General features: G+C 42.2%; 3 protein-coding genes across 7 annotated transcripts; 2 read left to right on the top strand and 1 right to left on the bottom strand.

Annotated features, from left to right (window-relative positions):
- Positions 1-236: 236 nt before the first annotated feature.
- ube2g1a (ubiquitin-conjugating enzyme E2G 1a (UBC7 homolog, yeast)) lies at positions 237-6,843 on the bottom strand. Its single transcript, XM_068721371.1, has 6 exons — positions 6,665-6,843; positions 4,320-4,422; positions 4,060-4,157; positions 2,837-3,015; positions 2,445-2,564; positions 237-1,528 (listed from the first exon to the last, which is right to left on the bottom strand). Exons 1-5 carry the CDS (start codon positions 6,708-6,710, stop codon positions 2,478-2,480), a joined length of 513 nt encoding a protein of 170 aa, XP_068577472.1. The 5' UTR covers positions 6,711-6,843; the 3' UTR covers positions 237-1,528; positions 2,445-2,477.
- Positions 6,844-12,005: 5,162 nt separating this feature from the next.
- spns3 (SPNS lysolipid transporter 3, sphingosine-1-phosphate (putative)) lies at positions 12,006-23,126 on the top strand. Of its 4 annotated transcripts, none has more exons than XM_068721364.1 (13): positions 12,006-12,102; positions 12,403-12,628; positions 12,717-12,782; positions 12,900-13,036; positions 16,901-17,052; positions 18,174-18,240; positions 18,318-18,460; positions 18,711-18,863; positions 18,949-19,138; positions 19,985-20,050; positions 20,143-20,241; positions 20,374-20,545; positions 21,569-23,126. In XM_068721364.1, the coding sequence occupies exons 2-13, from the start codon at positions 12,418-12,420 to the stop codon at positions 21,667-21,669; spliced, it is 1,557 nt and encodes a 518-aa protein (XP_068577465.1). In that variant the 5' UTR covers positions 12,006-12,102; positions 12,403-12,417; the 3' UTR covers positions 21,670-23,126. The 4 variants fall into 4 exon arrangements, with proteins under 4 accessions (XP_068577465.1, XP_068577464.1, XP_068577462.1 ...); XM_068721361.1 differs by lacking the exons at positions 12,006-12,102; positions 12,403-12,628; positions 12,717-12,782; positions 12,900-13,036 and adding exons at positions 13,637-14,782; positions 15,703-15,934; positions 16,023-16,088; positions 16,401-16,537; XM_068721362.1 differs by lacking the exons at positions 12,006-12,102; positions 12,403-12,628; positions 12,717-12,782; positions 12,900-13,036 and adding exons at positions 13,637-14,782; positions 15,681-15,934; positions 16,023-16,088; positions 16,401-16,537.
- Positions 23,127-35,251: 12,125 nt separating this feature from the next.
- Positions 35,252-108,128, top strand: spns2 (SPNS lysolipid transporter 2, sphingosine-1-phosphate). Of its 2 annotated transcripts, none has more exons than XM_068721179.1 (13): positions 35,252-35,792; positions 53,317-53,382; positions 67,412-67,548; positions 71,780-71,931; positions 75,231-75,297; positions 79,295-79,434; positions 85,909-86,061; positions 86,346-86,535; positions 88,472-88,537; positions 88,921-89,019; positions 93,896-94,059; positions 97,072-97,108; positions 106,318-108,128. In XM_068721179.1, exons 1-13 carry the CDS (start codon positions 35,561-35,563, stop codon positions 106,330-106,332), a joined length of 1,518 nt encoding a protein of 505 aa, XP_068577280.1. In that variant the 5' UTR covers positions 35,252-35,560; the 3' UTR covers positions 106,333-108,128. The 2 variants fall into 2 exon arrangements, with proteins under 2 accessions (XP_068577280.1, XP_068577281.1); XM_068721180.1 differs by having other exon boundaries at positions 35,254-35,792; positions 97,072-97,118.
- The last annotated feature ends 3,455 nt before the right edge of the window (positions 108,129-111,583 follow it).

Below are 111,583 nucleotides of genomic sequence, written 5' to 3'. Positions count from 1 at the left end.
ATATCAAAATATATTATTTGAAGAGTGATCTTGCTGAGAAAACATGATGGCTGTAAAGTTTAAACTGATGAAATGTTGTATTAATTGTCTACAAGACTGTTTGTAGTACTGTGAAAATAAACCAGGTAAATATATATACACTATTTTTGCAATAATAATAATTTGTGTACATTAAAGGTTTCCGTTGTCTTTGTCATGAACAAATATGCAACACCTGAATTAAACACACCAGTAAATATTGAAAAAAAGTCATATTTTAGAAGAACTCACTACAGGTGACGGGTTTTCTTAACATGAAAAATATACATCAGTATTTTGTCTTTGTACATTAGGCAAAATTGCAATAGTTCAGTGAGCAGAATGATCGTGAGATTGTGGATCAGGGGAAAGAGCAACAAAACAAAATGGGCACACATACTGTATACACAAACACTCGTTCGCAAACAAAATCCCAGAAACATTCAGCAAAACAACGAACCAAAACAAAAGTACAATAAAGCATGCATAACAATTCCTACCGAGGACAACACAGACAAGTAAAAGAGAGGCTGCTAAAATAACAGAATATCAGAGAGGACGACTTCAAATTGTATCAGGATATCAAAAATGAATATGTGTACACCTCATACTAGGGGAGTTATTGCTACACCAAATTGTTACCAGTACCCAAATTATACAGATTCCCTGTGTACTGGCTATTAAATAAATTCATACATAGGTGGCACACAATATCTCCATCTTTTTTTTTTTTTTAAAACATCTTTTAACAATTGTTCAATGCAAGGTGAAGTGGCCAAGCGTTTTATTAGGAGGCACTTTTGAAAAAAGATAAAACTAAATTTAGCATGCAGAAAAATGAAAGGGTACGTTGCCTTTCTTGAGTCAACTGAGCAAGATGTTAAGACATTAACTCAAAGAAAAACAAAATCAGTCACGTACACATATGATGAGTTCTGAGAGTGTGAAAGAACAGAGGCATGTTTCTAATATGGCGGTATTCCCTTCATCGGTCATGTCCTTCATCGGTCAAGTCCAGCTCTGCACAGGTGACATTCCTCCAACAGCGTCACGATTCTCTTTCTAGTTAAGACATCCTGTTCAAACAATCTAAAGAGAACTAATGCATGCTGGAGTTGAGAGAGGGGGGGAGGGAGGGACATTTGAAAAATAAATCTATTATCAGAACCAGCGCTATTCATTTGGTCTAAGTGTCTTGATGGATGGAAAAGGAACTTATATATTATCCGGTTTAGTCTGTGCTATATACATGTCTTTACAATATCTTCCTGAATGTTGAAGCAGTTCATAGACTTGAAAAATGTTTTATCATCTTCTGGTTTTTTGTTTTGCTTTTTTTTTTAATTGGCACTTGCTTGGTGGTTTTCTGTCAGCCTTGGTAGTCACTGTTATGTTCTATTGCAGCCTACAGTAGCCAGTCTGTTCCTGCCAAAAATAAAAAGGAGGACAAGCCTGGCGACAGGGTGGAAGAGTGCAGGAAATAGTGCCATGTTGATTTTCAATTGGAGACCTGTGGGGAAGCACACGATGAATAACAGAAAAGAGTTGTGAGGAAGCATCGAGACCAATCGCACAAGTCAACACCAACAACTGAGACAAATATTAAATGCTCGAACGAATGATTAAATGACAGCAAAAGATCTGAAACACATTCAACGAGCTGCATGTGTGTGTGTGTGTGTGTGTGTTGTTCAAAGTTAAGGTGTAATGTCGATATTCAATGTTACTTTTGATCTAGCTAGTTTGACAGCTGTTGTTGCACCACATGGTCAGATGACAGTGAGAGAAAACTACTTCAACCCATCCATAGGCTGTATATTAACTGTGCATTAAGTAGGACGTCATGAACATCTTGAATGGGTAGATCCAAGATAGAAGCACTGGAAATTAATATTGTTTATTATTAGGCACACCTTGCTGAAGCTAATGCAGTCTAATACAACAGTCCTACAATAAATCCTACCTTTATGAAGGTTAGAATGTTCAGTTGGTTCAAATCTATGATTCCTGTGGAGCCTGCAGTTTCTGGAGTTGTTTAGTTATACTGCGTTACACAGAAACGTGTTTCTATTACTTTGTCCAACTAGCCTATGAGGGTAGGCTAAACAGCAGAGCCATCCTCTCTGTATAATGCTTTACAATTCAATGATTTACAGCACCAGAAACTACAGCCTCCAACATGATCATGAAGTTGACTCAACAAAAAGTGAACATTAGAACCGCCATGAAGGTGGGACTTCATTTAGGACTGTTCTCTTACACGGTATAAGCTTTAGCTTATCTAATAAACCTGGCATGGCAACTAAGTGGTGTTTTACTGTAATTAACCTGATGCAACAGGCAGCCACTCCAGAGCAGCTCAAGTCAGTTGTGATGTATGTATGAACCAAAGGTTTTAGGAAAAGGTTGAAGACGAGAATACTTGCCCTGAAAACATGATGCTAGATCCTCGCTGAATATCACTCAAATGCGGTCTCTTGGCTTTTTCGTACACAACGAGCAACTTTCCTTTTGAATGCGCCGTGTCTGTCCTCCCTCCACTCTTTCTGCAGAGGGGGGAAAAAAAGGTAAAGGGCAATTCAGTAGCTTCATTTTCATATTTCTTTACTGCATATCTCCATTTTATATTTGCTGTAATTATACAAAATTATAATTTATTCATTCATTATTTGTGTATTTTTGTCATACATGTACTACTTAACAGCATGCAAAACAAAATCAGCTAATTAGCTGTTTTATTTTGTTTTGAGTAGAAAAGAGCAGTAATATTATTCAGATACCATTTCTATTTGAACTTTTTTTCAACAAGTAAACTTACTGCAGCGTCCACATTGGCTGGTGAGTCACCATTTGGGTCTGCCAACATAGAGATAACACTAATCATGATGGTTTCCACTGTGTGGATCGGCAGCCAGCGCTCCTCTGGCTTCTCATAGCCGTACTTGTCCTCCCCAGGCTCGTGCAAAATAGAAATACAGACGTCTCCATTCTTGTCAACTGGAAATAAAAAAACATGCAGAAAACAATTTATGAAGCAGGAAATGCTTTTGCTGTTCCAATGGTATAATGATGTTTATGTTTTTAATACTCATATAGATACGATATTTAGCCTGTCAGCTACCAACCCGATTAATGATGTTGTTTATATACGGTGCCTATGAAAAATATCTGCCTCTACTTTGAATCAATATTTGGCAGAGGCATCTGTGGTAGCAGTTTTAGCCTCAAGTATACAGTGTGTATAGGTCTATCAGCTGTGCACATCTGCACATATAAAGACATAAAAATGCAAAATACTTTCCTGCAAATATATTTTTGCAGCATTTCGCAACTATTAATACTTGCAGCGATGCAAATTTGTGACAGTTGCAACATTGTTTCAATATAAGATTCGAATAGATTTGTGCAGGCAGAGGACCATCTAGTGGGGTATTATTGACCCAGAGCAACAGCTGAGGTAAACTGTTTATCATTATTACTATTTGATTGAGTATTAATGCTCTGAGTGAATTTTCCACTTGTAAACAATTACGCAGTATATATATATATATATATATGTCGAGGGTTTTTATTGTGAAAGGTAAGAACGGAAGTAGTGGATCTGGTCTGCACTGCCTTTGTCAAGGTTGAAAGGGGTAATAAAGTTTGTCATCTTGGTTCCGACTACGGAGCCTCCGTGTTGTTGTACACTATAGTGTATATTTTGAATACGTCTGTTCCACACTTGGTTGGTTGATGATGGTCAATGAAACCTTGTTCAATACTGTGTTATTACTGTTTGAAGTTGAATCTGCTAGACTCTTACTGAACTTTCTGGGAAAAGTATTGCTCTGACTGTTTCTTTAATATAAAAAAGTTACTTGAATGAGCATGGAATTAGCTTGAAGTTTACATTCTATTTAATGAATTGCGTTTAAATATTCCTTGATATTAATGCATATTACAAAAACAAAAAATCCTAAACATGTCTAAAACGGAACTACGTACGGGTCTAGCTACAAACAAAAGCAAAATGATTCAGTGTGCTACACCTGTACCTACCATTAGGGTGCCAAATATCTGTGATAAATTTCATTTTAGGTGGCCTGAGAGGGTAGTCTTTGGGAAATGTCAGATGAGCTTTAAACACGCCACCTTCACTGTGAACAAAAAAAGATCGAAGAAAAAAATCAATATAATGGGTGAATTGTGTTCAAAGCATCCAAAGCAAAAGAGGCAAAAAGAGTTGTTGCACAACATTAGCACAACACAAGAACACATCTCTCCTACTATATCCCACGTTGAGACAATGATAGACTTACTACAATGTATCTGGAGGACCGATGATGAGGACTTCCCATCTGTAGAGATCATTATCCTCGATCAGGCCTGCTGAGAATCCTTCCACTGGGTTTTTGTTCAGCTCTAGATATAAAAACAAATGCCAAAGTCAGACAACCATTAGCTTGTATCATAATGCCTACAGTATGTTGGTTGACTGATGATGTTCTTTTCTGAAGACCTGCTGAGGAGACAACATACCCCTTGTATGGAGGCCTGCCTGGTGGGTGAATAAGAAGCAGCATGCAGCTGAAAGCACACACCACCTTAATGGTCCACAGCCAACTCATACACACTCACAGAATCACACACATTTCTCCAGATATACAGCAGTTTGCAACTCCTAACTTTAAACATATTTTCAACATGCATTGTTGCATTATTAATTATCGAATAATTACAAACCCAAACACCATAACCACTTATATTGAATTTGGGTTTGACACCCTGAGGGTTTGGCACCTCTATAAAAGAAAACATCATTTTGGTCTGTTAGTTACCACGACATCTTCAATAATACTACTACTACAACTACATTTTGTTGAATGTAACACAATAGGTCAAGGGGCAACTGTTAGAAATGATGAGCAAAAAAGATTTTAACCAAACACCAAAATTAATCATTGAGGCATAAAAGAAGTCAAGAAATCTAGGGAATAAAGGAATTTTACCAACACACATGCAAATATAGGCCGTCACCTTTCCCCCCCACACAGATTTCCTGCCATTTGACACCACCACTCCTCACATTTCACCCAATCGTCATCAGATTTGGCATATTCCGATGATCCCAAGAAAACTAGCAATTTTGTGACAATCTGCCATTTAACGGCCAAAGTCTTAAAATTCTTGAACATCTTGAGCAACTGTAATCAAATGTAGACCACATGCATTACCAACTCAATCCTGCTTTGTGGGGCTTTCAACAACAGTTGGCAATGCAGCAGCAATAATGGCCATAGCTCAGGGGTCATCAGAGTGATTTCATTTGAAAGTTTGCACAATAATACATTATCTGGATTTAGGAATTCTGAAAAAATCTGTAGAACAGTCACTCTCAGTATTTTGATGCACATCCAGATTGAGAAGAAGATGAATAACTTCTAAACATGTTTTATTATTTGTTTATTGGGAAGTCTTGTAAAAAGGTACAGTATGTGCTTTATGAATGCTCACTCATAGAGGCACACTTACTGCTGCTATTCAACATTTCTGCATGTTGATTTACAATAGCTGCCTCTGTGGTACAAGTCTGATACTTTGCGCAGCACCACTGCGTTGGGTGCAGACTTAAGTGAGTTTCAATGACACTTCAGACTTAAGATTCTTTTATAAGTGCATGTATAAAACAAAAGGACATGTATTTGTCAATAAAAATGAGCGTGTTCCATTTTTAAAAGCCTCTGCAACAGATCCAGGTATGTATAAGAAGGCAACGTAACATTTCTGACATTAGGTTAGCTAGCTCACTTCAATCAAATCCCACTCAAATATTCAGGTCCAGGTACTCACTATAGAGAGAGTACCTGAAAACTACAAAGGAGTACAATATGTCCCTGAAAGGTTGCTTATGGAAAACACAATAGTAAAACAGGTAACATTAACGTGGTATAAACCAAAAACATTAAACAACGTTATCAACACTGCTTTTGTATAGATGCTTATGTTATGGTTGCTTAATTAAATTCGCGGCTGACTGCTAAAATTGCGAATAACGTTCGAGACAATGCGAGATTAACGTTAGCTTCTTAGCTTGGCGTGTCGAAGCTAACAACAGTGACAACGGCTAACTTTAACATACATATGTAGCGAGTGGGCTAAATATGTAAATAATTAAATATGGTTAGCAGGATAAATTGGGTTAACTAGTACAACATGACTTCCATGTGGCATAAATATAGCAATGGACATCACGTTGATCACATAACTAGCAAACTCCATGTCTAAAAATGCAAAACACCACTTGTTATGTCGCATAAAATATATGTAAACACATCGAGTCGGTCCAGCCAGCTAGAGGCTAACGTTAGGCTAACTGCTCTTAGCTAGCCCGACACTAGAGAGTCGGTGGGACTTCTGACAGCGGCTTTAACTGAGATCAGTTGGTCTCCCAACACACTGAATGCGTTAAATTGTCAAGAGTGGAATGTGCCTGTCGACAAGCACTGCTGTGATCTCAACGTAGTTTATTTGTCATAGGACAGTAAGGTTAGTGGGGGGAGATTCAAGAAAACTGTTGTCGCCAGCACCATCGTTTGAATCACAGCTAACAGCGGTGTTCGCTAGCTCTGCAGCCAGCATCAGTTAACACTAAAGGTTTAATTACCTGCAAGCTGTCTCCTGAGTAACAGCGCTGACTGCGGCTCTGTCATAGCTTAGCAAGTATAATGCAGCAATGTTCAATGGTAATATTTTGAGGTAAAAGCGTTAATTTAACGTTCACCAAACTGTACTTCGTCCCCTCTATTTTCCGTTTAGTATTCTCGTCATTCTTCTTCTTCGTCGTCTTCTTCTGCTGCTGCTGCTGCTGCTGCGGCTGCTGCGTTTTCTTCTTCTTCTTCTTTGGGATTTTACAAAAGCCGGCATCCCAGATAATGCACGACTGCCATCTCCTGGATATAGCTTCGATTTCAATCTTTTCTCAAATGTATCGCACCAAGCATATCCTTCACAAATACAATGTTATTGAGTTTATCCTGCAATGTGCTAGTGAAATTACAATTTTCAATCATTGATTCAGTGTGGCTGTGCTGCAACAAGGCTGTAAAGCCTTACCTACAATTTCCGCATACACACACATGGGGTTTCGGTGTAAAGAGAGATTAAAAACACACACATACAACTTTGGGCCCATAGTGACTCGATATACTTAAACGTAGAACAATTATTTGAAGTTTAAAAAGTTCACAAAACTCTGGACTTTATTGGGCCAAATGGGCATTTTGATAGCGATAGTTTGATAGTTTTCAACTAATCACAGTTTAAATTTCAGTACAAATTTGGGACCGTTTAAGATTATATAATGAGTGTGTATTGCACGGAATGTTCAGACCTAGAGTGGTGACATCACTGCCAGATAATCGTATTAGAATATTGTCATTTATCACTTGAAAGAATCAGTAATATACTACAAATGAAAAAATACAGGAAGGGGAGAAACTGAATAAAGTTACTTTCTTAAAGTTACTACCCCAGTTACATAAAATATAATGTCTTTATTGCCCAGGATACAGTTAAATAAATCCTGCATAGTAATAGCTGGTCCCGCTTCCCGTTGGGAACACTCATCGTTTGATGCCCCACACGTTTCACTCCAGCAGAGACTCTAGGTAATAATCAATCATGCTTAAAGATTACATTACATTACAGTCATTTAGCCGACGCTTTTATCCAAAGCGACTTACAAGAAGTGTATTCAACATCAAGAGAACTAGTCACCAGAAGTCATAAGTGCATCTCCTTTTTTAAACAAACATCTAAGAGCATAAACCAGAGCAAAAGTACAGTGCAGAAACAAACTAATATGAATACAATAAGTGCTAAGTGGAAGGCTCAGAGTAGTAAAGATATTGTTCTTTTATTGACCACCAGAGGGCGGAGTGATCCTTCCCATCGACTCTTGAGAAGAAGCATTGTAACCTGGTACCACTCCCATTTGGAGAGATTGCTGCCTAAGTTTTGGACCTTATGTGCTGCACTGACTTCATACCTACCTTGGCTGCAGGATTGTGTAAATGTATAGGATATAGTATATTCCTTCCCTCCTCATTACTATTCATCACCTCAAGCAGCAATGATAACATCATTTCTCCATCACACCAATTTCCCCTTAAGGTGTGAGAAATATGTGTGCACGAGCATACATTTGTGTCTCTTCGTCAGTCTTTTGGAGCGAGTCAGATGAGGGCTCATGAGGTACAGTACAACTCACTACTTGTGGGTTGAATCAGTCCAGTCATTAAGCCTCTTCCTCCTTCTGCTATGGTATTGTACAGTACTACTACAGTCTCCACACTCAGCCTCAGTTCTGCATGTTTTACTGAACTCTATGTGCTCTGTGACAGTTCAAAGCGTAAGTAAGTCCAGGTTAAAAAAAACACCACAAAAGTATCTATAAGTTATAAATCAAATCACGTAACATGATTTTTCAACCACACCAACCCTCCATCATTAGATCCCAATGATGTATTGTATTTTGAGGCATTATTTATTTAACATGACCATCCCGTCATATGTGCATTAGGTTTGAAAAGTTAGCTTATTTATCTTTCAATATTGGCTTGTTCAATTTCAACCTCTTCAACTAAAAGCATTATATTGAACACATTCCTTTTTCTTTGACTATCCCTGGTTTACATCCCCATTTAAAAGCTGCCGCCTGCCGGTGTCTGCTGCTGCCGGTGTTTGTGTCGGTGTACGACACATGTGGCGATGACATCATGGTTACAGGTCTGGCGCATGACCTTAACTGAATGCCATTTCATCTCTGCTGTCTTTCCTAATGTTTGCCTTTAAATAAAACAGAAAAAACCCCAGAAATAAATAAAATAAATACCTAATTGTGTTCTTTGTAAAATGTGCTTGGGGATGCACACTAAATCCTGCTATGTGTGTCATTGATATTCAAGCCATTTTCCTTTCTTCATGTGAAAACTTTAATAACATTCTAGCACATACATACAGCACACATAGTCATCTTAATGCATGTCCCTGTTTCTGTCAGTATCTACATATATGTCCACTCTCTTTCCCTGCATTCATTTGGCTATTCTCTGAAATAACTATATAAAGTAATGCTACTCAAGACATTTTCTCAATGTCAGCCGTACTGTGGGTTGTAACCAGCAAATCAAATATTCCCCAAACTAAGAAGCGACAGCCTGAGGAGAAAGAGAATGAAGGAGGAGAAAGCAGAGGATGAATGAATGAAGTCGAGCGAGCAGGGGATTTGAGAGGGAGATGAATGAGGGGAAAGTCATCTGCTATATTTGGACTACATATCTCTGGAATCATAATAAATCCTGTGTGGTTTACCATAAGCTTTAATATACCCTATAAAGTAGCTGTAAAAGGTGAGCTCACAGGGGCATGGCCGGCAGATAAACCAGGGAGCTGTCAGTGATGGCTGTGAACTGTTTGCCCCAGCGTCTTCTCTCCCCTGGGTTCTGTGTGCCGCTCTCCATTCACTGTTGGCTGGCCACAATAGGACCCCAGAGGGGGAGCAGCTTTAAAACTCACTGTATACCAATTTTATATTCTAGAACCTTGGGCAAAGTGTGACACTGTTATTTGAAGTGAAGAAATGGTGCATTGTTGTTCCCTTGTTCAGGCAAGTGAGAGGATTGAATGAAGCAGTCAAAGACACAAGTGCCAATGTAGAATTTTTAGGATTAATATGGTGTTGTTTTTTGTTTTTACTTCTACGAGTCTTATCCTTCATTTACTTCAGGCTAAACCACACAGGTCCATGGCTGATAGGAATGTCTTGAATCTGACTGACAGCCTGTATCCCTAGCTTTACGGGCCATAGATCCAAATGAAGCTCTAGCATAAGTTCAGTCAGGAACACTATACTCTTGCATGCCTAAGCCCGTAGTTTATTTATCATACATCTGCCAATCACTCCTCACGCTCACTCATTATGTCCTTGCTGTCATTGTTCGGGGCTGTCAATCATGACATCAGCTGTTTAGATCAGCTGGTCTCCTTTATCCAATAGCACAATGAAACAATGACATCATTAGCCTATCATCCTGCTGCTGTCTCTTTTTAAATATCATTGTCTCTCTACCTTCAGTATGTTCATGCTACTGTTACGCACCCCTCCACCTCCCCATCACAGCCCAATCTTTGCAGATCCATCAGCTTCATCAACTCATCATTCTATCATCAGCTACCACCACCAGTGTTTGGACTCCACGGGGGGATTTATATTGCTGCAGCTCAGGGCAGACAACCCTCCATTACAAATCTCCCTGTAGAGTCCAAGAGCCAAAGACTCTGTCAAGACTTATCATCACATATCATCTGTTAATAATAAACAATTATCTTTTCTTCATCTGACTTGTCTCTCCTGATTGAACTATAGCTGTGAGCCAACCATGGCAATGAAAACCGTCAGCTTTGGGCGATGCATGTGGATTAAAGGCCTGGCAAAGTCATATAATCACACAGGTTCTCTAAACACCAGTGATATAATTCTACCAGTAAATGTTTGCCAGCAACACAAAGTTATGTATTTCTGTTGTTTTGCATTCAGCAACAGCAGTGACAGCCAACTTTATGTGGCTAACTCTCTGAAATATGGGACTTGCGTGAGAGTTTATGAGGTGGATGCCTCTGTTGGTAAACATATCAGTTGGCCAATGGACATCTTTGAATCCTTTGGATCCTTTCTCTGCAGAACATGAGAATAAAGAAGGTTGGACCATTTATGATGTTTTGACCATCATTTACATTGTTAAATTGATGGTCAAATGCAAATCTGGTCAGATTTGCATAGTCTGGAGTTTGGGTTGAATAGTTCCCAGATGTATGAATCAGATCTTTGTGGAAAATCAGGGTAGTGCCCGTCTTGGACAAAGGATAAAGTGAAAGTAAAGTGTTTTCTTGCTTTATTGGCAGGGCTACACCTATACTTTCCCCATTAAATCACTCTGAAAGGTTATAGTCACACATGAACAGCAAAGAAAATTTTCAGTTTCATTAAACTGGTTTCAATTTGGATGTTCGGGTAATAATATTACCAATAATGGGTGGGAATCATTACTAAACTAATGAAAATAAAGTTTTTCAAAATTAAATAAATAAAATAACATACAAATGCATGGTGTCATTTAATATACAATAATTATTTTGGCTTAATTCTTGTGGAGCCTTGAGCACATTCAGCTGTGTTGGTGGTGGATGAGCCTGTGGTTATGTGCCAAAGGGTCAGTCCCTTTGTAGGAATCCTCACGTCCAGTATGAATGTCTAAGTCAAATAGTAATTTTTACCGTAAAGCTGAACAAAGACATCAGGTTAACTGTGTTCTCCTGTGTTTTTAGTGAGCCACCACGAGACATGTGTGGTCTAATAGTGTTTCTTAAACACTATTAGAGCCGTATTTCTTAAAACCTGCTGACAAAAACATCAATTTTTGGCAGATATATACATTATTTAGACAGTTCTTGAGAAAATCACATTGCATTTATTTTATAATTTACTGAAAAAGATTTGAAGGATGCTCTCTAATTGTTCTAAAGATCACTTTGGTAATCTGATAATAAAAATGATTATTAATATTCATGTAATATCAAATATAACACAACTTGCAGTGCCAACAATTAAAACAGTTGTGTGGGTTTCAGACCACTTTCTTGGTTTTAAGAAGCAACATTTAAATGTATTTTAGGGCACACCCTTCTAAGACTTTGATGAGAACCCGTTTTAAAAGTAGAAGTTGCAAGTTATTTTGGGGGATGGGCTGTACCACCTTTTAATTATCCGTTCCCCAACAGGACTGCAACCACTGACGAAAGTCTTAACAAACTAATGTTATTTAACATGGTTGTTGTATTTCTGCTGAGACATGATACTTATTTTGGCTTGTTTCCATATGACCAACCCAGAGAGGGCTGGTCCCTTCACTAACTTAATATCTCTTGAGGCATGCTAGAGCTGAGGCCTCTGTTAGCTTCTTCAAGCCTCAGGGCCAACCCGTCCTCTGACAACTACAAACATGGAATGAACTGAGAAACTAACAAGATAATATCGACAAGCAGGTGAGTCTATATTTGTATGTATACAGACAGTTTTATCATCTGAGGAGTTATACGGACGAGATGCTTGGTGCTCAAATACAGTCAAGGAGAATTGTTTTTGTTGCTGCTGTGTACGATCCTAATAATGCAAATTAAGAAACTGCGCTGCAGGAATGTACTACTGTTCTTGTTTTGTTTCATTTGTCATGTGTTTGTTGTGTTACAAATGTACTACAAGTAAATTTCGTTGTGCATCCCTGTGTTGCATAATAACAATAAATGATCCTTGAATCCTTGAACATTCTCAATTCCCTGGTGAAGAAAGAGCTGCTCACTATGGAGCCTAAAGACGAACGGCTACCTCGATGGAGTCTGGGATCCGGCTCCGGTCTACGCTACGGCTCTTTTGTGAACAGCCTTTCATCGCTCACACCAAAGGCAGAGGAAAAGGAGAAACCGGCCATATCACCTAGACGCGCCTACGTAGCTGTAGCCGTGCTTTGCTACATCAACTTGCTCAACTACTCAGAACGGTACACAATAGCAGGTGAGAAGACTTCTTGTGTTTCAACAAACACATTTGACTGTTTCTGATTGGGTGGGCTCACACATGACTTGTTTTTATTGTCATACAGGTGTCCTTCCCAACATTCAGAAATTCTTTGACATAAGTGACAGTATGGCTGCACTCATACAAACAGGTATGATGATGCAGAAAACACTCATTTCACAAATGGGTTTCCTTCATTAATTATAAAAGAATAAGTCAATGTGTCACATTGTGAGGAAGGAATTAATTCTTATCAATGCTCTTACAGCTTTCATCAGCAGTTTTCTGCTTTTGGCCCCTCTCTTTGGTTACCTTGGGGACCGCTACAACCGTAAATACATCATGATTGGTGGTTTGAGTATGTGGCTTGTGACTGCAGCCGGCAGCTCTTTGGTCACAGAGTCGGTAAGTGAGAAATGGATGCTTTTACTGCTCAAATGGAAACCCGAATGTTGGTGCAATCAGCATTAGATCTCTTGTTTGTTTTGGTTTGTGGTGATGGAAACTCATCCTTATGCAAATTTCATGGATGCTTAAGCAAATATTACTAGTCAAAAAAATAAACTGCCAAACAGTTATGCCAATGTGTTCAGTGTACAACATGGACCTTAACAGAAATATGAATGTTAAACTGAAAGGATCTTTGTGGCTGAATCTTCTTAAACTGCCTCTATGCTGTTGTCTTATGTTTTAGTACTTCAGTACTTCTGGCTTCTGCTGCATTACATTACATTACAGTCATTTAGCAGACACTTTTATCCAAAGCGACTTACAATTCAGTATCTATCTACAATTTTGGGGTTAAGTGTCTTGCTCAAGGACACATTGACATGAGACTAGGCAGCCGGGGATCAAACCGCAGACCCTTTGATTGAACAGCGGCCCTGCTCTCCACTTAGCCACGGTCACCCCCAGACCCAGATGCTGTTGCAAGCCATGGTCGGGATAAGAGAGGCCAGCTCCTCCACCATTGCTCCCACCGTCATTGGTGACCTCTTTGTTGGGACTCAACGGAGCGCCGTGATCTGTCTTCTACATCTGTATCTCTGTAGGAAGGTTAGCAACAAACTCAATTGAAGCCCAAAATCTTTATTTTTTTGCATGTGTTAATTTCATGAACAAAAAGTTGTGTACCGTTATTTGGTAATGCAATTGTGTGGTGGTGCATTCGCCATTAATGGGAAACTCCAGCATTTGAGATTTGGCGGTCATTTGAACAGCAATTTATTTACAAGCAATGCTGCTGGAAAATCAGAGGAGAAAGATGAACAATTAACAGTCATGTACGTTATGAAAAGGATATTGTGAATTTTGTGGCTTTATCCTAAATGCATTTGTCTCAAAGTCTCTTGCAGCTCTTAAAGGGACAGTCATCAGTCAAGGCTATTCAGCATTATAATATGTCTACATTATTTTTATACATAGGAATGTATAATCAAATACACAAATTACCAGAGAAGTGTCACCAATTAAACAGCTGTGTGGGTTTCAGACCGCAGTTTTGCTGACACATGAGGAAAAACAACCAGAAAGTAGCAGCTTTCTAGCTTCCAAGGGCACACACATATTAGAATTTGATGACAGAAGCCACAAGTTACTGTGGGTGATGGGCAGCACCACCTTTCAATAATCCGTAACACAATTAGACAAATATTTGTACTGACATACCATAATGTGTACTGTAATGGGCAATATCACTCTTTCAAAAACCAAATACATAAACAATTCCTGCTTCAATGACAGAACTGCAGCCGCTGGTGAAAGTCATTACACATTTGAATATAGCTAAACAACTGACACCCACATGTTCTTCTGCTGAGTGAGATGTGTGTCATAGGCTGTTAAAACTCCTAAATGAATCAGGCCAGAAGCATTTCTAACTTGCTACAAGAAAGAATGAAAACCCAAAAGGAAGACAAGAGATGCATGAAACTATGTGGCTTGTTTACAGCATTGCATCACAGTGAGGATCTGTGTGAAAGCATATGACCAACCCAGAGAGGGCTGGTCCCTTCACTAACTTAATATCTCTTGAGGCATGCTAGAGCTGAGGCCTCTGTTAGCTTCTTCAAGCCTCAGGGCCAACCCGTCCTCTGTCAACTGCAAACATGGAATGAACTGAGAAACTAACAAGATAATATCGACAAGCAGGTGAGTCTATACATTATTTTTTATCTAAAGGATTATTATACCTGATGAATATTTTAACAGTATCAGAATGTTTGTAAAAAAAAAGAGTGCCAGGTCTTTAAGAGTGCAACTATTTCACTATGTGGTTTAAGACAATATTTTATGCACAATAGTGTCATTGTTGATGCTGCATTAACTCTAACCATGGCAGAATGCATCCGTGCTTTTCACACCGCATTTAAAATGATCTACTAAAATGATTTTATTTATAATATTAGGTATTTTACATTTCTTATCTTGTTACTTTATAATCTCATACAGTAGTTTTTAATTGGACAGTATTTGATAGGATTGTAAACCAGTAGTTTTGCCTCTTTTCCATGAACATATAATGAGATCTGAACTCTTCCTCTTCTGTTCTATGGTGTTGTAAGAACCGTAAAGTAGCTGAAATAAATCTTAACCGAAAACGCACTTTCTCCTTCCTCTGACTTTTTGACATATAGTTGCAACAGTGTGTTCTTACACACTGTTGCAACTATATGTCCATTTTGTGTCATAAGGACGATTTCTAAAGTGTTTCCACAAACCACATTAACGGACTTCCCCCAAACTACATTACTCGTAGGGCGCGGGGCTTCAAAGGCAACACATACTGTAGGAAATGCACTACACTGCTCAGCATGAGCCATGTCCAGTGGGACAGGGACAGTCACTCGTTCTGTGAAGTAATCCGACTGTATTTTAAAAAGATGTCATTTGTATCCACTTTAAAAGGTGTGTTTCCCCCACTCTAAATACAATTTAGTCCTGTCACTGAGCAACTTTATTGAGTTGTCTTCTAAAACTACTGAGCATACACTGAAGCATTATTATATTTGGTGAGAATGCAGAGGCTAAATGATGTCTCTGAAACTAGGTCGCACATTCTCAATTCCCAGGTGAAGAAAGAGCTGCTCACTATGGAGCCTAAAGACGAACGGCTACCTCGATGGAGTCTGGGATCCGGCTCCGGTCTACGCTACGGCTCTTTTGTGAACAGCCTTTCATCGCTCACACCAAAGGCAGAGGAAAAGGAGAAACCGGCCATATCACCTAGACGCGCCTACGTAGCTGTAGCCGTGCTTTGCTACATCAACTTGCTCAACTACTCAGAACGGTACACAATAGCAGGTGAGAAGACTTCTTGTGTTTCAACAAACACATTTGACTGTTTCTGATTGGGTGGGCTCACACATGACTTGTTTTTATTGTCATACAGGTGTCCTTCCCAACATTCAGAAATTCTTTGACATAAGTGACAGTATGGCTGCACTCATACAAACAGGTATGATGATGCAGAAAACACACACACATATTTTGAAGGTTTGCATTTGACCCTGTATTACTTCAGATGAAGTTATGCAACATGTGCTGCAAGTAAATTGCAGAGCACTGACTGTTGGTTATTGCAAGACAGAAACATAAAAATCTGTGGCACTTTTTGGTTCTCAATTAGCCAAAGATCAATGCGTCAATTACCCACCTTGCTGCAGTATAATTTAGAAAAGTTTCACGAGTGGGTTTCCTTCATTAATTATAAAAGAATGAGTCAATGTGTCAGAAAGGAAGAAATTAATTCTTATCAATGCTCTTACAGCTTTCATCAGCAGTTTTTTGCTTTTGGCCCCTCTCTTTGGTTACCTTGGGGACCGCTACAACCGTAAATACATCATGATTGGTGGTTTGAGTATGTGGCTTGTGACTGCAGCCGGCAGCTCTTTGGTCACAGAGTCGGTAAGTGAGAAATGGATGTGTTCATACTTTACACTAAGTGAGAAATGAGAAGTGACAAGAGCACAAGCTGTCACTTCCTGTTTATCATTTGACCTCATCATGCTTTTACTCCTCACATGAAAATTGATTTGCAATGCAATGAGTTTGTGGTCCAGGGAACTTATCCTTTGGACAACAAACAAGCAAAGCAAATATTCAGTATTCAAATATTACATAAGATTAAAATTGAATTTGTCCAGTGGACAATATGGGCCTCAACATGAAGAACAATAGAACAATAAGAATTTCATATGTTGAACTGAGGGGATCTTTGTGGCTGAATCTTGTTAAACTGCCTCTATGCTGTTGTCTTACATTCTTTAGTACTTCTGGCTTCTGATGCTGTTGCGAGCCATGGTTGGGATAGGAGAGGCCAGCTACTCCACCATTGCTCCCACCATTATTGGTGACCTCTTTGTTGGGACTCAAAGGAGCGCCATGATCTGTGTCTTTTACATCTGTATCCCTGTAGGAAGGTTAGCAACAAACTCAATCTAAATCAACAACTGTGTGTTTTCATCTTTTGTTGTTGTTGCATATTTTAATCCATAAACTAAAAACCATGAAGCCTACTGTTGTGTGAATAAAAATGGAAAAGCATTAATTGTTCCGACACATTGTGAACGGTGCAAAAAAAAGTATTTCTGTCCACTGAAACACTACATGGCTTTTAATTGGAAATGGACCCAGGAACATACAGTATAGTAGAAAATTCAGTGGCACGTTTCTGATGCGTACTTGAAATGTAGCTACTGCCATCTTGTGGCACTTGTAAGGCAAGTAAAATATAGTTTTGACTGGGACATTAACACGTATTGTACATCCACAGTGACAGAAACAGAAACAGAACTAAATATTGTTTGTATTAACAGTATAATGCCGCAACCCCTTTGACAAGGCAAACAGGATTAGATCGTAGGAGAATGAAGCTTCATTCAAAAAAGAATGACATTTCTAATCTAAACAGAGGGATATTAGACATAAAGGCCTGTCTCTCATATAAAACAGCTCCAAATAAACCTGGTATTTTGCAATTGAGGTGAATAGGGCCCTGGTCACTATTTGATTATTGACGGTAATGTAGTTCCGTTTACAGATTTTTGTTTTACCAAGTTACAAAGGCACACCCACAGTCTAACTGCACCTACTGGACGAACACACACACTCACACACACACACACACACACACACACCTGCAACGACGGTGGCCGGTTGGAACATCTTTAAACATCTCCCAACCCTACTCAATCGATCAGTGATGTAACTTCCTTCATTCCAACAAATGGTGTAACTTCATCTCTCAGTAACTTCACTTGTTCACTCAGAAACAAACTTTCGAGTGACTAGGGCAACAATGCTGCCGGAAAATAAAGTGAGAAAGATGAATAACGTTGTAAAAAGGATGATGAACAAAATCAAATCTAACTCAGTAAGAACATTCAGATCATGTCCTTTAAAACAGTTCAAAGTCAAATCAAAGATGCAAAGAAATTACTTGTTTAATCTGTGAATTCCACAGGACAGGTGGACCCTATTGTTAGGCTTGTTTATGTCCTCATGATCACTCAAATGGTTTCACCATTCTGTGTATTTTCAGCGGTCTTGGATACATAACAGGGGCAGGGGTTGCTACTCTAACAGGAGACTGGCGCTGGGCTCTCAGGGTGAGAACATTTTCATTAACAGTCATGTAAATCTCAGCTGAACACTGATAGATATTACAAAATGTCTCTGTTATCAGATCACTCCCATCTTGGGTGTAGTGGGACTTGTCTTGCTGGTCTTCTTATGCCCTAACCCACCCAGAGGTGCTGCAGAAACCAACGGAGAGGGAGTTACAGGGGAGAGCTCTTACAAGGAGGACCTCAAGTATCTTCTGAAAAAGTAGGACATGGAAACTAATACTGGATTAATACGATAGCCTGGCTAAGATATTTGAGGTCAATACAGATATTGATTAGGAGTGTAAAATATATTGTCTGATATCTTTTACATAAAAACTTAAAGTTTTTTTAGATTTATTGGCTAGACTCTACTTAATACTGTGATCCTTTGCATTAGTCCCTAAAGTACACAGAGATATGATTTGTGATTAATATTAATGAATCTCCTTGTTTATTTCCTCTGATCTTAGCAAAAGTTATGTGTGGTCATCATTGGGAGTGACAGCTACGGCCTTCCTCACCGGAGCCATGGCTTTCTGGATGCCTACTTTTCTTTCCAGAGCTCGGGTCAGTCAGGGACTCCGACCACCGTGCTTCAAGGAGCCCTGCAACCCCACAGACAGGTGAACTTTGACCTGCATCACCGTACACTTCCATCCAAATTGCTGCGGAGTTTAAACAATGCTGTCTGCTTCTGCTCCCGTACAGTTACATCTTCGGTGCTGTGACGGTGGTGACTGGGGTTCTGGGAGCGTGCCTTGGCAGTGGTTTATCTAGAAGGTTTGGTGGCAGGGTCCCAAATGTGGACCCACTCATCTGCGCAGTAGGCCTACTGGGATCGGCTCCCTGCCTCTTTATCACCATCTTTGTGGCATCAGCAAGCATTCCCACAACTTATGTAAGAGACAAACATCTGGAATGATAATTTTTATGTATGGCTCTAGAGATTCCTGTCCATTACCTTATTTCAGACTGAAATATCTCAACAACTATTGGATGGATTGCCATGTGGTGTTACATACTGGTGTTGATGATCCCATGACATTACCTCTAGCGCCATCATTACATTTTAGTTTTTCAGTTTAATGTCTTGAAAACTATCAGGTGGAATCCAATGAAATTTGAGAAAACGTACAACCGAGTCCCCCGGGGAGTTGTGTGGGGGGTATTGTGAGAGTTTAGGGTACTAAAGTTGTTGTTTTAAGCCATCTGGTCGTTGTATAACCAAAGAAAGATTTGTGTCCGTATATGCCAGGGCAAGCATAGAGTGTCCGGTTTAGGGATTGCTCTTCTCCATGCAGATGATGTGGTTTTGTTGGTTCCATTAGATCGCGACATTCAGGATGAGGGTCAGAACCTTCAAGTCTGAGGCCATGATTGTCTGGCGGAAAACTGTGATTTGCTCCCTCCGGAGTTGGGAGAGAGTCACCGCCCCAAGCGAGGAAGTTCAAGTATCTTGTGGTCTTGTCCACAAGTGAGGGTAAAATGGAGCGTGAGATGGACAGGACCAGTGCGGCGTCTGCAGTGATGCAGGCGTTGTACTGGACCGATGTGGTGAAGAACGAGCTAAGCTTTCCAGTCCATCTACATTCCAACTCTCACCTATGGTCATGAGCTTTGGATAGTGACCGATAGAATAAGATCACGAATACAAGCGGGTGAAATGTGTTTCCTTCGTAGGGTGGCTTGGACAATTCATCAATTGATAAATCCTTTGCTCTGTGTCTTGAATGTCTCATTTCAGGTATTCATTTTCGTCGGTGAAGTTTTGATATCACTGAACTGGGCTGTCATGGCTGATATACTGCTGGTGAGTTTGAAATCTGTGTGTGAAAATAAAATATGAAACAGTCTGCTGAAACTTGAAGCCAACTGCTTGTTTTGGGCTATTTTTTATTTCAGTATGTTGTCATACCAACCAGAAGGGCCACAGCTGAGGCTCTCCAGATTTCAGTCTGTCATCTCCTGGGTGATGCTGGGAGTCCTTACTTAGTAGGAGTGGTGAGATATAGTTAAATGTTCCCACAGTTAACTTCATTTGAACTGTATTGTTTCATCAATAGTACTTCTGTGAGCTTGCGTAAACCATCTTTTCTGTGCATCATAAAGCTGTCCTCCCACCTTTGCCAATAGATCTCTGATGCTATACACAAATCTAATCCTGCGACTCACGATTGGAGCTTCAGTAGTCTGAAGTACAGCCTCCTGGTCTGCCCATTTGTTGGGATTCTGGGGGGACTGTTTTTCCTCATGACTTCCGTTTACATTACTGAAGACAGGAAGGCAGCTACACAATTGGTTGAAGGTACTGTAAATGGGTAATTATTGCCCTTTTATTCTCTATAAATGGTGATACGGTACAACAACTCAAACAGAACAACTTTTTTTTCAGCTTTGGTTACTTGCTAAAAGAGAATGTTTCAATGAGAACTTTAGTGCAGGAGTTATGGATGACACACTGGCACATGATTAAGTCCTCAACATTGTGTTTGCTTGTTAATGTCACTGTCACACATGCTGGAGAGCCCTTCCTGAACAATAGCCTTCTATTCAAGTCACTTTCTACGAAGTAGCACTCCTCCTGATGCAGTTAAGACCAAATTCTCCTTATCTGAACACTTGCCCCAGTAACACACTGACAGTCTAGTTTTCCTCTTAACTCAGAAACAGAGAAAGACCAAACTTCAACAAAAAAAACACAGCATTGTCTTTCTAGTTTGGATCGGAGTTTACCTAATTTTCTCCATTCTATTAGATTGTTAATAATTGACAATTACTGTTGTGAGGCAGCTGCACCAACAGGGCGACATAGTTAGCATCACCTCAGCAGATAAGAGCTGGTTCTCACCTAACGCCCTGATCACACCGAGACGAATGGCTAGAAACGCATTGCCCTCCAAACCATTGTTGTCCTAAGCGGGCGCATGCTCCTCTTTTGTGCTGTGCTTTGCGTTTTTCTAGCAGCATTTAATTCGCACATACAAATTTAAATATTCCAAACTTTTCAGCTCTAGGCGCCTGGTCGCACAGTGCATCAATGGCAAACTTGGCCCAGGCAGCCAATCAAATCAAAAAGAGGCAGACTTCTTTACTGTTTTAATGCAGGTGTAGTAGGGCTATGATCGGTTGAGCAAGCAGTCCCGCTCCACAGGCGCTCCACGCCGTTTTGCCTGTCTAAGGCATTTTTGAAGCGACCATGCCTGCAGCGATGCATACACCTGGTCACTTAGTTTCCTTGTCATTAAAATGAGTGCTCTGTCCTATATTTTCAAATGTTTAAACATGTTTGTGTGTGTGTGTGTGTGTGTGTGTGTGTGTGTGTTTCCAGGAGATCCCCAACCCCAGCAGAGTGCTGCATCTGAGCCACCAATAGAACTGGGCAACGGGGACAAAAGCAACCATACAAATAATGTATCTGTAAATATCTGAAGTTAAGTTAAAAACTATACTTTTGACAACAGGTTGTTGGAGTTAACTTGAAAAAAATCCCTTTTTATAATTTTACAACCACACACTGATGACAGATGCAAAGACTTGTTAATTGTAAGACCCTAAAATGCCTTTTTTCTATAAATGCTTGCCTCTTTACCCACGCTTCAATTGTATCTTATACTGATGCAGTCAAGTCGAGATAAAGGGCTTTACAATCTACAACATACAGCACAATCTATTCTTTAGGCTACATTCACACTAATTCTCCGTTCACACAGGCTTATCAGCATCCATCCATACTAGCCTGAAAATGAATACCACATGATTATTCACGTGCACTGGGCATTTGCGTGCCAGTGTAACCAGGAAGTAGATTGGTTGCTTAATTAGAGAAAATATTATATTAGAGTATTATAGTACTGTGAAATAATAAAGGTAGTTCTTGTTACTTCAGATCTTCCTATATAATCTTCCTCTATATACTCCAACAGTCAAATTTCATGGGAAAAAAACACACACACATCAAATCTACTTACAAATCGAAGTTTACTAGATTGTGGGTCAATAAATTTGGTCAACACACGTCTCTCCCTTGTTTCCCTCGGTTTCGACTGTTTCACACTAGTAACTCTACCGGGTGGCTGAGAGTATCTGTCACACTGGAGAGCATTTATGTTTTTGTGAACGTCCCAATAGTTGTGCAGAAAAAAATAAACACTGATAAGAAAAGGAAAGTCCTTTATTTTGTGTACATTGCCCTCATCAAAGCCGCAAACCGGGACTTCAAACGTCTGCTCTGTTGTAGGGATGATAGTGCCGCTGAATATGCGCTCGCTAATTGCTCCAATAACAGCTTGCTTCCTCCGCTTGTCGGCAGAAGTAGTATTATAAAATGCAGAATTTAACTGCGCAATCGCTAAGATCAGCAACTTCTGTGATCTGTTGTCCATGTTGAATTAACCACTGGTCTGGCTGTCGTTGTTTTCTTCCGGCGGCGTGACGAATCAGGGAAGGACACTTCATGACTGCTAAGACCCAATAAAGCAGCAAACACGAGTGTCTACGCCATTGTTTTCAAAGGTCTCAGGTCTCAGTGCCTGTCCACACTACAACACAACCCAGGAGTTTTCAAACTTACACTGCATTGGTAGTGTTTTCAAACTCCTTTGTTTTAGGTGCTCTAAAACTCCGGAGTAGTGTTCACGCTAGGCCTAAACATAGCAAAACATGTCAAAACGGAAACGTGGTAGTGTGGATGTAGCCATAGCCCCTCAATTTTGATAAACAGAAACTCCACCGAACATTTTTACTGCATTTAGCCTAAAAACGTTTTTGCAATAATACCTCCAATTCAGAGGCCCAATGCTGTTTTGTGCTTAACTTAAAATGTACATGCTTATGATTTCTTAGGAAATGTTTTTAATTTTTTCAATAAATTTGTAAATTAAACTGTTGTTGTGAAGTTCCCTCCTTCCAACCTTGGAGAACTCTCTCCTGTTCTTCTTTTTGTCTTTCTATTTGTCTGTCCGTTCCTCCCTCCTTCCCTCTCTCTCTGGATAATGTTATAAATTCCCTCAACAATCAAAATTGACTGGTAAGAAGTATATTCACGGAAAGATGTTTTCATTTTGCTTCAAACTATTTTACAGTACACCTTTTTACTGAATACATCCACTTATGGTAACAGTCTATCACAAACTATTCTAAAAGACACAGTCAATGAGCTGATCCTCCATCATCACAAAAGTAAAGGAATATTTTCCCATTACATTCTAAAATATAAAGTTGAAGAAACCTTTAAAGGTGCAGTGTGCAAACTCATCGCTAGATGCCGCCAAATCCTGCACACTGAAACGTCTTCATGAGCCAACCATGTGGGAGAGCTACTGTGGTCGGTCCTTTGAGCTTTTTGCAAGTGACAGCCCAGTCCCAAAACCATTGTTTTGCTGGCACCAGCATTTTTAAATGGTTACGTTCAGTTGTGTGTAACTATCATACACTTGTTTTTCTTTTCTTAATGATTCACCTGAATTTTGCTGACAAGCATCTTCAGTTTGGCCAGTTTGAGCTCCAGCTCAGATTAGTCCATAATGTCTTGGCAGAATAAGATGAATTTGCCCAAGTATCCATGATGAGGATCATCAGATTAACCTCTGCATCTCTGAATGTCCCAGTCAGCATGCAGCTGCTGCTTCCTAATGAGAACCAGAGGGCCCTCAGGCTGGATCACAATATATGCACATAATGGAGTTAAAGATGGAGGGTGTCATTCTCTATTCTCTGTATTTACTGTAGCCGTTGCTGGAAATCCATCTCATAATTCCACTTTCACTCCCCACTTCAGTGGACCTACTCTAGAGGTGTCTTACAACTCTATATGTTGTCAATGTATGGTAAATGTGTTTCTATTTAATAACAAATGAGTAAATAAATGGTGTATTTTTTGTCTCTTCAGTATATTTTGAGTGTATCCACTAGATGGCACAGCTGCACTACTTTAACACATGCTATCATGAGGATAATTTGCCAGATGTGAAGACAATGTACACCCAGCCTGGCAAACAATTGTTTTTTTTGACGAATATTGTATTGTAATAGAATATATACACATATACTCCAGTATATAAATACACATGTATATGCATATATACTTACATACATATTGCACACGTATCGCAAAATTAATGAATAAATACACTAATAGCCTATAGGTTTCATTCCATAGATAATTATTGGTTTAATTCACATATTATGTTTTATCACATACAATATTTTTCCATTCTCTATGTTGTTGTTGATGTGTGAACAACAACCTCCACAGTACACAAAGACAGTGTTAGCTCTGGTGTGGCTGAAACCAACCCTACCATATCAATGAGAGTGTAAAGGTGTGGTCACAATATAATACCTGGCATTATAAATACTAGTCACCTATTGGATATAGCCTACTCAAATCAATGTTCTGTATTAAATATACATAAATTCACCGGTTTTTAACCACAGTCTGACCCCAGACATTACCTCGAGCAACTGTATTCTTCAAAACTAAATACAGGGTAAGTCAACAAGCTCATGTTGCCCAATCCACAATATGTAAACATGTGGCAAACACATATTTTAACACCACCTCATATCATATTCATTGAGGAACTACATTTCACAGGTGTTAGTCCCTACAGTGTCGTCGTCCCCCCCCTTCTTTTTTTTCCGATTAGTCCTTCCATTTTTCTTTCAAGTATTATCCGTTTTCAAAACGTTTGGTAAAGGCAGGTGTGATATTAAAGGGTCAAGGTGACAGGAATGTAATACGAACACAGCACAGACTGAAACCCAGCAGTTTTTGGACTTTTGCACTACGAGCATGAACCCTGTAACACTCATTTACCGTTTCTCTCAGATGTCAGAGGATCTCCTCGTAAATACAACTGACACGGATGCCTCCTCCAGTTATCCGTGTGATGTGTTGCCATGTTCGACCAACCACATGAGTGTCTACTTCTGACACTTGCACTCTGTGTGAGTGTTTACTTTTGATATTCCCTGAACCCTAAACTGTGAGCGCATGTCTGTGACCTCTGCTGAGTTTGTGGAACATGATAGGTGCTAACAATCATCAAGCCAGTAAGCCTGGCTGCTCTTGTGAAAGACTTGCACAGACTAGACAAACAGAACATATTTACATACCCGAGTATGACAGCCGCTTGTCACTCAATTTCTAAACTCTTCATGCTGTTGCTGCAGACGTGTCTAACGACCAAAGGCAAATCCTAACAGCTGTGCGTCATTGCGTGTCCCCATTGTTTTGTACTGGGGTAGACCGCGCAGGGAGGTATGTCATTGTCTCTCTCAGGTACACGGTCATGCAATAATTGGGCTGCATTGTCATCATGGTATACACCCTTTTACAGTCGACGCCATCAAAAGCACGCAGCGTTTGGCTCCAGCCATCAAGATAAATTAGTGTGGAGAATTTGGCATCATCTGGTGGTGAGGTTGTAACCAGCTGAAACATCTCCCGAAAAAACAAAGATTCTTACTTTCAAGTGATTATACAGAAAACATACTTATTATTACATTCCATTTCTGCCAATAGATCCCCCTAAATGCTACACAATGTTCCTTTAAACATTTAATTAAAATGTCTCGTTGTCGCATGTTTGGTTGCCAGGATCGATATTCCATCAGGGGACTCCAGTTCTACAGAATTCAGACGGCATCACGACCGGTTCAGAGCAGCAGGTGTTTCAGTTTAACCAGTGAACATTGTGTCAGTGGTTTTTCCGATAGTAACTTGCGTAAAGGGTTGGTGTAGATAATAAACACATGTGAGTATATAATAATGATTGACGGCTTTTACAAGCGCACTCACATCTTCCGTCTCTATGAGCAATCACAGATGCATTCGGATGAGAGTCACCAGCCAGCGGCTTCTAGGGCTGCAAGCTATTAAACATGTTATGTATCACTTGACTGATCAAAAATACTTGTGTTTGTAGGGCCCATTTTAAAACTCTATAAATTCCAAACTCGGAGGTCTATGTCATGGCGCTCGATGTTCTGTACATGACCACAGATAACGTAGTTGCGTCTGGTGACTTGTGTGCTGGTTATTTCTTGCTGGTGTAATGTTGCACACTAGGTTTCTCAACCAGCTACATGTATATAGGAGGTCACTAAGTATTGGGCCACTTGCTAATGTATTTTATCCACTCACTATTGGCACACAGATCTGGAAAGTCCATTTTTTTCAGTTGCATTCGCAATCTTTGCACGACAACTTGGCTGAAGTGAAATTGTGTATGGGAACTTGTTTGCTGATTAATGTAATGTCAAGCCAAATATCAAATATTTCCTATTGTTGAATCCTAAGTGTTGAAACTGTTGATTGAATTTGACATTCGCAGATGAATGAAAACTGTAGTTCAAGGCCGCCAGGCCATTGTTAAAGGTTTCATTGCATTATTGTGGAATTCACTGGTATTTCCTTTTGTTTTTGAAAATTTCAGCCTTACGCGTGTGATTTTCCAGAAGTCATGATTACTCAGTATGCTGAGGGAATAGATTGGGCAGGATGTGTACGTGGAATAACAAGCAAGCACACACGCACACTGAAAGGTATGTGGCAAACATTCTAGAGGTAACAGTTCAACCTGCAATTAAAACACAATAGGTATTGTGCACCATGTTTCTGAGCACTTTATCTGCATACCTCTCCGTTTCCCCTGCCGACCCTGGCCGTACAGGAAACTGTCACAATGGCTAATAAATTGTCCAGGCCAATCAATGAGGGAGCGGGGGGTGGGGTGGGGTGGGGGGGTACAGTCAGTGTTTACTCAGGGATGGGGAGCAATTCAGTCATGAAAACAACCTTCAAATGCAGCCACATGAAAAACAACATGCTGATACATACAATATGGGAGCAATCAGAATGCTGTCATGATATCAACAATAACCAGAACACGTCTCATGTGCATCACACATATTTACTGTAACAGAAGAGACAAGCTTATCTACTCCATGTTTGTGTTATGCTCACCCTTCCAGGACAATGATAAGAGACGTCAAACCACTTTTGTGGATGTGAAGTCGCACTCTTTTCCTTATCACCAGCAAACTGCTGCAGTGACATGACATCATGGAGAGGAAGAGCCCTCTCCACCCTCAGCGCTGCCCCTTATTTGGACAATTACATCATATGGGCCCTTCCTGTCTCTACGCTGCAGCTTACAGGGACACATATGCATATCCTATGTTACTGTAAATTCTCAGGAGGAAAAGAAGAGCACAGTTGGTGACGCACACAAAAAGAACCGAAGAAATCAAAGGATTGTTATTTCAATGCTGAGACTGGGGTGTGAGTGATGCTTCTGTAACAATGCAAAGCTCTGTTTGTATTTGTCGCGTGATGCAATGGGGGTGGGGGACAATTTACACAGGCATACACACACACATTTGTTATTGTTGAATTGTTAGCATTAATTAACACAGAGGTTTGGTGATTGGCCTGTTCAGCTTGATTTGGTTGTATCAACAATGTAAATGCTTATTCATGTTTGTGTACGATTACATTTTCCATAGCTGATCAATCAAGCCTTTTCTCGTTGTCATGCAAATTACTTTTGTCTGGAGCAGAGAGTACAAATGTGGACTGAAATGGAAATGCAGCCAAATCTGAGGTTTGCCCCATAATGGCATACGCACATTCTGGTCCTATGTATTTAGCATTCCTGTTTCAGAGGCCCGCTGGCCACTGAGCTGGAGAGAGCTTATTCACAGACAAAGTCACAGCTATGGGGTAATTACAAAGACCCATCTATAAATATGAGCCACAGCACCACACAGATCTGGTCTCACTGCAAGTCAACCTCACATAAGCAGCTAAAATTTCTCCGAATAGGCAAAGCTTGATATACCGTTTTTAAGTTGCGTAAAGAATACAATTGGAGGAAAATGACTCAAACAAGGGAGAACAACATGATGATATTAATCTTGAGCCCGATAGTAAACATGCAGCAACATATTCATCCTGCATACCAACATATTGGAGAGAAGATCGGCTCATGATGACTATTTTGACCAAAAACAAAACTCAATTCCGACACCAAGCAACTAAATGAGAACACAGCAAATAATGCTAATGTGCGCTCACGGTGCATGCCATCTGTCAATATGAAAGCTGAGACACCAGATTCCAATGTCTAATCACTCTACGGCCAAAACTCAACAACAAATGTACTTTTTTTATATCTTTGCTGTTTCGTGATTGAACATTGTGTTCAAGGGCATATCAACGCAGCTAATGGAGACTCCAAAGTCTCATTCAATACAAACCCATTGGTCAAATAGACCAATGGGTTATGGTTTTCTTTGAATGAGAGCATGGTTTGATTGATTTTTCAAAACAAAACCAAAAACTGTGACATTTAGATGGAATGAATATCTATAGTGATGTGTTAATGACATTAAATTAATTTTGCAGTTACCTGAGAAAATTTAAAAAAGGCACAGATGGTACCCAAATGGGCGAATTTTAAGATTCCATCTCGTCATGCCTTTACTAAAAACCTCTCCAACTTTGCTCTGCTTCACTTTATTAGCATCATTATGTGGGACAGGTGATGTCCAGATGTTCTGATATGGTTTGTGAGAGATTTTGGGCTGCAACTGCATTATTACATGGAGATATTCTCTCTAAAAGTGAACAGTTTTGTTGGGCAGAAATGAACTCCTTCATTTATGCTGTGTTCCATCTGCCTTCACATATACCCAGTAACAAACTGATGAGAACATAAATCTCATCAGTGTAACCTTTATTATAATGCCAAGATTATTTAAATAGACCTCGTAGTTGAAGAGATACACTCTACTCATTTTAAGCATGTCACCTTGGAGCAGGAGCCTGAGCCAGAGGCCGAGGGTTTATTAAGGCAGACAGTGGAGTCAACGCTGGTTTTACCTCCCAGACAGACCAACTGAGACTGATGACCCATGAGCAGGGAGTCCAGCTTGGATGGAGCCGTCCACTAAATAATTTAATGAACTGATAAAAGACGGCGTCCCTGCCCCTGAACACTATATTTAGTCACTGCTGTCTCTCTGCCCCCTGCTGCCGCTGCACTGCACAGTGCGGCCCCCAGATCAGACTTCCAAGGTGTGGAGACATCAGCCCAGATCTATTCAAATCCTCAGCTGCTCTGCCTCCAGACACTCTGTTGCTCGAGTGTGGCAGTGCATGGCAAGGGGTGGGGGGGGGCTATCTGTGCCTGACAGGAGCTCCAGCAATCTCCTGTCAGGCACAGACAGTCAAGCGGTCAGGAGGTCACAGCGGATGAGAGAGGTCGGAATGGAAGAGCCCACACCTACAGACTGACCCAGACGGCTCCAAAAACAAATGTATGTGATGAGATCGGAAGTGGGTTGGTCCACTGTCACCAGACATCATGTGCTGATGATAACAGCTTTGTCCTACTGAATGTCCCTTTAGTCCCCTGTTGGGCACATGAAAGTGTTATGGCACTATTAAGGCCTCAGTCTGTTGAAGCGGGCCTCTGATAGTGCTATCGGCTGAAAGAATGGAGTAAGATCTCCCACAGTCCCTTCTGCTCACTGGCCTGTGTGAAATGAGTCCAGCTAGACGCTTCATTGCGTGATCATAACCATTTCTACCGATTGTATGAATTGGCGACATGGGTCAAACAGAAATGGAACGAGTTCATTTCTCTCACAAGAATAGAACAATTGCAGAAAATGTAATAATGTGTGAGTCAGTGTGTTGAACTGAAATGTGGCTCGACAACTGGATATACAGTATGATTTAAGACGATGAGTTTACAACACCAAAGTATATGGTGAAAAAGGTGCTTCCAAATTAGAGGACATTTTCTTGCTAAGGAGACAGATGTCAGATGTCAAAAATGTTCTCCATTAAAACATCTCATCTCCATTGAGAAGAATGTTTGAACAACACAAACGCACAACTGCTTGTTTTTTCCTCAGCCTGGTCAAACGTCATAGAGGCCTGTTCATTCTCTCTTTCTGGATCTTTATTGCACATAGTGTTCTCAGAGACACTTGGTACAGGAAGGGGAAATGTGCATATTTACATGCGGCCGATCGAGACAACAATGGGAGTATCACAGACTGATTACTGTATTTGAAAAATTCCTTGATTGCTTTAATTGCGCAACATTTTGTTTATTTATTTCAATCTACATTTATTTCCAGAGCGATAGTTCACAGAGGAAAAAGTGAAAAGATAGAGAATAAAATAGATATTTACACACATTAAAGACAGCAGCAATCAGATGAAAACGATCACTATCAATTACACATTCTGAAAATTTTAATGAAGACCATGAAGCGCAAGGAGGAACACCAAATCATCTGCATTCACAAAATGATGATAAATCCCCAAAACATAAAGAGTTTTACATGCATCTAACTGCCTGGACAAGTTAATCAACCTTGACTTACCCCATAACTGACCTGAAAAGCGTCAGATACAGCACTCCATCAAACCTGCATATTTATTAGTTAAAAACAATTTACTGCAATCTACTTTATTGCAGCGAAAAACACAATTTTATTTCATTGTGAACTCTGTGATCTTAAAGAGGTGGAGATGTGTTTACCAGAAGCACAGCTGATATGCACACAGCTGATAGACACATGTTTCACTCGGGACATTTAAACTTCATTGGCAGCCACGTGTTGGAACGCAGAAGGAGTTGGCCTTATCGTCCTGCAGCCGCTGGGCGCAGCGATTAGCAGGTTATCTCCCATCCTGCACTGGAGGCTCGGCCCTGAGCTGAGACAGGAAGGAAGGCCGGGGCAGTGACTTGGTGGCTCTGGGCCACATAGCAGAAAAACGCGAGAGATAGGTCCCCAGGTCCACCGAGCCATTCTGCACGATGGAAAAACACACAGGATCCCACAGACATGAGCAGCATATCAAACACATCCCAAAGAATGAGGAGGGGAAGGTGGGGGCTCCAGAGAGGGGGACAGGAACAACTGTTTACTGGGGCTCCCTCCTAAGCCCTCCGTGTGAGACCACTGGTTGGTTTGGCCATCGTCTCTTTTCCTGCATCCTCTTTTCCTGGATGTCAGCGCGCAGCACTACAAAAGCAATTCTTGTTAGTATCGCTTGATCGCTCTCTGCCGAGCCTGCCAGGCTGCACTGTTTGCATCATACTTTCCAGATTCAAAACCGAAGGGGGATTTGCAGACATCAAAGTTATTGGGAAGCCAGTGGATGATTGCTTTGAAAGTGCTTTTGCAAAACAAATGCCATGAGGGGGGCTTTGGGATTCGCAGGCAGAACTTTTCAGTCTAAATAAGACAATGCAGGTCGACTCAGTTTATGCGAATGCCTTCAGACCTCGAATCTGATACCGCTGCAATGCCAAAGGCCTGCAGAACGGAGCCAGACAAGACCCCAGCCTTCTCCCAAACGGATGCCAGGATTGTTCTTCATCTGCTACCTCCTTCCCAGATTTTGTTTAGCCTTTCATTGATTTACATACTGACAAAAAGACTGGCCTAATTTCACTTTCAGGTGATTAGGCTGAATGCTTTTGTTGAAGTAGGCGATGTAAAACTTACACGGCCAATAACAGGCAACCTAGTTCATCTGGAACAAGAGCCTCTTGGCTGATGTCCCCTCTGGCTTTTAGTGAAATCAAACTGTACTTGTCAGGAATGCCCCCTCAGCACGCCCACCGTTCACTCGCTGAACTCCGCACTCATGCTAAATCAACACTTGCTCTGCCTCACACCTTTTCTGTTCAAACTCCTTCAGTAAGTCTTGGTTTGCAATTACAAAATTTCCTACGCTCTCAACTTTTCGACGATAGGTAGATGAGGACGATTTGGGATTCCTGCCTTGGCAAATTCAAAATACACATTGGAATAATCTAACAATTAGCTGGAGCTGTCTGACAGAACACAGATGGCCCAGAAACACTCATCTGCATGCAGGATTGGACCTGTCCCAGCCATTCAGAAAAAAAAGCTAATTCTCCTCATTCCCAATGAAGAGTCACTGAGGTGTGAATACTCATCAATATTTCATGTGCACAACACAATGTGCATTGTCACCTCCCTCAGTGGTATTTAAACCATCATTGTAATTAGTTAAAAACTGTCTCCCAGTAGAATCAATAAAGGGAGTTATATCCAAACTGTATGGGAGAACAAAGGCTTTCTATGACTTCTCTGCAACAGACTGTAATGAAGTTGGGGACACTGTTGGCTGTCAGATGAGTACAAAAATCGCCAAAACTGTCAGAACTGAGCCAGTTGCATTGTGTTCATCTTTCCTTAAGAGAACCAGATGATACCCCCCTCAAGATTTGTTCTGTAACCACCAGGAATGCCTCAGACAAGCATGTCCAATAGCAGGATTCATCCAGCGTGACTGCTTTGTTCCGTCTCACCGCTGTGCCCCGAACAGCTTGTTGTGATGAACTGGTTGTAAATGTGACTTATAAACTGGCCAACTTTGTTGCTCGCAGACAAAACATTTACTTTTTTATGTTAAGTGTTTTCATATTTCAGCCGCAAATAATTTGTCAAGAAAATGTTTTGGTGCAAAACTCAATCAGAACAGACAAGGGGACATTTGTGTCAGAGTGAAACGTCTTTGCTCTAATAGGTCTGCTTGTGTTGGTGATTGAAAAACAACGTCAGCATCCTCCAGGGACCGTTTAAACTACCGCTGTTGTCTTTTGTGTTAACATCTTCTAAATGCCTGCAGTGCAGAACCCAGTAGAGGAGATTGAGATTGATGAACAGCTCGGGCTCAGACAGACGCAGTCACGGAAAAAATCGTTTGCCCCGACTTGTAGTAATATGTGGAATTCTCTCAAACGACATTTCTCACCAATGTGGAGTCAGTATTTGCTTGCTGTGGAGTCAAAGCCACAGTATAACCCTCTGTGGCCTACTTGCTCTGCGCATCTCCATGGATGCTGCAGATGACAGAAGGTTGAATATCATGCTTTAGTGGGGTTTTGTAATCATTTAAATGTAGGGGGGGGTTCCTTCAGTATCACCACAAAAAAAAGATGAAATGTAGATGCAGATGTTGACCTATAGGTTGGTATTATTAAATTATTAGGAGATCATTATAGAAGGTTTGAACGTCTGTGAATTACTGTTTCACAGTAACATTTTCATGTCACTCAGATTGATTCGGCTGTAATTGTGGGGTTTGAAATGTGTTATTCCGAATGCTTCTATTGTAACTTTTGAGTCTTGATACCTGCCCCCACATCACAAGATCCATGAGAGTTTAAAATGCACTATAACACTGCACTGGAGCTCTCATTTCTGCTTTATTGAACAATGGAGTGACATGTGGACACATTCTTAATTCCATGTATACAGTGCCCAGGTACGGCTTAGACCTCACAGAGGCTGTGTAGTTGTTACTGTTATGTTGATTGTGTATTGTGTAGTGGAATCCCCATTGGAGTACCACCTCTGGGGTTCCACATTCAAAGAGAATACACGACACGTTGCATCCAACAATGACATTTGAAAGCTTCAGTGGTTGGTAACTGTTCAATGTCACATGGCCCTCCAGTCAGAGCTGAATGTGTGTGGTGGGAAAGCCCAGCGTGTGGGGTTTTCTTTATTTAATTTCCACACACCTTAACAGCAGTTCCTGTTCACCTCTTAACTCACAAAAGCAATCTGGTTGTTTCCTTTCTACAGTAATCAATACAGCTTAATATGTAAGGATGTTGCTTTTACTCATCCCACAATAAAAAAAGGTTAATACACATATTTAGTTAGTTAGTTGGACTTATAAGACACCAAAAATACTGTTGCAGTGGTGCAACATTTGTCAGATGTGAACATAAAAACAATGACAAAAAGGTTTCGTTTTTCATGTAATTGTTCAGAAGAAGTGATTGGAGCACCAAAAGCCATGTGCTTTATTATATTGGAGAGACGGCCGATATCTCCAAAAGTAGGCAACTCACACCAAAACAATATAGACTGATAAACAGCACTACAGGTAAGAGGGAAAATATGTACCTTTGATTTTGGGATGAACTGTCCCTTTAAGATTCAATTAATCTACAAGCACAATCTACAGCACAATCAACACTCTTGGGTGTCTGCCATTGAATTTAAACTAAGTAATCTCTTTGTTATCTTTGATGCTGGTTTAACATTTCATAAACAAATCAACTCCGCTGTCAGCACCAGATTAGATCACTTTGAAAATCCTTCCTGTCTGTTAAGGATTTGTGGAGAACAGTTAATGCTTTTATTTCTTCTTATCTCGCCTCTTACAAATTCAGACTGCTTTATCCCTATTGTTGAGTGCCGGTAGTTTGCCACTCACAATTTGATTTTCTCCTCCATTTTTTTCTACTTTGTTGTACAGTATTATATATTCTACACTTTTACAAATTCACTGATTAATCATTATGTCTGTGTTTTTATTTGATTGTCATCATCGATCGAATAATTCAGTCAGTCTGTAAAGCACGCTGGTCAACATTTGTTGTTTTTAAATGTGCTCTATAAATTAAACTGACTTAACTTATTCTTCAATGAAAAAGTTCCACATGATGCTGATCAAAAACTGCTAAACAGACATGGCTGTGACAAGCTTTGGGGACCTAAACTAAATACATCTTCTTATTTTTTCTATTTTAGATGGAGAGAGAACAAAAATATATACAAAAATACACAAATAAATCCTGAGATCTATTTGAGACCTTTTACTAAAAATATGAGCAGACCAAGAGGGAGCTACTTTTCATCTTTAAATGTGTCTGTGAAACATACCTTTGTGACCTACTTCTATTAGAAGCCTATAATTATCCTGTCTTTACTCAGTCAGCAGCCATATTGCTCCCTAATAAATGTGAAAGATGCGCATCAAATAAATAAATAAAATAAATATATAGATAAATGAAGTCACACCCACCCACCCGTTTCCCACCACCGTCCGCTTCCTTAAATAACTGAAAGGTTTTTCCAACCGCACTACTCTCCGGTTGCAACTCCCCGACATCTGCACCACAGTATCAGGTGCGGCTCCATCATTCGCTGCGGGGCTTCGGGAGGGGGCGGGGTTTGTCAAGCCGGGTCACACCCCCTGCACTATAGCGCTGTGTAGACTACTCTCCTCAGAAAAAAAAGAATCCTAAGGAGCGCACAGCCAGTCACCGCACACTGCTAGGAAAATATGATCAAGAGAAGAGCGACTCCTGCGCTTTAACACTTAAGACAACAACTCCACTGAGAATAATTCCAACAGAAATCACAGACCATCGCTGCGTTTGGTCCTTCTTCAACTAGTCTCCTCTCCGTTCTCTTACGCTTTCTCTCTCTCTCTTCTGCGCTGGATCATTCGAGCCAGAACATGTGTGTGGAGAGCGATGGTTGCGAGATTGAAGGCTGCAGCAGTTCGGACGAGGTGCGCACGCTGTCGGGCAGCATGAGTCCCGCGCTGAAATCCAACCCGGACCTTCACCCGTGCAAACCAGGGCAGAAATTCCGCGACGCGCTGCTCAGATGCCGCTCACCGGCCGCCGCCGCCGGGATCCTCAGTTTTGGGAACGTCCTCAATTACATGGATAGATACACTGTAGCCGGTAAGTGTTGACTTCTCCCTTTCTGTTAGAGCTTTGTTTTGTTTTTCTAATCTGAGGGGTTCCAGCAAACACCGCAGAGCAGCTCTCCAGTATCCGCTGGAGAGATTGTACATGCGCTAATTGCCTGTGAGGCGCTCCAGTGTGGTAGAGTAGCCAGCACACCTCAATGAAACAATGGGGCTTTGGCCGAGCGCAGCGGACTGACTGCTAAAACCACAACGCTGTTAATGTTTCAATGGTGGTTGACTTCGTGTGCTGTGGTTAAATGAATCACGATGCGATATCACTCGAGAAAATGCAGGACAGTAATGTTCCTGTACACGGGGCTGCTGGAATTATTGCAGATCGATCAATTAAGGCGATCATCTCTCCATCCACGGACCTGACTGCATGCTTTCGCACTGTGTGTGTGTGTGTGTGTGTGTGTGTGTGTGTGTGTGTGTGTGTGTGTGTGTGGACTCATCTGTCAGTAGAGTTTCAGCGACTGCAAATTGAGAGAGAGAGAGAGAAAGAGAGAGAGAGAGAGAAAGAGATAGAGACGGTCATTAGTTCCTTTAGTCCATCAACTAATAGCGCTTGTTTTATGCGGCAGGTTGCTGTGTGACGCTGTGATGAGGCCATGTGGTCTTCCCACTCAAGTGTCCGCATTTCCTCATTATAGCTGAGATCCACGACATTTTTTATTAAAACTGAACACCGTGTACGGATGGAAATCAAGGTTGTGTCTTAGGTTGGTAAAATGTGAAAAGGTAATTTGTATGAGCCAAATTATGGACTTGATCGATTAATTAATTGTTACTAAGATGACCAATTATATATGTTTTAAAGTCAAGAACAGAGCTCAGTGAGATGATGTAGAGTTTTTGAAGGGCAAAATGTTTTTTCTGTTAAAATATTGAAAGAAAAAGGCAGAATCATACTACTAAAATAGTCCAGTTTGTAGACTCACACCAGAAATGTATTTGATTTTAGTTGATTATTATGGATTCCTCGCAAAGCAATGAATTGTGCAATGTATTGCTTTAACCAACGACTCTTAAATGTGTCGCATAAGTCCAGTTTAACATTTATCCTCTTTTCAGTTTTACTAATATTTGGTAACTACAGTACTTATCAAGCCTTGGACATCAGACTGTGGCACTGAATGGGTTAACAATAATGCTGCAGCATGGAGAATGGAGGGAAGCGTGTTCAATGGGAGTAGAATCTTCTGTAAAAAAGAGATCCCTTCCTGGCTAAAGTGCAAGTTTCTATTCATTATCTTATACTTACATGACATAGTCACACAACAGAAGTCTACTTGAAATTCATTTTTTTTTTTTACCTCTTCACCCATTATCTATAGCAAAGCATATCTGGCATCAAGATTTCTGAATTTGATAAATCAGGGGGAAATTAATGGTGGAATTTCACTCTGTAGCCCCTGGCAGAAAGAAGGAGTGGCTAATCCAAACGGAACAATGTGTACACTCTAAGTAGCCACATGCCTGCGGCTCATCATCCTGAGGGCTTCAGGTCCGGTCTGTAAAGAGCCACGCTACACACCCTTGGGCACCTGAGCAATCGTTACGATGGGTAGGCTTTAGCTGCTCGACCTACAGCCAAGAATGTTTTGATGAGGGGGGGCATATCAAATCTCAGCAATCTTCAAGCACCACTCGGTCACAGCAGATAGCTGGAGAAGCCACGTCCCCATCCTCAGCCTCGGATGCGTCAGGCTCCCTCTACGGTTTAGCGATTTGTATTCCTGTCTTCTTGCCCCTCCTCGTGCTTTGATCAGTGGAAAACCCCTCATTAAGGGGCTCGCACAAAACCCTCTACTCTCCTCCGTCCTCTCCATCGTGATCCCGCCACTATTCGTCTCTGCCCTTTATACCTCACGAGTTACATGGCAGACAATCCCCCCTGCGAAGCCGTTAACTTGGCAGGAGGACGGGAAACTGAAGGGAGATGAGGAGAAAAGTGGAAACAGGGAGGAGGAAGGAAGGGCAGGATGATGGTTGTTGGGGAGGGAAGGGTGGTTGCAGCAGCCCGGGCTAACCCTCGTGGGGAGATGCTGTGCTCAGTGCATGCGGTGCAGAGGGGTCCCTATGCCTTCCAGTCCCTGCCAACTGAACGCTGCCGGGCCGTTTTGCATTATGCATTGGCGGCGTATGCGGCTAACCCCTCGTGGAAAGAGGACCAGAAACCATGCGCATCCAACAACTAATACATAGAGCATGAGCTGATCTGCCATTCTGCCTTCCTTCTCTCTCCAAGCTGTTCTCTCCTCTCCTGCTTTGTGAGCTATAGTAGAGATTTTGCTGATTGTAAAAATGGGACATTAATTTTAAATCTTGTCTTTTCCAGATGTCATTTAAACTGAGCTTATTGCATTGTTCTAAGTGGAATTAAGTATCAATTTGTCTGCTTTCCATTTCCACCACCTCGCAGCCTCGTTAGCTCTCTGTCTCCTCGTCTCCGTTCTAATCCCTCTGCTTTTCCGCTTCTCCAGCTTCCTTGTTCTCTTTCTACAGCAGCAGGTACCCAAAACTCATAGATCTTAATGTCAATTAAGCTAGCATGAGTGCACGCACACAGAAAGCACACATACACACACACACACACACACACACACACACACACACACACACACACACACACACACAGTAGAAAAGACTCTCCCCACCATTTCAAGAGGGGCTGAATGAGAGAGGGGAGTAGTTAGGGGAGGGACCGGCTGCTGCAATGGCAGGCAGTCAGAGGGAAGTGGACACAGTATGCGGGCTGAGCACGAGCGATGCTGTCCCCCCCCGCGTCAAAAGGTCTTTGTACCAACAACCATTACTGTAGTGTGTGTGGATCACTAAAGCATTGTCACAGAGACAGAGGGTGACCATTCTAGACACCGGGGCTATTCTGCTCCACAACAATGATGGGAAAATTGCACCAACCAACGCACAGCGGCAGCGTCAAAGACTTGGATCTTTCTGTTGATCCCCAGTGTCAGAGGTGAATCCATACACACGTTAATAAAAAACAAAAACCCACCACATACAAACTTAAGTTTAGAATTTCAATGTTTGAGTTCCCAAGATGATGGTGAGGACCACAAAAGAAGAGAGAAGTCGCAACGACTGTTTAATTTTTACGAGGTTGTTTAGTTCTGGATTTTATAGACGCTCAGCCAATATGTCTTTTACAAGACTTGAATATTTAATGCCACCAGTATGTGAGGAGGGACGGCTAATTGTTTGAGGCTTGAGCTACATATTGGAGATGTTTTAGATCTCAGTATGGCACTAGAATGAGTCAAAAACAAATTCAATATTGATTGTGTCATCCTTCAAATTCACAACAGGGAGTCACTTTTAGTCTGGAAATGAAATGTAGTGTAATGTAAGTAAATAAATACATTTCCACTTCACCATCCCTTAAACGGCTCCTTCCACCCCTTTTAAAAGGCATTTAATTCATAATTCAATTCATGTTCAACTCTGGATCATCAGAGGGCTGCAGGCAGCCCATATTTATATGTTGTGGAATTGGCAAAGAGAAAGGGATCTGTTTCAGACACACTCATGGTCCAAATTCATGTGTAAAGAAAGTCAAGTCAGCTACATGCAGTGAGCTGGACTTCAGGCTTAGTGGTTCAGCCTGACCGAGAATGCTCCTTCAGAAGCCTGTGCTTGTTTTTACGACCGTCTGTGAAGCAGACAGAGCAGAAATGAGGAGCGTCTGGGATATTTGAGGGTGTCCTGATAAGGTCGATGGTGCTCTTACTGCATTTCAGAATAGCAGTGTGCAGGGAAATGAGATGGAGATTGGACCATACAAGATTGGAGCGGAGCTCAATGAGTTACGATGCTCCAGTTTGGTCACTTGTGTCTGGCCTTTGGAAGCCGCAGCCACTTTTATTCATATACCATTTGCTTTTTAGAGTGCATAGGAGCTCTGAGATTTAGAAGGCCACCACATTTAATTTAATTTGAGGTGGCTTTGGAACCTTAAATCCCTGTGTTGGTCTCTACGTAGACCCACAGCAGACAGTCCAAGCTCCTGGACAGCTTATCATAAAGAGGGGATTAAGTGTTTCTTCAGAGAATATGAGGATATGGGAGGCAGACACTCAGCACTTAACGTTATTTGCTTCTTGGTAAGTAAGTATACCCTGATGTGTGTCAACTCCAGCCACCCCCCTGCGTGCACCCAGAGTCGCCCCCTTCTTAGCCAGCAATGGGGCAGTTTGGGGGGCATACCGACTGCAGCCTAATCTGGGGTGAACAGAAATTTTGGGGAGCCGCAGATTAGCGCTTCTTCCAGGCACTTTAAACTCAGTTGTCTCAGTCAAGCTGTCATTCTGGGAATAGCAGAACAAAAAAACAGGGTCACGTCCTATTGGACAAGTGAAGGACCCTTGCATGTGAACTTTTGGCATCTTGCATTAGGACACAGATGACCGTGTGGTAATAATCCTCTTAAAGCCAGCTTTGGTGCTCTGGTGATCGCTACATCAGAAAGATGTAGTGATCTATCCAGTCTGACAGGCTATGCAGATTAATTCCTGATAGCTTTGTCCACTTCCTTTGGGGTTCCTCATTATCACCGTCCACATAAGCCATTCCTCTGCATCTCCTTATAAAGGGGAAATGCTGAGTTTATTTTCTGTCTGTTACATGTTTTTGCTGGGGTAGAAGTGCACAAAGTTAAAGAAAAGGGCACCACTTTCAGTTCCACGAGGCTAGAGAGGAAGAGAAATGAAGACAGCGTTGGTGTCTGTCAGGCACATTTGGGAATAAAGCAAATTCTACGCAAAAACAAAAGTAGAAAAACAACGTCTGCTGGTAGGCGTCCCCGCAGCGGAATATGTCAGGATGAGAAATACAGGAAGTGTCTCCTCACTACTGAACTGTGTAAAAGGCTGTGTGGGTCATGCTCCAGTTGCTTTGGGGTTTAGCTGTTGGTTGTTTCACCCTTCAGTCTTCTCCCCATTTCAACCTCTCTTGTTTTATAGTGTTCACATTAAAAAGGTCCCCAAACAACAGCAGAGGCATTAAAAAGATGGAAGGGCCTCTAGTAATCCACTTTATAAGGCTGCTGCGTCCTTCTCCCCGTGCTTTTTCTATTTGATGTGGAGCTGTTTGGAATTAGACTAGGGGTCTCGTACAGTATGAAATGTTGCTGTGAAAGGCATCTTTAATGCGTTATGTTTCGACATCTTTCAAAATCTTTTATATCACTGTTGACAGTTCTATTCAACAGATGTTAAATGGAACAATTACGCGATATCCTACCAAGTGGACTTTTCCAGACTGGTTTCCCACAGATATCCCACTAATCTCTTTACGTCTATATCCTGGCGTGCCGTTCCCGCTGCTGTGAGAAAACAGTCTGTGTGTTCTTTAGGCTCTGATTTAACCAACGTCTGTAATAGTAACCTTTGGAATTAGACGGAGTTTCTTCCTCTGCCAGACAGTGCAGACCCTTTTATGTGGCTACTCCGGATTTTACCCAAGTAGACGTGCTTCCCTCGCAGCAGCGTTCGCCCCTGTGACCTCCGCCGGCTATGAACGCACCGCTTCGTGGCTCAGCTGATGGTCACTTTGCTGTGACTCTTCCCCTTCTGTACAGCTGTTATTTTGGCATCGCCCCAACCCTGCATCCGACATCACTCATCACAGCTATGAGGCCATTACATGTGCTGCATTCTGGAGAGGGTATTTTTACTCTGTGCTGCCCACGTTAAAGACACAAGGTTTGATTTGACGGGTTAGAGGAATACTTTGATGAGAATAGTTTGTGAGGCGACATGGATGGCGATTGACCCTTTGCTAAGTCCCGCCCCTCGAACGCAGACTGGCCAATCATGGCGTAGCATAGGCCAGCTCCGACCAGGGTATACTTTAAAACCCTTGTGTTGGTTTGCTGCAATTTGAAATCGAGCAGCATTCTCCTTCTCTGAGTCATAACTCAGCCAATTGGCAGTTGTCTCCATTCCTTGTGTCAGACTTTGAAAACCTCTACCCCACATCCATTTAGAACAAAGCCACACCTCATGTTATCAATAAAATCCAACATCAGGCCAGACTCCGAGCGGCTCTTTCAACAATCTGTGCTTTTTTTCTTGTCATTTAACTTCTTAACTGGTTCTTATCTTTTAACTTCCAAAAGCTTGACGAGTCGAGTGGCAGCCTGATAATCACTGACCTCCCCTTTGTCGTTAGAGGAGAGTGTGTGGACATAAGGACAGGGCGCTGGTGTTTTCTTTGGTGTTGTGTCCTCCACCTACAAGTTTGCTTAAGGATTACAGCCCTGAGATAAACACAGTATTGGCCAACTTCAGTCCAGTTTGTAAATTTGAGTGACAGTGAGATGAGTCACGAGCAGAAGCAGAGGGATTCTCCCACTCTCCATCCAGCACTATCCAAATCACCCAGTCGCAATTAGCCCCCATGTTAAGAAATACGTCCCACCCTTCCTGTCCCATTATCCAAGAAGACTATTTATCTAAAGAAGAGCTGAAATTCTTCTCTTCAGGCAGACGGCAAGATCGCAGGAAGGAAGGAGGAGAGATTGGGGATGCGTTGAGCAATTTGTTGTGTTTGACACACTGTCAAATAGCAGATAATCCCTGTTTAGGAAATGTGATGGGAAAAAATTTGCTCTCCTCACTCCCCACATTCCGTCTCTCACGATAATCTTAAATTTTAACAGGGAAGTCTCAGAGCTGCAATGTTGTTGAAATTACAATATGTTGGTCTTTGGATTGTTTCTATATCCATTATGGACCATATGGAAAACACTAAGAAAATAACACAAAAATGTACACAAAAAAAAAAGTGTGAATTCCACCGACAAAGAATGTCCAAAGAAGGACCGATCAAACCACAAAATCAACTCATAAGTAAGACAAAGAGTCTGGGCAGAGTTAGGTTATTGTGTTTATTATCTTGTTTGTGTTGCTTAAGTTACTGTGTCATTTGTATAACGTGGTGTGTATGCTCAATAATTGCCGAGATTAACGATCAAGATTGTTAATGTTGTGTAGAAGTTATTGTGTATTTCATACTACTGAAATCGTGTTGAGATAATTCACCGCTAGCGAGGCCGGAAGTTGTTTCTCATCAGTTCAGAGGTCAGAACCGCGGCTGTGCAAATCAAAGAGCCGTCAGCTGTGCTTCTGTAGATGAGAGAACACTCTTCCGTACTTCACCGCGGCGGGGAGAATCTCAATCTTTTGTTTTTGGAGGATTTATTTTGTTTCGTTTGCATTCTTTCTTCTTTTACTAACCCACACACGCATATAGCTTTAAGCTAATGTAGCTCCGGGGTTGCTCTAACGGCTTCAGACACGTGTAGATAACGAGATCTCCATTGTCTACCGCCATTGTAGAGTCTCGCGCCATCTTGTGGTCTCGCGAGAGACGTCGCAACGTTTCAGATTACGTCATACGTTGTCTGAGCTGTTCTCTCGCCCCTCCCCCCTACACACACTGCATGCACACACACACACACACACACACACACACACACACACACACACACGCACACTCCCCCCCCTACCATAGTTTGTTGATTTTCGATAGCGTGCTCATGAATGTATAGTTTTGTTGTTAGTTTAGATATTAGTTGATTAGATCATTATTATTAGAACTTAATAAACTCTGTTATACTTTAAAGAGCAGCTCTCTGTGATTACATTGTGCATGTATTGTGATAATAGCTGGATATGTGGTCTGTTGCTCGAACTTAAACCTTCACTTTTCACTCTGAATGTTTAATAGTACTTTGACTATTGACATTATGAGTGAATACTAATTATGAGACTTAGTTTATTTTAGTTTGGTTATTGGTCCCTGTTTGCAGGGTGGTGCCCCGTTATTATAAATAATCGTTAATCATTTTACTGACATTAATAATTCTATTGAGGTCAATAATTTAATAATAACTGATAATAACTGATCATACTGATAACTCAAACATGCTCCTTTTCATTCCCAACACTGTAATGTCCTGAGACACACTGAAATTGGATTTTTCTCTGACACATTAACTAATTGTTCTTGAGAGAGTTGGAATCTAACATTTACCTGCTTGCAGCATGACATACAAACCAGCAGACAAGCAGCTAGCGGTGATATTAGCTCTCAGCTCCTGGAAGCTCTCACAGCTGCTGAAATAATATTTAGAGTGCTTATTTACAGCAGCTCTATATTTGAAAAGCCTTCCCTGTTGAGGAAAAATGTAATCTTCCCCCTCCATTTACATGTGATCGAGTAAATAGTGGAGCCTGGCACAGGGATTGTGTAATCTTTTATAGTCACCTATCAGACCCAGGATAATGTCTTGTGTGTGTGTGTGTGTGTGTGTGTGTGTGTGTGTGTGTGTGTGTGTGTGTGTGTGTTCCCTTGCATGTTTCATCAGCTCTTTTTTGATTTCATTTGTGGATATCAGTCATGTTGTCAGAGCTAGATGGGATTGCAGCAGGATTTTCATTACTGTGTTTGGCGTGTGGGAAGAGCTGGGGTTGAGTGAGGGCGCCGACGTTTGTCAGAGACTTAGATGTCCTGGGTCAGAGGTGGACACATATACACACACACACAACACACAGGCAAGCACAGCCCTTAGTGTTTTTCTGCTGTAAGAGTTTCACACAGGATTGAACTCCTATGAGAATGTGTCACTGGTTTTGTGTTTCGAAGATGTCAGTGCACATAAGTGCATATGCAGGTATTAAAGTTAATTTTGGGCTGGCAGCAAGGCATTATGTTATCTGGCCTCTCATTTAAAATCAGGCTCATTTCACGCTGCACAGATTCATTAGCATTACAGCCATTTAAATTTTTTTATTAGCAGGCAACCAGACTTTTTTATCTGGGTTTATTTTCTGGCCGCACATAAAGGAATAGAAATGCTGCATTTTAATTTTAAATTAATATTATCTATTACATTACAAGCAAAAAAAAAAGCCAACCTTTTGCTAAATGCTGCAGATCTTTATTCAGGATCCCCACAGAAAACTGTCAATAAAAATAATCGGCAAATACCATTTGGGTCTGCTTGTGAGACAATGGCAGGCTGAGTTTAGGTGTTTGTTTCTGCAGAGCAGTTATACACCAGAATGGTTGGTTACGCCTCACTGCCAAGGGAGGTTTATTACAGCGTTCTTTTGATTCTTTAGCACCATAAATGTTTACTGGTCCATGTTTAACTGCATAAATCTGCAGGCAGCTTGTCAACACAATACTCCAACAACTTTGATTGCATGTATTTATAACACTGAATATGATGCGTTCTACTTTAAGCTGAATCTGTTGCTGAATGTGGTCGTCGTGGCATGAAATTGAGGGACTTTAGATGTTCAGCATTGTTTAGGAGCCAAGACCGCAGCCAGTGTCCTGTGTTGTCATTCAGGTTGTTGATGGAGATATGTGGGCAGCACGCCAGTGCAAAGCTTCATGTGCATTTTTCTTATTATAGTTAAATGAATGACTGATTAGTGCATAAGGCCCGAGGCTCTGTACTGTGCTGTAGGTATGTAGGCCGTTCTTTAATGAAACGCGCAAGGTATTTGCAGGAAGTCATAAGGAAGGTGTGTTTTCCCATGGCAAGAAGAACTTAAACTCTCGATCGGTGGTTGCCAACTTTTCTATCATGTAAAATGAGCCTCTGATGTCCTTTCATATAAGTTTGGGCTAAAAGACATATTTGGGTTTGTCAGAGTGTTTGATGAAATAGCAGGTGAAGTAATCCCCCCCCACAACCGGGATGAAATTGAGTTGGGAATTAGTGGCCTTCCCCGTAAATGGAGACACAGTGTGAGAGTGGCACTGTGTGAGAGTGGCACTGTTAGGATTGAATATGCTTTTATACGTCTGATCTCTCTGGCTGTAGTTGTGATGGGAAAACAAAACATGTTTGACATTAATATTTATACATCTTTAAAGTACTATAAATCTACATTTTATGTCTATAGTTTTATATATTATATAAAGCTATTTTTTGTATTGTTATTGGATATTTAATGAGCCTATATATGTCACACATTTGTGCATGACTGATTTTCTTCCAATTTCACACATTTCTATGAAAAAACTATATAGAAACTCACTACATACAATACATTCTTCGGTTTAAAAGATAATGTGCCACTCACATCAGCCATAAAGAACCAGCTGGGCCCCTGTCGCCCCTGAATTCTCCATTTTTTATCCAGAGAAGATAGTTGCGCTGTAGCCGTTTGATGCTAAATTGAGCTGAAAACAAATCGTCACCAATTTTCTTCTGTTTTTATCACGGCTTGAGGTCACTGTGCACGCTCTCCTTTTTTTGAGAAACAGCTCTGCGGTCTAGACAGTCAGCTCAACAGCCTGTGGACATCTTATCGTTACGCTTTACAGCTCACACTGTGAGTGGATCAAGAGGAAGTCAGATGAAGTAGATGAGTCAGGTGTCAAGCCGAGAGCTTAGACATATATTCTTTTTTTAAGAAGATCTGTAAAGTATCAAGTATTTAAATTAATATATCACCAACATTTTACCGCATGCTGCTTAATCTTTGGATAATTAAAGACGCCTTGTCTTAATGAGCAGCATTAAGTAAGATAATGTAAGAAAGCCTGTCTACACTGTACATACAGTTTATGATAATTATGTGGCAAGACGTTTCGAGAAGTATCCACATCCACATCCTCATGAAATGAAAAGAAGAGAGTGAGGAGAAATACAATCTCATTAGAAAACACTACATAATGACTTTAATCCTCCACACTGTTATGTAAAATAGTGCTGGGATTACTGACAGGATTTTTAAAAGTCACATGTGCTGACATGGCACTCACACGCAGTGATGTCAGTGAAGTCTAATGCTGGTTTAACTACCTTGACATAACCCTACCTATCCTGTTGGTCGGAGGACGATTGGCTTGTCCACCATTTTGGTCCTAACCTAACAGCTATGAAATTTTGGCTGCATGTTCCTCAGAGGTAGAATCCTATACAGTTTGGGGATCCCCTGACTTTTGATTTAGTGCCATCAGCAGGTCAACGTTTTGACTTAACAATTGAAATATCTCTACATTCATGCTCCCCAGGGGATGAATTGCAGTGTGATTCTGTAATTTTTCATCTTCTATCTAGAATAAATCTCTTTAAATCCTACACACTGTTCCTTTAATTGGTCCAGCACAAATTGTGGGTTTGTGAGAGGGACAATGTCCACATCACTTCTCTATTAAATAAAACCAGACACTGTTTGAGCCTCTCTCTGGTTAACGTGGCTGCTTTTCCAAATTCCACATAAAATGCACTCCACCGTATCCACATTCAACGTTGAGTTCAACTGCTGTTCAGTATTCCTGAGAGACGCTGGTGTGAACGAGTGCAGCTCACGGTGATCCCCTGGCAGTCAGACAGTCTCATCTCATCTCAAATACCTTTTCTTCGCTTCACTGCATGTCCTTCCAATGCTTCTAAAGCATTATCTCATATACGAACACTTGGGCTAGCCCTGGATGTATTATTGATGAGCTATACGTTTAGTTTGCTCCCTCGATGCTTCACTATGCATCCTCTCTACTTCCATCAAATATTTAGCACGTACTGGCTGGGACTAATGCACCGTGGCCCTCGAGCGGAATTCAAGCTTTTGATTAGTGAAAGAAAATTAGGTTGAAAACCCCCCCCTCTATCAATCAAAGTGGTAAGGCTGGCACATCTACAGGCCTTTAATTTGATTTTGCCCCAGTTTGGCTGTCACAAATTTAGAAGATTAGAGTAAAAGCTGTCTCAAATGTCATAGTGGTGTTATCACTGAAATAACAGCAAATTCATCCTCACTTCTGATTCTAATATATTCATCTTGGTGTATTGGTATTTAGTAAAATGTCATCTTTAAGCATTTACACTAGCTTGATTTGACATCCACACATCAGCAACATAAGAAAAAGAAATGCGACCTGAAACTGGTATAACATACAATTTCTATTTGCAGTGGACCTACTTTTTATTGTGTTTGAATGGTAGTGATTTGTGGGTTTGACAATCAATTCTAAAGTTGGCATGATGGAAAATTGCCAGAAATAGGATTTGCATTTGTGTGGGCGTGTTGCTAAAGGTGAAGACGATGAAATATGATCCAGGAAGTACATTGTGAGTAACACGTCCACAAGTTCTGAGCACCATAATGATACAACTAAACTGAAAGAATTTGCAACAACAGTAAATCATATCAGGTGTAATATCCTGACTGTGGGAGCCTGACCTTAACGGTCACTCTGCATCAATGGTGTCATAAGCTGCATTTAAAGGGGCCCGTAAAAATATTTTACGTTCAGTGTTTCTCACCAAAACACATTGTGCATCCTTGTGGTCTAACAAGCATGTTGACAACAGTTTCTTTATCATAAAACATGTGCAAAGTGTGCCTCCTTCTGCGTTTGCACAAACAAAACAGGGACTCGTTCGTAAAAACATTGCTCCATAGCACTGTTACTGGTAAAAAACTCCACACGGTTCCATTAATCTACAAAAATCAACTCTCATATTGAATATATTCAACAGTAGCCTCTAAGCTTGTCAACTGAGTGACTATGTCAGGTCTTACATGTGCGTTTGACTCGCTACCAACAGGGAAGCAGGACTATCCAGCCTGCACTCACTCACACACGTCTTGCAGATTTTTATTCTCCTGTACAAGCTCTGAAAACCCTCTTGTGCAGGCACAGCTCTACACTGTTTCCCAGACATTTGCAGCACGTTTCCTTTCTGTGTGGCAGGCAGAGGAAGTGGAATGGAAAAAACACACCCCCGCCCACTGCGGACCACATGGCAAGGGAGGAGAGCAGTCGGTCAGGAGCCCGCCGGCCACAGTCGGGCATATTTGTGGTCAGCTTTCTCCTCTGAGATGCTGTGCAGTGCGGCCTGCCTGTACTCTCTGTCGCTCTCTCTCTCTTTCCCCGTGCTGTTACTGTCACCGTCTCTTGCGCGCTCAAATCCCCAAATTGGTCATGTGAACGATCAGAAAAGATGCACTTTCTCCTCCCTCATTATGCCCTCCCCCCTTCCCCCTTCTTCCTCTCCCAGACTATTTATACTGATGGGGTTGACACATGAAAAGGAATCACCCCTTAGCAGGAATGAAGGGGAAGGATCTGGCCACATCAGCAGAGCGGTTCACCGCTGCCCATCACACTCTAGCCAGAATGAATGACTTCCATCCATTGGCTCCCTCTCACTCCGACACCAGGGGAAAGAGGAGCACACATACACACATATATCAATACTATATATATATAAACAATGGAAATATATGCTTTGCAAAACAAATCCAGCCCAGACTGACACGGTTTTAGCCACCACCTATTTCTTCCCTCCTCATGACTCCTCTGCTCTCTCTGTGTGTCTCTCCAACACGCGTCACTGTTAAATTGGACTGCTATTCTCTCCTTCCTCTTAGCCTAGTTTCTATGGGCAGAAATAGAACCAAGGGGGGCCGGAGATTCACGAGTCCCTGTTGGGGATTTGATATGAAATCTGTCCTCTCCAAGCTGATGGAGTTCTGTGCGTGCATCTGTGTATGGTCGTATGGGGCGTGGAGTGTGTGTGTGTGTGTGTGTTCACTTATGGTGTATGGTGGTCCCAGAGGAGCAATGCTGGCAGAGTGCGTCACTGCACGAAAAGCTGGCCTTGCAGAAACAGCATGCTGTATCCTCATTCAAATGTTTCCTCTGGATCACGCCGTCCTGTTTTAACTGAAGACTTCGGGGGAAGTTAACCTCAGCCTGTCAAATTGTATATGTGATGTTTTTATTTAAAAAAATTATGCTAAAGAAAAAAACAAGATGTGTGTCTCAGTATTCGGGAGCTGCGTTGATCTACATTGATTCACAAACCCTGGCCTGTACGGTTAGTAAACCTTCTGCTGGTAGCCGTATAATGGAAACAGCAAAGACTGAAAGAAAGTATTATTCATAATCAAAGAATGATCATTCACCGCTCTGAATGCAGCATTTGTGGCGTGTTCACCAATTTGAGTAATTTCTTCTCAAGCTACACTGAAAACAGTGGTCATAAAGAGGAACGTTATGAGAGTGGAATGAGTGTCAGACACAGGGAGCTGTTTTGCTCAACTCAACTCTGACTGCAGGGAGCGAAGCTGTCTGCAGCCGCGTGGTACGGTTCAGCATACCAGGAAATTCATGAAAGGGGTTCTGAAGTGTGACACAATAAATAATGTGGCTCTGGACTGTGCTGTTGCACATCGCAGAACAAGTCACTTATGCATCAAGGGAATAAACCCGAAGCAAATGGACTAAAGGATTAGAAAAGTCAGAAAGATAAATAAATGACAAAGCAATATGAAAATGTCTTCAAGTGTGTTCATTCACGTTTTATCGGCTGTAAAAGGTAAACTAATCGAGTGTGCATTCTGCTGGGTGTGTGTCAGAGGGAGTGGCCTGTGAAGCAGCTGTGCTGTGAGTGCTGCTACCTTGAATGAAGATGGAAATAACCGGTGTTACTGTTGTGTGCTGTCAGGAAGATCCACATTCCTGCCATGTTTCACACTCGGTGTCATGCTCAGATTAACCCCCCCCCCTCCGGAGGCCCAAGAGAAAATCATTAACGTTAAATGCAATCTTGTTGCAACAACAGCGGTGACCTGATATGTAGCTTTTATGTTAAATGTCCCTCTTTTCAGTGTTGCTATGGTGTTGCACTTGGTATTTCAGACATCATGTAATAACCTGTGTAACTAAGGGACATGTGAGCAGATAATGTGAGTCTGTGAGATGCAACCGCAATGAGGAGCTTAGCATTAAAAAAAAGACAGTTTTTGAGATTTCGGCAAGCTGAGCTCCTTTGTGGTTTCTTGACCTTTATCTGGTACAGCATCGCCATGGCAACTAAACTGGGCGCTGCCAGCTTGCATGGGCGAGGGCCTGTGGTACTGCACTATCAGATATATATCACTGAGTCTCTCTTTCCCAATAAGACATGGTTGTTACGTTTCCTCAAAAATGTCCAAAAACATAAATGTCAGGCTGAGGAGGAAAAGAAGACAAAGGGACAGAGTTGAGATCAGAGATGTTAGTTGTGATTGGCTGCTACAAAAACACAGAGCTGCCGGCTCTGTAATCCTTTATAGATTAGCACACTTCATTACACAGCTCATTGCACTTGAATCTAGTAAAACAAACACTGATACTTTGATCACCATTACCATCCACAGCTTCACTGCTTCTTCATAATAACTTCTCATACAATAGTTTCATGTGCTTTTAATAGACCGTCTCTCGTTGGAGGACTTCATCACACAGTGGTTCTAGTTCATCTAACACCCACAGCTCCGTTTTCCTATTGTTCCAGTGAATAGCACTTTTTGCCAACTCTACCTTTTATTAATCGTCCGGTAATTGTACGGTAAGTGTAGATGGGTGTGGCTCAGACAAATGCAGACTCTGTCCAGGAGGGACGCTCCACCATCTGGCGTAGGAATCCCCCTCCCAGCAGACTGTGTGTGTGTGTGTGTGTGTGTGTGTGTGTGTGTGTGTGTGTGTGTGTGTGTGTGAACTTCTTCCAGGCTAATTAGAGTACAGCTGCAGTTGTACAGTACACTGTTAAAACCCTGTTGTCGCTGTGTGACAGACTTGACAAGGGGGAGGGGGACCGAGGTGCTGTCGCAGCCAGCCTGTCTGCCAAGGCCATGTAGTGATGGCAACGTGATGTGTGTATGTGATCATATTAACTAAATCCCTGAGGTGCATGAATATGATCAGACTTCTTTCAGTAAGCACCCTAACTTGGACTTGGATATGAAATGCGATTTACCTGCCTAGGAAAGTAAATTGAGTCTCACCTGCCCTGAGGCAGTTGCTGCATAATTACCACACTGTGCGCTCCGACTGCTGTGAGATCTGCTAACAAGAAGCACAGTTACAACATGCCAATGCAGAAGTGGTGAAGCACATCGAACTATGCAGTTTTTATTTCCTCCTAATCTTTTCTGTTGGTTTCACTGAAATTGGCGAAAAACAAGCACGGGAGCACCTTTTGAGTCACATCATCACAAAAGGGAAACAAGGCAGAGAGTTTCGAGTGCAGCTTTCGCACAAGAATGCTGCCCCGTAGTGTGAGAATGTGGGCAGGTGGTTTGACTCACATGACAGGAATCTGACGTATGTCTCTGCTCACATGCAGTCACAATCCAACCTGCACCTGCCCCTGTATCGCACCGGCTTTGTTGACAATTAGACGAGGCTAGCAGAAACAACATCCATTGTGTCGAGCGCATCATTTGCCTGCCGGGCTGTGATTCTTCTCACCGTCTACCAAGCTCGAAATCCCGGAGATCACAAGGACGTGATGCATGAGTTGTTTCTGAAAGTCACAGAGACCTGTGACCTCAGCTCAGGTTATGCTGGGTCACACTGTTCTGCTGGGCTCGGAGGAGAGGAGCAGACTTTTAAAAATGTTAGTCATGCTGCTGTTCCATTTTCATGAGCTGTGTTGCAATCCCAGCCTGCCAGTTTTTTTTTACAGAGATTCAGCCAGCACTGCCTAGCACACGCATCTGGACTGCAACCTATTCCTTTTCTTTTCAGTTAAAAAAATAAGCCTTTGAACCTTTCCAAGCCGGTGGTCTCGAGAGGAGCAGAATTCATTTGATGGGACGTGTTGCTTCTTGTTTACTGGGGGCTTAAAATTGTATGGTAGCCATAAAAAGGGGGTTTCTTCAACCCTTAATTAATCACCGTCTGATCTTCTTCTTCATCTTGACGGTCTGATGTTTACAATGTGTTAAAAAAAAAAAGGTTTATGAGATTTCATGTGCATTTTATGTTTCATGTTACATGCAGGCAACGTTGAGCGCACACAAGTCATAATGTTGTGCGATGAGCAGATATTTAGCTCTTCACAACGCCTTCCCTGTGTTACCTTGTTGCCAAGCAGGTGCCATTCATTCATTCATTCATTAATGCATTAAAGACATGCACAGTAAGAAAGGTCCCTCCATTCCAACTTCTATTGGGTTACACCAACAGGTTTAACACGATTTCAAAGACCTGGTGGTTTCTCATAGTGGAGCGATATCATGTTGCTGCTGTGTGTCTGATGAGAGCCACCACAAGTATCGACCTCCCACGGTTGTTTGCAGTGTCATTTAGAAAAGCCGAAATCAGCTGCCGCCGCTGTTCTGGGAGGTTAATGGTGGAGAAGGTGTGTGATGGAAGTGTGCTTGTGTGTTTCATGGACGTGTGTTGAGCGGTTAAAAACCAGAAATAACACCCGGCAGTGAAATCTTTGCGAGCATTTACTGAAAGTTGACCACTGTATGGCAGCCAAGAGTGCACTTATCGGGGATATTATATTGCTCTTCAGGGATGTTAAGTGAATGATAGCCTGTCTATCCATCATATCCGACAATAATCACAAGCCACAAAAGAAGATAGATTTAGCTATAAATCAAATACAGCTCAGTGTTTCAAGTATGATTATTATTATGTCTTGAACTACATTTATGTTCTCCCTCTCCTCCTCTTGACAGGTGTTCTGCTTGACATCCAGCGGCATTATGGGGTATCAGACAGTGGAATCGGCTTGTTGCAAACAGGTAAGGTTCCTCTAATCCCATAATTGCACGTGTGAAAAATCTTAGTTCAACACCTTCTCTGTGTGATGGGGTAATTATTGCGCAACTCTTTTGTTGTGCTGCTGGTGTTTGCTAAATTGGATGGAGCAATGTAGCGGCTTTGAGACCAAGACCTAGTCAACAGCAAAAACAGGGTTTTACTTTGGCAGAGATATCGACAGCACCATTTACAACTAGTAATGCTGCACATTATGGAGTTGATTTACACAATCAACCCACTAATGATTTACCTATGCCTCTAATCCTTTTTCTTTATACCTATTAAGCTCAAATCATAGGATTTAAATAGAAACCAGTTCTTTTTATTGGTTTTCTTAGAAACGCCGATACAAATTGGCTCAACTTCCCTGCCTCTGATTTATAGTCTGCAAAGCCGAAACAGGAACAGATTCTATGAACAGAATTCAAAAAGTTACAAGATAAAGCACTGCTTTATTTCTTATGCAAGAATTTGATCGAAAGGGTATCTGACAGCTACACCACCAACAATTTTGAGGCGTTTGCACTTTTTTTATTTAGAACCTTCTAAATATGTTTGAATTATTAGCACAACTGTATCGCAGGCTTAAGTGAGGGAGTGACGTTTCCTAACAGCAGCAGCAGCAGCAGTAGGGCAGGTCAACAGAAAGGAAAACACAGTCCAGAGCCAGGCCGGCTGTTCTCCTGAGAGCCTGCACACATGTACCCAGAGCGTCTGAGGACTCCGGCTCAGGGCAGGGTTTCCTGTTTCACTCTAGACCCCAATGAATCCACCTTTTAGGGAGATACCTTGCAAAGCCCTCTCATTGGAGGACAGGACCCCGTCTCGTCTCCTTGTGCCCTCAAACTCAGTCAAACACCAACAAACTTGCACACAAAGTGCCATTGAGGGCATGCAGGCGAGGGGGAAAGAATACAGCCCAGTGTCCCCCCCACCCCCATTGCTTGATGCTCTTAGACTAACTTTAGGTGAGCTGAATGGTGTGGTGACAGAAATATCCACTGGGAAAAAAAGAAATCAGTGTTCTGTTGGCTTTTCAGTGAATAGGCCATTTTTATCAATCCCACATCTCATATCCACCCAGTTTCACTGCAGCACAAAGAAGTTATGTTTCACTACAAGTTCATTTTCTATCAGAAACAATTTCTCCTCTACACACTTTTCTCCGTCATCTCCATATCTTTCATGTTTTTGTCGATTCTGTTTGCAGCAGTGGTCAAAAGATTAAATAGTCTGCTTTTATGCCTGAACAGACTGCTAATGGTCCGGATGTGTCGGATCAAACACGTTCATTTAATTTCTTTAATCAGCAGGGTGCCTGAATTTGTGAAAACGCACTGACCTGCACCCAGAGATTTGTATGAAATCTTAACAAGAAACAGGAAACTGTGAAGGGTGTTTGACTCTTAATTCTGTTTGCTTTGGCTCATTATTTGAGTTATGCACACTACCGCACTAGCACCGACTCCCCCACACTTACACACACACACACACACACACACACACACACACACACACACACACACACACACACAGTATGTTAGTGGTGGGGCATGTGTAGCTGGTTTGCCCTCTGTACCGTCTGCGTTTGAGCTGTCCTGCCTTAAAACAGGGCTGCTGTTTGGTTTGCCTGGCCTGACCTGGCCCGGCCCTTCATGGTTCAGATTTCGCTTGGCCCCTGATCCCCAGATGACCTCTTTGTCACACTGGCCTGAGGAATGCTGGTTGTCCGGGCCTTGGGCTGTGTGATCGGGTAGGCCCAGACTAGAAGCCTAGGTGTGAAGGCGAGGTTAGGAGGTTGACGTAATCATGGAGCTAGAGAGGAGAGTCTCAGTGTGTGCGTGTATGTGTTTACACACATCCAAATACATGTTCCGATTTCCCCCAACCCCCCGCTTCCATCTCCAGAGGGAACAATCCCTGCCTCTGTGAGCACCTGCAGGCCAGGCCCGGCTCTGCCTGCTCTCCTTCCTCGCGCCCTCTGTCCTGGCGGCTCACGTCCACCTGGGAAAGCAAACTGCCAACGTAGGTGTTTTACAGGCGGTGGGAGTTGCTTTCTCTGCTGCCAGGTCACCCTCACACTTTAAAAAAAACACTCACCACGCACAGCAGGATTTAAGTCGTAGAACAAACACAAGTCTGAGTCAGAATCACCTCATGAACTCTGGTTCTGGTTTAGTTTGAGCAAAGGATAGCTTTGACCCTTTTCTTTGGCTCTTGATCAGGACTACTGGAATGAAAAATGTCCCATATCTAGAAGTTACTGACAAGTTTTTTGCTTTTGGGAAACACTAGGCTGAATGAGTACTGGAGGAACATTTTGACCTGCTGTAGTGTTTGCATTTTGATTGCTGCACTCCAAAAAATGTCTATCTTTTGTCTATTTTTGACCGGTAAAATGTAATTTTCTTAGAACAACTCCACAATTAGTGAGTGGCATTAGATAAATGTGTCCGTTTCCAATGAAAATCAAGTGTTTGTTATTATTCGCTAAAGATAGTTGCCTCTCCCTAGCCTGTTTTAAGGTACAGATACTTATTTTTTTAAAAAGCCCCATTGGCTGGAAAATAATGGGGGGGATGATGATTATAGTGCAGTGTGGTGGTTGTTAGCTGGTGTTTTCATGCTGAGGGACAACAAATGAAAATACCCTGTGGTGAGCTCGGCCTCCGCAGCACCAGTTATTTCTGTTATTTGGCAACTTCAACCCGTTTCAAAAGCAGCTCACACAACACAATTTGACATGGGGTATGCGCTCATTTCTATTGTGTGCACTTGTGTGTGTGTGTGTATGTGCGTGTGTTCACCTGTGTCATTATTGCCTCTGTGTTAGAGGATGAGGTGTTCAGAGCTGTCAGTCAGGTTAGCGGGTGAAGGCAGTTTGAGCCGTCCATCAGCATGTGGACGTGGTCTCACCTGAGCTCAGCAGACCTGTCAGGGCACCGGGACGGCCTGAGCTCAGCTCTCCCTCTGGAGATGACAGGCCTCCGCGCTAATGGCCCTTGGGCTGCAGCTAAGCGAGTGACTCTCACACGCAACTGTGAACAGGACCAGTCCCGAGGATACGGAGGGCATGAAAGGTTAATGGAGGAGAGGAAGACGAGAGGGGGTTCACCTAGATGGTGTTACCTCTTTTGTCATCCAGACAGCGAAATCTGAGGGAAGGTATTCTCCTGCTATGGTTATTGTATCCAAGTGCTTTGAGGAAAATAAGGAAAAAAGCTCTTAATGGGATGAATTATCCCTCACAATGGAAGCTGGCAGAGTAATTATCCGGCGCTGGTTTAGCATGGAAGCAGAGTTATTGGGGTCAGTCAGGCTGGATGTACAGTGAGGAGCCGGCGCTCGAAACAGACTGTCTGTGCCCTGTTCTGTGTGTGGCTGCCCACCTTGTCTGAAACACGACACCAGCACACACACACACACACACACACACACACACACACACCAACTGACATAGCCCCAGTCTTAACATGGTGTCAGTCTGCCATTCAACCAGTATGTGAGCTGTAAGGAATGAGGCCACAGGTGCTGTGTAAGACTTCAGGCTTGAGCGCCGCTAACACATCGGACTTACACTGCACATACAAAGCTTCAAGCCAAAACCGCAAAAAGTCAGCATTGTACTTAGTTTTGTACTTAAAGGTTTTTTATCCCGTGCTGGAGCTGTGGCTGTCTGGATCCTGTGAGTGTCAATCAAAACTTTCTATTGTTGAATCTCTGATTTCCTCCTACACAGTGGGAATCAGTGCTTGATCAGCTGTTTTGGCCACTCACAGCTGCTCCTATTTTGTCCTTGTTGGTATCCCTCAGTGCCTCCTCTCTCCCTAGTTTGGCAGCTGTTGTAGCCTTGTTGTCAACTCACAGGAGTTAGAGGAGTCGGTTGGATGAAGGGAAATGGAGGGAGAAGAAAGAACCACCTGTGACTTCCTCTCTCTGGTCATGCATGGCAGCGAGGTTTAATCTTCTCCACTATTGATTCCCAAAGCCAAATAATTGCATTGCGATGGTGTTCAGCGGCCCCCTCTCCTGCTGAGACGAGAATAGAACGATGACCTGATGTTGCATCAACATCACAGCGCGAGTGTGTGTGTGTGTGTGTGTGTGTGTGTGTGTGTGTCTCCATCACAGGCTGTTTTTATAGACCATGTCTCGGAGGAGGGCAGCTGTTGGCCGATGATTGGCACTCTGCTCCCCGTCTCCTTCCCCCATGCTTTCTGTCAACGAACCAGCAACACTGCCCATGAGGGACTGCCAATCCAATCAGGATTTTAAGGCCAATTAAACAAGCATGCTGTCAACCCCTCTTCATGTAAATGTCCAATCAGATCTCTAATCGCCTCTTAAGCACAAACAGCGGGTGGTTTTTTTCCGTTGTCATGGGAGTGATCGAGCATTTCTGGCAACAAGATTTGGGGTGATATTTTCTCCAGCTTCTCAGAAAAAGAGGCTGCACACCGACCGATTGCCTGACGCCGAGGGAGGCTGCTCCACTGTTTCTGCCCCAAGTGACATCAAACACACACACACACACACTCCACGCTTCTCCTAGCCAAACACATGTGCTCGATCCATACAAACCCTGGCAAGTCATGGTCAAAGATCATCATTAAAAGAGTGTGTGTATGTGTCAGTAATCAGTGTGTTCTGTGCTCTGCTGGTTTTCAGCTCGGTGCCATGTCACCATCCACAGGAAAGTATCCCTGGGAAAAAATAACTACATGTTTTTTTTAATGCTGCAGCTTGGATCTGCAGTCTGGAACTTAACTGAGTGCCGTTTCTTGCTTTCAGTTCAGAGGTGAAAAACAAGCGAGCACCTTCCTTTATTCCTACCAGATGTGTTTGCTTATGACACGCGCTGGTAATACGCAAAAGATGATGTTCCAGCCCACTCTCGCCAGCCGGCCCGGTATTTGTAGGAGCGTGTAATTCTCCCCATCTGCAGCTCTCGCACTGAGCATGTAGTGAAGAGCTCTGCTGCAGCTGCGGTGACAAGCTATCAACTCTGAGTAACTGAAGTAGTTGACATTATGTAGAATTAGTGGCCGAGTTTGACAGAAACAGGCGAGAGACTGCTGCACGGGTATATTTCCCAGGCTGCATGTGGCATTTATCAAACAGCATTGGTAATCCAACACTGGTGGAGTCTGAACGGAGAGAATTAGCGGTGATCAGAAATGTGAGGAATGCCGAATGTGATGTACGAGAATGTCTGAGTTAGGAGGCTTTGGTCGGCTCTGGTGTCCTGCTCAAACTAAAGTTATGTGTCACACCCTCCACAGGCAGTCCCATGCATCATTAGAGGAAGAAGGAACAAAGCTGCCACACCCAGCACACTGCACACCTGACAGAAAACACACTGTTGCCACGGTGCACTGGTCACCATTGATTAGTTGGCGATGACTGAAAGGAAGATACCACTCCTTGTCCCACCCTCTGTTGTAGTGCATCTCTTCTCTTTGTACTATTTCAGTCAGAAGCAAGATCAAGTTAATATAAATACATGTAACATCTTATCCCAACCTTTGAAGTAATAATATTGATTTTCTCTTATTCGTATTCCATCTGAATATCATAACAAGCAGGCTTAGAGAAGAGAAAATGACTCTGCTCCGCATGGATACGCACCAGCCTTTTAGGAGCTTTAGATTTAGCGTTGGGTTAAAGAGAATACACCAGGGACGGTGCAAACTCTTAAGTTTACTGCTGTGAACAGCATATACTTGTTTGCCATTTCAACCTCTGTCCATGGTCTGATTATCATAACCACGGGCCCCGAACACAAACCTTCACAAATAGTACACATCCACTGCGTCCCCCCCCCCCCCCCCAAGCATCAAAAGTTTGGTTCGCACAATAGCACAAGACCGCCCACAACCACACAGCAGCATGTAATGTTGGAAATAATATTTGTTATATTGACAGGTTAAATTATTGCCATTTGTGGCCTGTCGTTCTATACACGCTACGTACAGCAGAGTATATCTTTTGGCGTGAAAACACACACCTTAATTATTGTTAAACCAACAATAACAAACTGTAAAAGAATACATATGAGAACATCAAATGAAGTACAGAGCCACAGCTACGAGCACACAAGACCACCAACTTTCTTGTGACCTATGATGAAAAAATACTACGACATGGTTTAATCAGCTAATTTACAAAACTGTCATACAATTTTCATAATCATACTACATTTTCAAGGGAATTTTACAAAAATACTACATTAAGAAAATATGATAATACATCTTATTCCCCTATTAACTGAGGGCCCTGGGCACATGCCCAGATTGCCCATGCTGAAATCTGTCTACGCCTCTGTATTACTATAATTGTACATTTGCATTATGACGAGTAGTTATCAAATGTAAAACCACGCTGAACATTAATATTCAGAAATAGAATACTTAATCTTGAAGAGAGAGGAGCTAGTCATTTAACTGATACAGTCACTTCCTTCCTGTAAACAATGAGGATTCCTCTACCAGTAAATTCACTCACTTCACATGTCCCAATGGAAACTTCAGGTGTTTTTCCGTGTGGACAAAAATGTCCACGATCAGTTGGAATCAGGACACCTGTGGCTTCTGTAGAGACAGCAGGCTTTTAACTTCCCGATTGCCAAAAATGTTTCTCGTTTAGAATTTAGATCTGAAGTGCTTTTATTGTGAAAGGTTCACCCTGTTAAGAAAATGCTATGACAGAATCTTGTTTTGCCACAGATTTAGTGGGCGGTGTTGTCAGAGATTTGTCGGCCAGCAGCTCATGCCAAACACACAGCAGTGGCAGACTCATTAATTAGGTGTCTTTTTATTGGTTGTCTATAACTGCGTCCATGCATCTCTGTTGTCTGCTGCGGAGTAGAATTTTGATGTAGCAGACTATGTGGTACTATGATCCTTTAGTGAGAAGGGTGACATGTGGTCGGAGTGCCTGACATCCTTGACACTAATTTGTAGGGTTGGGTTACCTGTTGTGTTTCCACAACATTGCCTGTGCCTTCTACAGTACACAACCTTTAACTGACACCCATAACACGTATCAGTGTGAGCTTCTCACATTAGATTTATATAAAAAAATTTACTACACATCATCATATCACAAGCTGCTGAATCTCACATATATATATATATATATATATATATATATATATATATATATATATATATATATATATATATATATATACATATATATATATATATATATATATATATATATATATATATACATATATATGGACTTAATCTCTCTGCCCAAAAATTCAGTTAATTGTTAGCAGTTTTCGAGCAATTTGTGCGTTTGACTCTTTTGTTGTGAAGCAATAGTCCGTTAATAATTGATTATTCAATCTGTATGATAATAGCGATAATATTTGCTAAGACTTGAGCCTTTCTTGGATTTAGCCAATACAAGGACAGAGTAACAGAGCGTTTTTCACTGACTAGCAGACATTACTCATCCATATTAACGCCTCCGGTTGCAGCGAGCAGATAACCTTGTAATGACGAAAAGGGCTGAGGCTCAAAAGACACTGAAGAGGGGAGCTGTATTTATGAAAGCAATGTGCTGAACGCTGATGCCGAGACACACACCTCGGCCACAGTGAACAGGTCAAAGTGACACTCGGCGGTGCTGTAAATGGCACCGAATGACAACGCCTAGCCTGCAGACATGTCCAGACCTGCACAGAGGATATTCTTCTCCTATTCCTCTAATTCTGTCTCTGGCAGCTGAAGGACATTCAAATTCCTCGGACTGTCTGGTTTCCCGGTTGGATGACAGTGCGGTCGGTTACGTTGGGAAACAACCATATCGCAAAAAAAGATGAGATCCCTAAATGGTGAGATATAGCTTTAAGTAGGTAGAGAGCATAATACACGATTGGTTTGCATCCTTATAGGTAACAAATACATTATGGATATCAATTTTCATTTACAATAACTCAAAGGATCAAGTGTGTTGCTCAAAGGGAGCAGCCGAATGCATTGTATGCTTTGGATTAAGGTGCATTAAAGCACTTTTATTTCCACTTTTACAAACACTGTCAGTCGCCGTCAAGAGAATTATTCCATATACATATATTTTGTTTTTAAAAAAGGATCAAATGGGCTGCTGAGCATTTGGGATCCCACGGCTGTATGCAGAGCTTCACAGGTGCTCTCTTCAGGGGAATCTAGTGCTTCATAGGGAAATATATCTGTACAGGCTCAATGAATATCAATCACACACACACACACACACACACACACACACACACACACACACACACACACACACACACACACTCAATATACGTGTGTCTGCATCTCCTCCTGATGCTCTATTCACAGTGGCATTGAATCATAGTGGGTGAGTCATCCCAGGAGCTATTGTTCTGCTGGTCAATCAAAGCTGGACATCCGGTGTTTCTAGTCTCCCTCTGTGTGTGGCAGGAGAAAAGTGTGTGTGTGTGTGTGTGTGTGTGTGTGTGTGTGTGTGTGTGTGTGTGTGTTTGTTTAGGGGGATCTGCCAGTGAGGGTTCAGCTTGCTAAAATGTATGCCTCTAAAAATTATTTTACTGTAAAATGTCTTGTAAAAAACTTCATGAGGTTGTCAAGGCTTCATGAGGTGCCACTAATGAGAGATGATACATGATGACGGTGAGGAGAATAAAGGGTGATAAGTCAGGCCTCACGGACAGAAACCATATTGTTTATAAGTGCTTATTCACATCAGAAAGAGGTAACCAGCAGACACATATAGCGTGATTCACCGGTATAGAGCAACAAGAGACAACAAAGCAAAGTCACTCTTAAATATGTGACTCCAGTGTCTCTCATGCTGTTGTGACTGTTTTTAGACTTCTCGCAAAGCCATTGTCGTCTCGTGGAATGTGCTAAGACTTTGGTAATTGGTATAATTGCATGCTGAGGGACTGTGAGAAATATGCACAGCATCTTATTTGGAATTTGAGGAGACATCAGAACTGGTTTGGCACTCCTACCTGAAGCATTGAAATAAGAATTCATTGTATTCTTTGTGGAGATTTTTTGTTCATCTGTTATATATTCTGTCTGAAGTACACAAAGGAAGTTCAAGAGACTTTTTCACTTCAACCTCTGGCTACAAAGAGAATAAAGATAGTTAAGAAGGAGTAATGGTTAATTTATCTTCTCTATAGAGGCTTTAAAATACAAAACCACTTCTCCTAGACTGGCCTCAAAGGGGTCCCTGCAGTCAGACGAGGCGACATTAATAAATGACCTTAATTGTTCAAACAACTCAGTAAGGGACAGGGAATTGTCTCCGTATTCACCGCATGGCTTTGTGCCGCATTGTAATACATAATAATGAAGTCATAAATGTCCTTGCCATTAATTAACCACACAACTTGTTTTCTGAACTTATGCTGCTGGTGTGGAATTGACAATCACTCACGGCTAACGATAAACAATGGTTTTGTGTGTGTTTGTTTAGCTAATAGTGAGGGATATGTTGCATGTTGCTGAAACTGTAGGTGTTTCCCAATCTACAGTTGAGTTTCCTCAGAAATAGATCACTGATAGCTATCATAACAACAAGCCAACAGTGAAACCAGTAATCATCAAAATGAAAATGAATCCTGCCTTATATATATTTTTTTAATAGTTTATTTTATTTGCAACACTGAAAACTGTACATAGATATGTTCTCCTTATCCATCTAATCTGTAAATACTGAGATGCAAAGCGAGGTGTTTTGGGCTCAATAATAAAAGCAAATTCTGCTTCGACTAGACTGAAGAAGTAGTAAACTCTGACCATTGTTCTCTAAAAGAGGTTATGAAAACTTTTCCTCTCCTTTGGCCTGCAGTGTAAACAACCACAGAGAATGCCTGCTCCAGACATCAACTCCTCACTGTTAGGGCTTTCCTGCTGCATATTTGCTATTTACTTCATTTATGACAGATTGCCATCTTTGGCGAATAGCCACAGCTAATCTCTGCATAAACAAGAATAAACAGAGAGACAATGGTGGTCAGTGCAGGAATGTGACTTATGAGGACGGGTGCCATTTTATGCATGTTTCACATTTCAGGAGCTGTTGTACTGTATGCCAAACCTTTCTATTCATACTAGCTGTTCATTTAAGGTGTTCCAAACCACAAAATGAGACGCATCTTCTGAAGATTGAGTTAAGAATCCTGAAGCATTTCCAATAAAGAGTTTTGGGTGTGACCTGTCATCTGCGAAGACTTACTTAGTCATCGTTTGTTTGTCCTCCCTACAATAGCACGTTTATTTCCTTGTCATTGAGTCCATTCTTTCTAATGAATCATATCATACACTAGGTCTGCACTGCTCTCATAACATTCATTGAAATGACATGATACAGCCTTGTGAACAAGTTTCTGAGCATTATTTAAAGAAAACATGCTGGATCCCTCAACATGAGCAGGAAATCCTCTTTTACATCCTTCACAGAACACATGAGAACAGTGTGATGGCTTAATAAGACAGTCTTTACAGTGACAGGTCATTTCCTGGGAGCAGATGAGCCTCCATAAAGGTTACATGTGTGCATCCGGTCTCAGTAACAGCAGGTGTTTTATATAATGCAGATTATTGTTATGCTGTATGTGAACAATCTGCAAATATATACAGTGTAACATTGGATTAATTGCTTGAAATTACATCATGAAAGGTTCCTATAGATTTTGTTCAAATTAATAGAAGCAGGTATTTCACTGTATATTGTGTCCTGACCGTCTGCAAGACTTTTATGATGTGTCCTACTGTCATTCTAAACAAAGGCCTATTTCAAATATTCCATTCCCTTGAAAATCTATGAATGAGGTCAAACAAAGCTCGACGTCCTCTCGCGATCCAAATCCGTAGAGCACAGCAGGTTGTCGATGCCGACTCTGATAAGAAAGAATTTGATGAAAGAGAAACTGCAGCAAAAAAAAGCATCTATTTGTGACAGCAATTCATCATCTTATTATTCTGTCAGTTCACAGCAGCTTCCTGACAAAATGTTTATGACACACGTGTCCTGTTGGGTCGCTCAGTCGACAATGTTTTCACTAAATTAAAACTAAAAATGGTATCATAGAGATCTGTTTTGTTTTAAGTTCTGCACCAGTCGAAAGAGTTGATGTTATCGCTTTCTCCACAGCTTCTGCTTTGCTTACTGAAGCGTAACTCACACCAAACATGCAGGATATTAAAGCAATACAAACATAAGGCCTCAGTTCCCCTTGCCCCCTTGAGTAGGGTGAATAAGCAGCGAGGTCAACACCAAAGAAGTGCGAGCGCACATTCAAGACCTGACTACATTCCCATGTGCTGACACCGCTAAGAGGTGATAATGAGCCTTATGAACAAAAGCGAAGCCTATCAGCAAATCACAAAATTACATAAAACAAGACACACAGAGGGATGGTGATGTGCGGCCATGCTAATGACTCGAAATAGGCCAGTTAATGATGTGACAATATGCATTTTTGACAAGCTGCTAAACAGTGAGAGTAATGATCTCTGGGGCCCCGGCTTTTAAAAACTCACGTGGAACCAGCTGGTGGTGGCTGATAGTGGACCTCTCCCTCATCTTATCTCCAGTTTGCACCGCAGAACACCCTGAGCTGTGTGTGTGTGTGTGTGTGTGTGTGTGTGTGTGTGTGTGTGTGTGTGTGTGTGTGTGTGTGTGTGTGTGTGTGTGTGTGTGTGTGTGTGTGTGTGTGTGTGTGTGTGTGTGTGTGTGTGTGTGTGTGTGTGTGTGGGGTTTCCTTACTAGTGCTTTGGCTGCAGGGCGAGCTGGTAAAGCTCTTTAGAGAGCCCGACCCGCACTGAGCAGTCGTCAGTGTCATTTAGCATTACACAACAGACCTGCAGCACTTAGCCACATAAATGATCATGATGGAGGCCGCAGAAAGAGAGAGAAACGCAGGCAACAAGAGGGAGAGACTGAACAGGAGAGTCGAGAGGCAGAGAGGGAAAACATACATACTGAGGTGGGAGAGACTCATTATCTGTAATGAGCAGATAAAGCAATCCCAGCAGCTGTGAAAACCCAAACTGTAATTGATTTATACATTAATAATAATTCAAATTAGATTTAAATTTGATTTTAGATTACATTTCATTTTCTGAAATCAGATTTTTTTTCCCTTTCACAATGACAGCGAGGTCATGCAGGATATGTGTATTTTACCATTATGGGTGTGTTCTTGTATACATATTACTCATAATATTTTTTACATTATATATATTATTATATACTTGAAATATTAATTTATATCTTAAGACATAATCATTTCCCAGAGAGGTTCATCTTTTATAAAGCAAAGCTTCCTGCCCCAAACAAATACTGTGCAAGGTTCAGTGTTTTTTGGGAAATAATAAATCCCTTTTGCTTTTGTGTTGTATTTGTTTCAAAAATGAGCCAGTATTATTGACACCATGTTTTACAATGTATTGAATAACAAAATCACTAGTGCTGTATTCCCTGAAGCAATGTGATTACAGGACAGAATGACTATTGTTTGCAGCGCTGTAGAAGTGAGTATACACATAGAAGTTCTCTTAATCTGAAAGTATCCCTGAACCATATTTATATTACGTTTGATACGTTTTTATGTACATGTTTCCTGCTGCTTTAAGGTTTTTACTTTTTATTTTTTTCTAATGTAAAAGGAAAGATAGTAAAACATTACAGCATTAATATCAAAACCACAGTGAAGAAGAAAGAAAAAAGGGAAAAACAAAGATAGAGAAAAGAAGAAAAGAAAAGAAGGCATGGGTAATGAGATACGATGGACATACACTAGTCCTAAATGAAATTGGAGCTGAAGTGATCGGTTATTATGGGGTACAGTTCATAACCGACTTGAATACCTGCAACAAAGTAATGTAAAATAATTGGAATTACACTATTTTTTGGGGTAACTCTTCACGCAAAAGATTGTTACGAAAGTGTTTTTCTTTTTTTATCGTACCCTAATATCAAATGTTCAAAACTACAGTTAAGCTATAATCTGATTATAGTCCCTTATCCCGTTGGTTGGCCCCAGCAGCTGTGGGACTGTGATGCCAGTGTCTTATATAACACCCCCCCCCCCCCCCCCCCCCCCCCCCTTCTCTCTCATCTCCTCTTCTGTATGTTTATGCTGATGATGTGTCGAAACACTCCAGCCTGCCTCCCTAGCTCCCCTCGCCGCTGTCAAGAGTAACATCTCTACCCTTTCCCCTCTGCATAGACGCACAAACTCGGTTTTGTGAGCATTCAAAATTCAGGTCTGTTTTGGATGGTCCTTCTCATAAATATTGACTAAAAGGCCTGAGAACGAGTTGTCCAGTCAGCAGTGGGGAAATTAGGGGGAGCTCACTTTGAAGCACTTTTGTTCCTTTCACTGACACGAGTCTGGTCGTGAGAAATTAAGATGGAGGAATTATATATGGACACAGCCTCCTCTGGCCCTGGTGTGTGATATATTGTTATTAATCTGGTCAGTTTAAATGTAATTCCAGCAGTGGTACATTGAAGACTCACATGTTTTTTTTTTCCTACACCACTTTTTTTTATTTGTTTGATCTCTCTTTTATTAAGAGCTAATGTATTCGTCATTACATTTGTACATCTCCCCTCTCGTTTCACAAATTCAACATCACTTTTCTCAGTGACATCTCCCAGTGCTGTATCATCTGCATATATATGTTTTTCGTGGAGTAGATCTGAATCCTAATTGGTTGGAGATGAATGGAGGTGTCCTCTGGCAGTCCTTCCCTGTGCCTCCGGCAGACTGGTATCACACAGTCAATCTGGACAGGTTCTTGCCTTAATGAGCAGACCTAACAGCTGAAATATTTGTCTCAGTCCAGTTGGAATCTGAGTTATTTTTTTTACAGCACAGTACAATGGAGAAATACATGATACTGTAAATATCCAAATCTGTGCAAAACCTAGTCTGAAAACTGCATCAGTAACGGTCATTTTCTGTCACTATGTCCAAAGTAACAGTTTCTCTTATCCTTTCCCTCTCCGCAGTCTTCATCTGCAGCTTCATGGTGGCAGCTCCCATCTTTGGTTACCTGGGCGACCGCTTCAACAGAAAGGTTATCCTGAGCTGCGGCATTTTCTTCTGGTCCATTGTTACTCTGTCGAGCTCCTTCATCAGTAAAGAGGTACGACATCGCACACGTTCTCACAGAGAGGATCCGGTGTTATTCTATTAGTCCGCCGTCCCACTGACGAGCTAATTATTCTTGCTATGATCTGGATATGCTTCACGTTAAGGCTGGTGAAAAAAAGACGACACGCTCGTTAAGTCAGACACAAGCTTTGCCTTTTGTTGTCAGTCTCTCTCTCTCTCTCTCTCTCTCTCTCTCTCTCTCTCTCTCTCTCTCTCTCTCTCTCAGACACTGGCTACCAGCCAATCAACTAATGAAGGCCCATGCCTCAGACTTGTCTCAATTACAATGCTTTAGAAGATAAGACGGTAGTTCCACTGCTCCTTGACAGGCGGATTTAGATGTGATATCTCTAAAAGCCCCAGTGTGCCGGGCGGTGTTGGATGCATTAAACCATAAAATGATTCTTGGGAGGCGAGGGGTGAGGGGTGTCCCGCTGAGAGTGGCCATCACATTACAGTAAAAGGCTCTATGTGTGTGTGTGTGTGTGTGGAGGTGTGCAGATGGACCCCATTATGCAGTCTTGATGGACATGCGTAATAAAAATCCAACAGGCTGAGAATCTGAAGCTGCTCAACTGGCAGATATGTGGCATTGAAAGCTACATTAGGTAAATTCATGCAGCGCGTGGCATGTCTGCAGAGCAGCGTCATGGAGTCCCGCAGTGTCGTCTCTCCAGTGAGTAAGCCAGCTCACTGCAGAAGCTCGTCAGCCCAGAGCTGCGGAAGGGAATGACAGCTCAGAGATGTCTCAGGAGGGCGTCCTTTGACTTAAATCTGCTGTAGACTCTTCTGCTTTGGAGGCAAGATGGCAGCCATTTGCCTAAGCAGGAAATACATTCAGACTGCTTCTTGCTCAGATGAAATTAAGGGCCTCTTCCCCTCCTGACAAATGCCTCAAAGGCTGTTGATTGCCGATGAGGAGCTTGGGACTGATCCTCGAGACCTGCAGTCCTTTGCCCTGATCTTTAACTTTGCCCTCAAGTTCCTGAATGCCAATCAAATGAGACAAGAGTAGATGGCTCTTATGTAATAGCTCCACGGCGCTGTCGCCATGAGAGATGAAAGACATGACATGTAATGAAATGTTAATGACCACTTACAACTGAGTCCTATCATTACGCATTCAACACACTCTGGGGTATTTTGGGGGGATTTGCAGCAGATACAGATCTTATGTAACAGAACTTTGCCACTGCCATAAAGTGAAATTGCAAAAAAGAATTCTGCATGAGCAAAACAGATTATTGTCATAAAATGATCACTTGAAGGGCATTTCAAATTGAACGTATTAGTGGCAGGCTATTTATAATTTTATCCAATGGAAAGCATGACTCGTTACACTTTGATCTCGTGAATAAGAGGGTGAGACAACGTTAATGATCATTGAACCACTGTTATACAGGCTGATGGATAATCATTCTTAGGACAGTTTATTTCTTTTCACGATTGACATCTTTATAGCTGTAATAATGTTTTTATCTGAATACTAAAATAAGAAATGGATGACATAGGTTGAAGGTCGAGGCCAAATGGGTAGTACATTTTTATACAACATTGTATTACAAAGTATTTTTTTGAAGTCACTAAAGTGATAAGATTTCACCTTCTAAAGTCCAAGTAGCATTATCAAATGTGCCAGTTGACACAAAACATTTGTGTCAAGCCTTGGTGGTATTAAATAGATCATTGTTTGCTGTGTATTCAGGGAAACTGTCCATGTGCTATAAACTGTGCATAGTTTTTTCCAAGAGATTTATGAAAGTGGAGAGTTGCCTTAATGTGTTCAAAGCCAAAAGAGCAAATGTCAGCATGCTTACACGCTAAAATAATACAGTGAACATGGCAAATATTACCTGCTAGCACACTAGCATTGTGTACATCCATGCTACCCGGCTCTGTGAGACTGTATACTCTTAGTCTAGTTCGAATATAGGTACCAAACAGTTTAAAAAGTGTTGATTTTCCTAAACCTCCTTTATTCTCTTTAATGTCACTGTAGTTTTCAATCTGCTTTTACAACCTCATGTTTGTGGCGCTTCCCTGGCGTTGTTGCTTTTTGTTGTTGTCACCGCTTCAAGTATTTCTGTTTCAAGCTTCGATGACAGTCTAGTGACCACACACTCTAAAAGGACTAGCATCACCCACTAAATGGTGGGACATTAAAAGGAGAAAATAGACCGGTTGTAAATACTTCCGTACAATGTGACAAGCACAAAGATGCACAGCAGTGAGAGCTCGGCTGTGATCAATCACGAACACTGTGGCTCACAAATAAAACAAGCAGGGAAAAAAACAATGTTAGGCAACTGTGGCAATTGGGGGTTTTATGCTGAAATCAGCTAGGCTATACACGCTTTGCACACACAACATATGATTAATAATAAGGCAACCACGCAACAATTATGCCCCAAAACAGAACCCACACAGCACTCTGCCTCTCTCACTCTAACCAGACACACACACTCAAACCTGACACACACACACTATTGAGTCACTGTACAACTTTTCACCTTATGCACAGCAGGTCACAATTCAGTCACGGCAAACAGGCTAGAGGTGGAAGAATATTCTCTTTTACCTAAAAAAAAAAAGAATGGACCACAGAGGCCTTTGGTCAGAGAACCATATTCAATGGAAACTGAGTGCTTATTTTTCTCAGGTGTCGATCAAAGGGGGTCTCGCGGCACCGTCGTATTTCACACACTGCTCTAAGTGTAGTCTTAAAGCTAGGTATGCGTGTGTGGTGTAGTCTCCAGAGCATGTTTCATAGCTGTGTCTATGACCTCATGACATGATGTCACCAGCATGAAGCCCTGTAGTGTCGGCTGAGAGCCTAGGTCATCGGGGATCACAGTGTCCGCTACCTACAGCACAATCATTCATCTGTTTTCACTGCTGACAAACCCAACAGAGTGCAACCTTATCACGCTCACACACACACACACACACACACACACACACACACACACACACACACACACACACACACACACACACACACACACACACACACACACACTCCCATTATTAGGGCCCACAATGTGCATATGTTTAAGGTGGGAATATAAAAAAAGACATAATGTAATGAAATGTGGATGTAAGACAAAAAAGGATTAAAATACTTGGAGTATATATCACCATGAAACAATGTAACTTCACTGTAACATTAACAAATTGCACTAGTTCTACATTTTACTCATGGGGCAAATAGACAGTATGCTAATTATTGGCCAATATTTGCAGTCTGCGTCACAAACAGTGTCTGTGTCTGTGTGTGTGTGTGTGTGTGTGTGTGTGTGTGTGTGTGTGTGTGTGTGTGTGTGTGTGTGTGTGTATGTGTGTGTGTGTGTGTGGGGAGGATTTCTTTGTAGCTTCACGAGCAGGCAGTCTGCATCCAGTGAGCAGTTGCCATGGAAACAGTTAACAATCCAACTGCCTACACAGGTGCCCCCCACCCGCGTGCAGTCTCCTATTAAAGCCTTTTAAGCATTCATCTTTTCATTCCTCCGTTTATTACGTCTCATGGAAGATAATACGCCATGGTGATTTAATAAAGCTACATTGGATTAATTAAACACAATCAAATGCTGACGTGATACCATTTCACAATCTTATTAAGTCAAAAAATATTTGGTTGATCAAAATAACCTTGTCCAACCCTCTGCACCAGGTGCAACAAAATCTCAATATGTAAATCGTTTTGATGGCCCATGTGTTCATGGGATTGAGCGTTTGAAAGTCATCGCTTCTCATTAATGATGAACCGCATGCTTGTTACTTGTGTGTTAATTCACTGTCCATCCAGTGCCTACCTCTGTTTATCTGGTAGATACATGTTTCAGAAAATACATGGGACTTTTAAATCTGCCTTTAAAAGAGGGGGTGAGGGGTGAACACATGAGGGGTGAATCCATACTGAATCTGATGAAACTTCACGGGCTGAAAGCTATGTAATTGTACTGTATGTGCATTGTAAGCCTGATTACAATGACAATAGAGACATTTACTGTGAGTATCTTCGGGCTAGAAGTAAAGATAGACTGTTTTGTGCTCTAAGGAAAAGTTGGTGAGCAAAAAGCCTTATGACCAAGATAAATGGCCGTTGGGTTGACATTGCGCTCTGACACAGAGCTTGATAACAAAACTCCTATCTATTTCTCTCTCTCTCTCTCTCTCTCTCTCTCTCTCTCTCTCTCTCTCTCTCTCTCTCTCTCTCTCTGCAGTATTACTGGCTGTTTGTACTTTCCAGGGGACTTGTGGGAATCGGAGAGTCCAGCTACTCCTCCATCTCTCCCACCATCATCGGAGACCTGTTCACTAGTAACAGCCGCACCATGATGCTCTCTGTCTTCTACCTGGCCATCCCCCTGGGAAGGTAAGAGACAGACGGATCCTGTATTCTTGAGGCAAACACTGGGTAACAACAAGACGTGTGTTCTATATCGGGAGATGGGAGATCTTCATGCCGACATTTAGGAAACTATAGTTTGGTGATTTCATCCAATTCCGCTGGTTCGCTACATGTTAAATCTAATAAGTGCAATGAAATCAGGAGAATTAGCGTAGATAATTTAAATTATCCTCACATGGAGCCCAGGCTCGCTCCTATCTGCCTCTCTTTTTTTCCAGAGGCAGCCACACAAAGAGCTGAAGCCCTCTGCAGACAAGCATAACTTACAATCAGCTGTGTGTGAAGCTTAAAGCAGGGTGGAAGGCTTTTTTTGGGGATGTGGCGTGGGGGTGTGAGAGTAGGAGGTATTATTAAGCTCAAATCTCCAGCTTTTTCAGTTCATTCAATCAGAAAAAGGGCCACAGGGAGAAAACAAACAAAGCCAAGTAATAAAAGATGAATGCACCAATGGATGCGGCGTGGGAGCCACTGTTATGTATAGTGCTTTGCAGCATGTGCCGTGCTGTCGCATGCTGCGCTGTTTTCCAGCTTCTGCATGCAGAGACGCACACATGGAAATGCTAAATAGTAAAGGGGAAATATGCTGCAGTCTCCGTACACTGTCAACATTATAATTACATTAAATGTACGTATAACATGCCACTCAAGTTACAATGGCAGATTGGAGACAGTTGGACAAATGTGCAAGGGAAAGTCTAAACTGCCCTGAGTGGTTGTGTTATGAGCTGCCAAAATGTTTGGGTCACAGTAAACTGCCCGGCAACACAGACAATAGAAGGTGAAAGAGTGTACCTCAGTAAAGTGCAGTCAAACATCCTATCCAGTCTCCCACTTGTTTGTCTTTACTGAGGTTGTTATGACCGTTTCCAGGAAATGACCTCAGGAATTAGGCTGGATTCACAGGAAATGGATTTCCCTGTCCCCCCCGCCCACACCCATAATTTAAACTTGGCCGTGGAGATAGGTTTCTTTCTGTGCGGCGCCGCTGCCGTTTGATGTGAGCATATTTTTCGTGCTCGAGTTTTATTGTTGGTGTTGAACTTTCCAAACACTCTCTGCGTGGACTCTGATAACATTCGCTGTTAGTCACTCACTGGAAATATCATATGATGTCTGAGCCTGTTTATATGGCGCTGTTATTTTTGGAGAACTAATCATGGAAAGCACAAGCGTCGACCGTTTCCCCCCTTTGCTCTGTGTGAGGATGTGTGTGTAAAACCAGTTAAACATCTTTTGGTCCTTTAGCAGCCAGTGCTGATAAGAACCCACTGTAAAGTCGCTGGCTACATTTGATAATCAATCTATTGCTCCAATCTGCAATGCTAATGGAAAAAACAGCACCTCTTCACCAGAGGCTCTGCACATGAAGACAAACAGGTTATCTGAGAAAACAGGAAGTCTGATTGACTTTTCTTGACTAAATCTAGAGAAGAGGCTTAAAAACGGTAGGAATAAGCTGAGATGGATGTCAAATGAGAGCGAGTAAGGTATTGGGCCATCTTAATTGAAAGAACACCCTTTTTTCAAAAGCGTCTTAGCTCATTTAGTGTTTTGATAATGGCGATAGACGGCCCAGTCCCTCAAAATCGGTTGTGAAAGTCCTAGAATATAATTCACACCACTATCAAACCAGTCTATGATGCCTCATGTGCTGTATGGAGGCATGTGGGGATAACATCAGTCATTAGCACTTACTGGAGGTCCGAGTAAGAGGTGGCAACAAACAATTATTTTCATTATCGATTATTCAACGGTTTATTTTCTAGATTAATGGATTGATTAATTGTTTGGTTTATAAAATGGTTTTAAAAAAGTGAAAAAGCACCACAATTTTCTATAGCTCAAGGTGATGTCATCAAATTGTGTCTTTTGTCTGATCAACGGTTCAACACCCTAAAAATATTCAGGTTGTTATCACTGATTATTACTTCGATGATTCATTTCTTATCAAAATAGTTCAGGCCATAGAACACAAACAAATATAAACAAAGAGTAATCAGCTCTTTATTTACTACTGTGTTGAAGATAATGCTCACATACTTAGCTATCGGGGTAGGGAATGAGTCCTTACCCCAAGTGAAGGAGTTCAAGTACCTCGGGGTCTTGTTCGCGAGTGAGGGAACAATGGAACGTGAGATTGGCCAGAGAATCGAAGCAGCTGGGGTGGTATTGCAGTCGCTCTACCGCACCGTTGTGACGAAAAGAGAGCTGAGCCGCAAGGCAAAGCTCTCTATCTACCGGGCAATCTTTGTTGCTACCCTCACCTATGGTCATGTGGACTGGGTCACGACCGAAAGAATTAGATCGCGGGTACAAGCGGCCAAAATGGGTTTCCTCAGGAGGGTGGCTGGCATCTCCCTTAAAGATAAGGTGAGAAGTTCGGTCATCCGTGAGGGACTCGGAGTAGAGCCGCTGCTCCTTTGCGTGGAAAGGAGCCAGTTGAGGTGGTTTGGGCATCGGGTAAGGATGCCACCTGGGCGCCTCCCTAGGGAGGTGTTCCAGGCACGACCAGCTGGGAGGAGACCCCGAGGGAGGCCCAGGACCAGGTGGAGGGACTATATCTCCAAACTGGCCTGGGAGTGCCTCGGGGTCCCCCAGTCAGAGCTGGCTGATGTGGCCCAAGAAAGGGAAGTTTGGGGTCCCCTGCTGGAGCTGTTGCCCCCGCAACCCGATCCCGGATAAGCGGTCGAAGATGAGATGAGAGATGAGATGAAACTTAGCTATCGGCCCTCTGCCTCTCATATCCTCTGGTTTACTCTCTCTGTCCTTTAAATGCTGATGTTATCTAGCAGCAGAGGCTTATCGCAGGGCCCCTTTATCTGATCTTATCTAGCAACATTTCCCCCAAAGCATTTCACTGTTATTTCCCTTTAGGACTCACACAACACTCTTTACCGAAGTAAAATGCGGTGAAATTCAATTTCCCTGTTCCACACGCAGCCTTCAGGCTTCAGACAACCATGTTAGTGCCGGGTCGTGGGCGATAACTTTGCACCTGCATTTTGTGACTATGTGCACACATCGCACATCCACAAATAGACCAACTAGCCAAGCTGCTACTGGTGCTTTGATCAGTTACACTGTCATAAGCTCTCCATGTCAAGTACCCAAACACTCAATGTGGCAGACAAACAGGATGTGTGTAGTGTAGGCGTAAGCTTCAGGACACTGACTCACATACTTAATATATAACGTGCACTCGCCACTAGACCTCAGTGAAGAGTAATGTATTTGACGGTTTCTGTCTTTCTGTCTCTCCGCAGTGGGTTGGGTTACATCCTGGGCTCCAGCGCCAAGGTGGCTGCAGGAGACTGGCACTGGGCACTAAGGGTAAGGGCATCATCCTCCAACACTGCACACAAACATGCACACAGAGACAGATGAAGAGCCTGTCTTGGATCTGGGGTCAGAGGGGCCGGTGGTGGCAGAGGCACCAGGGGCGCACACATGGCTGAACAGGCGGTCCGGGCCGTGACATTGTAGTGATGTGACAGAGGGTGAGCTGAAGGCGGCACAACTCTCACATTCATCCACATCAGCATTAGTTGAGCCTCCAGCCTCCCACTTAACGCTTTCTCAAAATGTAGAAATATTAACATCAAACGCACTCAACATCTTCTAATATGTGTTCAAGCTAAAAGGCCGTGTGTCGTGGTGGTTCAGTTCTGATCCGATGGAAGGAAAGTGGATTTCTAGATCAAGGCTGGCGCTAGATTTTTTCCTTTGCAGAAGCTGTAAACACATTCATCTTTCATTACTATTTACCCTCGCGGGTCGTCTCTGGTGAGGCAGGATCAATGTCGTCCTCAGTGAAATAACGAGGTGTAGGGGCTTCCTCTACCTGAGCGTAGTGTCTTTTAAAGTGCAGGAACTTAATGAAACACTAAGGTTTCATTCTTTAGGGAGAGGTTGCTGGAGGTACATTGTGGCCCTGCCCAGGACGCAGCACTAAATGCATGTCCTGGGTACTATCAGGGGTGCTAGCTGTACTGTAGATTGTGATCGGTTAACCAAATGTGTCCTTACGTCACAACAGAGAGTGCAAGAGCAGCCACAGAACAATAACCACCAGCTTGCTATTGCATCTGCAACAGCATCAACAACTTTTTGAAACAAAAGAGAACTATAAAAAATGCATGGAATGAAACTGATGTCCTGATAACCATTTGAGGAGAAGATGTTGTTTAGAGGAAGCCAAAATCACCTGTAAGAATTAAAAATGTGTACCAGTCTACCAGAGAAGGCACAAAGCCTCTGTGTGGGGCAGTTGGACCGAGCACAAAGACACACTTGTTCCTACGCACTGGCTCGCAAAATGCCCCAAAGGTGCTCCAAGAGCATTACGCTGGTATCCCTTTTAATTAAAGGCTGATTTCAGCTCTCAAGAGAAATGTATCTGTAGAACTTTGCTGAGATGTCCCACCTTGACAGGATTTTGCTTCAACAAAGAAAAAATCCTGACTGGACAATTCTTTGCAGTAGCATACTTACAGCGTACTTGGGAGCAAACACAGGTGTTGACTCAGGAGCATAAATCACTGTTGTCATGGCACTTTTTTACTGGGACTCCAATGACTACTCGAGACAAAACGTTTAGAAGCCAACAGCTCAATAAGGCATACCAGCAGCAATGGAGAGGACCAATGAAAGGTCTAACAGGACTCCTCAGGAGCCGCTGACTTCAGGGTCAGCTTTAAAAAATCCTCTAACAAATTATGACCCGACTCTTCTTATGAACCGACTGACATTTTAAAGGAAGGCATTAAAACCTCCTCTCAGCATGCCGCCGTGGAGAAGATTCCTGGATGTGTTTGAGGAAACAGGACGTGCATTTCTTCTTGTCCTTGTGGAGTATTAACAGAGAAAGAAAAAAAAACACAAAGAGCGAGGCACTTTGTTCCACAGCAGTCACAATGGCATTCCAATAAAACAATCTCAAAGCCAATTAATCACCGGTGTGGCATGCAGAGGGAAACAAAAACGAGACATGAAACGGGTTCTGTGGAGCAGTATCCTGCTTAAAGGAAAAAAACAATGCAGCGCTTCCGTTTGTTTTTGCCCAACGTGTTCCAGCTACCTTCCTTGTTTAGCAAAAAAATGGAGCAGGGGGAATGCATAGAAATGAGGAGCAGAAGAGGGCAGTAGCTAATTTGTTTGATTGCCTATCATCCATACAGGAAGTGTCGAATGTGCACTGTGGGAGTCAAAGGTCACAGACTAGAGTGCAAAACACAGCTCATATTTATTTTCCTCTGTAGCTCTGTGTCTTCCATTAACTGCCTCTCGCTGACAGCACATTTATAAGATTCTGATGTAGATGTCGATACAATTAAGTTGCTCCACACAAGCAGAAGACAATTGGAGAGAAGAAACAATATAAGAAAGGAAATCATCAGTGTAATCCTCAGCTGAGCCACATCAGCCTCAGAATTACTCCCTCAATGAAAAACTTAACCACACACAAACATATATATACACATCAGCACATTTCACAGCACTTGTGCATATAAATGGCTTTTATAAACAACAAAATATAATATGATGAATTTCCCCTGACAGATGAAATTGGTTTTGCTTTTGTGAGCAATATGTATTACTCGAACAAATCCTCTCCCACACATCCCATCCTGCCTTTTGTCTCTGTCCTTGCCACACAGACACACACGTGCACAAACATGCTACCTCATAACCCACAAAAGATGATAGTGAACATAATAGCAGATGGGCAATTGTGAGGTTTTTACCTTGGTGCAGCACTCACAAAGCAGCTCTCAAAGCCCAAAAGCTCTTTTAGAGATGTACTGTATATGCTTATACACATAAACACAAACACACATATATAAAAACACACACAGTGCCAACAGAGTAAGCAGAGGGAATGTTCTCAGCTCCAGAGGGCTTGTATAGGATGTCAGGCGTATCGACAAACACAGTGGCCGTCCATTCAGATTGTAAAAGTAACCCATTCCAGGGTAAGTACACCTCGCCTATGGTTCAGAAGGAGCTACATTTTGAGTGCAATAACCATAAACACGACAACAGAAGGATTCAGTTTAGTTTGCCTGTGAACAACAAAAGAAATGCAACATTTACATGGATATGAAAAATGACAACTGGGCCCTTTAAACCAGAGAAAATTGTCCTTTAAAGAAGCTTGGTTTTGGAATCACCTTTGAGGGTATTTGTCCTTATGTGGGACTTCTCCAGAGTGTGAGAGTGCAATCTCTAAGTACATTGTGTGTTTGAGTTGGTACCAATCCAAGAGACTGGCAAGATCCTACCACAAAGTAGATAGTTTAACCGGCTGTTTCAGTGGCAATGTAGATCCAGGTTCCTGGAGATCCAGCTGGAGGGCTCACCATCTACTGGAATCGTTGGATCTCCTCTCTCCTGCATTTACAAACAGGCTTATAGTGTCTGTTCTGCTTTCCTTCATATTTCATTGATGTTTATGTTGCACAACATAATACTAGCTCATAACAACATCAAACTAATCACTGACTGAATTAATTTAAACCCTTAACATATCGAAAATGATTCGTTACTCTCTAGTTCAAAATCAATATTAGAATTATTTTGTTCCAACAGTATATGCTTAGCAAATATTGACACAATACTCATATCAGGCATGAAAATAGCATCCAGCTTCGTAAATAGCAATGAAAAACATATCTTACATTTTAGACATTAAATATACAAACATTATTCTCACAGATTCTTTCGCAGTGTAGAAATGTTGACAAATACTCTAACCCTGATCTAAAATATTGCTTGACAAATCACTTATTTATAGCAACATGAGTAGTAACTGATTAAGAACTCCACATTAAAATAATTTTTTTTTTCTCTTTTAATAGTGAATATTACACAGAAACTTACACTTTAAACATCAAATACATTTCCCTTTAAACACTTGATATTCACAAACCACTGTAAAAAGCTACCGTTAGCTTACTGGGGCATGTGAGGAGGAAACCAATTAAAATGAAATTGGCACTTCTGGTGGTCTCGTGGCTCCTGCAGGGACATCGTTTCACTGTCAAACTCCACTTCAACAACCGTTTTGACTTAGAATTAGACTTAGACTTATTGTTTCTCAACTTTTGAGAAGCTCAATGTTTTTGCACAGGGCAACATCGCGACAGGGAGTGACTCCCTCCTGTCTCCTGACTGATCTTCGTGCTCGCAAACTGTGCTGCATAAACTTCCAGTTCATGATTTTCCAATTTACAGTACATGACAAGTGATACATCATCAGTAGTAGACCCTTTAGAAAACGTTGAGTTTACACGATCCAAGGCCTCATATTTCTCTCTTTCCCCGGTAGGTGTCCCCAGCTTTAGGGATCACCGCGGGAACCCTGATCCTGGTGTTCGTGCCTGAGCCGAAGAGAGGCAGCGCTGACCAGATGGGGCGCGTCAGGACCCGCACCTCCTGGCTCTGTGACATGAAGGCGCTCGCCAAGAAGTAAGGCCTCCCATCGGCTTCAGAGAACACACCAGATATTTGTGGAGATTGACCCGATTACCTGATCAGCGATTAGTATAGCCCCCCCACCAATGTCATCTATTTTTGCCCAGCTGATCACTAAGAGCCATGCATGCTAACATCATCTTGGGCTGTAGGAAATTGTAATGGGCATTTTATTGACCAAACTATTAATTTAGAAAATAACTGTCAGATTGACAGATAATGAAAATGATCCTAGAGGTGTAGAAATAAACACTCACACTTATTCGCTTACATTTAGCCTATGGTAGCCATTATAGACATGGGAATGTTCACACAAGACACAGTGAACCAGCTTCATTCACTCACTACCATTCTGCAATGCTGCTAAACTGTGAGGGGCGCTTTGCATTCATGACACTAAGCCCTTGTTAGTATATGACCTGTGGGCTAAAAGAAATGTTATAAACTCTATAAAGCTACTCTGATGCAGTCATGCAGGTTTATGGGATCTATTTTAGCACAGCAACCACATATTCATCCCCCACACAGTGTGACTTTTAGCTGTACACAGTCTTCCACATTCACAACCAATGGAAAGTGTTAAATAATGTTATTTTTGTCTCCCACATAAAACTGTCAACCTTAACTGCACATCATTTCAGTTTACTTTAAATTCTCAAACTCCTGTCGTATTCCTTTATTACTTGTTTGCAATCATTAGGGCCCGAGCACCGACGTAGTCGGAGCGGAGGACCTATTGTTATTCTAATGTTTTTTATTATTATTATTATTATTATTATTATTATTATTAGGGCCCGAGCACCGACGTAGTCGGAGCGGAGGACCTATTGTTATTCTAATGTTTTTTATTATTATTATTATCGTACCAGTTTCATCGCAAAAAGGAGGTGCTTGGGATACTGGGAATCTTTTGAAATTTGGCACAAAATTCAATCGTGGTGAAAATTCCAGTATTATTGGGGTGTCCAGCTGCGGCATGACATTTTGGCTCGATAGCGCCCCCTACAGAGTAGCCCCAACTTTGGGTTTCACCTAGCTGTATGAAATTTGGTAGGTATGTGGAACGTGATGGGACGTACAAAAAAGTCAAAAGGAGGTATATCCTAAACCAAACAGGAAGTCTGCCATTTTGAATTTTATGACGTTTTTGGACCGTTTCAAGGCGCCGTACTTTAACGAACTCCTCCTAGAGATTAAACCCGATTGCCTTCAGATTTGGTCAGTATGCTCTTGAGACCTTGGCAGTGAAACGATACTCAAAGATCAAAAAGTTATCGAACTATGTGTCCGTGGCGTGGCAGCAAAAAAACACCATTCGCCATGAAACAGGAAGTTGTTGTAACTCGGCTGTACATTGCCTAATCTGCTCCAAATTTCTCATATGTCATAACATCCTGACCCTGAACACATGTATATGACAATTTAGAATCATAGTAATAGCGCCACCTAGTGGCAACAGGAAGTAATAGGTTGTGTACTTTGACACCCTACTGCTCACAGATTAATCGGATCCCTCTCAAATTTTGTCACAAAAGCCTTAAGACCTTGATAATGCTTCATTGTGAAAATTGTAGGAAGTTGTAGAAGCGTGGCGACGTGGCGGCTCTGCGAATTTCGATCCTTCGCCATGAACGAATAAACTGATGTAACTCGACTCCGCATCATCAGATCTTTACCAGATTTCACATGTTTGATTAAACTCCAGGCCTGAAGACATCTGCAAGCCAATTTTGAATCATAGTCATAGCGCCACCTACTGGCAACAGTAAGTTAAAGTCTTTATACTTTGGCTTGTTTCTCTTAGTTGGAAAATCAGATCAACATCAAATTTGTTCCACACAAATGTAAGAAGTTCATAATGCCAGTTCTCTAAGCTTTTGTTGTTTCGTGAAATGCCGTTGCCGTGGCGATGTATTCCTCGCCATGAAAAACAAAGGTGTTTTTGAGGGGCTAAAAATACTCAAAACAAAATCAAACTTGTCACACACATTTAAAATCCTGAATGTAGTTATCTGATGTGATTTTAATGCTTCAGAGTGGCAACTCGGCTCGATAGCGCCCCCTACAATATTTCGACAATGCAGCCCTTGCAGTACGTTTCACCTAGATGTATGAAATTAAGTAAGCAGGTGTATCACATGTAGACTTAAAAAAAAGTCTTAGGGGTCCATGCTCTAAACCCAACCGGAAGTCAGCCAATTTGAATTTTGTATGAATTTCTTGTGGTTTTATTTCCTTTTCCAGGTGCTGCACTACGAACTCCTCCTAGGGAAATAATCCGATCAGCTTTGAATTTGGTCAGAACAACCTAAAGACCTTAACGATTAAAAGTTACTAAAAGCTTGATGTTTCATCGGATAACATGGACTTGGTGTCGCGGCAATTTTACATGATTCGCCATCATCCATCAAGCTTTTGTAACTCAACCTTACTTTGTCAAAACTGCCCCAAACTTGACATGCTTGATTGCTGTCGTGATTTTAGGACTTCTGCATGCCAATATTAACTCATAGTCATAGCGCCACCTACTGGCAACCGCGGACGTAAACAGAATTCTATAATAACAGCGGCCCAAACAGGGTTTGTGGGCACACCATGAGAAAAAGACTTCTCTGATCTAAATATGTGCAAACTAAGATGCTTGGAGAACAAAAGTTAATCAACAGTGTTTTTCAAACCATGTCAGTGGGCATTAGTATAAATGATCTGTCTAGAGCTTCTACATGAGAATCAGGTTAAATGTTACAATGAATGCTTCACACTACAATCTAAAGTTACAGAAGAGCTTAAAATGAAAACAGTGTCAAATTAAAGTGTTCAAGTAAAAACAAATGACACTGCTGTTCTGTTAACTTTCATGTAAGTCCAAATACAATCAGTAGGACACTGCAGGGAGTTGAACTCCATCCCAGTAACCTGACAGTCTGTTATGTTACAAATACTGAAGCACATTCACACGTTCATTTTCTTGATGATCTTAACAGGCTTACATTTATGATTGTATCGGAGGTACACTCAAAACATTTGAGGCTTAAGACCTGGCAACATGGTCTTGCTATGCTGCTGGTCGACGCAGGAAATATCATCTAACTTGTGCATGCAGTGTATGATGGTCACAGAAATGCATTGCCGCATCAACCAGAGTCCTGCCAGTACCCTCGACGTGTGTGACGTTGCGAGGGCCCGATCAATGCTGCTTGCAGCTTTAATTATTATTAGGGCCGAGCACCGACGTAGTCGGAGCGGAGGACCTATTGTTATTCTAATGTTTTTTATTATTATTATTATTATTATTATTATTAGGGCCCGAGCACCGACGTAGTCGGAGCGGAGGACCTATTGTTATTCTAATGTTTTTTATTATTATTATTATTATTATTATTATTATTAGGGCCCGAGCACCGACGTAGTCGGAGCGGAGGACCTATTGTTATTCTAATGTTTTTTATTATTATTATTATTATTATTATTATTATTATTATTATTATTATTATCGTACCAGTTTCATCGCAAAAAGGAGGTGCTTGGGATACTGGGAATCTTTTGAAATTTGGCACAAAATTCAATCGTGGTGAAAATTCCGGTATTATTGGGGTGTCCAGCTGCGGCATGACATTTTGGCTCGATAGCGCCCCCTACAGAGTAGCCCCAACTTTGGGTTTCACCTAGCTGTATGAAATTTGGTAGGTATGTGGAACGTGATGGGACGTACAAAAAAGTCAAAAAGAGGTATATCCTAAACCAAACAGGAAGTCGGCCATTTTGAATTTTATGACGTTTTTGGACCGTTTCAAGGCGCCGTACTTTAACGAACTCCTCCTAGAGATTAAACCCGATTGCCTTCAGATTTGGTCAGTATGCTCTTGAGACCTTGGCAGTGAAACGATACTCAAAGATCAAAAAGTTATCGAACTATGTGTCCGTGACGTGGCAGCAAAAAAACACCATTCGCCATGAAACAGGAAGTTGTTGTAACTCGGCTGTACATTGCCTAATCTGCTCCAAATTTCTCATATGTCATAACATCCTGACCCTGAACACATGTATATGACAATTTAGAATCATAGTAATAGCGCCACCTAGTGGCAACAGGAAGTAATAGGTTGTGTACTTTGACACCCTACTGCTCACAGATTAATCGGATCCCTCTCAAATTTTGTCACAAAAGCCTTAAGACCTTGATAATGCTTCATTGTGAAAATTGTAGGAAGTTGTCGAAGCGTGGCGACATGGCGGCTCTGCGAATTTCGATCCTTCGCCATGAACGAATAAACTGATGTAACTCGACTCCGCATCATCAGATCTTTACCAGATTTCACATGTTTGATTAAACTCCAGGCCTGAAGACATCTGCAAGCCAATTTTGAATCATAGTCATAGCGCCACCTACTGGCAACAGTAAGTTAAAGTCTTTATACTTTGGCTTGTTTCTCTTAGTTGGAAAATCAGATCAACATCAAATTTGTTCCACACAAATGTAAGAAGTTCATAATGCCAGTTCTCTAAGCTTTTGATGTTTCGTCGAACACCGTTGCCGTGGTAACGCAATCTTCGCCGTGAAAAACGATGGTCATTTGGAGAGGTTAAAAAAGCTTGAAACACAAGCAAACTTGACACACAGATCACAAGGCCAAAATGTAGTTCTATAATATGATTTTATTCAATCAGAGTGTTAAATCGGCTCAATAGCGCCCCCTACAAAATTTCGACGAAGCAGCCCTCGCAGTACGTTTCACATAGATTAACAAAATTTGGTAGGCACATGTATCACATGTGGACTTAAATAAAAGTCTCTTGGGGCCATGCCCTAAACCCAACCGGAAGTCAGCCATTTTGAATTTAGTCTGAATTTCTAGTGTTGTTTTTTCAATTTCCAGGCGCTCTACTTTAACAAACTCCTCCCAGGGAATTAATCAGATCAACTTAGAATTTGGTCAGAACCATCTAAAGACCTTTGTGATTAAAAGTTACTCAAAGCTTGTTGTTTCGTGAAATGCCGTTGCCGTGGCGACGCATTCCTCGCCATGAAAAACAAAGGTGTTTTTGAGGGGCTAAAAATACTCAAAACAAAATCAAACTTGTCACACACATTTAAAATCCTGAATGTAGTTATCTGATGTGATTTTAATGCTTCAGAGTGGCAACTCGGCTCGATAGCGCCCCCTACAATATTTCGATGATGCAGCCCTCGCAGTACGTTTCACCTAGATGTATAACATTTGGTAAGCAGATGTATCACATGTGGATTTAAAAAAAAGTCTTAGGGGTCCATGCTCTAAACCCAACCGGAAGTCAGCCATTTCTAATTTTGTATGAATTTCTCGTGTATTTTTCCCATTTCCAGGTGCTGTACTACGAACTAGTCCTAGGTAATTAATCAGATCAGCTTAGAATTTGGTCAGAACAATCTAAAGACCTTTGTGATTAAAAGTTTAGAATTCATCAAACATGGACTTGGTGTAGCGGCCATTTTACATGGTTCGCCATCATCCATCAAGCTGTTGTAACTCAACTGTTCTTTGTCAAAACTGTCCCAAAGTTGACATGCTTGATTACTGTCATGATTTTAGGACATCTGCATGCCAATATTAACTCATAGTCATAGCGCCACCTACTGGCAACCACGGACGTAAGCAGGATTCTATAATTACAGCGGCCCGAACACTGAACTTAATAAAAGGGTTTGTGGACACACCATGAGAAAAAGACTTCTCTGATCTAAATATGTGCAAACTAAGATGCTTGGAGAGCAAAAGTTAGAGAACAGTGGATCTCAAACCATGTCAGTGGGCATTAGTATAAATGATCAGTCCAGAGCGTCTACTCGAGAATCAGAGTAAATGTTGCAATGAATGCTTCACACTACAATCTAAAGTTACAGAAGAGCTTAAAATGAAAACAGTGTTAAATTGAAGTGTTCAAGTAAAAGCAAATGACACAGCTGTTCTGTTAACTTTCATGCAAGTCCAAATACAATCAGCAGGACACTGCAGGGAGTTGAACCCCATCCCAGTAAACTGACAGTTTGTTATGTTTCAAACATTGAAGCGCATTCACGCACATTCATTTTCTTAATGATCTTAACAGGCTTACATCTATGATTGTATTGGGGGTACACTTAAAAACATTTGAGGCTTAAGACCTGGCAACATGATCTTGCTACGCTGCTTGTCGACGCAGGAAAAATCATCTAACTCGTGCACACAGTGTATGACGGTCACAGAAATGCATGGCCGCATCAACCAGAGTCCTGCCAGTACCCTCGACGTGCGTGAAGTTGCGAGGGCCCGATCAATGCTGCTTGCAGCTTTAATTATCAGATGTTTTTTTGGGGGGGGTTACAAACAGAGAGACAAATCCAGTGAGATTGTATGATAGACAACAGTACCTTGTTTCTGTGTACCTTTTTTAAGCCAAGATAATCACCTGTTTTGATTTGGAGCTCGCATGTGTTTCTTCCTGACTTAGTCGGAGCTACGTGTTCTCCTCCCTGGCGTCCTCGGCGGTCTCTTTCGCCACAGGTGCGTTCGGTATGTGGATCCCTCTGTACCTGGCCAGAGCCCAGGTGGTACAGAAGACGGGAGAGGACTGCACAAATGACGTCTGCAGTAGCACAGACAGGTGAGAGGTTAATGACTAGACACAGAGTGCAGGCTTTGAACTCAATGGTGTAATCTGAAACCACGTAAAAGAGAGGGATCGAAGCACACTTTGCGTTCAAAGCTGGATCTGAACTACTATAGAACTATCGTAGTTCAGTCCAGTTCATCCATTTATATTGTAGGGTTGCACTTTTTATAAAAACCCATGCGTCTTCTTAACTGAAACTTCATTTGGGTGGTTGCATGGACTAAAAACTTGCACGATATTTGAAATAACAGTCTTGTCTGTACTCTCCTGTCCAGCCTAATCTTCGGGGCGATCACCTGCGTAACGGGCCTGTTGGGCGTGGTCATCGGGGCGGCCACCACGCGCCTGTGCCGCCAGAAGACAGAGCGAGCCGACCCGCTCGTGTGCGCGGTCAGCATGCTGGGCTCTGCCATCTTCATCTGCCTCATCTTTGTGGTGGCCAAGAAGAGCATCGTAGGAGCCTATGTAAGAGTCACTTCCTGCAACTTGTTTGTGTATATTGTGTCTCCAGCAGAGGAAGTTTAACAGTGGAGGAAGTTGTGATCAGGTCACTTTTTGCTTTCCTATTTTCCAAGAAACAACAGGTCCACAATGACAAATCAAATCAAATTCTCAGGGGGTGAGAATTAAGAGTGAAAGTCTGGTAACCAATCTAAAGAGAGAGGGCTTAGTAGAGGCTCATCGGTTGGGGTTATGTTTGAATCAGGAATAAAGCAGTAAAAGGACACCTTGCCTGATGCCAGTCAATTTTAGGGGGACTGGCATTTATCAGAGACAAAGGAAGAGGAACTGACTCTCAACAACTTGGGCGGTATTAACGCTGGAAAACTGGAAAAGATAGGTAATATTTCCCATGCATGTGAAGGAAAAAAACAAGTATGGAATCTTGTTTATATGCTCAGGATTGACTGCTTTTAAATAACAGTGATAACGCATCATCTCAATCAACAGAATTACATTGTTAAATAATAACCTTATTAATTAAGTGTGCGATGCTCTATATGCTGTATTGATCATACTGGTTTCCTACAGCTGCTAAGCAAAGAAGTGACTAAGTGAAAAATAATTACATGCATAAGTGGTGATTAGGATTTGATAAATTCAAATGTATATGAACTCTTGTGAGGTCGGAGGGGCCCATTTATTAGGGGTTTGACAGAGGCATGACTCAGCCAATTTGACCTGAGGTGCAGAAGTGTTCACATTAATTACGTCATTACAGATCCGTCCCACTCGATTTTAGACAAACGCTGTGTGACAGAGAGGGCTTTTGCTGATGCACTCAGGTGACACCAGAATTCTATCTTTGTATTGGTCGCAAAGGATAAAGATGTGGTCCACTGATGCTCTCAAATGTTATATATCTCACCAAGGAAGAATAAAGTATTACGTTGTATGAAAACGTGCGTCAGTACTAGCAGCTTAACAGTAACAGGCCGTGACTAGACATGCAACTTCCCTGCTTCTCCGAATACTCTACTGTACAGTATCAAATCATGGTACAGTACAGCAGTTGTAAGTGATCGGCTCAGATTTCATGGTGAAGCGCTGACAGATGTGTCGTGTTATAAGGCGTGACGTGGCCGCAACGATTGACCCCCTCGCAGCTGTTGTCTCGTCAACACATCTGAGGAAATGCTGGGCTTCTCTTTTTCTAAGAGCTAACATGTCGGTCACGGTGTCTGGTTCGCAGCTCTCAGAACAGACATCTCCTCTGTCAGACTCCCTCTGTAGCTCTCTATGCTGTACTGTAGGTCTGGCACACAGGCAGAAGGGTTATTCCCCGGCAGGAAACGCACATCAACCGGCCGTGTTAAACAGTGCCAGACGAAACCAGCCAATACAGACACATGAGATTCCACTGCAACCAAATGCCTCTGGGTCTGTCTTAAAGAAAGTGGCCAAATAGCAACACCAGCTGATACTGGCCCGCGTACATACAGTAACCTACATAGTAGATATTGTACGATGTATGTCAAGTCATGTTATTTAAAGTTCCAACCATTCAGAAGTAGGACATAAATTAAAATCCTGCAGCTGGATCTAAACTTAGGAAGTGTTAAACCGTTTCCACATTGAATATACGAGCTTTGACAAGAATAAACAAACCTTATCATCCTGGGCAGTTTTTTCAGCTCGTAGGCGAAATACTCAGCTCAGTGAGACCAAAATGAAGGCCTCCTCCTCCACGTGTAATTGGGCCGCAGCATAATAACATGTTTTTAAACCTGCAGCAACCGAAGCACTTTTATTCAGCGGAGGATTCCCACACACAGTAGCGACATGTGCAACCTCCTCTTCTGGCTTCATGTCTGGTCACCAGTCTTTTGTGGAGAGGAAATTGGCCGATCTTAATTAGCACCACTAAATGGACAATTCTCTTTCTGCTTTGTTCATGTAGGTGTGCATCTTCATAGGAGAGACGCTGCTTTTCCTGAACTGGGCCATAACAGCAGACATTTTAATGGTAAGTACGGGGAACCTATACTTATCCACTGGGTCACTGGAAATTCCTGCAACAAACGTTGGTCGTCCAATTAGACACGGTTTTGTGAAATGTGTGAGTGGAACACAGTTTGGGTGGGGCCAATCATTACTGTCTACTGAGATTGATTCATGCACTGCTCATGGAAACAAATAGAAGGGGGCCCTTTCTCTGATGTTTGTTTTGGTATCTAAAAGTGAAAAGTGTGACTGACAAGTCTGCCTTGAGTGTTCTGGCCCGATGAGGTGGGCTCAGTGTTCAGAATCAACTGCAGAAGTTGTTTTAACGCGGCTAAGTGAATCTTTCTACCTCTGTGTCTTCGTCATCTCACGCGATCCTGTGTATTTTTCCCTCTCTGTGCGCAGTTTGTCGTTATCCCCACAAGGAGAGCAACGGCGGTCGCCTTTCAGAGCTTCACCTCTCATCTCCTGGGTGACGCGGGAAGTCCGTACCTGATAGGCCTGGTAAGACTCCTCCAGATAAACATTTCAAATGTAACCCCGCTGGAAGGCACATCTCCATTCAAACTATACACGCCGGATACAGGTTCAGCTCTTGATTTTAAGTGGGCCAGTGCAAAGTGAGGTACAAGAGGAGCTTTCAGCACACGTCTCAGGAGAGCTGGTGAACAGGGTTGTGATTTCACCACAGCTCTTCAGGCTGTCAGTGGCGTTTTCTAGTAAATCTCATGGTTCCCTGCAGGAGGGGCCGGTGTTACTGCATTTGATTGGTCGGGATGTGAAAGAGCGGTTCTCACTGGTAGGCCTCTCAAGGTCACAGTCACTCAACCCCCCCCCCCACACACACACACACACACACACACACACACACACACACACACACACACACACACACACACACACACACACACCATCCAAACTGCATACAGTCAGAATACAAGTGCGGCTTGCTATTCAATGGAGCGTAAAACAGGATCCACCTCCGACTGTCGAGCAGCATTCTTCTCATTCCCAATAGAGAATGAACATGTCTGAAGTTAAATAGTAACTCCATGGAGGTACACATTCTGTATCCCTTATTTGAGCATACAGGAAGAAGGGAAAAATGGACATAGGCAACACACAAAGACGTGCTGCGGTAACATCACGGGCCACATTTCAATCTTCACATCATGTCCTAATGTTTTTTTTTCTTTTTTTATCAGTAATTATGATGAACTTTGGTGCAAGTGTATAGCTGGGAGAGAAAAGACTGCCATGTGTTTACATTGTGTTTTATTGTTGTGCCTCTGGCTCACAGCCTAGGTCATGTTCACAAAGGCAAAGTGGAAGTCTTTGATTAGTGAATCAAACTGATCCCTGAGTTCCTCTGTTGGGGCCTGACAGGCTGGCAGCACACGCAGCTGTCTGTCGAGCTGCATTGAAAGTGTCCTGTTTTTCCTTTTTCTTTTCCTCCTTAAATGGAAATGTTACTGCGCTACTATTGTCGAAGCTGGATAAAAGGGAGCAGTAAGTTATCTCCAAGTACTGACAAGCTCTTCAAAAGACCAAACAAAGCTGGATTTAGAAAAATAAAAAGATCCACATTCTGGGAAACAGAATTCGGCTCAGAGGCCAGCACTGTATTGTTTCTGCAGATCAAATAAAACCCAGTGTCATCTTATATTCTACGAGCATCCTATTGACACGTTAAGAGATGCAGTACTTTGAAGTACAGCGTGACTCCCGTCTGGATGACTATAATTCTACTGATGTAAAATATTCCAACCACTCCTGAAAAGATTAGTCGACTATAATTGACAGTAATTCTGATAACAAATTAACCATTTCAGTTGTTAATTGAGGGCTTGCTGTTTCATACGATAGTTCAGGGTCGAAAAGAGAGGTTTTTACTGGAGAGCCAGGCTGTCATGCACAGAGGGTCAGTCCCAACAGAGCAAACAAATCCAAAACAAGGGAAGTTAAAAAACATAAATCTTACTCTACAATTGCTGGAGTCCAATGAGCACACAACGTAGAACAAAGACAATCTGGCAGCGGAACAGGGAAAACAAGGGAGTATATAAATGCGGTAAACTGATGGAAAAATCAGCAGCAGGTGAGTAATTGATGGCAGGTGAGGGAAGGAACTGAAGGAGATGTTAGCATGCCAAAATAAAAGAGGAAACAACAAAAGACAAAATGAACAACATAACCTAAGGACGGATCAGAACAATACAGTTTCATATCAACTAGATTGATTCATAATTACATTTATTTGGGTTTTGGACTGACAAAAAAAATCAATGTAAAGATGTTGCTTTGAGCTCAGAACTTTTGATGGTCACTAAATTCTGACGATTCATAGACTACACAATGAAAAAGATGAATTGATAATGAAAATAATCGTTAGTTCTACCTTCAGTTTCAACCTTACAACTTCACATGTACAGGGGAGGCTACACAATACAATTACTCTGCTAATATTTCTACAAGTTGCAAAGTTCAGAATAATGCAGCCCACACACACACACACACACACACACACACACACACACACACACACACACACACACACACACACACACACACACACACTGCCAGCCAGAATTATCCAGACATGGCCCCACAGTTCTCAATCCAGCCTCGGGGTCACGATTCTCCTCTGAGTGACATACTGAATGTCCGGGGGTTTCTCACTCCTCCACAAACCCCCCGGACCAGCGAGGCTATGAAGGCAAATCACTGTCAAAATTCGAGAGCGCAAATGAGATTCACGCGCGCGCGCAAATTAAACAGCCGCGCGCGTATTTTACTTTGTCGCGCGCTTTTACGTCACTCCGCGAGCAAAATTCCTTCTCGCGCGAGCGAAAGTCTCTCTCCCTCGCTCGCGCCAGAGGGACTTTCGCTCGCTCGCGAAACTTTACTCTGCTCGCTCGCTCGCAGTTTTTCTTTTTGACAGTAAGTGAGCGGACCCAGTCTCTACATCTAATTGGTTACAATCCTCGTCTTTGGATAGACCGGATATCACTGTGACACAGACTCAGATTTTCAGAGATTTTCAGATTGCACTACCCGTGCAGTAATAATGTACATCTTACTGCACGGGTACTTTTACTTTCTGCACTTAAAGTACATTTTGCTGATAATAACATACTTGACTAAGGTTTTGAATGCAGGTATTTACTCGTAATGGATTGTTTCATCAGTATTAGTACGTTTACTGCAGTGAAGGATCTGAATACTTTTTCATCCACTAATTACTTGTCAGTGATTTAAGTTGGGGCAAACAGTTAATATAGAAACAGTGGTCCCTAATCTTGGCTACAGATCCTTGAGCGGGTCCAAATTGTTGCTCATATTATATACAACTACATTATATCTCTTCTGTAAACACACCAGTATGATTAAATATGATAACATCATGTTTTAATCAATTAAGATCAAAGAGCTTCTTTGAGCTGTTTGTCACAAGAGGTTTGACTATCAAACACACATTGTCTGTAATAGAATGATGAGTGAATTTAAATCAATCTGAGCAACTTGACTCCATTTACAAGAGAAACACATTTTGAATTATTGTATTTCAAAACGCTATTAACATAATTTGTATTTCATTAGCCTCTACAGTCTGAAAAGTTTACAAAACCTGTCAGACACATGTAGAACATTCTGAGTAGTGGAGTAATGTTTAGTGGCGGATTGAAAACCACCTCTAACAGACCTAGCGTCTGTGTCACAGTGATATCCGGTCTATCCAAAGACGAGGATTGTAACCAATTAGATAATTAGAGATACAACGGAGACTGTGTCCGCCCACTTACTGTCAAAAATAAAACTGCGAGCGAGCGAGAGGGAATTTCGCTCGCGGAGTGATGTAAAAGCGCTCGACAAAGTAAAATACGCACGTGGCTATTTGATTTGTGCGCGCGCGTGGATCTCATTTGTGCTCTCGGATTTTGACAGTGATTTGCCTTCATACGAGGCCCACAACGCTCCAAGTGCGTCACCGCTCCCTGCCTCAGTTCCTGATCTGAGGTTTAGCATGCGAATGCGATGGACTCTTCGTGACGCACGCTGAGCGCGGGCAGATATACAGTCACCCCTGCAGACTGGCACAAACCCTGTGAATGAGCAGAAGTGAAGAATCTCAAGAAAAACAGACCGGTGGTTATTGCTAGGCAACCACAGGAGAAAGTGAGGGAGTGAGTCAGTCCTTTCGGTTCACAATTGGGTTTTCCGATGTGCACCACACAGTCCAGCAGATGATGCGCTCAACTCTACAAACCAACGCAGTGCTCCCCGTGCAGATATTTGTGTCCAAATGCCACACAACTACCACTTCCTGTTGCGCAAAAACAGTGGATCTCACATTCTCCTGAGCTTGAGCCAAGATCCCCCTCCCATCAGCACGTAGACCAAAGCAGTTGTCACATAAGAGTCCCCCGAGAAACACATAATGGACTCCTCCTATGCTGCATGAGCACAACATGATTGCAGGCAGAGTGAGTGGCAGGGAAACGCCAGGAACAATCTCTCAGCAATCTCCCAAGAAATGCCTTCTAGCTCAATAATTAGACATGCAGCGGTTCACTATATATTTTTAGCTGCGCAAGTTGCAGGCAATTTATTGTACCTGACAAAATAGCTCTGCGCTGGAAGCTCTGTAAACTAGATTTTGTCACACATTTTTTAAATTTTCTTCCACCTCCATTTTCTCTCTTTTCTCCGATCACTCCTCATGATGCGTGCACACATGAGCACATACTGTACGCACACGACCACTTTCTCTGACATCCTCCCGTCAGCACTTCTCCAGCTTTCTCTGTAGAGCATCTCATTCTGCTGACGCTAACATGCGCTTCAGCCGGGGTGACCTATAGCCGCTCAGACTCTCACTCACTCACTGACGAGAAGCTCTTGTTCCTGATGTGCATACATACACATAATCGGCTAAAAGCCACCATCGGCGGCCTCCTCTCCATCACGATTATTGGCACAGTGATCTGTTTGAGAGCTGCCTCGTGAGTGACGCTGGGAGGCAGAAACGGTCCCTTCACACCCACCGTTCTCCAGCTGTTGTTTTCCTCAAGCTTTCGACAGCAATATGAGCTATTAGCTGTGAAATCCTGCATCGCTTCAAACAAAAACAGGGCGTCTTACATCATGTCACTTTTGTGTGTTGCTGTGATGAAACGTGCAGAACTCGCTCTGCATGTTGAGCCAGTCAGCACTGCATCGTGTGTGAGATCCTGACAGGATATTTTAAGAACTTTTGGGGGGATGATTAGTTTGAATTAAATCTCTCTTATCGCTCTCTCTTTCTCTGTGCCTGTGTTTGTCTGTGTGGTCGTTTTGGTGATGGTGTGTGTGTTTGGCGTGGTGTGTATTTGTGGTGCAGATCTCCGACGCCCTTCAGCAGAGCTACGCGACGTCAGCGCTGTGGCGGTTTCTCAGTCTGGGCTATGCCCTCATGCTCTGTCCCTTCATCATCGTCCTGGGGGGCATGTTTTTCCTGGCCACGGCGCTGTTTTTCCTGGATGACAGGGAGAAGGCCGAGAAACAGTAAGTGACTCAGACGTTCTTTGAATAACTCGTCATTATTTCATTTGTTATTCATTCTTTAAATATTTAAGACGCGCTCAAGATGTCCTCCGCTGACTTTCTGACTAAGAGCTCCACAAATCCAAACACACCACCTCAGTGCACAAGGCTGGGCAAGGAGCAATAATATTGGTATTATTCTGAGTGCCATAAGAGGTTGGAGACTTTGACTGGACAATGCTGTACTCTTTACCCCAGTGGTGGGGTTTTGACGTGTGTCAGGGACAAGCTGCCCAGTGACGCCAACAATGGTGCCAACCCTGCAAGATTCAGAAAGGCCCCAGAGCCAATAGAAAGTCCCAGTCAGCTATAAGTGCTCCAGAGCTGACACAAGCGGTTCTAGCCATCAATTTGTTTAAGTGTGCTTACTTTGACTTTTTTTTACCAGCTACCGCTCGTCTTTTTCATGCATTCATATTTTCCTCTTTCAAACACCAAAAACGCCAATCCAGAGGGGCACGGAATAGCTGGTCATGGCCTTAAAAGGCTAAAACAAACACACTCATCCTCTTTCAGACGGTGAGACATGACTTCTTGTTTCTTTCTGACTATTTTTTCCTACTTTTTATCACATTGACTTACTCCCCTGGTGCCCGCGCTCTCAGAAATGACTTCCTTCCTGTTGAAGATGAGGGACATTTTTAGACAGGATGGCAGTCTGATGTCTGACGTCCGTCTGCAGCCGCCTTGTCTTCACCCTGTGGAGTTGATCGCTTGTTGTTCCCACGCCAAAACTTGTAGCTTGTAGAAAAGAGATTTTTGTACAACTTAAGCAGAATAAGCCTATTTGTAATCATATGTACTTTAGAGGACAAGTGAAAATGTGCGAAAGAAATGTGGAAACTGAGCTTCAAGTTTCAGTGGACTTACTGCATTTTATAATCCTGGGGGTCAAGCAACCATCTAAGCCGTTAATATTTCCTCTGTGTAATGTTGATAGTTTTGAAGGGGTCTCTGCAAAGGCACCACTAAGCCGTGCTGTGGCTTCTGTTGGGCCTGATCCAGGGTAAAAAAAAGGGAAGAAATGCGGAACAGCGACTAAAAGAAAAGTCATACTCTTGCCGTCCGTTGTGCCTGTAATAGATGGTAGTTTGTGGTCCAGTATGTGGTTTAAGCAATCTCACCACATTATTGCAGTGTGGGCAGATGGCACATGCTCACTCAAACTATATCTGACCACAACCCCTTGAGTTTCACACAACGCACTGTAGGGCAAAGTTAATAGAGCAACAGATGGAGTGAAAAATTCCCTGATACAACACAGAGACACTTGGAGGCATTGGACGGTTGTTCATGTACTTTTTCACAAATGAAATCCTTAACATAGATGTGTGGAGGCTGGCTTTTGAATTGTTTCAGAATTTTACTAAATATAGTATCTAAACTTTTGATACCACTTTCTGAAAAGTTCCCCTCTACAAAGGTTTTATGAGTTTTAACTAACAGCTTTATTATCACTAATAATTCATTTACAAATGCCTTTCAGATCAGTTACAAGCCATTAATGTGAACAACTTTTGGGTTGCCAGGTTGGGAAAAATCTGTCTGGCTATTGAATCTTTAAAGGTGCTAAGTTTCAAATATAGGACATTAATATAGCAGCAAACAACTATTAGCTATGTAAAGATCTAGTGGGCTTCTCTGTGCTTTGTTTCGGCAGTCCAGCTGCGCATGCATTTTAGTGCATGTTAGTTTCGCTGTCTTGCCCCACTGGCTAGCTAGATGGTTAGTGCTGATAACGTCATCTCGGTCCACAGCATTGTCCCTGTCAGCAGTATTGCCATTGTTGGCGCTGTTAGTGCTGTTTGCACCGTTAGCTGCGAACCGCCAGCCCAGCTGAGACCTGTGTGGAGGTAGTAGATTAGCTCTGAATTCCATATTGAGCACCTTAATGAAGTAAAACCATTAAGACATTCATAAAGGGTCAAGAGTTTGTCTTATGAGCAAGCAAGTCAGCAGCACTGTCATTGATACACGGTAACTTAACAGAAAGTGGTACCAAACTTTTTCCTAAACTGCATTCATGTATCTAGAGCAAGTGTACATATGTCCTATCAGAAGAGTCCTTGTTCATTTCCAGCTTTGCTTGCTTGCCTCACCTATAGATGGGTTAATCATGCACCAGCTTGTCAGATTACATCAAGGTGTATAAATATGTATTTTTATATATATATATATATATACAGCAAACATACCATTGCATACCTCACATGGTAAACTAAAGGCCTGAATGGTAAAGATTTGTACTAAGCCTTTCAATGGAAAAAAAACTCTAACTCAAACAGCAGCAGCTCTAATAAGCTGCGAACAGCACCTTAGAGACCAAGAAAGATGACAACATCCACAACTTTGTACAACTAGAGTTGTTTCATGACTGTGATATTTATAGATTCCATTCACGCTATAAAGCCCCCGATTTATAAATCCCCCCCCTGTCTTTACAGAGCGTTTTGCGGCTTTTTTCCCCCTCCTTTGAGTCAGTCCTCGGATACTCAACGCTATTTATAAAAGGCGCGGAGCCGAACGAGTAACTCACTGGAGCGCGCCTTTCTATTTTCAGCCTTAAAGAGTGCTTTATTATTTCTAGGTTGTTAGCTTTTTTTGGGGGCTGCGGGGTTGCCATTAATAGCTCTGCTTCAGCGCGTGTGTCCCTCATCCACGCATTCAACCAGTCCACATTTACACTTTGTGATGTGTGCGAACAGGACTGTCTCCTCGGCCGTGCCAGTGCGCCTTGACAATACAGAGTCAGTGTGGGTCAAAGGCAGGCTGAGCACTGCAGCCTGGAGGAACGTGATGACTGACAGACCGAGGAAGACAGTTAGCATGTGACGAGCGAAACTTTGAGCGAAAAATTGTTGAGAGAAGTGAGATGGTTAGGGTTAAAATAACAGGCGTTGAATGTGGTTTGAGAAGGTCTGTCTGAAAGTGTTTGTGCATCCTTGATTCCTAAAGCCATTCCTCTCTCCTCAGGTTGAGCCAGATGACACGACCACCCTCCTCAGTCAAGGTATGACCAGGTAAATTGCCTTTTCTCCTAAAGATGCTTTTACACTTCAGTGCTTCAGTGCCTCAGCGGTTTAAGTGGCTGCAAACAAAGAGACGGTCTCGGAACAAAAACATTCATAGGGCTCTCTTCTCATTACCTGGGAAGCATCATGTAGAGACTCCTTTCATTAGGAGGAACAGAAAAACAAGATTTTTCAGGACTTAAAAGGCACTTTGACCCGAGGCTATTCAAAGCTTAATGACAGTGTAAATGCTGGAGGGGACACATGGTGATGACACACATATGATTGATCTATGAATCATTTCCCATTGTACTCAGGGAGTGTCCAGGCATTCTTGGAGTGCTGGTTATTTGACCGACTATCTGGCCTCTTATCAAGACCTGAGCTGCCTTCCCTCCTTCCTGTCTTTATCAGACTCACACACGCGGTGCAAAACCCCTCTAATTATTAACGGAGCAAAGAAAAGACACAATAATTGGCAGCACACCAGCCAACTCTGCACTGCGGGACAATGGGAACCTACTGTAGTTGTCGGTAAAGAATAACAAGATTAAACTCTGACTCACTGATTAGAAGAACAAGGAATCTGTTTTGACTTGTTTGTAAAGGGTATCATGTTTAGCCAAAAGGTCAAGGTTTTACCCCTTCCTAATCATTTCTTTGTAACCTTATCTGGGTTTATTTGTCCTCTAAAGATTCATACTATATGTACTCCAAGAGCAAAGAAAATAGGTCATGGATGTGTATACTGCTGGGTTTATTATCACCGCCTCCCAATAATGCTCCCTGTGCAGGGTGAGATGGAGAAGGTCAGAAAAAGAGTGATGACTGTATGACTGAATCGCTTCCTTTTATATTTTCTCAGAAGCTTTCCTGGAAAAATAAATCATTAGTTTATTTCTTGGTTTGCAAGGATTCAAATATGTCAACCAAAATGTGATCATAAACTCGCTGAGTAGAGCTCTGATGAGGTTTTTTCATGATGCTATTGCACCAGCTTGTGAGAAGCAGGGAGTCGAGGTGTGAAGGGTTTCTTACAAAATGGTTCCAGTTCAGTTGGGGAAGCAGTGTGATCTGCCAGTTGCAACTCCTTGCAGTATTTGAAGGCAATAGTCGATTTGGTGGAAAAACTGTACGAAGGTGAAAATTCCTGCAGGCGGAAGACTGCAAGGAACACTTCATATCATTGATGACTATTTTGTTAAACCCTCGTTTACATAATTAGATTATTTTTTAAACCATTCAGACAACCGTTAGTTTCCATTCATTTCATTTGAAGGGAGACACTACAGGCAAAAACATTGTTCTTCATGTACTAGTCAATTTGGAGGTTTTGGAGTATTTTGCTTCCATAACATCATAAGAAAACATCCAAAATAAAAAAATGTATGTCTATTTGCGTCTCTAGATTTCTCCTAAATTCACCAAAGTTAGCATTAAACATGAAAGCTTTGAAAACATATAATACAAAAACATTACTGTCTTAATGTAAATAATGGGAACGTTTTAGAGCAATATCTTTTCGTTTAATTTTTAACCTACTCATCCTGGTGGTCTGTCATAAGTCAGTTACGTCCATTGTAAAAAAAGATTTCTCCTTTGTGCACTGACATTTGAGCATCGGCCGATGAAAAGCATTGCATTCAAAGTTCGAGGTCTGGCTTTATTGTCTCGTCATGCAGTGCTGTATTGTATTACGACATGGAATTTGACGATGAAATGCAGAGACTAAAAACTACTCTGTAGGTCATAATTCAGAATGTAGACGTTAACTCAGGAGACATGTTGCTGGGAATGCAAACATGGATGTTGTGAGAAGGATCATGTGAATTGAATTCAATGTCTTGTATTCATTTTAGATGTTACTTCTCTGCAGTCGGACACATTTCATATCTGCAGTGTGTCCTTGAATGTGCCAACCGTGGGACTGCTCCTGAGGCTGTTTGTGCTTGCAACTGCATCACCACATAACATACACCCCAAAAAATAGTAACAGTGTGATAGATTACCCATCACAAGCCACTTTGAAAGCTCCACGAGTTGCATTGTGCATTGATGAATGGGAGCCAATGGCTGTCTTGAAGGCAGGAAATCAATGTAAAAAAAAGCCGGCTACAATATGCAAAACTAAAGCTGTATGGTCTTTTACTGCAAGTCATTACCATTGACAGGGTTGCATTAGTATGCACACTTAATGACAGATGAGATGAAAGGCCCCCACATGGCTGCAACACATATCAGGTTTCAGTGGACGCTCATGCTCTCAGCCTGAGGGTTTCATCCGTCCTCCGTCTGTCTCACACACAGCAGCTAAAGCATTTTCTCCCTGCTGTCAAAAGGGGCTAATTATAGAGAACAGTGACTGCAGCTGCATGAGGTCAGAGTTGAATTTACCTGCGAACTGATCATTTCAATTTTAAAGTGAACCACCGTGGTGATTGATTTTCAACAAATCTGTTGTGAAGGATAATCCAATCAGTGTCGGGCACTATTTCCTCCCTCGGGTCTTACTCGCAGATCAATACAGTTCACAGTTCATCCGCTCTCCGATGACAAGTGTTCAGTCTTCACGCTCGCTCTGACCATTGTGTTCCCAGTTGTACAACACGCTGCTCTGGGAAACAGTTAAGTCAGAAACGCGGGGCGGTGCCGATGTAAAGCGTTGGTATTGTAATGTTTCTGTATTGTAATTATGCACCAGACGAACCACGACTTGATGAACAGCAACAGGCTTTTATTCCAAGGCTGGTGCACACACACTGTTAACGCGGTCTTGCTGACTGGATTCCCGTATCACTTGTACCCCCCACCAGGTGGCGTGGTTCTACCGTGAACATGCCCTTTTTTTATTTTTAAAGAAATACCAACATAAAACTTGACATTCTGAAACTAGGCTTGCTCTTACATATTACTCAAACTTCCACAACTCAATTTACTGTACTGAACATTGTACTCATCTAGAGGTATGGCAGCTCTGTATTAACAGTATCCCTCCACACATTAATTTTACACTCTATGCTAAACATTTATATAGGAAAATCATTTATTTTTCCGAACTTGGCTAAATCAGTACCTTGTAAGTTCACAACAGTTCACATTAGTGTCCATGTCTCTGAGCACATTTATTGTATGTAGCTAAGATATTGTCCACATGTTTAACAGTCCATATGCTACCTATAGTCCTGTAGGTAGACGGGAGGACGTCTGTTGTGCCTTGAGGGGTACCTCTGTGTTGTTGAGGTTTTAGAGGCATCACTGTAATCACAATCCTCATCATTGGGATCTGGTGAGATGTCCACTACTTCTGGAGTGATCTTCTTGAAGAATGAAGAATTCCTGACAATAAAGTGTCCATTTCTGGCTGCCGTGATCATGGAGCCTTTGACTTTGGTCACCGTGTATGACTTACTGTTATACGGTGTGGTGAGCTTGTTGTGCTTGGGCTGACGATGAAGCACAGCATCACCTGGAGTGAGAGTGTGTGGTGTAGCATTACGATGAGAGTCTGCATGAGATTTCATCTTGGCTTTAGCCTTGTTGTCCCTTGCTCTCACTTCAGAGTCTGAACAGTTACTTGCAGTGTGAGTGATCGAAGGAATCTTTGTGTACACCTTGCGTTGGAACAACAGTTCGGCAGGTGAGCTTTCTGTCGTGCTGTGAGGTGTGGATCGATACTCACGTAGAAAGATGTTCAGTTGTTGTTTCCAGGGAATGCCTTGTGTTTCAGCCACACGAATAGCTTTGCCTAGAGTGCGCATTAATCTTTCAGCTGTAGCATTGACTTGAGGCCACAGTGGTGTGATCTGGCGGTGATGGAATCCTAGATGATCTGCAAACTGGGATAACTGGTCATTGTTGAATGGGGGACCATTATCAGTTTTCACAACTCTGGGGATCCCAAATATGGAGAAAACCTTGTCCATGACCAAAATGACTGTGTTAGACGAGGTTGACCTTACGCTCTCTACAACTGGGTAGCGTGTGTAATCATCCGTGATGACAAGCAGGTACTCTCCAGTTGGAAGTGGTCCATAGAAGTCTGCACTAACACTATGCCAAGGAGCTACTGGCAGAACGGACATTTTTAGTGGCTCAGTATGTGCAACTGGCGTGTTGGCCTGACATGCAAGACAACTGCTTACTACTGCTTCTGCTTTTCGATCAATGTCTGGAAACCAAACCTTGGTTCTTAGTAGGGATTTGGTTTGGACAATGCCCTGATGTTCTTCATGGGCTAGCTGTAACACTCTATCTTGCAGGGCTGTGGGAATTACTATTCTAGTGCCCCGCAGTACAATGTCTGATGCATGTGATGTTGTTAGTTCACTGCTAACTTGTCTGAACTGCTTTACTATGTCAGCATGTCGTGACTTGTCACTTTGGTGCCATGTGTTGTGTCTGATGTGACCACTAATCTCTTGAAGGATTGGGTCTGCGAGTGTCTCTCTCTTGATCTCTGTGAGTGTCATGGCTTTAGGTGTTGCATGACTTGTGATGAAGTTCACATACTCCTCTGCTACCTTTGCTGCATGTGTACTGTCAGCTGTCTGAGACAAGATAGGATGACGAGACATGTAGTCAGCTGGGTTGTCGGCTCCCTTTTGGTATTCCACCTTGAAGTTGTAGGGCTGAATCCTCAGTCCCCATCACTCAATCCTGGCAGGTGGTTTTGACCTGGGATTGTTCCATATGATTTCCAGTGCTTTGTGATCTGTCACTAGAGTTAAAGGATGACCATAGATGTACAGGTGGAAATGCTCACAGCTCCACACAATGGCCAGCGCTTCCTTTTCTGTTTGAGAGTATCTCCTCTCCACGTCGCTGAGAGACCGACTACCATAAGCTATCATGTACTTCACCCCTTTTTCATCTTTTTGGCAGAGGATTGCACCCAGTCCAACAGGGCTAGCATCCACAATCAGTTCTGTCTCTCTACCTGGGTAAAAGTATGACATTGTAGTGTCACTGGTTAGACTGTCTTTCAGTGTCTGTAGTGCAACTTGCTGTTCTGGGTCCCATACCCAGGGTGTGTCTTTTCTGGTGAGCTTGCGCAGTGGTTCTGAAATGGAGGAGAAGTCTTTGATAAATCTGGAGCAATAATTGGCCATGCCCAGCAGACTCCTTATTTCACCTGGATTCTGGGGGTCTGCAGCTTGCTGAACTGCGATGACTTTCTTGGGATCAGCTGAGACACCCTCTGCAGAGAAGATGAAAGCAAAGAACTGGAGCCTGGACTTGTTGAACTCACATTTTTCACAATTGAGTGTAAGACCGCTTTCCTTGAGTCTCTGGAACAGTGCTCGGAGGTTGTTGTCATGTTCGATCTGGGAGGCACCGTAGACGATGATGTCATCGCTGAGGTTTTTCACACCAGAGAGACCTTGCAGTGTTTGGCACATGGCATTTTGAAATACCTCAGCAGCAGACGATATGCCAAAACTCAGTCTCTTGTAGCGCCTCAATCCAAGGTGAGTGGTGAAGGTAGTGATGTATCTGCTGTCTGGATGAAGCTCTAGCTGGTGGTATCCAGCTCTCAAATCCAGTTTGGAAAACATAGTTGCTCCATTCAACTCGTGTATCACATCGTCCATGGTGGGAGTGATGTGGCGTTCCCTCTCTATTGCTGTGTTAGCTTGGCGCATGTCAACACAAAGTCTTACTTTGTCAGGGTCTTTAGGCTTGGGAGGTGCGACAATAGGTGAGACCCATGGTGTCGGGCCAGTGACCTCCTCAATGATGTCATCTGCCTCCAGTTTCTGAAGCTCATCCTCAACCTTCTGACAGATGTGGAACGGCACACGTCGATGTGGTTGGCATGTACGCTTAATGTCGGGATTTATGTGAAGCTTTACCTGAAAGTCTTTCAGTTTTCCGATCCCCTGAAACAACTCAGGATGACTCTCCACTAGCTCATCTGCGACTGTGCAGCTCTGTGGTGTGGATGATACTGCTGTGACTATTTTGATCAGTCCCAGTGCTTTGGAAGTTTTGTAACTGAGAACATTGAATCCGTCCCCGTTAATTGCAAAGAATGTGCACCTTGTCGTTTTCTGTCCTTTCTCCACACTGCACTTGAAAGCACCACTGACAGGCAATGGAACCTTGGAGCGGAATGGGTAGATACTGGTGCTGGTAGGGCTCAGATGCGGACTTGGAATCAACTTCCTGAAACTTGTTTCACTGACAGTTTGCTGAGGCTCCTGAATCAATTAAAACTAGCATACTACTGCCATTTAGCTTGATGTGAGTCTGTGGCAGCTCAGAGATCTTGTCAGCGTCAACTGCAAAAACATAAGCGTCATCACTGCTGGAAGAGTTGTGCTCTTTTTCCTCACCTGGTGTCTTTGTTATGTGATGGACATTTTTAGGGTGTTGGTTAGCCTTGTACTGCGTTCGTTTTGTATCACCGTCTTTGGCTTTAGAACGGCGTTGCTTTGCAAAATGGTTTAGTTTACCACAGGCTCTGCATTGTTTGCTTCTAGCAGGGCATTGACCATCATGAGGATCTCTACCTCCACAGTTCCTGCAGCTGTTGTCAGAACGTCATCTTTCCGACCATCTGCTGTTGTTTAGATGCTGCGTCGTCTTTTGATCCATCCAGTTGACTGTAGCTGTTGAGCCTCTTTCTATGCCAGTCGCTTGCATTTCAGACAGTTCAAGTGTTCTTCCATGATCAAGAAGCTCATCTAGGCTAAGGTCAGGCTCCCTTAGCGCTTTCCTGCGCAGCCTGGATGATGCACAGCTTTGTATGATTTGCGTTTTAATCTCTGCCTCGACACTTGCAAATTCACAGTTCTTAGCTAACATCCTCAACCTAGTGTGATAACTGTCCAAATTTTCTCCTGGTTCCTGCACAGTTTTTCTGAAGACATACACTTGATACTGTATGTTTTTCTTAGGAGAGAAATATCCAGATAACTTCTGCTTTGTGTCTGCATATTCGTCATCTTCTGTTGCTAATGTGTCGTAAATATCATGCACTTGTTCTCCTGCTACATGTAGCAATAATGCTTTGAGCCTAGCGTCTCCGCCAATGTTCATTGCAGTGGTGTAATTTTCAAATCTTTGCACCCATTTATTCCAGCGAGGTCCGACAGAGCCAGGGTCAGTTTCGGTGTCGAAAGGTGGGAGAGCAGCGGTGTTTCCTGCCATGCTTGCTGCGGTGTGCCGACTACCATCCACGTGTCTGTGTTAGTTTAGCTAGCTTGGCCTAGCCGCACTCCTCCGCATGTCTGTCGTTCTCCCCTCTTTTTTCTTTCTGGAAAAACGCAGTGTCCGTGTCGACTCCTTGAGTCCTTCCTTTTACTCCTCGTCGCCAATGTAATGTTTCTGTATTGTAATTATGCACCAGACGAACAACGACTTGATGAACAGCAACAGGCTTTTATTCCAAGGCTGGTGCACACACACTGTTCACGCGGTCTTGCTGACTGGATTCCCGTATCACTTGTACCCCCCACCAGGTGGCGTGGTTCTACTGTGAACATCACAGGTATTATTCAGATTACAGTACAAATGCTCGGCTCTGACAAGGAGTGGAAGTGAAGGAGAGGAATTGAGAGGAGGAGAGGAATGACACACGGCCGCTGAACAAAATGAGGATGAAGAGGAGCAGTGATCGCCTTAACTGTTGTACATCGCGAGCTATTAATCTCTGGTGATGCAATCCCAGACGGAGATCAGATACACTGAGATCCAATTAACTTCCTCTGCAGGAGGAACCGGCCTCTGCTGACCAGATTCACCCCACGGTGCGTGATAACTAGAGGACATCCCCGAGCTAGGGGGGCTGTCGAAAGATTGGCGTGAGATCTGACAGCAGGGCTTCGCACTCATTTATTCAGTAACCACAATCCCTTATTACTGGGGGAGGAAACTCACATCGCGAGGCCAAACTCTGATTTAGTCACCGCTGTCCAAACTTTAACTGTTAAAAGTGTTTACACAGCTGCAGGTGCATACTTTCCATCTTCGCACTCTTATCGTTCAACAAAAGCTCTGAGTCCTCAGTCAGCAGAACGGGTTCATGGTGCCGGGGAGGGCAGTGACCACAGACCACACACACACACATTTATGCACACACACAAAGTGTACAGCAGGCTCTGATGTGACCTGTTTAGCTTACAATGCATTCAGAAAGGCCTTTGACTTTCTTCCTCTTTCATAGTACAATGAATACGTGAAAAGAGAGAACTCAACCGGCGCTCTCTTTACAGTAAAGTATCTTTTGCCTCGTGTACCAAACCATTCCTCTCTTTCCATCCGTCCTCAAATGAGAAGCCAATCAGATCCCACGTGACTTGCATCGTCCCAGCCAAAACCCACTACAAGTTTACCCGCTTGCCAGGCCAATCAGACCTCCCCCTTTGCTTGCAAAGCCAACAGTCCTCAGCACGGTAATCTGCAAGGAGGCGGGCCAATGTCGCACATATCAAAGCATTCGTGGCTTTAATTATCTCTCTGTCTGGCATTTGAGCAACTTCGTTTCGAATTTGGCTCACGAACAATACACAGTTTACGGCAACAACTGACACTAATAATTGAGGAAAACGGTTCATCCCGGAGAGGATTGGATCTGCATTTACAGAACCAAAACAACAATCCTCTCATACTCCTATTTAAGCCAGCACCCGTGTTTATATGATGTGTGTCTGCATGTATATGTGTATATGTATGCACACTGTGGGTCACTGATATTGACCACTTGTCACTGAGATATTTTAACATTTAGTCTCCCTAAATTGGTCAGTCAAATATGGTTTTTAACATATTTTATGCAATGAAAGCCTTTTTTACATCAGCAAACCCTTTCCGTCACTAATATTTCTGTATATGTTTAGTAACATAATAAACTGTATATTTCATATAGACACGGAGGCATAATCACATCAACATCTAATGTAAAGCCCCAATGTGGAGAGACAGCATCTGTGTGTTACTGTGGTTTATGGCTTGCTGTTGTATAGACTGGGGGGGGGGGTCTGCATTAAACAAACTGTTATGTGTTGGTATGCTGTGTGGAGGAAAATATTTAGGTCACAGGCTGGTCCTAGTGTGCAGGCGTTATCAGGAAGGTCCTAACAGATGGCCCAGGAGCTTTTGACCTCAACATTAATTACATGAGGTCCTGTGGTGAGAGCAGACTCTAACCACACTATTTCCTCCCCCTCTCTCTCTCTCTTTCCCTCTCTTTCTTTCTCGCTTGCAGGTGACAACAACATGAGGACCCACCTGAAGGAGCAGTCAAACTCTATAAGGATGACAAATTGGAGATAAAAAAGCGAGGCCAGCTGCTCCACTCCTTTAAAGCCACGTCCATGTTCTCATCATCGCTGTCCCTGCCACGATCATCATCATCCTCCTCCTCCTCCTCTTGGCTCCTGCTGCTCTTCTTATCTACACACTCACGGAGGCTGCTCAGAACTGAAGAGAGGGAGCGTCTTGCCCCTCCTTGAAACGCCTCTAAATCACAGGTCTGTGATAAAGAGCACAGCCGTGAGCTGATGCCGGCCGGCCGACAGCTGGTGTCCTCCTCGCCTCTGTTCGCGAGGATCCACTGAATCTTCCAGGGAGGACGTGGGGACGGCACAATCCCCCGTGACCCCTCCGACTCCTGATGCCATACTACTGAATGCTGACCATGAACCTGCCCTGTCTGTCTGCTTGTCTGTCCAACGGTCTGTCTGTCTGTCTGTCTGTCTGTTACATCGGCTGTCAATCTGCACCAAGTGCCATAGCGTCATTACATTCCTTCCGACTTTGCACTGACCACCAACAACAACCCTCATGACTTCTGATCACTGACTATGTTTACATGCACACCATGATTTCAGCCGCTGGCGATGAAATGAGTTTGATTATGTTTGTATTCGCTCGACAGAAGAAAGCATCAGCATGTGTAAACTGCAGTCATAAAGCTCCATTGCTGTCTCTGTTGCTCCCATGAAAATGACCCACAATTAATTATCCCCTGGCTTTTCAACACTTGGAGCCTGTAAACAGACAGAAGCTGTAAAATTCAAGTTATGTGGAGCAAGTGATGCGACTCATTTTGTTTGCTGCAGGAATATAATTCTCAAAGACTAAAATCTGATCACTCTGCACATATTAACCTCAGTATTAACATCACACCTAAATACAGTGTTTACATGATGAACGCAGTATTCTCACAATCGTTCAAAGTTCAGCTGTGCATGTAAACATAGCCGTCAAAGCCAAAAAGTGTTACCATTAGTGAATCAGCCTTAAAATGTTGAGCTTTCCCATCAAACAGCTGTTTCCTTTGAGCCCCACATGTGTTTATTTTTATTTTTAGCACTTACATCGGCGTAGACAGTGCCAGAGAACATGACAGAGATGAGAGATTTTTCACATTGTTTTTCATTAGCTTTCTTGTGATTTTTTTTTCTTCTTGCGTGATGTTGGATTTGAAACTGGAGGTCACTGCCTATGATTGTTTCAGAAGGACAATGATGCAATCCGGGCGATTTAAAGCAGACACTGGACTATATGTTTTTATAATTTATAATGTACATGCTTTTCCCAAATGTAAATGACCGGCTTCTCTTTTGACTTTTAAGGACTAGCACCTATGTTTTTTGTGTACACGAGAAGCAATACAAAGAACCAACCTTTCTCATCCACGCTGCCTTATCAGTGAGCAAGGTTTCTCTTCAGAGGGATCAGCTCTCTGATGGTTGGTTTTGAATTTCCGGACACAACACCCACACAGAGACAGAGTCGCTTTTAACGACGGATTCCACGTCCAGTCCATGCTGGTTACAATACCAGGCATTGTGGAAAGAGGCCTTTCTCCCTTGCAATTGTAGATATCCCATTCCATGATTAGGAGAAAGAACCTTTGAGGAAAGCAGGGGTCGCGGTCATCACTCTATTACTGAGGGAAATCAAAATTCCAGACAGGAACAGGAAATCCTTCCGCCCCAGGTTAGACTGATGGCGAGCTCTTATTGCTGATAACAGATAAGAGAGGAATCCCCCCCCCCCCCCCCCCCCCCCCCCCCCCTTTGAAACCAGACCAGCAAGTCTTCAGATGTATCTGCAGGGTTCTCCTTTAGTACCTGCACCACAAGATATAGAAGTACACAAAAGGGGGAAAAAATGGATTTGATTCCCTCATATGCTTTAATTCGTATTTTTAATCATGCATCTTTAATGCAAAACCCCACAAAGACATTTGCTATTGCTAGTTGCTTGTAAAGATTTAAGTAAAAGCATCATTAGAAGCTCCCCTGAATGATCCTTTCTGTCGTATATTACCTGGTGGATACATTTTTACTGAAAGCTTGAAGACGCTAATGGCGTCAAAGGTTTAAAAACGAATGCATAAAGGGAAAAAAGGCACTTTTCAGAAGTCCAAGAAAACACAGGAGGAGGAGGATGGAATGACCTTAGCGGAGGAACGCAGGGAAACGTCGAGGTGGTTCTCGTAGCATTGATGTGCGAGCATGACTCACCGGCTGTGTGCGGGGTGCCATGTGGGCGGCGTCCTTGCTGCCAGATCATTAGCTTTAGCTTCTCTCCAACTGCGTGGAGCTCTCTGAATGTGATGCGTTTACACACCTACATCTTCTTAATTGACCTTCCTTTTGTTGATTTTCTTTTTCTTAATGTTACCAAATGAGTTTTAAATTTGAATAACTACAATAGATATATATATATATATATATATATATATATATATATATATATATATATATATATATATATATATATATAAAGCTATATCACGCAGCAACTTTAATATATAGTAAATGATAGCTTGGATGCAATGTATTTATTTGTTTGTTACCATAATGAAGAATAATCTATTGGGAAGTTTAAGGTTTGAGTATGCTACATGTTGTTGTATGTTGTTGGGTTTAGAAATGCCTGTTTGTTCATCCTTTTGTATCATGATGAAATTACACGATACCTTCTTACATCACTGAGATTCATCCCGTTTACTGTGATCATGAACTGGACATCTCACACATAGTACACACGCTAAAGGAACTGCGATGTGATGGATTTTACCGGTCTAATGTTTAGGGTGCAACACTTTTTGCATTCGTTTTGTAGCTCTTGTAAATGTGTGGGTTTTTTTTGCTTTTCAGAACAACTGATCAAACCATTTTGCACACTTAATGTTCAGGGATTGATTTGAACCACAGCCCAGCATCGACTCCACGGTCACGTCACGCTCACGGTGCAGTAAGTGCTGACATGTTGTCACCTGACATGAGAAGGGACGTTGGCTCTGGTCAGATGGGTCACAAATGGAGTTTCACTTTGCCAAATTTTGTTGATTTAGCACCAATCCTTTAGGAGTATAAGTCCGTTGTATCGAGTAATTCTACGTTGTTAATCACTGAAGTGATGTGCTGAGAAATGTGCTACTTCTTGTCATACAAGAATCCTGTATAAAGAAACCCATTTCTGATGTTGAACAGAAAACAGAGGTTATTTTTTATTTTTAGAGCGCGTCAATACAAGAGAAGTGTAGAGAAATCAAATGAATATTGTTCTAGAACTGAACTGTGACGCTCCCTCGGGGGGGTTGATAGAAAATGTACATGTCTGTAAATCAAATAAACCTATTTAATCACTTCAAACCACCGCCTTGTCTCTGTTTCTTCTCACTCTGTCCAGCATTCATACCATCCTAATGAATGAACAACCATTAAGAAAATATTCATTACTTCATTACTTGCATTGCTTTAATTTAGAGCTTGCTGCACTTCAGAGAAAAAGATTTGTCTATTAGTTTGAAAAACTACCACATAAGTGTTACATAACCAGGCTTTAGATTTAGCTGTATGCTATTATGCACCACATGCTGTGCATATCTGTGCTATGCCTTCATGTAAGTTCCTTAACTACAAACCAGATACAGCTGGATTCTCACCTCATGGATCATTTTCAGAGCATGTGTTCGTTAATGTTTATGTCCATATGTCATATTCTGTAGAATTAGTGTTGCTGACACCTTAAAAATAGACACATTTTTGGTTTTCCCAGGTCCAGTTTCAGTTGCAAGTTTTTCCAAACAGTTCAAGATTTATAAGTAGATTGAGTTCAGTGTTGAGCAGGAATAATCTGCGATCATATCACAATAACCTTCTTTGAAATGGTGCAACTCTACCGTGTATGCGTGGATGTGAACATGAATGTAGCTCTGAATATGATGATTAAAATGTGTTTTGAGATTCCTGCTGTCTCTGGTTTAGTATTGAGGAACTAATTGTGAATTCCCTGGGAAAAACAATGTATCTGCACATCAGTCTTGTAGGATTATGTTTTATTTTACTTTACTTTAAGTAATGAGGGAATACTTGGTAACTCCTCAGATTGATGCACCACTTTTCTCGAGAAGGCATATAAACTGCAGCAGCTGGTTCAGAGTTAAACAGGAGCGACTCACAAAGAAAGTCAGTATGTTGATTGGCAAATGATCTAATCATAAACTAATCTTTCATTTACCGAGTGTCTTCGAGTCTGTTTTTTATTAACGTTTGTAACGTTCTCAGTTGCGGCCTTCGACAGGCAAACTAGTGTCACATTCACATAAAGCATTTAAATCTATGACAATATTTACTTTGGAGAATGGTTTGACACAGCAGATTCTTGTAGTTTGTGGATTAATTCACGCTAATTGTCCAATTTGGCTGAAACCACTATGTTGACTCTTGTAAATAACTAGCTAGTATATTGTGCACCTTGTTGTAAAAGTGGAACCAAGACATCTATTGTTGTCAAAGCTGACTTTATACACTTGTTCGGTGAAGATACCCAAGGACGAGTCAGGTCAAAGGTTACATAGACTACTATTTTGAAATGCTCACCACTTTTTGAGAACTGTATACCATTTTTCCTCGTCTCCTCATCTTCGCAGAGGCTTACAAAGACTTAATTTTCATCACAGGGAGAGACGGCCGGAGTCAGTCCGCGAATTAACTGCTGTATTGTTCGGGTGCAGTCAGGCAGGCCTCTGTGAGGCTCAGTTTGTAAAGTAATCTCGCAGCCTCCAGAGTGGTTTACAGACGCACTGACACATCCCAGACGCGACACATCCGTGCTGTGGATGCAGTGGAGAAAAAAACCCATAATATTTACCTTCACAGGATGCGAGGAAGTCCACAGCTAAAGGCCCTCTGTGTGCTGACGTTAATTAGAAAGGGCAGTCGCCCAACATGGCAGCTAATAGCACTAATGGACTTGTCTATGACAGGGCTGCACAAACACAAAGAGTAAGTACACACTGCTTTTGTGACAAAAGAAGACTGGAGCTGTTGACTGTGAAGCCTTTAATTAGGCAGAGCCTCTATTTTAAATGGATCATTGTATCCGACGTGCCCTCAGTTTGAAGAGGGCGAGATTACATAGGAGCCAGAGGAGGAATTGATGTTTGGTCGGTGGAGGACCAGGAGAAACCAACACCCTTTCCCACAGTCAGACCAATACGTACCCCGAAG

The sequence above is a fragment of the Cebidichthys violaceus genome, unplaced genomic scaffold, assembly GCF_023349555.1.
Source record: "Cebidichthys violaceus isolate CVI_PGR_0920_01 unplaced genomic scaffold, fCebVio1.0.p SCAF_27, whole genome shotgun sequence".
Taxonomy (NCBI): domain Eukaryota; kingdom Metazoa; phylum Chordata; class Actinopteri; order Perciformes; family Stichaeidae; genus Cebidichthys; species Cebidichthys violaceus.
Note: the sequence above shows the minus strand (reverse complement) of the source record. Positions and strands in the feature narration are given on the sequence as shown.

What these genes read in the sequence shown, in the direction of transcription:
- ube2g1a (XM_068721371.1), bottom strand. Translation starts at nt 6,710, where the DNA reads ATGACAGAGCCGCAGTCAGCGCTGTTACTCAGGAGACAGCTTGCAG. An exon ending in ACTCAGGAGACAGCTTGCAG is followed by an intron (nt 4,423 to 6,664) that starts GTAATTAAACCT and finishes TTTTATATCTAG; the next exon opens with AGCTGAACAAAAACCCAGTG. An exon ending in GGTCCTCCAGATACATTGTA is followed by an intron (nt 4,158 to 4,319) that starts GTAAGTCTATCA and finishes TTTTGTTCACAG; the next exon opens with TGAAGGTGGCGTGTTTAAAG.
- spns3 (XM_068721364.1), top strand. Translation starts at nt 12,418, where the DNA reads ATGGAGCCTAAAGACGAACGGCTACCTCGATGGAGTCTGGGATCCGGC. An exon ending in ATCTGTATCCCTGTAGGAAG is followed by an intron (nt 17,053 to 18,173) that starts GTTAGCAACAAA and finishes GTGTATTTTCAG; the next exon opens with CGGTCTTGGATACATAACAG. An exon ending in AGCTACACAATTGGTTGAAG is followed by an intron (nt 20,546 to 21,568) that starts GTACTGTAAATG and finishes GTGTGTTTCCAG; the next exon opens with GAGATCCCCAACCCCAGCAG.
- spns2 (XM_068721179.1), top strand. Translation starts at nt 35,561, where the DNA reads ATGTGTGTGGAGAGCGATGGTTGCGAGATTGAAGGCTGCAGCAGTTCG. An exon ending in GTCTGCAGTAGCACAGACAG is followed by an intron (nt 86,062 to 86,345) that starts GTGAGAGGTTAA and finishes TCTCCTGTCCAG; the next exon opens with CCTAATCTTCGGGGCGATCA. An exon ending in GTCCGTACCTGATAGGCCTG is followed by an intron (nt 89,020 to 93,895) that starts GTAAGACTCCTC and finishes TTTGTGGTGCAG; the next exon opens with ATCTCCGACGCCCTTCAGCA.